This window comes from Phyllobates terribilis, unplaced genomic scaffold (genome assembly GCF_046119375.1).
Source record: "Phyllobates terribilis strain yellow unplaced genomic scaffold, ASM4611937v1 Scaffold_338__1_contigs__length_2061084, whole genome shotgun sequence".
Classification (NCBI taxonomy): domain Eukaryota; kingdom Metazoa; phylum Chordata; class Amphibia; order Anura; family Dendrobatidae; genus Phyllobates; species Phyllobates terribilis.
The window spans coordinates 721,157-865,335 of NW_027363098.1; the positions used below are offsets into that span (position 1 = coordinate 721,157).

The 144,179-nt window shown below is 44.9% G+C and overlaps 1 pseudogene; it reads right to left on the reverse strand.

Moving 5' to 3' along the window:
* Positions 1-32,554: 32,554 nt before the first annotated feature.
* Positions 32,555-96,388, reverse strand: LOC141221833 (dynein axonemal heavy chain 12-like; annotated as a pseudogene).
* Positions 96,389-144,179: the final 47,791 nt, after the last annotated feature.

The following is a 144,179-nucleotide window of genomic DNA, read 5'->3' on the forward strand; positions in this document are numbered from 1 at the left end:
TGCCCTTCGGTCTTACCAATGCACCCGCGTTTTTTCAGAACCTTATTAATGACATCCTGAGACCTTTGATTGGCAAGAATGTAGTTGTGTATTTGGATGACATTCTGATTTATTCACCAGATCTGGATTCCCATTGGCAGAGCGTACGTGAGGTGTTGCAGTTATTGAGTGATAATTCACTTTTTGCTAAGCTGGAGAAATGTGAGTTTGCTGTGCAGAGAATTAGTTTTTTGGGCTACATTATCTCCAGCGAGGGCTTTGAGATGGATCCGGTGAAGGTTCAGGCTGTGCAGGAATGGCCTAGGCCTATTGGTTTGAAATCGATACAGAGATTTTTGGGTTTCGCCAATTATTACAGGAAATTCATTAAGAATTTTTCTATAATTGTTAAGCCACTGACTGATCTCACCAGGAAAGGTGCGAATACGGTTCAGTGGACTACTGAGGCCATTGAAGCTTTTGTGTATCTCAAGGAGAGGTTCAGTTCTGCCCCCATCCTTATGCAGCCTGATGAGACCAAGCCTTTTTTGGTCGAGGTTGATGCTTCTTCGGTGGGGGTCGGTGCAGTTTTGTCTCAGGAGAACAAGGATGGAGTACATCCCTGTGATTTTTTTTCAAAAAAATTTTCAGAAACCGAACTTAATTACGATGTTGGTAATCGGGAATTGTTGGCTATTAAACTTGCGTTTGAACATTGGCATAATTTCTTGGAAAGTGCTAAATTTCCTGTTCAGGTTTTCACAGATCATAAGAATTTGATCTATCTGGATGCTGCCAAACGCTTGAATGCCCGTCAAGCTAGGTGGGCACTTTTTTTTTCTCGGTTTAATTTTTCTGTTACCTATATCCCTGGTACTAGGAATGTTAAAGCCGATGCTTTATCTCGCAGCTTTTCCCCCATGGTTGGTACCGAGGAGGAGGAGAGCATTTTACAGGAAGGAGTTGTGGTAGCAGCATTAGACTCTGTTTTGGAAGAAGGGATTCTGAAAGCCCAAGAGGATGCCCCATCTAACACTCCTCATGGGAGATTGTTTGTGCCTAGAACCTCTAGGAGAGATTTGTTTGTGGGGTATCATGAGTCTCGGTTGGCAGGTCATCCAGGAATTTCTGGGACTAAGAGACTTATCAGTTGCAGTTTTTGGTGGCCCGGGTGGCAGAAGGAAGTCATCAAGTGGGTGCGTCAGTGTACGGTGTGTGCTAGGTCAAAGGCTTCCCATACCCCTGCTGCGGGGTTGCTTTGACCTCTGGAGGTTCCTAGTGCGCCTTGGACGCATTTGGCAATGGATTTTATTACTGACCTTCCTGTGTCCGAGGGTTTCACTGACATCTGGGTGGTCATGGACCGTTTTAGCAAGATGTGTCATTTGGTTCCATTCATTAAGCTACCCTGCGCTAAGACACTCGCTAAGGCGTTTGTTAAGGAAATTGTCAGGCACCATGGCGTTCCCACCGACATTGTTTCTGATAGGAGACCTCAGTTTGTGGCTCGCTTTTGGCGTGCTTTTTATGACAGGTTGGGAGTCCATTTGTCATTTTCGTCTGGTTATCATCCTGAGTCTAATGGACAGACTTAAAGAAAGAACCAGGATGTGGAACAGTTTTTGCGTTGATTTGTGGCAGACAATCAAGAGAGGTGGTCTGAGTTTCTGCCACTCGCAGAATTTGCTCTTAACAACCATACATCCTCCTCTGCTGGGTGTTCTTTTTTTGTTGTACTGGGAGACATCCGTCTTTTGGTTCGTTCTCCAAATTGCGGTCGGCGGTGCCGGAGGAGGAGAATTTTTCCGGTGATTTGGAGAGAGTTTGGACTAATGTACGTTGTAACCTTCAAGAGGCTAACAAAAAGTCCAAGAAGTATTTTAAGAGGAAATGTAAAGAGGTTTTGTTTACTGTGGGTGACATGGTTTGGTTGTCCTCAAAGAATCTGCGATTGAGGATTTCCTCTAAAAAATTGGGTCCGAAGTTTGTGGGGCCTTTTAAGGTGCTTCAGGTGGTTAACCAGTCTGCTGTTAGGTTGGAGGTTCCCTCCTCCTGGAAGATTAATCCTGTGTTTCATGTTTCCTTGTTGAAAAAGGCTGATGTATCGGATAGGGAGGCCACTGTCACAGTTCCTCCGGTGGTGGAAGACGGCGAATATGAAATTTCTCGTATCCTGAATTCCAGAGAGCATAGAGGGAGATTGCAGTATCTCGTCGCTTGGAAAGGTTTCGGTCCCGAGGAATAACTCCTGGGTTAAGGCGGATGATGTCTCTGCCCCTAGACTTGTCAGAGCTTTCCACAGGAGATTTCCAGATAGGCCTGGGCCTGGAGGATCCGGAGGATCCTCATAAAAGAGGGGGTACTGTTAGAACCCTCCTGTTTGTTTTTGTTTCTATCTTGTGTTTTGCGGTCACGTGACCATCTTCCTATTTATTCCAGCTCCGCCCTTCTGGCCTTGCTAGACTTCAGTGTTGTTTAGACTGTCTTTCTAGCCAGGTGCTTTTGTGCCTATCTATCTCTAGTTTGCTTGGTCCTCTGGACCTCTAGTACTTTTGTCAGTTTTTCTTTTGCTCTGCAACAACTTCTGTTAGGAGGTGTCCCATTTTTGTCCCAGTCCTTAGTTCTTTTAGGGACCCCTTCCTTTCTCTATAGGTCTCCGTTCAGACTAGCCGAGGACGAAGGCGGGTCTGTTCACAAGGAACAGGTTGCCTGCTACAACGTAGGGACTCAGCTTAGTCTTACTGTGGGGACAGCTCTCCCCTTCTTTCCCTAGTTTATGTTGCAGATCATAATAATCTTGGATCTACTCATACTTAACAGACAGAACCTTCAGTGTTTCTCACTCACACACCACCTCCTCATCTCGCATCCTATCTGTCAGTGTTCCCCAAGGTTAAGTCATAGGACCCCTGCTCTTCTCCATCTACACCTTCGGCCTGGGACAGCTCATAGAGTCCCACGGCTTTCAGTATCATCTCTATGCTAACGACACAAAGATTTACCTCTCTGGACCTGATATCACCTCCTTACTAACCAGAACCCCAAAATGTCTGTTCGCTATCTCATCCTTCTTCTCTGCTAGATTTCTAAAACTTAACATGGATAAAACAGAATTCATCATCTTTCCCCCATTTCACTCAGCCTCCCCATCTGACCTATCCATCAAAATCAATGGCTGTCCACTTTCCCCAGTCCCACAAGCTCGCTGCATCAGAGTAACCCTGGACTCTAACCTCTCCTTCAAGCCACATATCAAAGCCCTTTCCTCCTCCTGCCGACTCCAACTCAAAAACATGGATCCGCATATTCCTCAACCATGAATCTGCAAAAACACTAGTGCACGCCCTCATCATCTCCCGCCTCGACTACTACAACCTCCTGCTCTGTGGCCTCCCCGCTAACACTCCCGTACCCCTCCAATCTATCCTAAACTCTGCTGCCCGACTAATCCACCTGCCTTCCGCCTACTCCCCGGCCTCTCCTCTCTGTCAAATGGTTCACCGACTCCCCATTGCCCAGAGACTCCAGTTCAAAACCCTAAGCGTGGCATACCAAGCCATCCACTACCTGTCTCCTCCATACATCTGTGACCTAGTCTCCCGGTACACACCTACACGCAACCTACGATCCTCACAAGATCTCCTTCTCTACTCCCCTCTTATCGTTTCTTCTCACAATTGCATACAAGATTTCTCCCCTGCATCCCCCCTACTCTAGAACTCTCTACCCCAAAACATCAGACTCTCGCCTACCGTGGAAACCTTCTAAAGGAACCTGAAAACCCACCTCTTCCGAAAAGCCTACAACCTGCAGTAATCATTGCTCCACCACACCGCTGCATGACCAGCTCTACCCTCACCTACTGTATCCTCACCCATCCCTTGAAGATTGTGAGACATCGCAGGTAAGGTTCTCTCTCCTCCAGTACCAGTTTGCCATTGCGTTTTTGTTCAAGATTTTTGCAATTGTGTTTGCTATGTATACCCACTTTTTCACATGTAAAGCACCATGGAATAAATGGAGCTAGAATAATAAATAATAATAATAAAGTGCCACACACAGTGTCCTGGTATCTCATCCATGCTCTTTCTATTTTATCTTTCATTTGCAGAGATATTAGCAATGAAAGTATTTGGCGCCTAATGAGTTAAAAAAAATTAAGTCCAAGTAGATGTTATCAGAGTTTTCACTGGGGGTGAGAAATTCTTCTCCCTGCATGATGCTGACCAATTATAAGCAGACGACAACACTGAAAAGAAAGATGATCACATCCCCACCATAGCTTAGAGCAGATTTCTCAGTGTCTAAGATGTAAGGATACAGACCTGGTCTCCTGGGCTAACCTCCTGCATGATTAGAGCACACAACTGACTAATACCTTTCAGTTAAGGTCTATGTGGGTGAAGGGGCAGCACAAGAGAGTTTAGTTGTGCAACATTACAAACCTTTCTAACAGCTTTCCTCCTCTTATGGCACTCTCACCTCTGCTGTTCTGCGCCTATCCCAAACTGCCTGTCCAGAAATGAGAGCACAGTGTCAGTATCACACTTAGATCCGTTGTGCTCAACTTGTACTCATTCTGCAGTGAGATTAGAGCAGACTGTCATTGCATTTCACCATAGAAGTAACCCAGAACACACTGCTCCTGTGTGAGGTGTAATAACAGCCTAATATCACTGCAGAAAGAATACAAGTTGCTTGAGCACAGAAGACATAAGTGTGATACTGGCACACTCCATAATCAGGAGAGTCAATAAAAGGGTTTGTAATGTGACACAGAGAAACTCAGCTGTGCGGCTCCTTCCTTGTCTAAGAGCTGTTACCTCTGCTTTCTAATCATGCAGAAGGTTAGACCAGGAGATCAGGACTCTCCATCATTACACATCTTAGGCTAGGTTCCCACGATGAGCTTTTGGTGAGTTTTTGATGTTGCAGAATTTCTGCACCCATTAAGATAGGTTACTTGCATTATTTCTAAAATATGCAGCGAAAAAACTCACTAAAAACTCATTGTGAGAACGTAGCTTTATACCCTAAGAAACCCGCTTTGAGCTATGGTGGGGGCGTGTTCTTCTTTTCTTTGTGTTGCTGCTTGCTTATGATTGGTCAGCATCATACAGGGGAAATCTGCAGCATATTTAAGGATTTCTCACAAGCCTCATTCGGGTAAATGCAAAAAGGTAAATAAAATTACCAAAATTTCCATAACAAAAGTGCAGCTATACCTACAGCGTATTCACACCCAGACTATAAGATTATGGCCGGTCTCTGGGTGGGTGTTTTCTTACACAGTAGTCAGAACCTACAACATTGTGGTGCCGTGCATTACATGGGCTATACTAAGGGAGTGCCTGTCAGCATAGAGCGAATACGTCCATATACCGAGCAGCAGAAAGTGTAAGAGAAGAATTATAGAAGGATGGACCATAGTGGAGCATTCCGGACTGGAGCAACATAAGGAGCCAGAAGGCTTCCCCCCGGTATTCCATGCTATGTGCTTCTTATAAAGTGACCTCTCTCCATAGACCCCTCTGTGAAGACCACCCCCTTATCCAGATGATACATTCTCACTTCCACCATATATAATGCAGACTGGCCATTTTATTTTTTTTTCAGAAAATCACCAATTTTGGGTCGTCAGCTGTAAAAGAAGAAATGCTTTACACCAGTGCTGGGAACCTATGGCAGCGTGCAGAGGGGGCAGCAGAGCCCTCCTGGGGGGCACCATGGCCGCAGCACTAGTGCTACTGGATCGGGCCGGCGGGGAGAACTCTGAGCCGCCGAGTGCCGGCACCAGCTCCGCTACTGCAGCTAGATGTGCGATCTCTCTCGGACGGAAACACATCGAGCTGAAGTGTATTGCAGCTCACGAACTAGCCAGGCCCGTGCACTGCAATACACGCTGCCGGCCAATCAGAGGCCAGCGGCTTCCGGTCAATCAGAGGCCAGCATGAATTCGGCCGGACAATCAGAGGCTAGCGGCTTCCGGACAAGCCGCTAGCTTATCGCTGAGATTGCCAGCAACAGATCATCCTTTAGTCAGCATATTGGGGCCCTTCTAACAAAAAGACATTAACTAATGCAGACATTCCTTTTAAGTACAAAGCATATGCCAGTATACTATCTGCAAAGTAAAAAATAAATACTAATCAGCCCTAGGTATTTCTAATATGTGCAGAGCAGGCGACATAAGTCTGACCGGTGTCCTCATAGACCTTTCCTCAGCCGGGGTCTAATAGGAGCAGTAAAATGGCCATCATGGGGTCCATTGTTAGATCTCAGCTGCCATAGAAACTCATTAGCACCATGATCATGCCTCCCTCTACTGTCTAAAGTGCCTAAATGCTGTGGAAGCCCCCTACTGTGTCATACAATGGATTAAGCTGCCAGGATCAAGGTTGGCTCCACTGTGGGCAGCTGAGGCAGGAGCAGAACTGTGTTATACTGCCACACTTCTGCCGCAGATCTTGTAAGGACCTGCCTGATGATAATGTGTCCTATAGAGCAGGTCTTGGTACCGGACTGCCCTGTACATATTTACCACTAGCTGGGAACCAGTTACTTACAAGGTCTAGTTTCGAATGTGTTTCCAGGATCTGTAGTTATCAGCATTTTATCCTTAAGGCCGAGTTATAATATCACTGTAACACTCTCGCCCTGTACCTGTATACCTGCCCTGTGTGCTGCACAAAGTATATAACAAAATGTGTGTACACAGATATCTATCTCCTGAATGGTATTACTGCTAGATCTCCTGTACATAGAAATATGAGGTTCTTAGCGCACATTTTGAGCAAATTGTGCGAGCCCATCTGCCAACGTCAAGGCGACCTCTTCAGATGGGTCCCTACACTAACATTACACTAACTTACTAACTGGGACTAGTTTTTTGTATTATTATTATTACCACCATTTTTACTATTTATTATTATTGCATTAATGCAATTAATTGTAACTGTTATAAAACGAATTAAAAAAATGTAATTCTAATTTTTTTTTATTAATCTTGTGATTCTAATAATGGTATTACTAAAATCCCTATGCCTAAAGCTGTTGATCCAGAAGAAGGCAAAAACCCCAGGACACCTTCAGCCAATTTGTGTCACAGGGGAAAAATTCCTTCTTGACCCCGGGAAAAGGCGATCAGTCCTAGGACCCTGGATCAAACCTAATAGTGTTATTACAAGTTATATAATATTACACTAATTATTGTACTACTGGAGTTATTTTAATTTGTTTTTATAAATCTATTTGATATGGTTATTATTACATTGTGCTATCTTATTACAGTATTATTCTTCTTTCCTTTCACTACTAATACTGCCCTATACCTACAGTGTTGATCCAGAAGAAGGCAAAAACCCCAGGACACCTTCAGCCAATTTGTGTCACAGGGGAAAAATTCCTTCTTGACCCCGGGAAAAGGCGATCAGTCCTAGGACCCTGGATCAAACCTATTAATGTTATTACAAGTTATATAATATTACACTAATTATTGTACTACTGGAGTTATTTTAATTTGTTTTTATAAATCTATTTGATATGGTTATTATTACATTGTGCTATCTTATTACAGTATTATTCTTCTTTCCTATCACTACTAATACTGCCCTATACCTACAGTGTTGATCCAGAAGAAGGCAAAAACCCCAGGACACCTTCAGCCAATTTGTGTCACAGGGGAAAAATTCCTTCTTGACCCCGAGAAAAGGCGATCAGTCCTAGGACCCTGGATCACACTGCTATTCTACCTACTACTATTACTACTGTTATTTTATTACTTTCTTACTATTATCACTAGTATTATTACTCATATTACACTAATACGGATATACTACCACTATATTACTACCATCCCTTTCCCCCTAGGGATCTTAAGGTGCAGTTCTGTCCTCCTCCTCCTATTCTGTCCTCCTCCTCTTCCATCCTCCTCCACTTTCGTCCTCCTCCTCTTCCGTCCTCTTCCTCTTCCGTCCTCCTCCTCTTCTGTCCTCCTCCTCTTCCGTCCTCCTCCTCTTCCGTCCTCCTTCTCTTCCGTCCTCCTCCTCTTCTGTCCTCCGCCTCTTCCGTCCTCCGCCTCTTCTGTCCTCCGCCTCTTCCGTCCTCCGCCTTTTCTGTCCTCCGCCTCTTTCGTCCTCTTCCTCTTCCGTCCTCTTCCTCTTACGTCCTCCTCCTCTTCGGTCCTCCTCATCTTCCGTCCTCCTCCTCTTCCGTCCTCCTTCTCTTCCGTCCTCCGCCTCTTCCGTCCTCCGCCTCTTCTGTCCTCTGCCTCTTCCATCCTCCGCTTCTTCCGTCCTCCGCCTCTTCCTTCCTCCTTCTCTTCCATCCTCCTCCTCTTCCGTCCTCCTCCTTTTCCGTCCTCCTCCTCTTCTGTCCTCCTCCTCTTCCATCCTCCGCCTCTTCCGTCCTCCATCTCTTCCGTCCTCCGCCTCTTCCGTCCTCTTCCTCTTCCGTCCTCCTCCTGAGACGTAATAAATAGCATTAAAGCTGCAGTAATTATTTATATTATATATACACACTGCTCAAAAAAATAAAGGGAACACTCAAATAACACATCCTAGATCTGAATGAATGAAATATTCTCATTGAATACTTTGTTCTGTACAAAGTTGAATGTGTTGACAACAAAATCACACAAAAATCATCAATGGAAATCAAATTTATTAACCAATGGAGGCCTGGATTCGGAGTCACCCCCAAAATTAAAGTGGAAAAACACACTACAGGCTGATCCAACTTTGATGTAATGTCCTTAAAACAAGTCAAAATGAGGCTCAGTATTGTGTGTGGCCTCCACGTGCCTGTATAACCTCCCTACAACGCCTGGACATGCTCCTGATGAGGTTGCGGATGGTCTCCTGTGGGATCTCCTCCCAGACCTGGACTAAAGCATCCACCAACTCCTGGACAGTCTGTGGTCCAATGTGACGTTGGTGGATGGAGTGAGACATGATGTCCCAGATGTGCTCAATGGGATTCAGGTCTGGGGAACGGGCGGGCTAGTCCATAGCTTCAATGCCTTCATCTTGCAGGAACTGCTGACATACTCCAGCCACATGAGGTCTGGCATTGGGCACAACCCCCATCTGTGGATGTCTGGCCCTCATCCCACTCTCATGGAGTCGGTTTCTAACCGTTTATGCAGACACATGCACATTTGTGGCCTGCTGGAGGTCATTTTGCATGGCTCTTGAAGTGCTCCTCCTGTTCCTCCTTGCACAAAGGCAGAGGTAGGGGTCCTGCTGCTGGGTTGTTGCCCTCCTATGGCCCCCTCCACGTCTCCTGGTGTACTGGCCTGTCTCCTGGTAGCGCCTCCAGCCTCTGGACACTACGCTGACAGACGCAGCAAACCTTCTTGCCACAGCTCGCAATGATGTGCCATCCTGGATGAGCTGCACTACCTGAGCAACTTCTGTGGGTTGTAGAGTCCACCTCATGCTACCACGAGTGTGAAAGCACAACCAACATTCAAAAGTGACCAAAACATCAGCCAGAAAGCATTGGTACTGAGATGTGGTCTGTGGTCTCCACCTGCAGAACCACTCCTTTATTGAGTGTGTCTTGATAATTGCCAATAATTTCCATCTATTATCTATTCCATTTGCACAACAGCATGTGAAATTGATTGTCAATCAGTGTTGCTTCCTAAGTGGACAGTTTGATTTCACAGAAGTTTGATTTACTTGGAGTTATATTCTGTTGTTTAAGTGTTCCCTTTATTTTTTTGAGCAGTGTATATTTTCTCATGTCATGTATTTACTACTAAAAGTAATTTTTTACATTTAGGTTTCATTAAGTGTTTTACACCGACTATTACAGACTTATTGTTTCCCTGCACATTCAAGTTTTGTGTTTTCTTTGGGCATAGATCAGCTAATAGGCACTCAGGAAAAAAAAACAGATTAAAGATCTACAAACTCTCCCTTAAGACTAAGGAGCTCACTGATAGATTCTCAGTTAGCTAATTTTGCAGCCAGCAATAGACAGTGCAGCACAGATGCTACAGAAGGCAACATTTTTAATGAAACTCAATTACAGAAATCGATTTTAGCCCCAAATACTTGCATTAAAGTAAAAAAAATGGCCCCAAAGCTGGACAACCGCTTTAACTCCTTACCAACATCTGCCGTACATGTATGGTATAAGTCAGTAGCGGGTGTATGGAGCAGGGTCAGCTCGCCCCGTACATGGCAGATAATGGCTGTGACAAACAACCAGGACCTGCCTCTAACAGCTGCGAGTGGAGCGAAGATCTGCCCACCACTGTTAACCTGTTCAGTGCTGCTGTCAATCTCTAACAGCAGCATTAACAGCGCGCCAGCATTGGGACGCGTCGTTCCATACGCCCACCGGCGCTCCTGTGACGCGATCATAGGGCGCCGATGGACTGCTATGACATCCGGGGGTCTGCTGAAGCCTCCTGCCTGTCATTATAAAGCTTCATTTGGGCTGTAAAGAAGACCGTGGTTTTGCTATATGGAGCATTACTGTGGTATCGCTGTATATAGCACAAGCAATCAGATGATGTATACAAATACAGTGAAAAAAAGTATATATATATTTATTAAAACCCCACACGTTCAACTCACCTCCCACTAAAAATAAAGATAATAAAAATATACACATTTTGTGGTATGGTCTCTTTCAGAGAAATACAATCTATCAAAATATAAAAAAAAAAACGATCAGTGAACACAGAAAAAAATTCAAAAAGACAAAATTGCATTTTTTCGTTCGCCTCAATACTGCAGAAAATCCTGTAAGAAGCGATGACCATGACATATGTGTCCCAAAATGTTATCAATAAAGTCCTCTTGCCCTTCATAAAATAAGCACCGACACAGCTCCATCAACCCGGAAACTGAAAATGTTTCGGGTCTCAGAAAAAATGGTGACAGCATCAAAAAAAAGTTTTTTTCTTTTGCCAAAACTATTGGAGAAGTTTGGTCTTGCTGTAATCACACTGAGGAGTAGGATCCTATTACCAGGTCATTTTTACCACACAATGTGCGCCGTTAAAACCGTTCCCAGAAAAACAATGTCAGGCTTTTTTTTTCGCACTTTTACTGCACTTGGAATGTTTTTCCCGTTTTCTAGCACTATGTGGTAAATGAATGGTGTCATTTATAAGGACAGCTCATCCTACAAAATAACAAGACCTCACACTATGTGGACAGATATCAAAAAGTTATAGCCCTTGGAAAAAGCGGAGGAAAAAACAGAAAAAAAACATAAATTGGTTATGTCGGGAAGGGGTAAAGCTGAAGAAACGCATGTAAGAGCAGAATATGGAGGAAGGTCAGATATCACAGACTGGTGGATACTACCTGCTCCATCGCTGGCAGAATACTCCACCCCCATGGTGTCCGCTGATATCTTCTCTTGTAGCAACGTCTCCAAACTCTATAAAACATCGGGAACAGTCAGCAGAGGGTTTGATGATTGGCTCATATTGGCGATATACTCAGGGGCATTACTGGGGCCAGGAAGATTGGGAATGAATAGCGGATTGACTGTTAGAGATGTGATCTCTTCCATTAAAGGGGATGTCTAGTTGGAACAAGTTATCACTGATCTCTGGATAGGTGATGACCTGTCCCAGTGGGAGCACCCCTTTATTATGTGGTATATATGGAGGATGTGATATCATGCAGAGTTCTAGCAGTATTACACTTCGGTCCGTTCTGCGTGCATCTGGGCCATTCCCTATGGAGGAGCGGAGCTGGGGGGAAATATCAGGATCTCGTCGCTGGATCCATCCAGATGGGAGATGTAACGAGTGCGGCGCCCCCCACTGGTGTCTCAGCATATTATGTGTTGGGGAATAATAACTTATTGTCTGGTAAATGTGCTGATTCCTGTCAGTTGTGATCGCTGAGTGCGTGTGATGGGATGTGGCTCCGTCCGTTATATTATATCACGTCTTATACCTATAATCTCTTGCTGATCGCAGGTGTCTTTCTTCACACTCAGATGAGAAGGAACAAACTGACGATATAGGACTTTTTTTTTTTTTTTCCAAATTCAAACCGAGCAATCCTATTGGCTGAGTATTAATGCAGTTACCATGGTGACAGAAGTAGCAGCAGATTTAAAGGGACAAAACACTAATATTGTACTAAAGTGTATTTTATTATATATTTCACATAACTGACTGGGTACACCTTGGTGCGGGTGGGATGGCTTTTTTTAAATCAAAAACCATGTTTACTAAGTACCCTATATTATATATATTCACTATTGCTTTTTACTTACTTATAGCAGGGTATATGCTCATATTGTTTCTATCCTAAGTTTGTCTATTTTCTAATAGAGACATGACCAGTCCTCTTTAGAATTTTATAGTGACCCCATTGAGGTCATGGACTGATATTGGGGATTGCAGAGTTGGGGCAAGGTGACAGGTGACAGTAAGTGACATCAAATGAAGGCTATGGTGCATACACAGTAAATCAGTCGTGTTATTCCACAGAAATGCTGTTCTATAAGGCTGTGTGCCCACGTAGCGTTTTTCAAGCGTTTATGCTGCGGAATTTCCGCAGCGGAAACGCTTGTAAAACGCTAGGTAATCCGCACCCCATGGTCCCCAAGGGGATTCCGCATGTTCTATGCACATGCTGCGGATTTTTCCACAGCGTTTATGCTGCGCAGAAAAATCCGCAGCATGTCATTTAATTTTGCGGAAGCGCAGCGGAACTCGAGCCATTGACTTGCATTGAGACGCACAGAAACCGCGACTGTACATTTTTACAAGCGGCTTCTATGCGTCTCTATGTGCGGATGGTACCCAGTTCTGGAGGAGAGGAGACTCTGATCCAGACCTGGGTACCATTGTACCTGTAAAAAAAGAATAAAATAACAAATAAAGTTTATATTCACCTGTCCGGCGTCTTCTCTCTGAATGCCAGCAGCGCTGAAGTACCTTCGGTGACGTCACAGTCATGTGACCGCAGGCCCTTCACCGCTCTGTCTCGCGATATGCCGGCAGCCGGGAACCAGCCAGGAAGCAGCGCTGCAGCCACGCCGGGGCCTCGGGGGTGAGTATAGCTTTATTTGTTTTAATTTTTACGGTTCACACTGTATAAATCCATGCTGTTTCCATGGATTTATACAGTGTGACCTAGTTGTCAAGCACTTTCCAAGTGATGCTAATCGCCTGGAAAGTGCTTGTCAATCTGCATGCGGAAATGCATGTGAATCCGCATGTGGATCCGCATGTATTCTGCAGGAAAAAAGCATGCACAATCTGCATGCGTTTTTTTCTGCCAGGGAGATGCAGAAATGCTGCAGAAATTTTCTGCTTCATTTCTGCATCGTGGGCACATAGCCTAAAACACAAAATATCTTCATATGGTGAGGAGTTGTGTTGTGTTTTCATCATTTACATTCTAGCGTGGTGATCACATAAAATGTAAAATTCCTATTAAATAATTACTGAATGACAGTAGCCTGTATCCCTGGAGGACAAGTCATTTACCGCTTCACCAGGTTTGATGTTCTAATGCATTTAGATGTTTCAGTATTTGTATATATGTATATATTTTTTCCCCCCTTAAGGGTATTCAAGCGCAGACGGTGACCAACTTCTTCCTCGCCTTTGAAGCACAGCTTTCAATTATTCCTGTCGTAAACAAGGTAAAAAGCTTAGAGCCGAACACTATCAGACTCCTTCAGTCCCGCAGCAGGTAAATCTGTGAACATCGCCGGCACTGCTGCTGTTCCTAGTACCGATCCCTCTATGAGCGGCTGTGCAGTAATGAAGGCAGGATTCACCCCAAACTTGCTCGTCTTTTTTTTCGATTTCCAGTTCTGGTAATTAGTTATACACATGTGTATATCCAGTGGTCAACTCAAAACCTGTGTATGGAAAATGAATTGTTTGCTGTATGCATCGCATTTGTAGGATGCACACTGTTCATTTCATTATGGAGCGGAGTAGGAGGAGACTTTCATTACTGTTCCCTTTACTTCCTCCCTGCTGATAGGAAATGCCATGCTGTTTGCTTGTGTCCTGTGATTACAGCAGCCTGCAACAGTTTTCAAGCGTGCACTTCCCGGCTCAGGCATCAAGCAGTAAATGATAAAATTAAAACGCTGCTATCCCTTTGTTAGTCACTTTTTTATCTTCTTCCCCCTTCTACGAATGCTGTAGTCCGTTATTCTAGAACTGCTCTGAAAATGGTTCTCTCTGGAGTGTTGGGATTTGGGTTTAGGGTGGGTTAGGGAATTGAAGTTCAGATACTTTGTTCATGTTTTATACTATGGAATTACTATGTCATGTATGTTATTTGAAAGATGGAAAATTTGTATTTGGAGTTTTTCAATAAAAATTATTTGATTAAAAAAAAATCATGAAATTAAAATTCCTCCCGTTCTTGAGAAAGAATAGGATTTTTACTAAGAGGTAAATTGCACGTTCCTTGTTTTACAGGCACTTTACATTTTTGCTAGTTTTGTGCGATTACACAATTCCTTTTAAAGGCCAGTGCCAGTTGTACATCTCTCCCTAAACTCTTGTTCAGCACTATATTTTATGCCAGTTTTATTATATGGTTTCTAGATTTTGTCCAGCTTTGATAAATAATTAGTATTTATACTTTTGCTTTTAGGCTGCGTGCCCACGTTGCGGATTACAAGCGTTTTTGATGCGGAATTTCCGCAGCGGAAATGCTTGTAAAACGCATGGTAATCCGCACCCCATGGTCCCCAAGGGGATTCCGCAAGTTCTATGCACATGCTGTGGATTTTTCCGCGGCTTTTATGCTGCGTTCAAAAATCCGCAGCATGTCAATTAATTTTGCGTTTCCGCAAGCGAAATTGCCTTGTGCAATGCATTAAAAACGCAAGGCAATTCCGCATGTGGAATACGCGAGATAAACGCACGAAAAACGCGCGATAAATGCGTGCGGAATTCCGCATGCGTTTTTCCGGGAGAGGACTTGCAGAAATGAAGCAGAAATTTTCTGCTTCATTTCTGCAACGTGGGCACATAGCCTGAGGCTGAGTTCACACGATGCGTTTTTCATGCGTTTCCGCGGCATTTTTGCAGTTGCGTAAACGCCGCGGAAACGCATGAAAAACACATGGTAGAAGGGCAGCAATGTTCCCCAATTGAAATCCGCATGTGCAGGTTTGCCTTGGTTAAAACTGCACAATCCTTTACTGGACTGGTCTACTAATGAGATTAAGTCTTGGAGTCCTAAGTGCTATGATAAATGTTGTAATGGTCGCATTGCGGCTGTGGAAAAAGGAGAATTATCTGTACCTATTCAGGATTTTTGGAAGGTTTTTTCAGAGGAGGAGTCGCAAGTTTTACCTCCTCATAGGGACTATGATTGCACCATTGAGTTTGTTTCTGGAGCTACTCTTCCCAAGAGTCGCTTATTAAATCTGACTATCCCTGAAAGAAAGGCCTTGGAGGAATACATACAGACGAGCTTGGCTGCTGGTCACATTAGACCTTCTAAGTCGCCTGTGGCCGTTGGATTTTTCTTTGTTAAAAAAAAAGACGGTGGTTTACGTCCATGTCTGGACTTTCGTGAAATTAATAAGATTACCGTACGCAATTCCTACCCATTGCCGTTAATTCCAGACTTGTTTAACCAGTTAGTGGGGACCAAGTGGTTCTATAAAATTGATCTCCGGGGGGCATACAATTTGTTACGAATGAAGGAGGGTGATGAATGGAAAACTGCTTTTAACACTCCGGTAGGTCATTTTGTGAATCTGGTGATGCCCTTCGGTCTTACCAATGCACCCGCGTTTTTTCAGAACCGTATTAATGACATCCTGAGACCTTTGATTGGCAAGAATGTAGTTGTGTATTTGGATGACATTCTGATTTATTCACCAGATCTGGATTCCCATTGGCAGAGCGTACGTGAGGTGTTGCAGTTATTGAGTGATAATTCACTTTTTGCTAAGCTGGAGAAATGTGAGTTTGCTGTGCAGAGAATTAGTTTTTTGGGCTACATTATCTCCAGCGAGGGCTTTGAGATGGACCCGGTGAAAGTTCAGGCTGTGCAGGAATGGCCTAGGCCTATTGGTTTGAAATCGATACAGAGATTTTTGGGTTTCGACAATTATTACAGGAAATTCATTAAGAATTTTTCTATAATTGTTAAGCCACTGACTGATCTCACCAGGAAAGGTGCGAATACGGTTCAGTGGACTACTGAGGCCATTGAAGCTTTTGTGTATCTCAAGGAGAGGTTCAGTTCTGCCCCCATCCTTATGCAGCCTGATGAGACCAAGCCTTTTTTGGTCGAGGTTGATGCTTCTTCGGTGGGGGTCGGTGCAGTTTTGTCTCAGGAGAACAAGGATGGAGTACATCCCTGTGATTTTTTTTCAAAAAAATTTTCAGAAACCGAACTTAATTACGATGTTGGTAATCGGGAATTGTTGGCTATTAAACTTGCGTTTGAACATTGGCATAATTTCTTGGAAAGTGCTAAATTTCCTGTTCAGGTTTTCACAGATCATAAGAATTTGATCTATCTGGATGCTGCCAAACGCTTGAATGCCCGTCAAGCTAGGTGGGCACTTTTTTTTTCTCGGTTTAATTTTTCTGTTACCTATATCCCTGGTACTAGGAATGTTAAAGCCGATGCTTTATCTCGCAGCTTTTCCCCCATGGTTGGTACCGAGGAGGAGGAGAGCATTTTACAGGAAGGAGTTGTGGTAGCAGCATTAGACTCTGTTTTGGAAGAAGGGATTCTGAAAGCCCAAGAGGATGCCCCATCTAACACTCCTCATGGGAGATTGTTTGTGCCTAGAACCTCTAGGAGAGATTTGTTTGTGGGGTATCATGAGTCTCGGTTGGCAGGTCATCCAGGAATTTCTGGGACTAAGAGACTTATCAGTTGCAGTTTTTGGTGGCCCGGGTGGCAGAAGGAAGTCATCAAGTGGGTGCGTCAGTGTACGGTGTGTGCTAGGTCAAAGGCTTCCCATACCCCTGCTGCGGGGTTGCTTTGACCTCTGGAGGTTCCTAGTGCGCCTTGGACGCATTTGGCAATGGATTTTATTACTGACCTTCCTGTGTCCGAGGGTTTCACTGACATCTGGGTGGTCATGGACCGTTTTAGCAAGATGTGTCATTTGGTTCCATTCATTAAGCTACCCTGCGCTAAGACACTCGCTAAGGCGTTTGTTAAGGAAATTGTCAGGCACCATGGCGTTCCCACCGACATTGTTTCTGATAGGAGACCTCAGTTTGTGGCTCGCTTTTGGCGTGCTTTTTATGACAGGTTGGGAGTCCATTTGTCATTTTCGTCTGGTTATCATCCTGAGTCTAATGGACAGACTTAAAGAAAGAACCAGGATGTGGAACAGTTTTTGCGTTGATTTGTGGCAGACAATCAAGAGAGGTGGTCTGAGTTTCTGCCACTCGCAGAATTTGCTCTTAACAACCATACATCCTCCTCTGCTGGGTGTTCTTTTTTTGTTGTACTGGGAGACATCCGTCTTTTGGTTCGTTCTCCAAATTGCGGTCGGCGGTGCCGGAGGAGGAGAATTTTTCCGGTGATTTGGAGAGAGTTTGGACTAATGTACGTTGTAACCTTCAAGAGGCTAACAAAAAGTCCAAGAAGTATTTTAAGAGGAAATGTAAAGAGGTTTTGTTTACTGTGGGTGACATGGTTTGGTTGTCCTCAAAGAATCTGCGATTGAGGATTTCCTCTAAAAAATTGGGTCCGAAGTTTGTGGGGCCTTTTAAGGTGCTTCAGGTGGTTAACCAGTCTGCTGTTAGGTTGGAGGTTCCCTCCTCCTGGAAGATTAATCCTGTGTTTCATGTTTCCTTGTTGAAAAAGGCTGATGTATCGGATAGGGAGGCCACTGTCACAGTTCCTCCGGTGGTGGAAGACGGCGAATATGAAATTTCTCGTATCCTGAATTCCAGAGAGCATAGAGGGAGATTGCAGTATCTCGTCGCTTGGAAAGGTTTCGGTCCCGAGGAATAACTCCTGGGTTAAGGCGGATGATGTCTCTGCCCCTAGACTTGTCAGAGCTTTCCACAGGAGATTTCCAGATAGGCCTGGGCCTGGAGGATCCGGAGGATCCTCATAAAAGAGGGGGTACTGTTAGAACCCTCCTGTTTGTTTTTGTTTCTATCTTGTGTTTTGCGGTCACGTGACCATCTTCCTATTTATTCCAGCTCCGCCCTTCTGGCCTTGCTAGACTTCAGTGTTGTTTAGACTGTCTTTCTAGCCAGGTGCTTTTGTGCCTATCTATCTCTAGTTTGCTTGGTCCTCTGGACCTCTAGTACTTTTGTCAGTTTTTCTTTTGCTCTGCAACAACTTCTGTTAGGAGGTGTCCCATTTTTGTCCCAGTCCTTAGTTCTTTTAGGGACCCCTTCCTTTCTCTATAGGTCTCCGTTCAGACTAGCCGAGGACGAAGGCGGGTCTGTTCACAAGGAACAGGTTGCCTGCTACAACGTAGGGACTCAGCTTAGTCTTACTGTGGGGACAGCTCTCCCCTTCTTTCCCTAGTTTATGTTGCAGATCATAATAATCTTGGATCTACTCATACTTAACAGACAGAACCTTCAGTGTTTCTCACTCACACACCACCTCCTCATCTCGCATCCTATCTGTCAGTGTTCCCCAAGGTTAAGTCATAGGACCCCTGCTCTTCTCCATCTACACCTTCGGCCTGGGACAGCTCATAGAGTCCCACGGCTTTCAGTATCATCTCTATGCTAACGACACAAAGATTTACCTCTCTGGACCTGATATCACCTCCTTACTAACCAGAACCCCAAAATGTCTGTTCGCTATCTCATCCTTCTTCTCTGCTAGATTTCTAAAACTTAACATGGATAAAACAGAATTCATCATCTTTCCCCCATTTCACTCAGCCTCCCCATCTGACCTATCCATCAAAATCAATGGCTGTCCACTTTCCCCAGTCCCACAAGCTCGCTGCATCAGAGTAACCCTGGACTCTAACCTCTCCTTCAAGCCACATATCAAAGCCCTTTCCTCCTCCTGCCGACTCCAACTCAAAAACATGGATCCGCATATTCCTCAACCATGAATCTGCAAAAACACTAGTGCACGCCCTCATCATCTCCCGCCTCGACTACTACAACCTCCTGCTCTGTGGCCTCCCCGCTAACACTCCCGTACCCCTCCAATCTATCCTAAACTCTGCTGCCCGACTAATCCACCTGCCTTCCGCCTACTCCCCGGCCTCTCCTCTCTGTCAAATGGTTCACCGACTCCCCATTGCCCAGAGACTCCAGTTCAAAACCCTAAGCGTGGCATACCAAGCCATCCACTACCTGTCTCCTCCATACATCTGTGACCTAGTCTCCCGGTACACACCTACACGCAACCTACGATCCTCACAAGATCTCCTTCTCTACTCCCCTCTTATCGTTTCTTCTCACAATTGCATACAAGATTTCTCCCCTGCATCCCCCCTACTCTAGAACTCTCTACCCCAAAACATCAGACTCTCGCCTACCGTGGAAACCTTCTAAAGGAACCTGAAAACCCACCTCTTCCGAAAAGCCTACAACCTGCAGTAATCATTGCTCCACCACACCGCTGCATGACCAGCTCTACCCTCACCTACTGTATCCTCACCCATCCCTTGAAGATTGTGAGACATCGCAGGTAAGGTTCTCTCTCCTCCAGTACCAGTTTGCCATTGCGTTTTTGTTCAAGATTTTTGCAATTGTGTTTGCTATGTATACCCACTTTTTCACATGTAAAGCACCATGGAATAAATGGAGCTAGAATAATAAATAATAATAATAAAGTGCCACACACAGTGTCCTGGTATCTCATCCATGCTCTTTCTATTTTATCTTTCATTTGCAGAGATATTAGCAATGAAAGTATTTGGCGCCTAATGAGTTAAAAAAAATTAAGTCCAAGTAGATGTTATCAGAGTTTTCACTGGGGGTGAGAAATTCTTCTCCCTGCATGATGCTGACCAATTATAAGCAGACGACAACACTGAAAAGAAAGATGATCACATCCCCACCATAGCTTAGAGCAGATTTCTCAGTGTCTAAGATGTAAGGATACAGACCTGGTCTCCTGGGCTAACCTCCTGCATGATTAGAGCACACAACTGACTAATACCTTTCAGTTAAGGTCTATGTGGGTGAAGGGGCAGCACAAGAGAGTTTAGTTGTGCAACATTACAAACCTTTCTAACAGCTTTCCTCCTCTTATGGCACTCTCACCTCTGCTGTTCTGCGCCTATCCCAAACTGCCTGTCCAGAAATGAGAGCACAGTGTCAGTATCACACTTAGATCCGTTGTGCTCAACTTGTACTCATTCTGCAGTGAGATTAGAGCAGACTGTCATTGCATTTCACCATAGAAGTAACCCAGAACACACTGCTCCTGTGTGAGGTGTAATAACAGCCTAATATCACTGCAGAAAGAATACAAGTTGCTTGAGCACAGAAGACATAAGTGTGATACTGGCACACTCCATAATCAGGAGAGTCAATAAAAGGGTTTGTAATATGACACAGAGAAACTCAGCTGTGCGGCTCCTTCCTTGTCTAAGAGCTGTTACCTCTGCTTTCTAATCATGCAGAAGGTTAGACCAGGAGATCAGGACTCTCCATCATTACACATCTTAGGCTAGGTTCCCACGATGAGCTTTTGGTGAGTTTTTGATGTTGCAGAATTTCTGCACCCATTAAGATAGGTTACTTGCATTATTTCTAAAATATGCAGCGAAAAAACTCACTAAAAACTCATTGTGAGAACGTAGCTTTATACCCTAAGAAACCCGCTTTGAGCTATGGTGGGGGCGTGTTCTTCTTTTCTTTGTGTTGCTGCTTGCTTATGATTGGTCAGCATCATACAGGGGAAATCTGCAGCATATTTAAGGATTTCTCACAAGCCTCATTCGGGTAAATGCAAAAAGGTAAATAAAATTACCAAAATTTCCATAACAAAAGTGCAGCTATACCTACAGCGTATTCACACCCAGACTATAAGATTATGGCCGGTCTCTGGGTGGGTGTTTTCTTACACAGTAGTCAGAACCTACAACATTGTGGTGCCTTGCATTACATGGGCTATACTAAGGGAGTGCCTGTCAGCATAGAGCGAATACGTCCATATACCGAGCAGCAGAAAGTGTAAGAGAAGAATTATAGAAGGATGGACCATAGTGGAGCATTCCGGACTGGAGCAACATAAGGAGCCAGAAGGCTTCCCCCCGGTATTCCATGCTATGTGCTTCTTATAAAGTGACCTCTCTCCATAGACCCCTCTGTGAAGACCACCCCCTTATCCAGATGATACATTCTCACTTCCACCATATATAATGCAGACTGGCCATTTTATTTTTTTTTCAGAAAATCACCAATTTTGGGTCGTCAGCTGTAAAAGAAGAAATGCTTTACACCAGTGCTGGGAACCTATGGCAGCGTGCAGAGGGGGCAGCAGAGCCCTCCTGGGGGGCACCATGGCCGCAGCACTAGCGCTACTGGATCGGGCCGGCGGGGAGAACTCTGAGCCGCCGAGTGCCGGCACCAGCTCCGCTACTGCAGCTAGATGTGCGATCTCTCTCGGACGGAAACACATCGAGCTGAAGTGTATTGCAGCTCACGAACTAGCCAGGCCCGTGCACTGCAATACACGCTGCCGGCCAATCAGAGGCCAGCGGCTTCCGGTCAATCAGAGGCCAGCATGAATTCGGCCGGACAATCAGAGGCTAGCGGCTTCCGGACAATCAGAAGCGGCTGCCGGCCAATCAGAGGCCAGGGCTGCCGGCCAATGAGAAGCCAGTATGACGTCGGCCGGTCAATCAGAGGCCAGCGGCTTCCGGTCAATCAGAGGCCAGCATGAATTCGGCCGGACAATCAGAGGCCAGCATGACGTCGACCGGTCAATCAGAGGCCAGCGTCTGCCGGCCAATCAGAGGCCAGCATGACGTCGACCGGCCAATCAGAGGCCAGCGGCTTCCTTCCAATCAGAGGCCAGCATGAATTCGGCCGGCCAATCAGAGGCTAGTGGCTTCCGGACAATCAGAAGCGGCTGCCGGCAAATCAGAGGCCAGCATGACGTCGGCTGGCCAATCAGAGGCCAGCGGCCGCTGGCCTCTGATTGGCCGGCAGCGTGTACTGCAGCGCGCACGGACCTGGCTAGTACGTGCTCGGCAATACACTTCAGCAAGATGTGCCGACTACAGGAGAGGACGCTGCGCGGGAGAAGAAGGAAGGTGAGGAGGAGGGTTTATTATGTGTTTTTTTTTTTTTTAATATGGGATGCACAATGGCTGGGGGGGAGAGGGAGCATGTATACCAGGACTGAGGGGAGGGCCAGCATATATACCAGGATTGAGGGGAGGGCCAGCATATATACCAGGATTGAGGGGGGGGGCAGCATATATACCAGGATTGAGGGGAGGGCCAGCATATATACCAGGATTGAGGGGAGGGGGGAGCATATATACCAGGATTGAGGGGAGGGGGGAGCATATATACCAGGATTGAGGGGAGGGTGGAGCATATATACCAGGATTGAGGGGAGGGCCAGCATATATACCAGGATTGAGGGGAGGGCCAGCATTTATACCAGGATTGAGGAGAGGGCCAGCATATATACCAGGATTGAGGAGAGGGCCAGCATATATACCAGGATTGAGGAGAGGGCCAGCATATATACCAGGATTGAGGAGAGGGCCAGCATATATACCAGGATTGAAGAGAGGGCCAGCATATATACCAGGATTGAAGAGAGGGCCAGCATATATACCAGGATTGAAGGGAGGGCCAGCATATATGCCAGGATTGAGGGGGGGCAGCATATATACCAGGATTGAGGGGAGGGCCAGCATATATACCAGGATTGAGGGGAGGGCCAGCATATATACCAGGATTGAGGGGAGGGCCAGCATATATACCAGGATTGAAGGGAGGGCCAGCATATATACCAGGATTGAGGGGAGGCCCACCATATATACCAGGATTGAGGGGTGGGCCAGCATATATACCAGGATTGAGGGGAGGGGCAGCATATATACCAGGATTGAGGGGGGGGGCAGCATATATACCAGGATTGAGGGGGGGGGCAGCATATATACCAGGATTGAGGGGAGGGCCAGCATATATACCAGGATTGAGGGGAGGGGGGAGCATATATACCAGGATTGAGGGGAGGGGGGAGCATATATACCAGGATTGAGGGGAGGGGGGAGCATATATACCAGGATTGAGGGGAGGGCCAGCATATATACCAGGATTGAGGGGAGGGCCAGCATTTATACCAGGATTGAGGGGAGGGCCAGCATATATACCAGGATTGAGGGGAGGGCCAGCATATATACCAGGATTGAGGAGAGGGCCAGCATATATACCAGGATTGAGGAGAGGGCCAGCATATATACCAGGATTGAGGAGAGGGCCAGCATATATGCCAGGATTGAGGAGAGGGCCAGCATATATGCCAGGATTGAGGAGAGGGCCAGCATATATACCAGGATTGAAGAGAGGGCCAGCATATATACCAGGATTGAAGGGAGGTCCAGCATATATGCCAGGATTGAGGGGGGGCAGCATATATACCAGGATTGAGGGGAGGGCCAGCATATATACCAGGATTGAGGGGAGGGCCAGCATATATACCAGGATTGAGGGGAGGGCCAGCATATATACCAGGATTGAAGGGAGGGCCAGCATATATACCAGGATTGAGGTGAGGCCCACCATATATACCAGGATTGAGGGGTGGGCCAGCATATATACCAGGATTGAGGGGAGGGGCAGCATATATACCAGGATTGAGGGGAGGGGCAGCATATATACCAGGATTGAGGGGAGGGGCAGCATATATACCAGGATTGAGGGGGGGAGCATATATACCAGGATTGAGGAGAGGGCCAGCATATATACCAGGATTGAGGGGAGGGCCAGCATATATACCAGGATTGAGGGGAGGGCCAGCATATATACCAGGATTGAGGGGAGGGCCAGCATATATACCAGGATTGAGGGGAGGGCCAGCATATACACCAGGATGGGGGTGAGCACATTTTTTATTTCTGCAGTCTCTTACCCCTGCTCCTCTCTGTGGCTGCTCTATGCTGCCCTCGTCTGCTCTTTGTATCAGTTGTTTGTATCAGTAAAACCTCAATATTTAGGATAAATTGCTGTGTTGGCACTTGGCGATAAATAAGTGGGTTTTGGATTGCAGTTTGGGCACTCGGTCTCTAAAAGATTCGCCATCACTGCTTTAAACCAATCAATGTGCAAATATCAAAATTTTTGAGAAAATACAATACATTTGATCAGATGTCAAAAAATATTCCAGAAAAAAAAAATTGTGATCAGAAATCATAAAGAAAAATTAACTCTTTAATACCATTTTTACCAAAAATACATTGTAAAAAAAAGAAGTGTAATTTTCTACAGTACAATATTTATTTCTATTTTTCTCAAAAGAATTTTCATTTTAGGCCCCCCAACAATTGAAAATCAATGTAAAAAGTGTATTTTAATACAATAAAAAAAATCAGGGTAATTGTTCAGTTGTATTGCCAGTTTTACAGCACGACCCGTAGCGATTTACAATCCCACAGGCCGATGAGCTACAATCTTCCTGAGAAAGGATTCATCAATGTATCAGATGCTTTCTTGCATGTTTCTACATGGAGCAATACACATATGTTCCATGTCCCTTCCTCTAAGAAACCTTCAATGAACCCTGATAGGATCTACAGAGAATAGACAAGACGTCCTTTACAGTGTTACACACTTACTCCATACTCAGTCTAATTTCATCATTCATTTTACTTTCTGCTTATAAATGCATTCATTAAAATAATGAATATCTGCATTGAGGACAGTAGAAGAACTAGTTTGTGTTTGTTCATCAAGATGCATTATCTTGGTCTCGTCTTGGCACTGTAACTGTTGGTAGGTAGGCAGAGTACTGGAGAGGTTGCTCCCGTCGTTCAGAGAGTTGCTCCGGTGCGGTGTTCTGTTGGTAGACTGACCGCTTTGTTGGTTTGCTATCAGGTGGTGAATCATATCGGTTATGAGATTGAGTTTATGATCCATTTGAGTTACCTACAAATATATTAAAAAAAATTCAAACAAAGAGAATAGCATAGATACAGACCACACTCCATACACATTTCACACTACCCGTGAGCGCTGCCTGATATTGTAGCTTATCCCTAACCAGATCAATGGGGCGCTGAGTTGCAATACCAGACACACCCCATGGACAAGAGAGGCACAGTTTTGGGGAGAAATAAAGTAGATAGATCCTTTAATGCAATATTGGTTAGCCATTTAGACATTGTTGTTTTATTTGAAAACTAGAGTTGGTGCGATTCGTTTCACAGCACTCGGTCCATCGGCCACGTCAGTAATCTTTGGATGCTGGACAGGAGCCTCAAGACCTGCCTTCTACCTTCCAAGATTCCCTGCTTCTCTTCTGATTAGCTGCATCTTTATGGTTACAGCATGATGCATATGTGACATTGCATCAGGCCGGCTAATCAGTAGAACAGCTGTGGATGCCGGGATGTAGGAGGTGGTTCTCAGGGCTCCGATGCAGCGGTCACAGATTATGGATGTGGCTGATGGACTGGGTCCTGCGAATTGACTCGCACCAACTCTATTGGAAACCTTTGTCAGATTGAACTACTTAATGAACTCAGAAAGAGCTTTCTGTCCACATCCATGAAAGTAGTAGCCAACACTTAAAGGGGTTTTCTACTACTCGGACATCTCCTTCTCCATAAATATATTTTTGCCCTCAGTAAAATAATAACACCTATACTCCCCTCCAGTGTTCCAGCCGTGTCGGCATTGGCTTTCCTTGGGATCACGTGACATTGTTATGTCAAGTGATCCCAAGGACAAGCGACATTCTAAAATATGTAGATCTATATTCTTTCTATTTGAACAAAGGAAATGTTTGATGCCTAAAAGGAGTTTTCATAAGTGATCTCTTGAGCAGCTCAGAGCTGTGCAGTCTCCTTACTTCCTGATTTCTGGCAGGACGGGCTCTTCTCCCTGAGTGATAGCTCTGATGAGCAGCAGAGCTGTAGTATTATTAGGACTATAAAGCTCAGCACAAGTTCTGCTGTAACACATTCAGCCATCAGTGGTTGGTTCTGGAATGTACTCTATCACTATCACTATTTTTACACATAGAGACAACAGGGTATTTGAGCAAGCACGCAGCCACAGACAATGAGAGCCTAGATACTGGGTGCCAGGAATTGTGATTCTACAGGATGGATAAGAGCATCTCGTCAAAAGCCTAAAGGGAGCAGCTAACTGATGTATAGAAATGAATGGGCTGGACAGAGATAACGGTATGTTAGGAGTTAACTTTTCTCCTGGAATGTGACTACTGCACACTCTCTACCAAGGTCTACTAGTGGCTGAACTCCATGGAAATGAGCTTTACACTATGTAAGATAAAAGCTCTCATTGCAGGAGAATGACAGCAGATAGAAAAAGCAAGTCAGTGGCAAACTTGCGTATTTTCATGCTGTTTAACTAATTAAAGCAACTTAGTAATTTGAGAATACCTGTTTATTGACAAAGGTGTTATGAGACTTAATGAGGTTGTCTGGTTTAGAAACCACTTGCACATACTTGGGGCACTATACAGGTTAATAGTGGGGATTCTCCGTTGTAAACCTGAACCCATTTTATGCAGACTAGAGAGCAGTTACATGGAGTCATTCCCACTTTGAAGGTCCCAGGACTTCATTCATTACATAGTCAGCTTATTGATTTCACTGGATACTGTGCAGTACCTCCTGTTTCCTTTGGTGGCAGTGCAGGAGAATTAAATGCTTGTTGCCAGATTTTTCAACAAATGGCTTATCGCTGAGATTGCCAGCAACAGATCATCCTTTAGTCGGCATATTGGGGCCCTTCTAACAAAAAGACATTAACTAATGCAGACATTCCTTTTAAGTACAAAGCATATGCCAGTATACTATCTGCAAAGTAAAAAATAAATACATTCTTAAGTGCTTAAAAGGAACGTGTCCTCTGTTGTTTAACCCCTATCTGCCCTACATGTATAGTGCATGTTGGGTGCGAGTGTGTGGAGTGGACTCTGCAACTCCACCCGCAATATACCTGCAGATTCCAGCTGTGTTATACTGCCGGTATTTGTCTGTAAAAGCCGCTATTAGAGCAGCTCTGGTTGCTGCTGTTAACCCCTTAGATGCTGCAGTAAATCCCTGACCGTGGTAGTTAAGGTGCGATGTCCCAGAGGTTCACCATTTTGGATGCCCATGGGATGTTGCCTTCCACCCCCCTTCACTAAGTGAAAGTGCTGCTTATGGATTTCAGTGGCAACCATGAGCCTGCTGACCGCCCCCATGGCTGCCATGTTGGTACATGAAAAAGTGGGATTGAAACATTGTATATAACCCAAAAATGTTATTAATGAAAACCTCAGCAATTAACAAGCCCTCATAAAGCTCTATCGACCGAATCGCTGAAATATTTTCACCATCAAAATAAAACTATACAAGTTTGATATCTGGTTTTTCAAGTTTGCTCGACATGAAGAATCATGTTCACAGGTCATTTTCACTGCACAATGAAACCTTAGAAACAAAACCCAAAAACAATGAAAAACGCAATCCCATTTAACTTCGCTTGGAATTTTTGTTCCAGTTTTCCAGTATATTGTAGGGTAAAAAAACCAGCCCTCATACAGCTATGTCACACGAAAGGGGAGAAAGAAGGCGAGGAACAAAGAAAAAGCCCAAAAACTAAAACTGTCCATGGTGAGAAGGGATTACATTAAATTTACTTTAAATGTCATTTTTTTTAGATTTTCACTTTTTAACATCACAATCAAAAAAAGCAATCCTGAAGTCTTACAATTTTCACACTGGCCACTAGTCCTAAGAATAGACTCACTGTGAAGGAAGGGTGAGGAGGTGAGCTGTGACTATCATTTATTGTGAATGGTGGCTACTTTATCTGCTTTATATAGAGGTGTCATCTTTCATTGTCATTTTCAGTCATGATAATAAAACTGCTGAAAAATCTTCTGCATACAACAGGAAATATGAAACTAATTTTGGCCAGGGTGATAATTGCAGGATCTGTGGGTGTGTTTTTTTAGTTTAGATGGTTACTATAGTGAAAAAAAATGTAAAAAAAAATAATAAATTTCATGTAAAAAGGTAATTTAAACAATTGGTTATTTTTTGATAACACATTCTCTTTAACTGCTCTTCTCTAATAAGATGGCAATATTGCACCGCTGCAAAAATAGGAAGAAGTAGTTTGTCAATTTTAAAGCAGCTTCTTGGAAACTAATGACTTAGTCATTGATACAACATCCTGACAAAATGACTGTTCACTGTCTGTTTCTGAGAAATGAATTCAAAGGTCACAACCGATATGGCTGCACTTCCTATTATCACTTTTGGAAAGACAGACAGTGGATAATGATTATTTCTATTATATATGATCTACGGTATATTCTGATTTGCTAAAAGTGAGATAAGTGACAAGTCTATTGGAAATAGCAATCCTAAAAGTCAATATCGACCCTTTAACGAGCCTTGTCACATGACTTGGGAGAAAAGCCAAACCAGAATCTCAATTTGCAGCCACGGTGTTTCAGGGTATTGCTCCTCGTCAGTACAAAGCATGAGATCCGATTTGACTGTATGAGAGGCTTCTCACTGGGATCTAAAGGGTCATTTTTCTCCTTGTGGAGATTGACATGCCTGGCATGCCAGTGTATATATAGATACTCGGCACTCAAATATTCATAATGATAATGCAATTCTTTATTTCATAAAGAAATCCCAAAATTCAATGTAACGTTTCAGCCTTATGCAAAAGGCCTTTTTCAAACACTGAGACATAAATGAAACAGATAAAGAAATCAATATTACAAAATTAACACACCACAATAGAATTTTTTATTTTAATTGTTTTATTATAAGAAAATAACATCCTGTTGTATTGTTGAAATCACTGAGATTTATTTAAATATAAAGACATTATTATATAATGTCAAATTAATGTGGGAATTCACTTACTTCATTCAAAATAAATTACAATATGACCAATTACATTTCAATATCTCATATACAGTTGAAACCAGAAGTTTCCATACACTATATAAAAAGACATACAGTATATGCATGTTTCACTCAATATCTGACATGAAATCAGAATAAACCTTTCCTGTTTTAGGTCAATTAGGATTACCATCATTTGTAATATTTGCCAAATGCCAGAATAATGAGAGAGCGAGAATGCAGTAAGTAATAAAAATGCTTAAAACAAAGTCAAAACTTTCCATCCATTTCATTAGTATTTGGTACCATTGTCCTTAAAGTGAATGACTTGGGTGAAACATTTGGGATTTCCTCCCACAAGCTTCTCACAATATAAGGCTATGTGCCCACGTTGCGGAAATGAAGCAGAAAATTTCTGCTTCATTTCCGCATGTCCTCTCCCGGAAAAACGCATGCGGAATTCCACGCGCGTCTAACCTGCGTTTATTGCGCGTTTTCCACATGCGGAATTCCACGCGCGTTTATCCTGCGTTTATCGCGCGTTTTCCACATGCGGAATTCCACGCGCGTTTATCCTGCGTTTATCCTGCGTTTTCCACATGCGGAATTCCACGCGCGTTTATCCAGCGTTTATCCTGCGTTTTCCACATGCGGAATTCCACGCGCGTTTATCCTGCGTTTATCACGCGTTTTCCACATGCGGAATTGCCTTGCGTTTTTTATTGCATTGCAAAGTCAATTCCGCTTGCGGAAACGCAAAATTAATTGACATGCTGTGGATTATTGCGCGCATCAAAAACGCTGCGGAAAAATCCGCAGCATGGGCATAGAACTTGCGGATTCCCCTTGGGGACCATGGGGGACAGATTACCTAGCGTCTCACAAGCGTTTACCCTGAGGAAAGTCCGCAGCATATACGCTTGTAAAACGCTACGTGGGCGCATACTCTTAGGTCGGAATTTGGGCCCATTTCTCCTGACACAACTGGTGTAACTGATCCAGGTTTGTAGGTCGTCTTGCTCGCACCGGCCTTTTCAGCTTTGCCCATACATTTTCAATAGGACTAAGATCAGGGCTTTGTGATGGCCGCTCCAAAACATTGACTTTGTTATCCTTAACCCCTTATTGACCAATAGACGTCTTTTTACTGATCTGCAATATAAGAGACTAGCGTTCCCCGACAGGTGACTATCCTGTAGCTGTCACCTGTACATTATAGCTGACAACTTGCTGCATCAGCCATGATCAGTGTTGGCACAGACCATGGACGTTTAACCCCTTTGATTCTGTTGTCAATAGTGATTATAGAATCTAAATAGTTAACACAGTGTGGGGGCTTCCTTTTAACTTTATCGGCACCTTGATATCTTGATTGTGTGGTCCTGATGTTTGCCTTGGCAGCTCATGGCCAAATAACTACCTTTAAAGTATGCCGGCTATAATTGCCTGTTCAGAAGTTATCAAAATCTAGATTGTAAAAATAAACTTTTTCATTCTTGTCATTCCACTTTCCATTACTTCCTGAAAAGAACCAGAAGGGTTAATGAACTATATGAAAGCAATTTTAAATACGTTGAGGGGTGCAGTGTTTAAAATGGTAACACTTTTGGGTGGTTTCCAACATATAAGACTCGCAGGCTAAGTGCCCACGAAGCAAAAATGCTCCGGATTTTTTCTGTATCTCCCTGGCAGGAAAAATGCATGCGGATTTTACATGCGTTTTTCCCGCCAGGTAGAAGCGTTTGTCAAGCGTTTTTGCATGCATTTTTGCATGCGGGTTGTCAAGCGCTTTTCCAAGCGATTTTAGCATCACTTGGAAAAGTGCTTGACAACTTGGTCACACTATATAAATCCATGCAACCGGCATGGATTTATATAGTGTGACCAAGTTAATAGTTAAAAAAATAATAAAAATGGTAAACAAAAAAAACATTCTACTCACCTTCCGATGGCCCCCGGTCTCCTTCTCCGGTGCGTCCGGTGTCTTGGGCGGCTCGCGATGGTGTAAAAGGACTTTCCATGACGTCATTTAGTCTTGTGACAGGTCAAGCGACCGCCGACATCAGCGGTCACATGACCTGTCACATGACTAAATGACAATAATTAATAAAGACCAAGCTCAACTATTGAAAAAGAAGGGTGCCAGGAATACAACACATGCATCCATGTAGATAAAGATTCCGGCACACCAAATAATATAGAAAAGTCTCATATAGGTGATAAAATAGTAGATGCTTTATTTCTCCAATATCAACTGGTTCAAATCGTGGTCAGTATACAGTTGCCCAACGTTTCAACCCCAACAGGGTTTTCCTCAGGGGCATCAGAAGAGCTTAAAAACCAGAGCATAAACATAAATAAAGACATAAGTGAGATACAATATAGTAGATAATATAATGAGTAATATATACAAAAATAGGTACATGTTGATGGAACAAGACGAGGGGGAAAAAAGGGGGGGGGGGGGAAGGGGGCTAGGGGGAGGAAAAGGAGGGGAAGGGAGAAAAAAGGGAAAGTATTAGGGAGAACAACGGGAGTAAAGAGAAAAGGGAGCGTATACACTCAAAACAAAAGGAGCGGACCGTTGTAAAGTGAAAGAATTTCAAGATACCTAGTTGCTATGTACTGCTTAATATCTGGGAATCTATCCACGTGACTGCAGAGAAGCTCAGGATAAATTACAATAAAGAGAACCAGTCGTTGTTGTCGTAAGGGAAAAATGTCAGCCGGCAATAGTAGCTGTGGATAGACAGCAAAGGGAAAATGAGTCACCAGTATCTAGATATAACCTGTATCAAGCCACGAAAATACTTGCCTTAAGCAATAATAGTGGTAATGGCCGAGGAGGTATGCCTACGGGGTATGGTAAGTGGACCTAAGACCAGAAAAAGTGGGTAAATACCGAAGTCTACATGGGGTCATGATGATCAGCCCAGAAGGCTCTTACCTATGTGCCTCTTGGAAAGTGTATCCTGCCGGTGGTGGTGTGGTGTCAGGAGCGGTGACGGTGTTTAAATAGCGCTGTGTGACTTGCTGCTTCCGGAATGCGATGACGCAACATTCGGTCTCGTGGAACGCAACTTCCGGTTGCGTGGAATGCATGACAGCGCATGCGCGCGACACAATGGATGAGATATAAATAGAGGGAAAAAAACAACAACAGCGCGTGCGCAGGATGCACACTGTGGAGCTGAGTGAACCTAAAGAAAGCCATTAGGAGCTCAGGGAGCGGTAGCTAAAAATTGATAAGGGTAATATAGATGAAGGGGAGGACCATATTGGGGAAATGTTAATGTATGCCTGGGAGAAGGAAAAAATGAATAAACATATACATAAGAGGAGAAAGGCTGGGGAAACATATATAGATAGTATATGATGGTACATGCAGGGAGAAGGGGAAAGACAGGGGGGATGATTGATAAATAGACACACATACATATCCATGTGAGAGGGGAGAGGCAGGGGAAATATATATTATATAGAGTACATGTAATATAGCATCCGCAAAACATTATAAGCAATACAGTGTAACATAGAAAATATTATATAGGGTGACAAAAAGGATATATCCGGTTCATATATGTAGGATCTGTGAAAAAAGTAAAAACATAATATAAGAAATACAGAACAAAGCAATAATAATGGGCAATATGTCATGGTATGTAACAAAAGACCTCTGAACCTTAGGGACAGACTGGTACAGGCCGACATTGGGAGTTTTAACCCAAGGACACACCAGACGACATTATCTACACCACGATTAGGCAATTTCCCGTGCCTAGGCTGCCGCCAATGTTCAAACATCCACAGGTGTGTCTCTAATTAACTCAGATGTTGCCAAAAACCTATTAGAAGCTTCCAAACACATGGCATCATCATATGGGCAGTCGAGAATTGTTTAACCACTTCGCTCTAGAGCCTGTTTTTGCCTTCGTGACCGGGCCAATTTTTTCAATTCTGACCACTGTCACTTTATGAAGTAATTACTCTGGAACGCTTCAACGGATCCCGCTGATTCTGAGAATGTTTTTTCTTGACATATTGTACTTCATGATAGTGGTAAAATTTCTTCGATTTTATTTGTGAAAAAATCGGAAATTTGGCGAAAATTTTGCAATTTTCAAACTTTGAATTTTCATGCCCTTAAATCAGAGAGATACAGTACAGACCAAAAGTTTGGACACACCTTCTCATTTAAAGATTTTTCTGTATTTTCATGACTATGAAAATTGTACATTCACATTGAAGGCATCAAAACTATGAATTAACACATGTGGAATTATATACTTAACAAAAAAGTGTGAAACAACTGAAAATATGTCTTATATTCTAGGTACTTCAAAGTAGTTACCTTTTGCATTGATGACTGCTTTGCACACTCTTGGCATTCTCTTGATGAGCTTCAAGAGGTAGTCACCGGAAATGGTCTTCCAACAATCTTGAAGGAGTTCTCAGAGATGCTTAGCACTTGTTGGCCCTTTTGCCTTCACTCTGCGGTCCAGCTCACCCCAAACCATCTTGATTGAGTTCAGGTCTAGTGACCGTGGAGGCCAGGTCATCTGGAATAGCACCCCATCACTCTCCTTCTTGGTCAAATAGCCCTTACACAGCCTGGAGGTGTGTTTGGGGTCATTGTCCTGTTGAAAACTAAATGATGGTCCAATTAAACGCAAACCGGATGGAATAGTATGCCGCTGCAAGATGCTGTGGTAGCCATGCTGGTTCAGTATGCCTTTAATTTTGAATAAATCCGCAACAGTGTCACCAGCAAAGCACCCCCACACCATCACACCTCCTCCTCCATGCTTCACGGTGGGAACCAGGCATGTAGAGTCCATCCGTTCACCTCTTCTGCGTCGCACAAAGACACGGTGGTTGGAACCAAAGATCTCAAATTTGGACTCATCAGACCAAAGCACAGATTTCCACTGGTCTAATGTCCATTCCTTGTGTTCTTTAGCCCAAACAAGTCTCTTCTGCTTGTTGCCTGTCCTTAGCAGTGGTTTCCTAGCAGCTATTTTACCATGAAGGCCTGCTGCACAAAGTCTCCTCTTAACAGTTGTTGTAGAGATGTGTCTGCTGCTAGAACTCTGTGTGGCATTGACCTGGTCTCTAATCTGAGCTGCTGTTAACCTGCGATTTCTGAGGCTGGTGACTCGGATAAACTTATCCTCAGAAGCGGAGGTGACTCTTGGTCTTCCTTTCCTGGGGCGGTCCTCATGTGAGACAGTTTCTTTGTAGCGCTTGATGGTTTTTGCAACTGCACTTGGGGACACTTTCAAAGTTTGCCCAATTTTTCGGACTGACTGACCTTCATTTCTTAAAGTAATGATGGCCACTTGTTTTTCTTTACTTAGCTGCTTTTTTCTTGCCATAATACAAATTCTAACAGTCTATTTAGAAGGACTATCAGTTGTGTATCCACCTGACTTCTGCACAACACAACTGATGGTCCCAACTCCATTTATAAGGCAAGAAATCCCATTTATTAAACCTGACAGGGCACACCTGTGAAGTGAAAACCATTTCCAGTGACTACCTCTTGAAGCTCATCAAGAGAATGCCAAGAGTGTGCAAAGCAGTCATCAAAGCAAAAGGTGGCTACTTTGAAGAACCTAGAATATAAGACATATTTTCAGTTGTTTCACACTTTTTTCTTAAAAATATAATTCCACATATGTTAATTCATAGTTTTGATGCCTTCAGTGTGAATGTAAAATTTTCAAAGTCATGAAAGTACAGAAAAATCTTTAAATGAGAAGGTGTGTCCAAACTTTTGGTCTGTACTGTATGTCACACAAAATAGTTAATAAATAACATTTCCCACATGTCTACTTTACATCAGCACAATTTTGGAACCAAAATTTTTTTTTGTTAGGGAGCTATAAGGGTTAAAAGTTGACCAGCGATTTCTCATTTTTCTAACAAAATTTACAAAAACATTTTTTTAGGGACCACATCATATTTGAAGTCACTTTGAGGGGTCTTTATGACAGAAAATACCCAAAAGTGACATCATTCTAAAAACTGCACCCCTCAAGGTGCTCAAAACCACATTCAAGAACTTTATTAACCCTTCAGGTGCTTCACAGGAATTTTTGGAATGTGGAAGAAAAAAAATGAACATTTAACTTTTTTCACAAAAATGTTACTTTAGACATATTTTTTTTTATTTTCGTAGGGGTAACAGGAAAAATTGAACCCCAAAATTTTTTGTGCAATTTCTCTTGAGCGCGCTGATACCCCATATGTGAGGGAAAACCACTATTTGGGCGCACTGCAGTGTTCGGAAGGGAAGGAGCGCCATTAGACTTTTTGAATGTAAAATTTGCTTGAATAATTAGTGGACGCCATGTTGCATTTGGGGAGCCCCTGATGTGCCTAAACAGTGGAAACCCTCCACAAGTGACACCATTTTGGAAACTAGACCCCTTAGGGAACTTATCTAGATGTGTGGTGAGCACCTTGCACCCCCAGGTGCTTCACAGAAGTTTATAATATTGAGCCGTAAAAATAAAATGTTCACATTTTTCCCACAAAAAATGTTTTTCTTCCCCTAATTTTGCATTATCATAAGGGTAACGGGAGAAATTGCACCATTAAATTTGCTGTACAATTTCTCCTGAGTATGCTGATACCCCATATGTGGGGGAAAACCACTATTTGGGTACACTGCAGGGTTTGGAAGGGAAGGAGCGCCATTTGACTTTTTGAATGTAAAATTTGTTTGAATAATTAGTGGACGCCATGTTGCATTTGGGGAGCCCCTGATGTGCCTAAACAGTGGAAACCCCCCACAAGTGACACCATTTTGTAAACTAGACCCCTTAGGGAACTTATCTAGATGTGTGGTGAGCACATTGGGAGACATAATAAACAAATCAGTAGCAGGTGAAGAATTGGTTTTATTTATTTTTTACGCTGTTCCTCATGCGGTATAAGTGATGAGATTACTTTATTCTTCGGGTCGGTGCGATTACAGAGATACCAGATTCATATTGAGTTTTTATGACTGACAGCTGTCACACACTAAAAGACGCTTTTTTTTGTAAAATCTAGTTTTTGTGTCGCCATATTTTGAGAGCTATAATTTTTCCATATTTCGGCCGACAGAGTCTTGTGACGGCTTGTTTTTTGCGGGACGAGTTGACATTTTTATTCGTACCATTTTTGTGTACGTGAAATTTTTTGATCGCTTTCTATTCCGTTTTTTGGGAGGTAAAATTAACAAAAACCAACAATTCAGGAATTGTTTTTTGAGTTTTTTTTTATGCCGTTCTGCGTGTGGTAAAAGTGATGAGGCAGCATTATTCTTCGGGTCAGTACGTTTACAGCGATACTACACTTACTGTATATTTTTTTATGTTTTGGCGCTTTACACAATAAAACAATTTTATAGAAAAAATATTTTTTTTGCATTGCTTTATTCTGAGAGTTATAACTTTTTTATTTTTCGGCTGATGGAGCTCTATGGTGGCTTGTTTTTTGCGGAATAAGATGACGTTTTCAGCGGTAGCATTTTTATTTCCATTTTGCTTTTTGATCGCATTTTTTTCCACTTTTTGTTTGGCAATATGAGGAAAAAGCATAGTTTTTTGCTCCGTTTTTTATTTATTTTTATTACGGTGTGCACAGAAGGAGTAAATTAGTGTGACCGTTTTATAGCTCGGGTTGTTTCGGATGCGGCGATACCAAATATGTGTACTTTTTTTGTTTTTGCATAAGTATATACGGATTTATCGGTTTAATATTTTATTTATTTATTTTTATTTATTTTGTGATTTTTTTTTAGTAGTTTGAAAACATTTTTTTTACTTTTTTTTACATTTTTACTTAGTCCCTGTATGGGGCAGTAATTTTTATTTTTCTGATCACTGATCTCATGTAATGTAATAGACATGTATTACATTACATGAGATCTTTGCTGACTGTTTCACAGTCAGTGTCTCCTGCCAGGCTTCAGCTGCAGGCTGAGCCTGGCAGGACACCATATATGGCAGATCTGGAGGCGGTCATGTGACCTCCAGCTGCCATAGCAACGCCAGGTCCTGGAAGGTATCAGGGGTCGTCGGAGAGGTAAGTAGACGACCCCCTCTCCTCCTGCTGTTTTCTATATGCCGCGATCACTATAGATCGTGGCATATAGAAGACAGCAAAGGGTTAACATCACTGGGACCTGATCCAATCAGGTCCCGATGATGTTCCCTGTCAGAGCTATCGCTCTGCACCGCACCTGCAGCGCTTGCAGGACCCTCGGGGTCCTGAGTGCTGCGGGACAACCCACCGTTTTTAAGCGTCCGCGCTGCACAGAGCCCAGGCTGCGCGGACTTTTATCTACAGTGGGCGGTCAGGAAGTGGTTAAATTTTAAAAAAAAAGTTACACAAAGTAAAATAGAGAGTTACCTTTTTGTTATCATCTAGGACTGTGTTCATACTTTCTATCCCTAGCGTATCAATAGGTCCATCAAAGATAACCCATTTTCTTTCCGGAGTCTCAGATAACGCAAACTCCCGGAAAGTATTAGCGACTATCCCATCGGTCCACTGCAAATGAAGAGAGGCATCAATAAAATTGCTCTTCCCATAAAATCCAATACAATCCAACAATTGAAAGGATTATTAAAGGGAACGCCTTGGATTATGATATTGATGATACACATGTATTGACTACACGTGGCCCCTATTGATGTGAACGTGCCGGCACCGGGAGAGACCCCAAGTAAGTGATTTGCATATATGCGGTCACATGCCAACTAAAAGTGCGTGACCTCACTCAAAGCAAGTGTATTGAGTGAGGCCAGACACAGTCTAGTCAGAATGTATCTGGAAGTATGCAAACTTATGCTAATTTCTGCCATAAATAATACAATTTGTTGTTTCCATGTCTGATGGGGAAAATAAAACAGTTTCCAATTTTTGTGCAAACAGGGAGTAAGTCATAATAAAATGATTGTCCGGCAATGTATGGCTGGGGTCTATGTCTCTGAAGGAACCCCTTCTACCATGTCTATAAGCCATAAAAGGGGAGATTTTCCCATTTTCAGCAAAGATATTAGTATTATAAACAATAATTCCAATCATAGACGAACCTCATGTGACACTGGATCAAACTGCCCGAACAGCTGCCCCATGGTGATGGCTTTAGGGTTCACTGTCCGGTAAATCACTTTTTCTTCTTCGCACCCTCGCTCATTCATAAGAGACAGCGTATCAGCGAGGACGTGGAGGACCTTCGTTTTTCCAGAGAACGGCTCTCCAACCAACATAAAACTGTACGGGATAAACAAAATGCAGCATGGTCCATTGTATAAAATGGAAACAGCGAAGAATAAATCCCCCGTCCCATGGACTTCTGTAGTTCCAGCTTACCCGTGTCTGACAATCATCATCTCATACGTCTGGATCATGTTCTCCAGGAAGACCTTCTCGGGCTGGATGTTGTGTCCAGCACAGCTCTCCTGTGCGCATTCGAGTAAATCCTGAGCAAAAGGAAGGTAAAATATTTCATCAGTCTGTTTACAGTGGATCCAATTAGAGGTGGGAGAATACATTTTCAGGACCCAGATCAGTATTCTGTGGCCGCTGGACGGGACCCCTGAGAGCCGCCTCTTAGTTGCCGGCATCCCCGACTCCTCTTCTGATTATATGGCCTGGTGTACATCATGCTGCAACCATAACGTTATGCCAGGCCGGCTAATCTGAAGAAGAGCCGGGGTGCAGGAAGAAATAAGATGGCTCTCAGGGGTCTCATTCAGTGCCCACCACTGACCTGATGTCACGCACAGTGTAGGAAAGACAAAGTGCAACACAAAGGGATGAGGGGAAGGGAGCCCAGACACTAGGGAAAGGGGGAAATGGAGACCTCCTAGGCTGATCTGCAATCACCCTGTCTCCCCTACCCACTCTATATTGGTTCCTCACCAATTGCCGCACAGGAACCTATCCCTGTATTTCCTTAGCGCTTGGCCCTGGATAGGGAAGGGGGGGTGAGCACTAGTCGATCCCCACTGACAACTAAAGACAGCAAGGGGAGACAGACACAGGGGAAGTAGCTTAGCTTGAGTCGACTTCAGAGAGATGGCACACACATCCTCTTAGCACCAGAGAGGAAGTAAGAACTGCACTTGCTCCAAGCCTTCACAAGGGGACATGTGAATATCACTGGCACCTCTGTGTAGCAACCAGGAAGTATTTAAACACCCAGGCCTGATTGTCAATTAGAGCAGGAGGGAGGTAGCCGCTGGTTCCTACAGTGAGACTGCTAAGAAGATGTCTGTAATGCCAAACGAAGGGATCTCCTGCAACCAACTGCAGCACGACTGTCTGTCACATCTGACGCACCCATGACACCTGGCCATTGAATCAGGCTCCTGCAAATCGATTCATTCATCTAAAAAAAAAATGTCTCCATAACCTACAACTAAACTAGCGATAAATCACTAACATGTTTTAACCATTTGTTTTCTACATCAGATCATCTTGCATTGGAGGTATAAGTGAGCCCCCTTACCTCTGGTGCCACTGTGCTGCTGCCCAGGTTGCACTAATGGGACCGGACGATGAGTGACAAGGTCATGTAACCCAATTCCAAAGCAGTGGATCAGGATCGGGAGATTTCAATGGGATTGGTCTACCATCTACTGTGTATGGGGGCCTCATGACAGATTATGTTGGGGGACATAAAAATCGGGCGGTTGGAATTTAATCACCCGATCCTTACTTTCTGACCCTGAAATTAGCAGCTGCCATAAGATTCTGGCAGTGACTCTGTCATAGAGAAAACAGGAGCGAGCATTCCTGAATATGGGGGAGCCGGGAAAGATAACGGTCATCTAAATGATAGCTGGCCAGCTATATAGGACCTATCACTTGCCATTAATATGCGATTTTATTACCTGGTGTACATGCCGGTGTTCTCCTGAATCCAGTGTTGTTTTTCTTTTGCTCCTGCGCCTCTCCATTCCTGAGATATAGCCTCTTTATAGAAATCTAGTTCATAATTTTTAATAGCCAAGTGGGTGTGGTCATCAAGTCCTCTCTGTGGGAGTCTTCAGGAAGGCCTTGCCCAGTTGGCTTAAAGGGCTAGAGGAGAGTGACAGATGTCAGGAACGGAGAGGAGCAGGAAGAAAAGAAAAACAATGCCGGAGTCAGGAGAACAGCGGCATTTACATATTTATGGCGAGGGACAAGTCCTCTTTAAGTCTTGGAAAACCCCTTTAAGACACTATTATATTTTAATACCTTATAGTCGGCTTTCGGAAGTTGAATGCCAGGGAACAGGTCGCTGGTAATCCCATTGAACAGAGGAATATCAGGAGACAAAGATTTGGGTTCGTTTACATCCTTAATTGACGGCAAGAGCTAAATAGAATGAAAAAGGATTAAATGATAAAATAATTCATATACAATATGACATGAAACAATATTAAAAGTGAGGAACCCCATTACAAAGGAGCCGTCAGTTCTTGTGGTATGTCTGTATGAGTAAAGAATAGTATTCTCCAAAAAATAAGGATGAAACCTCTTTTCCTAAAACTCTACATTGTATCGTCCCTCTGTTATACCTCCTGGAAATGTATGTGTAAATGATATATAATGTATATATAATCTATATAGGGGACAACCCTATACAATCTGACTGTGCCCAAACAGTGGTGACATTGTCAGACTGTGTAGGGGACTCGTTATTGACAGATTTCAATTAATTCCTACATTTCCAGGAATGATAAAAGAGGAATGGAACGCTGCTGAGTTGCACTAAAATATGCTGCAGAATTGTTTTTCCATAGGGAATACATGTGGCCTCTGTGTTGCACTGTTAATTGCCGGCTGCAGAATGAGTTAAGTGAGATACTGTCAGTGAACTCGTTTTTGCTGGCTGACGGGGAGTTTGTAAATGTTTTATCTGTCTTTTTCTGAGCTCCTCTCAGTTTATTTATGACCACAGACCTTATCAAAATTGAATGTGCAGGGAATCAAAAAGCCGGTGAAAGCCAAGCGATGCAACGTTTTTAATAAAACCCAATTGTTAAAATGATTTTTAGCCTAAAATACATGCGATTAAGTTAAAAATCAAAACTGTCCCATAAGATGAACAAGCTACGTGTTTAACAACTATAGTTTTGACATTTTTGCACAGATGAGATCTAACAAGCCAGGAACAGTAATGTGCAGAAATTATTTGCAAGTCTCTGTCTGCTACTATAAAATCATACATCTTTAATTTTTGTGATCCAAATGCTTCTCGGTAAGATGGTAATGCTATCCTATACGAGATGTAAAGCGACCAACAGTTCAGAACTTACAAGAATCTCTTCATTTTCATGAGGGAATTTCAGCTTCAGATTGCCAGCAGCGATCAGCACAGCCTTTACTGCACGCATCCCATAATCATAATGGAACTGGGACGAGAGCGGCTCCGAGCACAGCCGGTAAGTCATTACCATCTTCACCGAGAGAGGTTTAGCGTGCAGAAAACCGTAAGAATAAAGGCAGATCTCCGCAATCAGAGCATTGTTGGGGACCATCATTGCTACAGTCCGGAAAAGAACCTGAAATGCGCAAACCAGATGGGTCAGTCAACAAATGAAACTAAATTACTGTAAACTAGGCATAGAGCCGGGGAACCCATTATATCCATTTACACTATCCTCCACCCCAGACCTAAAAGTGATGTGTCTATTCCACATCAGAAGAAATCAGTCAAAGTGTAGTTAAAGGGGTATTCCCATGTCCAAGATCCTGTCCCAATATGTAATAGGTATAATAATAATAATGTTTGCAAATATCTCCAATTAGAAATGTAGTATAGTTATTCTGATTAGCTATGTTTCTTACCCCATGTCCAGGACATTGCAGTAGCTTAGGTATCCATGGTTACGACCACTCATAGTAACAGTTAGTTACTTGCTAGTGGTTGTAACCATGGATACCTAAACTACTGCTATGCCCTGCACATGGGTTAAGCGACATAGCTAATCAGAAGAACTATACTATATTTCCAATTGGAGGTATTTGCTATTAATATTATTATTACACCTATTACATATTGGGATAGAATCTTGGAGATGGGAATACTCCTTTAACACTTTCCAAATCTCTCTCCACACCTCTACTGTGTCCATTTTGGAAAATAGGAGAATGGGACATCAATATTAAGGAGCTTGCAGAAATGAGGGCATCAGGTGTTGTGATTATACATAGGAAATGTACAATCTCATATAGATTTCGGGGAGAATAATCCCTTTTATGAAATCTTATGTTTCTTTTGTAAACCTAGTATTTACTTGAAAGTTTGTGAACCCCTCAAAAATTTCTATATTACTGCATAAATTTGACTTCAAGCTACATCAGTCTGTGAGGTCACAAAGGAACTCAAGGTAACCTCTAAGCAACTAAAGGCCTCTCCTCACATTAGCTAATGTAATTGTTCATGAGTCCACCATCAGAAGGACAATGAACAACAATGGCGAGCATGGCAGGATTGCAAGGAGAAAGGCAATGCGATTTAAAATGCCACTGCTAAAACTCACCTGGGCACATCAATAGGTAACTGGAATAATGCTTTGTGGAAGGATGAGGCCAAGATAGAGATTTTAAGTGAGAAGCTATATGTTTGCAGAAAGAAAATACTGCATTACAGCATAAGAACCTCCTATCATCTATGAAACACAAAGATGGTAATCGTAACATGCTTTGGGCCTGTTTTGCTGCACTTGGCCAAGGACGGCTGCCATCATTGATGGAACAATGAATTCTAAAATCTATCAGCAAATGCTAAAGGAAAATATCAGGATATCAGTTCATGTACTGAATCTCAAGAAAACGTGGGTCATGCAGCAAGACAATGGCCCAAAGACACAAGTCGTTCTACAAAAGAATGGTTGAATAAACAAAGTTTTGGAATGGCCGAGTCATAGTCCTGAGCTTAATCCTATAGAAATGTTGTGGAAGGGCCCGATGCAAGGCACTGGGACTCTTTACCAGCTCAGAACGTCCCACGTAGCCAGGATTCATGGTAATGGCTACGAAGCAATTTGGGTTAAGCTTCAGTTCTGTTCCTTCGAAGATGAACATGTCCATCTTCATCTGGATGGCTCTCTGGATGCGGAGAATCTGTTGGGCCACCACGGACAACACCTCCAGCTCAATACGGTTAAACTCATCAAAACACGCCCATGCTCCCGATGAGGCCAGCCCTTGGAAAAACTAAAAAAAAGTATATACAGTACAGACCAAAAGTTTGGACACACCTCATTTAAAGATTTTCTGTATTTTCATGACTATGAAAATTGTACATTCACACTGAAGCCATCAAACTATGAATTAACACATGTGGAATTATATACTTAACAAAAAAGTGTGAAACAACTGAAAATATGTCTTATATTCTAGGTTCTTCAAAGTAGCCACCTTTTGCTTTGATGACTGCTTTGCACACTCTTGGCATTCTCTTGATGAGCTTCAAGAGGTAGTCACCGGAAATGGTCTTCCAACAATCTTGAAGGAGTTCCCAGAGATGCTTAGCACTTGTTGGCCCTTTTGCCTTCACTCTGCGGTCCAGCTCACCCCAAACTATCTCGATTTGGTTCAGGTCTGTTGACTGTGGAGGCCAGGTCATCTGGCGTAGCACCCCATCACACTCCCTCTTGGTCAAATAGCCCTTACACAGCCTGGAGGTGTGTTTGGGGTCATTGTCCTTTTGAAAAATAAATGATGGTCCAACTAAACGCAAACCGGATGGAATAGCATGCCGCTGCAAGATGCTGTGGTAGCCATGCTGGTTCAGTATGCCTTCAATTTTGAATAAATCCCCAACAGTGTCACCAGCAAAGCACCCCCACACCATCACACCTCCTCCTCCATGCTTCACGGTGGGAACCAGGCATGTAGAGTCCATCCGTTCACCTTTTCTGCGTCGCACAAAGACACGGTGGTTGGAACCAAAGATCTCAAATTTGGACTCATCAGACCAAAGCACAGATTTCCACTGGTCTAATGTCCATTCCTTGTGTTCTTTAGCCCAAACAAATCTCTTCTGCTTGTTGCCTGTCCTTAGCAGTGGTTTCCTAGCAGCTATTTTACCATGAAGGCCTGCTGCACAAAGTCTCCTCTTAACAGTTGTTGTAGAGATGTGTCTGCTGCTAGAACTCTGTGTGGCATTGACCTGGTCTCTAATCTGAGCTGCTGTTAACCTGCGACTTTTAAGAACCAAGAATATAAGACATATTTTCTGTTGTTTCACACTTTTTTGTTAAGTATATAATTCCACATGTGTTAATTCATAGTTTGATGCCTTCAGTGCGAATGTACAATTTTCATAGTCATGAAAATACAGAAAAAAATTTAAATGAGAAGGTGTGTCCAAACTTTTGGTCTGTACTATATAATCAAAAGATGTCAGCAGAATATCGGTTGGAGTCAGTTTATTATCTGCAATGGAGCAGCTTAACATTGTATGTACCTTTGACATTGCTATGTAGTCCAAACCATCAGAGCAGTTAAAGACCACACACTGCACGGCCAGCGCCTTGGCCAAATCTTTGGTGGTCTCAGTTTTTCCTGTGCCGGCCGGACCTTCTGGAGCTCCACCAAGATTTAGATAAAAAGCACCGATCTACCAATGAAACATGGAAGAACTGGTATGAAATATCAATAAACTTTCTAATAAGTTTCATGCATCATGCAAAAGTCAAAAAGATTTCTGAGCATAACCCATCACATCATAGCAGAGTCCGCTAGCATCTGTCAGTGAGCGGAGTGATGACCAGGCGTGGGGAGTTGCCCAGGTACTCATAGGCGGACTTCACATTGCAGTTGATGATTCGCACTCTCGCATTCTCATTCTCCCAGTAATAGCGGAGTTGGGCAAGCCACTGGAAGTCTGTTTCATGAGAAACTCCTGAGCAATGTAGGAAAAGATAGTCAACCTCTAAGACACTGCAGAATCACGAGGGAGAGTTTCTAAAGGGAAGGCAAATGCACATACATTATAGGACAAAACTCCTAGTCACCGAATTCTGCTTTTTTCATTTAGTTCCATTGCCCACGGTGTATAACATCCGGACTCTCAGCCCCCAGTTTATAAAATCCGGCCTCTCGCCTCCCCCGGTGTATAACATCCGCCCCTCGCCCCCCCGCCAGTGTATAAAATACATCCCCTCAACCCCACTGTATAACATCCAGCCCTCGGACATGTATAACATCTAGCCCCTCGTACCCCTAGGGTATAACATCTGGCCCCTCGGCCTTGTATAACATTAAGACTCTCGCCCCCCACCAGTGTATAACATCAATCCCCACGCCCCCCGGTGTATAACATCCGCCCTCCCATGCTGTGTGCTGTTACTAACATATGACAGAACGGCTGGTGGTGCAGAGCTCTCTGATACCAGCGCGGTCCTGTAATAGGAGCCACCAGGGTAACAAGTCTGGATATTAAATTTCTTCCCTCCTAAATCTTCCCCCATCACATGTGAGTGATATTATTAAGGAGTAGAAGGAACTGCAGCAACTCAGGAGACCCCGGAACATTACAGAGCAGGGTCACTGAGTGCTGAGGAGCAGAGGGCAGAACGCTTTCCTGACTCCATTGGTAACAACATCACCACAAACACTGCGCCCCCGCCAGGAGCTTTATGGCCGAGCAGCTGCATGCAGCCTTACATCACCAAGCACGATGCCGAGCGTCGGATGGAGTGGTGTGAAGCCGCCACCACAGGACTCTGGAGGAGACCTGTTCTGTGCAGTGACGGATCACACTTTTCTATCTGGCATCTGATGGACGAGTCTGGATTTGGTGAATGCCAGGAGAACGTTACCCTATTAACTGCATTGTGCCCGCTGTACAGTTTGCTAGTGGGGGTATGGCCTTGTTTTTAGGGGTTGGTCTAGGCCCCTTAGCTCCAGTGAAAAGATATCTTAATGCTTCAGCACAAGACATTTTAAACAATTGTAGCTTCCAACCCTAAGGGAATAGAAGAGCAGAACTGTTTCACGCACGTTCTCAACCTCAACCCCACTAAACACCTTTAGGATGATTAATAAGAACAAATACTGCACAATGGCAGCATAAATATGTCACCGCAACATAGGGAAGAACAATGTCAGTCACACATCAATTACATTGCCATATGTCTGCTCAGGCTTAGAATGGCTGACCATTCAGAGAATTACATAATACCTACAAAGAAACCGAACAAAAGGTCATTAAAGGAATTGGAATAAAAACCCTTTATTAGTACATCCATGGTTATGGAAGGACACTGCACAGAGGAGGGCACACACACCATTGATAGAAAATATTACAAACTGCACCTAGGCCATCCAAAACACTGACTATAAAGAATATCAATTGTGGCAATGAGTCATATACAGGGGATGCCGACACATACAGATGCCAAAACATTCCTATATAGGGACCACCATCTCAATATGCAGAAATGACTACTGCCCCATAGACGTCATTGTAAGTACACCCCAAGATTGCTTTACTGTGACAAGATCAATTGTGTCCTATGAAAACTCAAAGAAAAGAGGGGGGAATATAACATAGATATGGAAAGAACATAGGAATGGGGTGAAATGTATGAAGGTGCTCTGCATATTGAGCTGTGATATCTGTAGAGGGACGGACTCCATATTAACATCCTGTATATGGATTTAGAATAGGAGGCCATAAAAGCCCCTGTAGGTGTAATGTGGAGGGGGCACAATACCTTTCTCCATGTAGTGTATAATAAATAGAACATGGTATTGGAAAGTTTGGTGCCAGCCATGATGTTTGCACAAACCTGTTTGGATCATTTCCATGACCACGTCACGAGCGTGCCCCTCTATGGTGACGAGAGCCCCCAATGTGGTGCGAGTCTGCTGGGACAATTTGCCTCCTCGCACAAGCTCCACAATATCATTTAGCTGGAGCTGCAGATTATCATAGGAGTTTTTCAGGCCCTACAAGAAGGATGTAACGGTGAAATCATCTGCAGAAACATTCATAGAACATACATATTGCAAGGGGGCTGAAATCTATACAGATTATAAGCTGCAGACTAGATTGAGAACTCCACAATATGCAGGCACTTTTTAATGTACACAACAATTTTACAACATATCTTTATAGAAGTTGGAGATCTGGATTGAACCCAGAGCTCCAAATACCCAGATGTACCTCTATAAAACCCTGCCACAAACAGCATGGAAAACTCAATGCAGATGGATTCATTTTATGCTGGTATTATGGGAAATCCCATACAATGTCTTCCCTTATTGGTAGATATGACGCGAGTAAAGATGAGCGAATGGATTTGCAGGACTCTGGTCCAACAGTCGGGTCAGTATTCCACGGCCGCAGGACCGGAGCTCCATGAAACAGCATCTCCGGCTCCTCTTTTGATGTCGATGTCATAGTTGTGGTGTGAGGCACAAATGACATCACGCCTGGCCGGCTAATCAAAAGAGGAGCCAGGGATGCCGGCATGTAAGAGGCGGTTAGCAAGGCTCCCATCCAACAGCCGCAGACTACTAACCTGCTCTCTTAGACCAAGGTCCTGCAAATTTAGTTGCTCATCTCTAGACAAGATGCATGAATCAATGCAAAATCCCAACTATCAAATACTATGGAGCCTTTTGGGTACCTTCAAGATATTGAGCCGCTGAACAACTGCAACCCCCAGGAGAAGACCCCTGGGCAAGAACAGTACATGGGCTCTTTGCAGTCTAATAACATACTGTGAAAGAAGCTACTTGCATCTTTTGATGTGAATGTGGGTCCCCTTACCTCTGTTGCACCAATGGTATATCCGCCCCTGGAAACTCCTATAAGCTGCGTCCCTGGATATGACAATCTATTAGCAGGAGAACACATGAAGTCTGTCTATGAATGTATATATATGTATTTCTCCCAGAAAATTATTACAATTACACATGTTTTGTTGTTCACATGTTCATTTAATTTGTGTGTATTGGAACACAAAAAGAAGATATTGGTCAACAATTTTGGTTCTCAAGTCCTCAGACAGTTCTCTTTTCCTCTTTCTGTTCTCCCTACTTAGTGTGGCACGTAACAATGCAAAGATTGAGTCAACTTTTCCCCTTTGTATCGGGTTTCAGGTTTGATTTTCATATTGCCCACACCTTTTACTTGCCACAGGTGAGTTTGAACGAGCATCACATGCTTGAAACAAAATTGTTTACCCACAATTTTGGAAAGATGCCAACAATTTTGTCTGGCCCATTTTTGGGGTTTTGTGTGAAATTATATCCAATTTGCCTTTTTTCTCTGTTTTTTTGTGTTGTTCCAATACACACAAAGGAAATAAACATGTGTATAACAAAAAATACACATGCAATTGCAATAATTTTATGGAAAAATACTTCAAGGGTGCCAACACTTCCAGCCATGACTTTATAGTGAAGCCACCTTGATCAGTAAAGGAGCTTATGCCGTACCTCTGGGCCACTGCCGATAGCTTCATGCACTTCACTTGTCCAGAACATCTGAGACACACAGAGCACGACCTGTCCCGGCCATTCCCTCACCCAGTCTTTTCTTGCAGTCTCGGGGTATGCCTTTTAAAAAACAAAGTTAAATTACGTTGACAGAAGCATTTTAGAGAGGGACAACCTTACTAGTATTATCCAGCAAATTCATTTCTACCGATTGCAGGTAGAAGATCTGCTACCTGGCTCTATAGCAAGAGATACATCATCCACAAATCATTCACTGCTGCCAAATAATCTTATACAAATATAAAAGTACTAGATTAGTTCCAATTAATGCTTTTGGTCTGTAGGTAGATCCGTACCATTCGTGACCGAGCAATAACATCATGCACGCTCCTTAACATGACATCTTCCCCTTGGATGAGCCACTTCTCCACGGCCCCCCGAGCCTCGGAGGTGGAGATGGTCTGGATGAGCTCTACGCGTTCCCCCTCGGTGCTGTACATGGCTTTGATGTCCAGGTTAGGAAGGAACTCCAGCTTTGCGATGCCTTCAAAGCCCTTCTTTAGATGTGGTTGGACCCGCAGAGGATCTTTAGTCTCAGAGAATTTCTAGCATTTCGTCGTTGGACAGGAAGAAAAAGCTAAAGCGAAAATGCACAATATGATAAAAATGTCATTAAAGTATTGGGTCAGGCGCCATTTGTATTAGTGTCTATGTGAGAAAATAGAAAAGCAAAGCTTTAAAGTAAAGATTCAGTCCCCATACACATTGGATTAAAATAGTTTAAACCTGACGATTGCAGCAGGACCGGCCTACCCACTGATGTGTATGGGGGTCTCCTGACTCTCCCCCGATAGAGGATGTCAGGGCCAGAAGGATCGGGCAGATGGGATTTCAATACCCGGTCTTTTGGTTCTCAGGGGAGATAACCCGCTGCCGGAGGTGTCCAGTACCGACTTTCTCCTCTCTCCCCATTAAAAACACATGACTGTTCAGCAGAATATGTGGGAGTCAGGAGAAATAGCCAAATAACCATTCAGACCACGGGTATCTCATATCTCATGCGTATGGCTAGCTTAAAGGGGCTATCCAGCTTTGGGAACTTTTTTTTCTTAACTGAAATGGGTATTCCCATCTCCAGGATTCTACCCCAATATGTAATAGGCATAATAATAATAATATTAGCAAATAGCTCCAATTAGAAGTGTAGTACAGTTCTTCTGATTTGCTTTGTCGCTTACCCCATGTGCAGTGCATTGCAGTAGCTTAGGTTACGACCACTAGCAAATAACTGTCACTATATGAGTGGTCGTAACCATGGATACCGAAGCTACTGCAATGCCCTGCACATGGGGAAAGCGACATAGCGAATCAGAAGAACTATACTACATTTCTAACTGGAGGTATTTGCTAATATTATTATTATTACTACGCCTACTACATATTGGGATAGGATCTTGGAGATGGGAATACCCATTTATTTGCGAGTATTTGCGACAATTCAGTTTCATTAAAAATGTTGCACCGTTAGGCTTTTTGTTTCCTGCACATTCAGCTTTGATGTGATCTGTGGTCATAAATCGGCTAAGAGGAGCTGAAAAAAGACAGATTACAAATAAGTCCAATAGCCAGCGCAACACAGAGCCAATAGAAGGCAAACAGTGCAAAATTATTAATGAAATCCAATTACAAAAATGATTTCAATGCGTTTAAATAAGAAAAAAAAATTTCTTTAAGTAGTATATAGAATCATTGCAACAAGTGAAAGGACTATACCGTGGGAAAAAAGCCTCTTCTTCTCCAGATAGGCATTCAGCCCTTTCATGATTTTATCCAGAAGCACATTGCTGTCCTGAAGTTTTTCCAGAAGTCCGGTCAGAGAAGTGGCGCTTAAAACCTAAAACAAAGTAGATAGCCCATAAGTAAGATTCCATTATATAGTTATAGAGACTGAAAAAAGGTCACATTCATTCACTATTGTGCCAATAGTTCATATTGAAAAAAAAATGAGAACCTATTTGGATAGAAAATAGAAGATGCGGGAGGCTGGAGTCCAGGCAGTGCGGAGCCCCATAACCCGGAATCCTTGTGATGGAAGCATCAGGACACGGACTCTTGGAAAACATCAATCCTGGATGCAAGATGACCATGCTTTCTTGTATCAGTCCACCATGAAGCATCCATTTACCTTCGGGTCTTTAACGCAATGTTTCATGATCTCTCTCCAGTTTCTGTCCACAGTCTGGAATAAGCGTCCTTCTTCAGGCTTTGCTGCATGATGTCCTCAGAAGAGAATATGGGGTCTAGATAAAGCCACTTGGCCTGCACCTTCAGCCATTCATCAATGGTTTCCTGGATCCTTATCAGTCGTTCCTCCCATTGCTTAAAGGAGGAGAGCAAAAAGTTAATTACACATAAAATGAAATTGATAGAAAAAAAATGCTATCATTTTAGAAGATAAATTTTCAATGGATATGAATTCTGAATTGTTGGACATTTGTAGGGAAAGTTTGGTGAGACTCCTTGATACCATCCCCTTTACATGTAAGCTGGAGCCGCATGTAACTTTAGCCTCGGAGATCCTAATGAAACCTTATCTTCTGCTAATAAGCAAGTGAATATTTTATACCTTGATTTCTTTCTCATAGGGCTTGATGAAAGGCGATCCCCTCATTGTCTGAGTCTTCACAATTTGGTCATCCAGAGTGGTTTGGATTTCATCCACTGCTGATAGAATAGAAACGCCAGATTCTCGATAGGGACTGGTATTATAGGATATGGAGTCCCACATTTCTTCCATGGTATGCATCGCCTTCTACAGGGAAAACTCCTAATAAGAAAACACAGAAACTTTTCACTAGTAGCAGATTCCTCTTTGTTCCGACATTTGCCAACAGGGGATAGCGAGACGGCCTTCATTCACATTAGATTGTTGGCTGATCAAGTTGACTTTTAGGTTGAGCTTTAGGTTGGTCATTAAGGATACCCAACAGCTATCTATTCCACCCCATCTCTCAAAATATACATGCATGCCTATCTGACCTCAGCGTGCATATGTCCTGTACATGAAGAGGAGAGTAAGCGGATGTCAGTCTCTGCTAACTGGACTATTTGCCAAACAGACAGTTGAAATTCAAGTTATCACCTCCACATTTGTGATCGTCATTCCCCCATCTCAACCCCATGCACATTGGATGGTTAGTTCTGTCAAAAATGTAGGTTCGGCCAATATATCTAAAGTAAGTGGGTAAGTGACCAGTTTCATACTGTAAAAAGAGTTGATCTGGTCGCACTATTGAGATAGCAACTGGTGAAACTGCTACACTCTTGAGAAATCCACTGGTGAAACTGTCATACTCTTGAGAAATCCACTGGTGAAACTGTTATACCCTTGAGATAGCCACTGGTGAAACTTTTATACCCTTGAGATAGCCACAGGTGAAACTGTTATACCCTTGAGAGAGCCACTGGCGAAACTGTCACACTCGAGATGGCCACTGGCAAAACTGTTACACTCTTAAGATAGCTACTGGCGAAACTGTCACACTCTTAAGATAGCCACTGGCGAAACTGTCACACTCTTGAGATAGCCACTGGCAAAAAATCCACTGGTGAAACTGTTATACCCTTGAGATAGCCACTGGTGAAACTGTCACACTCTTGAGATAGCCACTGGCAAAACTGTCACACTCTTGAGATAGCCGGTGGCAAAACTGCCACATTCTTGAGATAGCCACTGGCGAAACTGCCACACTCTTCAGATAGCCACTGGCGAAACTGCCACACTCTTGAGATAGCCACTGTTTAAACCATCACACTCTTGAGATAGCCACTGGCAAAACCGTCACACTCTTGAGATAGCCACTGGCAAAACCGTCACACTCTTGAGAATGCCACTGGTGAAACTGTCATACTCTTGAGAAAATCCACTGGTGAAACTGTTATACCCTTGAGATAGCCACTGGTGAAACTGTCACACTCTTGAGTCAGCCACTGGCAAAAAATCCACTGGTGAAACTGTTACACTCTTGAGATAGCCACTGGCAATACCGTCACACTCTTGAGATAGCCACTGGAGAAACTGTCACACTGTTCAGATAGCCACTGGCGAAACTGTAACACTCTTGAGATAGCCACTGGCGAAACTATCACACTCTTGAGATAGCCACTGTCGAAACCATCACACTCTTGAGATAGCCACTGGCAAAACTGTCACACTCTTGAGATAGCCACTGGCAAAACTGTCACACTTTTGAGATAGCCACTGGCAAAACTGTCACACTCTGGAGATAGCCACTGTCGAAACCATCACACTCTGGAGATAGCCACTGGCAAAACTGTCACACTCTTAAGATAGCCGCTGGAGAAACTGTCACACTCTTGAGATAGCCACTGGCGAATCTGTCACACTCTTGAGAAATCCACTGGTGAAACTGTCACACTCTTGAGATAGCCACTGTCGAAACCATCACACTCTTGAGATAGCCACTGGCAAAACTGTGACACTCTTGAGATAGCCACTGGCGAAACTGCCACACTCTTGAGATAGCCACTGGCGAATCTGTCACACTCTTGAGAAATCCACTGGAGAAACTGTCACACTCTTAAGATAGCCACTGGAGAAACTGTGACACTCTTGAGATAGCCATTGGAGAAATTGTGACACTCTTGAGATAGCCACTGGAGAAACTGTGACACTCTTAAGATAGCCACTGGAGAAACTGTGACACTCTTGAGATAGCCACTGGCGAATCTGTCACACTCTTGAGAAATCCACTGGAGAAACTGTCACACTCTTAAAATAGCCACTGGAGAAACTGTCACACTCTTAAGATAGCCACTGGAGAAACTGTGACACTCTTGAGATAGCCACTGGAGAAATTGTGACACTCTTGAGATAGCCACTGGAGAAACTGTGACACTCTTAAGATAGCCACTGGAGTAACTGTGACACTCTTGAGATAGCCACTGGCGAATCTGTCACACTCTTGAGAAATCCACTGGAGAAACTGTCACACTCTTAAGATAGCCACTGGAGAAACTGTGACACTCTTGAGATAGCCACTGGCGAAACTGTAACACTCTTGAGATAGCCACAGGCGAAACTGTCACACTCTTGAGATAGCCACTGGCGAAACTGTAACACTCTTGAGATAGCCACAGGCGAAACTGTCACACTCTTGAGATAGCCACTGTCGAAATCATCACACTCTTAAGATAGCCACTGTCAAAACTGTCACACTCTTAAGATAGCCACTGGAGAAACTGTCACACTCTTGAGATAGCCACTGGCGAATCTGTCACACTCTTGAGAAATCCACTGGTGAAACTGTCACACTCTTGAGATAGCCACTGTCGAAACCATCACACTCTTGAGATAACCACTGGCAAAACTGTGACACTCTTGAGATAGCCACTGGCGAAACTGCCACACTCTTGAGATAGCCACTGGCGAATCTGTCACACTCTTGAGAAATCCACTGGAGAAACTGTCACACTCTTAAGATAGCCACTGGAGAAACTGTGACACTCTTGAGATAGCCACTGGCGAAACTGTAACACTCTTGAGATAGCCACAGGCGAAACTGTCACACTCTTGAAATAGCCACTGTCGAAACCATCACACTCTTAAGATAGCCACTGGAAAAACTGTCACACTCTTGAGATAGCGACTGTCGAAACCATCACACTCTTGAGGTAGCCACTGGCAAAACTGTGACACTCTTGAGATAACCACTGTCGAAACCATCACACTTTTAAGATAGCCACTGGTGAAACTGTCACACTCTTGAGATAGCCACTGGCGAAACTGTCACACTCTTGAGATAGCCACTGGCGAATCTGCCCATTTGGTAGACAGCTATTTCTCCCAATACACATTCACACCCTGCTCGGCTGAGCATGCATGCTTAATTAAACAGCGAGATGGGAAAAAGTCCCTGACAAACAGTTTGCAGCAATTTATTCCTTGTGGGAACTAAATGTTCTGCTTTCTAAAATGTAAAAAGCTCCAGCACTTTCCCCTGACAGCTATCGGCTTTCTTTTAACTCAATTCTCCTTTAGTTTTTTTTCGGTTTTCCATTGTTTGTTATTCATTTCAATAACAGGATAGTATTCTCGACCACCGATACACATTTATTAGCCAGAGATGCTTACCTTACTAGCTGCCGCACTAATCTGTTCACACTGGTGTAAGTGCGGATCCAAGCTCAGCTCCAGAACCTTCCTCAGGCTGGTGCCAGAATTCGGAGTGAGCTCAGAGCCAACTATCTCAGACATCTGGAGCCAATGTTGGGTTCTGATTCCTGGGTTGCAAAGGATGTTCACCAGAGGGATATATTCCTGAAAAGGAGTCAATCATAATCAGTGTCCCGGGATTACGGCTACAAAAATGAATTAAAGGGTTATTCCCATCTTCATAGATATTGTAAAAACCTGCACTTTTGCAATTTACGGCTTCTTGACATTTGCAGCCGTTCTTGAGATATTAACACTTTTCTTTTGTTTAGAGATCGTTGCCTAGGAGACCGACCACCGCTGCTGTCTCGATAGTAACCACTGTGCTGAAGTTGGCTGGGATTGGGAGGTAACAGCGCGCTCCAGCAAACCGGGCCCAGATTACTGATATATCCATTATTTGATGCATCTACCTTAAAAGCCTTGATTTGCTCGGTGATGGCAGAACACATGAGAACTATGCGGCTTTCCTTCTTTTCCTCGTCCACCGAATCCTTATCTTCAGACAGTGTCCGGTGTTGAGCCGCCTTTTTCTTCTCCTCTTCTAACGTCTTCTGCTTCTGCTGAAATAGTTTCATCATCTTGTAGACCTCTTGGAAGAATTCGTCCACCTCGGCTTCCATGCTTTCTACGTTCAGGTCAAGGAAAGCGCCGTCGATCCACCTGGAAGCGTGAGATTTTTCAAGACATATTTTGATAAATTTCATGTTTTTAGCTCATCTATTACTGTTTATTCTGCTTTTTTTCTCTTCTACATCTATGGCTATGGTTGTCCCATAAATAATGTTTAATCACCTATCCACAAGGTTGTTGATAAATATCTGATCACTGGGAGTCCGACTGCTGCAGCCCCCAGCAGTTTTGAAAGCGGTGGTCCTAGATACAGCTTTGTGAATGAAGCATGTGTGCATCTATGGGAGTGATGGTTACGCATGCGCATGACTGCTCCCATGAATGGAGCACTGGCTACGCATGCGCACTATCACTCCATTCACACAGTGGACTTAGGAACCTCTGTCCTCAGGATTACTGGAGGACCCTGTGGTTAGAGCACCCCTACCGATCATACATTTATCTCCTATTTTGCAGAAGGGATTGTCCGGCCTTGGGTTACAAGTCTACAGTCTATGTAACTGCGGACTTGTAAATTCTCACATTGCACCCACTGCGAGGATTTTCCGGTGCCGGGAACGGGCTGTTATGTGACCACAAGTATGTGATTTGCATACTTCTGACCACATTCCGACTAGACGTGTCTGGCTCCACTCAATATGCTTGCATTGAGCAAGGCCGGATATGTCTAGTTGGGATGTGACCGTATGTATGCAAATCACATACTTGCTGTCACACGCCTGTGCTCCCGATGCAGTGGAATCCTTATAACGCGCACAGTACACATGCTGTGAGGATTCACATGTCTGCAGTCACATGGAGTGACTGCAGACTTGTGCCCCAAGGCCGGACAGCCCTTTAATAACACATAATCCCCTTGTAATATATGCAAGACTTTTGGCGCTTGGTTATTTCCAGGACCGAAGAACAGTGATGGGGACAGAACGATTGGTTATTAGATATACTTTGACCCTATAACGTTACAAGGGACAAAGTGCTGTAGATAAAGATGATTTTTGCTGCCATAAATGATTCGTTCCCGACGAATTAGTGTTTTGCTTGTTTATCGGGTGATTACTGGCACATTTACACAGGCTGATAATTGGGAATGATCATCAGCTTGTTTAAATGCGCCATTTACTCTCCACTACAGATCACGTATGGTGTTAATAAATAACGGTATGCCAAGAGTTAACTCAGAATTCCCCAATGGGGTGCACATACTTTTTTTCAGTTTTTTGCCATTTGTAAATCAGTGCAAAAAGTTTCTGGTAAGGTTCGATGTTGACTTTGAAGAATCCAGCTGAGGGTATGTTGTAAGGTCCCATTTATACAGTGCTTCTTCTTTGTTAATATAAGCCAACGCCTCCTCTGCATCTGCTATTCGCTTCTGTACAGTCCTCACATCTGTCACTTACTGAAACCAGGCACAATAAACACAGATAAGTAAAGGGTTAACCGGACTGCCTCCATTAAAGAAAATGAGTTAGACGCAACGCATTTCAGGCCTATTGGAACAACGCGTTTCAGGCCTATTGGACGCAATGCATTTCAGGCCTATTGGACGCAACGCGTTTCAGGCCTATTGGACTCAAATCGTTTCAGGCCTATTGGACGCAACACGTTTCAGGCCTATTGGACGCAATGCGTTTCAGGCCTATTGGACGCAATGCGTTTCAGGCCTATTGGACGCAACGCGTTTCAGGCCTAGTGGACGCTTTCATACGTCAGTGCTCAGGTGTGACGACTGCCTCTGACCTGCCTTTGCTTGACTGCACTTCAGGTTAAGCACTAGGGACTGCCTCTATAAAGACTGTTCTGGCTGATAATGGTGGTCAGTCGGGTTTATGTTTTTTTCATAGGTTTTTTTTGTATAGCAAAAATAATGCTGCAGTCAAGGGCGTAACTACAGTGCGTGCAGGGGGTTGCAATTGCATCTGGAGCTAAGGGGGGCCCAAAAGGTCTCTTTGACTCATATGAGAAGATCACTACTATTAAAGACCTGCAATAGTTGGGGGCCCTAATGGAGATTTTGCATTGAAGCTTCAGGTTACACTATTGGCTGTAGTCTCAATATTCTTGATTCTTGCCTTTAAAAAGGGATAGAACCCCCCCCCCCCAAAAAAAAAACCAACAACATAAAAAAGGCCTAATGCAACTCCAAACCAGAGTTAGGGAGCATTTTATAACTACTTCCCAGGAACGCTCGTTTAAGGATAATTGTGCAGTATAAATAGGCTGCCAATCACCGACGAATGGCCAAACGCTTGTTCGTCGGGTGAAATGATCTTTTGTGTTGCACAAAAAAATTATCATTCACGACAACAATGATGCGTTTTGGGGTAAAAAGGATCTGTACAAATATGAAAAGAGTCTTAAAGTAATGAAAATAAGAAGAGGGAAAACTATAACACAGCCTGTGAGTATCATACCTGCTGCATCATATCCAGCTCAGAGCACTCTGCAAATTCTTCCATCCGACGCAAAAGTTTCTCCAGTTCCAGCACAAGCTTCTCTCTTTTCCCCAGAAGCTCGCCCTCTCCTTTACGCTTGGCGTTTTCAATCAGCTTTTAGAAAGGAACAGTTATCAAAAAATGCTCCCTGAGCGTCCCCTGTTTAATTACCTGGACACTGCAGGGGGCTGCTGCTTCATTGGAGCTGGCACCCGAGACCCCATTTTCAGAAATGAGCCCACATACCTGGTCGTTTTCATCAAACACTGGGTTGATATTTTTTGGCCACAATAACACTGTTGAGTTCAGGATGATATCTTCAGGTACAAATAAATGAACATCTAGAAGATAATTCATCCTCCGCTGACACTCCTAAAATTAAAAAAATGAAACTCACTATGTATTAATGTATCTAGCATCTACAATCACAGGGGTTGCACCAATTATATTTTTTCCAAAAACTTAGGTTATAAAATTATACTGATGCTCCACAACTACAGTTCCCTCCATCGATTTGTGTTCTTCCTGCTCTATGTGGACATGTGATTTCTGTAGCCAATCACTGGCTGTAGCAGGTTACCACCGTAGTCACTGATAGGCTGCAGCAATCACATGATCATGTTGGGGATCTCATCACTGAAACCTGGAGGGGGACTGGTAAGTATAGCTAGTATGACATGACCTATATATGGAAAAATACATATTAACCAGGACACAAGAAATATCGGAATAATCCTATATATTATTTTTTTCACTAATTATACCCAGGGACGTACGTACAGCATTGGTGCAGTAATTGATGCAAAAGGAGCCCGACCAAGTATTGAGGCATTTACTGATCAGACATTTTGGATTTTAAAAATATTTTTCAAGCTGTTGTTATAAAGTATTCTAATTTACTGAGATAATGACTTTTGTGTTTTCATTGGCTGTAAGCCATAATCATCAACATTAACAGAAATAAACAAGTGAAATAGATCACTCTGTCTGTAATGACTATATAATATAGGAGTTTCAATTTTTGTATTGAAGAACTGAAATAAATTAACTTTTTGATGATATTCTAATTTAGTGAGAAGCACCTGTATATTATATACTGGAATGTGATGATATTTTATGGTATCATAAGTAAAGTAATGTGAGATTCTGAACTTTTACTGTAGCATCAGCATCTATAACTCACTGTATGAAATCAGAGCAGAAGTAGCACTTGACCTCGACCCCAAGGGCCCCTGAATGGCACATGGCAGGTAGAGGCCCATTACAGATTATTTTTTTCTATTGTGAAACCTCCTTGAATCCAGGATTTTACTCACTCTTCATTCTCCAATCTGTGATTTGTCACCAGTCTATCTAGTAATATATTTGAAAAACTTTTTGCTTTGTCAGCCAGGCCTTGCTTTAAGTCATCGCAGTCGAGGTGTACCATGGTGAAGTAAGTGCGGGTCCCATGATATCTCTGGCCAGGGTGTGAAATTGTTCTATAAACTGGAATACAAATATACATCAGTCTCGTTTACAAGTGAGATTTCTGATTTGACCCTCAATTATTATCGGACACATTGCACCCCTCGCTCTGTAGGACTTAGGACAGTATTGATTCTAATGGGAATGGTAAGAAAATGATTCCTGAAACTTAGTCCTTGTTGCTGCGTCCACCCGACTCCAGCTGTGATCAGCTTATTGTCAAGGGACCCTTCAAACGAACCAAAGGGGGTCCCCGTAAAGTGAACCTGTCAGGTCCTTCAGGCATGCCAAATTCCTGCATTGACATCCACGGTATATATCTGGCAAAAATGTTTCTACCTTAAAAAACTAAACTTTTTATGTGCCGGCCGTCAAATGCAAATTGGGCATGTGAAATTAAGTATTATACACCTGTCTTGGGTATCCGAGCTCTGCTTCCTTCACTTCGGTCTGCTGTCCCGTGTTGTGCTCCACGTCAGGTTTTACAGGTTGTCCTGTGTAGCTCAGTGACATAATCTCCTAAATCCTATTTATGGACCGTTAGGACACACACCTGGGTCTTAGGATTGAGTTTTTAGACTTTTGTTTGGTGTGCTCCACCTTCTGCGTTAACTTTCTTCCATTCCTACTGGGTTACGCTACATCCATCCTGCAGCTCCCAAGATTCCTGAGTGCCAATTCCTGCTGCTCATGTGCCTTCCTGCTTACCACACCAACGCCTGGGGTCCGTGTGCCCACCCGGACCTGAGGCTTAGAAGATCCACCTCGCCAGGTGAGACTAAGATGCCATGATTTGGGTGTGATCTCAGCATCTGAGGTCGGATTTGTTTGTGGGAAGTGACGTCCCGCTGGACTAGTCCTAGATAACTTGCATATGATGAACGGCGCATACGCAGTCGATTTTTACTAGAAACATCAAAGCCAGTGTTGCTGTGCAGGGATGAGTTAATTTAATGACGGTTCGAGATAATATGCAAGAAGGTCCAATATGTAAAAAAAAAACACATTATGATCACACATACGTACCTCTGTGTATTCATCAAACTGTGCTCCTCGGATAAGAAAGTTTCTACTTTCTCCGCGGCTGAACCATCCACCAGCCAGCTGAAGCTTTCAACTATCAAATAATATAACACAGAATTTATAGTTGTATCTAGACTCATCTTAATGTCGGACGGAGAAAACTTTCAAAGAGGATTATACAGCTGATCGGACATGGATTTATGAAAGCAAGTTCTCTGGCTTCATCAGGTCTAAGAGATCAATTTGATAATCTACATTTATATGGTGAAATCTAGAGACAGATCCTCTTTGAAGTGCTTATTAGACCAATGATATATAGTATTTCTGCATGATAATGTCTGATAGATGAGGATCACACCTCTGGGAACCCCTAACACTGGGTTCAATGGCTTTTGGAAAGGTATCAGGATCAAAGCGTCCACAGGAAGATCACGCTGCAAGCGCCGGCAGGAGATTTCTGATTGTGATTGTTCCATCCCTTTCATAGATTCACGTCCAGCTTCCCATATGTTCCATCGCTTTAATACTTACGATTCACGTCGAGCTTACTGTATGCACCATCCTTTTAATTATTCGCGGCCAGCTTACCATATGTACCATCCCTTTAATGACTCACTTCCAGCTTACCATATGTACCATACCTTTAATGACTCACGTCTAGCTTACCGTATGTACCATCCCTTTAATGACTCACATCCTGCTTACCGTATGTACCATCCCTTTAATGACTCACATCCTGCTTACCTTATGTACCATCCCTGCAATGACTCATGTCCAGCTTGCCGTATGCACCATCCCTTTAATGATTCATGTCCAGCTTACAGTATGTACCATCCTTTTAATGATTCATGTCCAGTTTACCGTATGTACCATCCCTTTAATGACTCACATCCTGCTTAACGTATGTACCATCCCTGTAATGACTCATGTCCAGCTTATCATATGTACCATCCCTTTAATGATTCACATCCTGCTTACCGTATGTACCATCCCTTTAATGACTCACATCCTGCTTACCCTATGTGCCATTCCTGTAATGACTCATGTCCAGCTTACCGTATGTACCATGCCTTTAATGATTCGCGGCCAGCTTACCGTATGTACCATCCCTTTAAAGACTCACGTTCTACTTACTGTATGTACCATCCCTATAATGATTCACGTCCAGCTTACAGTATGTACCATCCCTTTAATGACTCACGTCGAGCTTACCGTATGTACCATCCCTTTAATGATTCACGTGCAGCTTACCATATGTACCATCCCTTTAATGACTCACGTCCAGCTTACAGTATGTACCATCCCTTTAATGATTCACGTCCAGCTTACAGTATGTACCATCCCTTTAATGACTCACGTCGAGCTTACCGTATGTACCATCCCTTTAATGATTCACGTCCAGCTTACCATATGTACCATCCCTTTAATGACTCATGTCCAGCTTACCATATGTACCATCCCTTTAATGATTCGCGGCCAGCTTACCATATGTACCATCCCTTTAATGACTCACTTCCAGCTTACCATATGTACCATCCCTTTAATGACTCACGTCGAGCTTACCGTATGTACCATCCCTTTAATGATTCACGTCCAGCTTACCATATGTACCATCCCTTTAATGACTCATGTCCAGCTTTCCGTATGTACCATCCCTTTAATGATTCACGTCCCGCTTACCATATGTACCATCCCTTTAATGATTCACGTCCAGCTTACCATATGTACCATCCCTTTAATGACTCACGTCCAGCTTACCATATGTACCATCCCTTTAATGATTCACGTCCAGCTTACCATATGTACCATCCCTTTAATGACTCATGTCCAGCTTTCCGTATGTACCATCCCTTTAATGATTCACGTCCCGCTTACCGTAGGTTTGGAAATGCCTGAATGGCTGGTGCAGATTGTGGCTGACGGCCTCCTTCAGCTTCAGCGCGCCAGAATCAAAGATGTAATCAGGGAGTTTGGCCTCGATGATCTGAACCGTGTTACTACCAGAAAGCCACGGCTGCACCGTCTGAATGTTCTGGACAAGGAAGAACGTTCTATAAAGTGACATGAATACTGCAGAAGTCTCTAATATAAACCCCCTGAACATCCACCTATTATGATATAAATAAATCAAAAACTCCATACAAAGCTCCATATCCTCAGCATAGACATGGAATAAAAGCTGCCATGCTGTGTATCCTCAGTGGCCACTAAAGGGAGCTTAAAGGCCATCTGTCACCCCAAAAATTCAGAGTTAACCACTTATACATTTAAAGCGCACCTGTCAGCAGGATTGAGCTCAGTAAAATACATACATTGCCAGGTGGGTGCCACTACACTGATTAAAATGATACCTTAGTTGATTAAATCCGTCCTGTGGTTCTTGTGTAACCTTTACTTTCAGTTTGGAGATAATGATATGCTCGTGCTCTGGGGCGGCCTGTGGGGGGCACTCTATCTGGTGCTCTGCTTACATATTCATCTGTATGCTCCTATGACACCTTACTGTTTCTTCACTGACCTGCTTCCTATTTTACATAATGCATCTAGTAGTGTGGGGCTAGGTAAAATAGGAGGCAGGTCAGTGGACGATCAGTGAGCTGTCATAAGAGCATACACATGAATATGTAAGCAGAGCACCAGATAGAGCGCCCCCACACGCCGCGCCGGAGCATAAGCATATCATTATTTCCAAACTGAAAGCAAAGATTACACAAGAACCACAGGACGAATTTCATCAACTAAGGTATCATTTTACTCTGTGTAATGTCGCCCTCCTGACAGTGTATGTGGTTTACTCAGCACACTCCTGCTGACAGGTGCACTTTAATGGGGGACTGGAGTGGAGAGCCATCCCTTCATGGGGGCCCACCGGAGGATTCTCCAGTTCTCCTGTTGGCCAGTTCGAGCCTGTAAAAGTGTTCATGCTATCCAACTCTTCTACTTATAATTCTCATATATTTTTGCAATGTGTATTACAAAGTCAATATACTCGTTGTCCTATCCCTGCATGGGGGCCCACCGGAGAATACTGCTGCGGACGCTCATATACTAGGTGACAGCCAATAGCAATTGTAAATCAGCCAGTACTATATTTTTTTTTTTGCTGTGATATTCCAAAATGGTGGCAGCAAATTTCCATTTTTTTTACTGCAGTTTTTACCTGTGAGTCACACATGTACCTACTATAAAAAGTAAGTTGTCAGCATTGAAAAAAATCCTGATTCCTGAAGGGGCTTGGAGATCCGAGTTAATATAAATAGTACAACTTCTTCTACGTCCTGGAAGCTTGGATAGAAATCCATTTTCTCGTCATCAAATGTAAGTTGCATTTTGAAGATTGGTAAAAATTGCCCGTCTATCAGGTCAAATAAACGGACATAAGTTTCTACAGTTTTCTGCAGAAGGTCTCTCACCTGTGGGGGGAGAAATCAGCAAGTATATATTAGTGTTTATAAGGAGAAAAAATACATGACTACGAGAGTGGTGCAGAAAACAGGGAGATGGACTGGGCCATAAGAGAAGAAAGCTGCGTGACAACATTTACTGTGGGTGGGAACTCCTTCATCCCTTCAGGACCGGGTAATTTTTTGTTTTGCATTTTTTCCTTCTCTTCTTCAAAAAGCCATACATTTTTTAATTTTTCCATTGATATAGCTGCAAGAGGCTATGTAATGTGCTGTAGCTTAAACCCTTCCCAACATATGACATACTGTTATGTCATATGTCATGTTCCTGTAGATGTGCAAAATTTGGACCTGGGCCCCCACCAGCATGTTGGTCAGATGTATGGGCCCTTGTAGCATTCTAGATCCGATAATGATGCGCGTGTTCGCCTCTGCCTTGGATGTTTCCTGTAATAATTTCCCCCATCATAGCCCCATCCTATAATAATGTCTCTCATTCTAGGCCCCTTCCTGTTATAATATCCCCTATCCAGTGCCTCTTCCTGTTATAATATCCACCTTCTGTGTATAATAGCCCCCACCCTGAGCCCCTTTCAGCAATAACGTCCCAATCCTGGGCTCTTTCCTGTTATAATGTCCTTGGTCCTGGGCCTCTTACTGTAATAATGTCCCCCATCCTGGCCCCTTCCTATAACAATGTCACCCATCCTGGTACAATGCCCCCCATCCTATAACAATGTCTTCCATCCTGGTATCCTGTCCCCCATCCTAGGCCCCATTCTGGTATAATGACCTCCATCCTTGTGCCCTTCCTGGTTTAATGTCCTTCATCTTGGCCCATGTCATGGTATAATGACCCCCATTCTGGTATAATGCTCCCTATCCTGGGCCGCTTCCTTGTACAATGCCCCCCATCCTGAACACCTGCCTTGTATAATGCTCCCCATCCTTGGCCCCTTCCTTGTGACATGCTCCCCATCATGCGCCCCTTCCTTGTATAATGCTCCCCATCATGCGCCCCTTCCTTGTATAGTGCTCCCCATCCTGCGCCCCTTCCTTGTATAGTGCTCCCCATCTTGCGCCCCTTCCTTGCATAGTGCTCCCCATCCTGCGCCCCTTCCTTGTGTAATGCTCCCCATCTTGCGCCCCTTCCTTGTATAATGCTCCCCATCCTGCGCTCCTTCCTTGTGTAATGCACCTCATCCTAGGCTACTTCCTTGTATAATGCTCCCCATCTTGCACCCCTTCCTTGTGTAATGCTCCCCATCCTGCACCCCTTCCTTGTATAATGCTCCCCATCATGCGCCCCTTCCTTGTATAATGCTCCCCATCCTGCACCACTTCCTTGTGTAATGCTCCCCATCCTGCACCCCTTCCTTGTATAATGCTCTCCATCTTGCGCCCCTTCCTTCTGTAATGCTCCCCATCCTGCGCCCCTTCCTTGTGTAATGCTCCTCATCCTAGGCTACTTCCTTGTATAATGCTCCCCATCTTGGGACCCTTCCATGTCTAATTCTCCCCATCCTGGGACCCTTCCTTGTATAATGCCTCTCATCCTAGGCTACTTACTTGTATAATGCTCCCCATCCTGGTACCCTTCCTTGTCTAATTCCCACCATCCTGGGCCCTTTCCTTGTATAATACTCCCCATCCTGGGCCCCTTCCTTATATAATGCGCCCCTTCCTTGTCTAATGCTCCCCACCCTGAGCCCCTTCCTTGTATAATGCTCCCCATCCTGGGACCCTTCCTTGTCTAATTCCCCCCATCCTGGGCACCTTCCTTATATAATGCTCCCCATCCTGGGCCCCTTCCTTGTCTAATTCCCCCCATCCTGGGCCCTTTCCTTGTATAATGCTCCCCATCCTGGGCCCCTTCCTTGTATAATGCTCTCCATCCTGGGCCCCTTCCTTGTCTAATTCTCCCCACCCTGAGCCCCTTCCTTGTATAATGCTCCCCATCCTTGACCCTTTCCTGGTATAATGTTCTGTCGTTCTTTTCCAATGCATTAAATAAACAAAAATAAATGATTCTTCTTACCTTCCTCCGCTCCCACGACATGCGGCGTCTTCTTCTGTAGCTGATCTCAGTGTGCCGGCACGGGCAGCGCATGACGTCACTTCCATGCGTCGCTCGTGACTGGCACGCCGACATCAGCTACCGGCCTTTGATTGTCTGGCGGCATGCATTGCAGCTCAGGGACCCGGCATGTCCCTGCGCAGCAATATACTTCAGCCGGATGTGCGTCCTCAGACTGTGGATGTGCCATAAATATATGAGATGGGAATACCACTCTGAGTCTATGTTTGATCCAGAGATACAATAATGAACATGAATCCTTATATATCACGGATCTTGCAGCCGCCTTTACCTGGTTGGACATAAGTGTCGAGACGCAGTTATAAAAGGAATCCAATTTATCCACTTTAATCAACTGCAGGGCATCTTGATTGGCAAATAGATTGATCACTTTGGGGTACCAAGTGTTCAGCAACTTTTCTTCTGTCTTGGCACAAGCCAAGGATACGCTGCTCCTCAGGGATTCACATTCTACAGGACCCCTGGACCTGACAAAGAATAAAGCACTTTATCATATTAAACCTGACAGGGCACACCTGTGAAGTGAAGATCATTTCTGGTGACTACCTCTAAACTCATAAAGAGAATGCCAAGAGTGTGCAAAGCAGTCATCAAAGCAAAAGGTGGCTACTTTGAAGAACCTAGAATATAAGACATATTTTCAGTTGTTTCACACTTTTTTGTTAAGTATATAATTCCACATGTGTTAATTCATAGTTTTGATGTCTTCAGTGTGAATGTACAATTTTCATAGTCATGAAAATACAGAAAAATCTTTAAATGAGAAGGTGTGTCCAAACTTTTGGTCTGTACTGTATATACAATATACATATATTTATATACACATATCCAGTATAGATATATATATATACACACACATATATACAGTATACATATATATACACATATATACAGTATACATATATATACACATATATACAGTATACATATATACACACACATATACAGTATACATATATACACACACATATACAGTATACATATATACACACACATATAAAGTATACATATATATACACATATATACAGTATACATATATATAAACATATATACAGTATACATATATATACACCCATGTACAGTATACATATATATACACACATACAGTATACATATATACACACACATATACAGTATACATATATACACACACATATACAGTATACATATATACACACATACAGTATACATATATATACACCCATATAAAGTATACATATATATACACATATATACAGTATACATATATATACACCCATGTACAGTATACATATATATACACCCATATACAGTATACATATATATACACCCATATACAGTATACATATATACACACATATACAGTATACATATATACACACACATATACAGTATACATATATACACACATACAGTATACATATATATACACCCATATAAAGTATACATATATATACACATATATACAGTATACATATATATACACCCATGTACAGTATACATATATATACACCCATGTACAGTATACATATACATACACAGTATACATATATATACACCCATATACAGTATACATATATATACACCCATATACAGTATACATATATACACACATATACAGTATACATATATACACACATATACAGTATACATATATATACAGTATACATATATACACACATATACAGTATACATATATACACACATATACACTATACATATATATACAGTATACATATATACACACATATACAGTATACACATATACAGTATACATATATACACACACATATACAGTATACATATATACACACACATATACAGTATACATATATACACACACACACATATTGTCACGCTGTCTCTGTATACTGGAGGTAGGGGGCCTAAGCTGACCCTAAGCTGGGGCCCTGACTAATCCCTCAACCTGGAGGTACTGTTAAAGGTACAGAGGTCCAGGCCGCCAGCGTAACCCCTACCTCCTGAGGATCCCTGCACCTAAGTAATCTAGTCCTGAGAAGGACCCCGATCACAACAAAAGGGGACAAGTAATAATATGCCCACACACAGTACTTAGACGAACGAGACAGTACAAGGGAAAAACCAAAACCACCTTGCATACAAAAACTACACAACTACAACAGAGGGAACACCAACGGGAAAGGAGATAAATGATAAAGCGAGGAAGGGAAAAAACACTCCAAATGCACTTATCTCTGAAACTCCAAATACCACGATCCGCTCTGTTAGTCTGCATGAAATGCTTTCACCGACACTTCCCTAACAGACCAGCAGGCATTTGAAGGAGTCTCACTACAGCAGCATTGATTGCAGCTGGGCGAGGCTGGACCTCGTCTAGCACAGAGAGAGAGAGAATTAACTCCCTCACTGCCGAAAAACACAAAGCACCAAAAAGTCAGCTGCGAGAAGTCAGGCTGTGTAATCGTGATGATCTTCGTGGCGACACACCCGTGACAGTACCCCCCCTTCTACGAGGGGCCTCCGGACCCTCAGGGCCAGGTTTATCCGGGTGAGTCGTGTGGAAGGCCCGAACTAATCGGTCTGCGTTAATATCCGACGCAGGAACCCACATCCTCTCCTCAGGACCATACCCTTTCCAATGAACCAGGTACTGAAGGGATCGGTGATTAAAGCCTGAATCGATGACCCTCGATACCTGGAACTCCAAGTTACCCTTGACCACCACTGGAGGGGGAGGTAAAGGTGACGGTACCACCGGCGCCACATACCTCTTAAGCAACGATCTGTGGAACACGTTGTGAATTTTAAACGTAGGGGGGAGGTCAAGACAGAATGCCACCGGATTAATAATAGAACTGATTCTGTACGGCCCGATGAACCTGGGACCCAGTTTCCAGGAGGGAACCTTAAGTTTTATATTCCTGGTAGACAACCATACCAGATCGTTCACACTTAGGTCCGGACCAGACACTCTCCTCCTATCAGCCATACGTTTGTATCGGTTCCCCATAGTATTCAGATTCTTCAGCACCCCTCTCCATACTGAAGCGAGTGATGAGGAAAATCGTTCCTCCTCAGGAACCCCCGAAGAGCCCCCCCTACTGAAAGTACAAAACTGGGGGTGAAAACCATATGCCCCAAAAAACGAGGACTTACCAGTGGACTCGCTCCGCCTATTATTAAGAGCAAACTCTGCCAGAGGTAAGAAAGAAGCCCAGTCCTCCTGGTTCTCTGACACAAAACACCGGAGATATGTCTCCAAGCTCTGGTTCATACGTTCCGTCTGACCATTGGTCTGAGGATGAAAAGCCGATGAGAACGACAAATGCATCCCCCGCCGTGCACAAAACGCCTTCCAGAACTTGGACACAAACTGAGACCCCCGATCAGACACCACCTCGGAGGGTACCCCGTGAAGCCTCACAATCTCCCCAATGAACACCTGCGCAAGAGTTTTAGCATTAGGGAGAGCCGGAAGAGCGATAAAATGTGCCATCTTGCTGAACCTGTCCACTACAACGAGTATGACCGTTTTACCCGAAGACGGAGGGAGGTCCGTAATAAAGTCCATAGACAGATGAGTCCAAGGACGCTCCGGGATCTTCAAAGGTAAGAGGGCCCCAGACGGACGGGTATGTGAGGTCTTAGAGCGCGCACAAACCCCACAGGACGCGACAAAAGTTACCACCTCCTTATGTAAGTTAGGCCACCAAAACCGACGCGAGAGGAGATCCACAGTTGCTCTACTCCCCGGGTGTCCTGCAAAAACTGAGTTATGGTGTGCCTCGATCACCTTTTGTCGCAACTGATCTGGAACAAACAGTCTCCCCGGAGGTCCAACAGGGGCGTCCCCCTGAGCCTCCAATACCTCCTCCTCCAGCTCAGAGCATACTGCCGAAACCACCACCCCCTCCTGAAGGATAGGAATCGGGTCGTCCGTATTCCCGGCCCCAGGGAAACTACGAGATAAGGCATCCGCCTTTACATTTTTTGTCCCAGGACGATATGTAACGACAAAATTAAACCTGGTAAAAAACAATGACCACCTAGCTTGTCTGGGATTCAGACGTTTCGCGGACTCCAGATATAGCAGGTTCTTGTGATCGGTGATGACGGTGACCGGATGGACTGCCCCCTCCAAAAAATGGCGCCACTCCTCAAAAGCTAACTTAATGGCCAAGAGTTCCCTATTGCCGACATCGTAATTCCTCTCAGCGGACGACAATTTTTTAGAGAAAAAGGCGCACGGATGCCACTTACCAGGGGACGAACCTTGTGACAATACTGCTCCCACCCCTACCTCGGAAGCGTCTACCTCTACAATGAATGGCTGTGACGCATCAGGTTGAATGAGTATGGGTGCCGAGGCAAAACATTTTTTCAAGGAGGAGAATGCTTGACAAGCCTTGTCAGACCACCTAGAAAAATCCGTCCCCTTTTTAGTCATGTCTGTGAGAGGCTTAACCATGGACGAGAAATTACGAATGAACTTCCGGTAATAATTAGCAAACCCCAGGAAACGTTGTAGTGCCTTAAGATTCTCTGGCCGATCCCACTCAAGAACTGCCCGCACTTTCCCAGGGTCCACACGAAAACCGGACGCTGAAACCAGGAAGCCTAAAAACTGGAGTTCCTGTACGGCGAACACACACTTTTCCCATTTGGCATACAGTTTATTATCCCGCAAGATCTGTAACACCTGCCTAACGTGCTCCTGATGAGACACCAGATCCGGCGAGTAAATTAAGATATCATCCAGATATATGACAACAAACTGTCCCACCAGGCGGCGAAAAATGTCATTAACAAAGTGTTGGAACACCGCCGGGGCATTAGTCAGACCGAATGGCATGACAAGGTTCTCATAATGCCCCTCCGGAGTGTTAAACGCCGTCTTCCACTCATCCCCCTCCTTCATCCTAATCAGATTGTACGCCCCCCTGAGATCCAACTTAGAGAACCATTTGGCGCCCACGATCTGATTAAAGAGATCGGGAATAAGTGGGAGCGGATACGGATCTCGGACCGTAATCCGATTAAGTTCACGGAAATCCAGGCAAGGGCGTAGGCCTCCATCTTTCTTCTTAACAAAGAAGAACCCCGCAGCCACCGGTGAAGATGAAGGTCTAATATGCCCCTTAGCCAGACTTTCTGAAATATAATCCTTCATGGCCTGCCTCTCAGGACCAGAAAGGTTATACAACCTAGCTTTAGGTAACTTGGCCTCAGGGAGCAGTTTTACAGAACAGTCATACTCGCGATGAGGAGGTAGTTCCTGACACCCTTTCTCCGAGAATACATCCTCAAAGTCCGCCAGAAATGGAGGTAAGACCCAAGGAGTAACCGCACCGATGACCGTGTTCATGCAGTTTTTATTACAGAATTTACTCCATTGGCTTATCTCTCTGGTTTGCCAATTAATAACCGGGTTATGCTTAGTTAACCAAGGAAGGCCCAACACTATAGGAGTGGGAAGACCCTCCAACACGTAGCAAGACAACAGTTCTTTATGTATCGCCCCCACTTGAAGTTTTACGTCATGCACAGCTTGCAAAAAACTTCCCTGACCGAGAGGCCTGGCATCGATCGAGAATATGGGGATGGGTTTAGCCAACTCACTCAATCGCATACCTTGAACCCGGGCAAACCAAGCATCAACCAGATTAGCCCCGGCCCCACTATCCAGAAGAACAGATATCCTCTCAGTTCTCGTACCCACCACCACCTCCGCCGGTACGAGAAACTGAGACGAACCTAGGGACGAAATACCTACTCCCAGATTGCCGTCCACCACACAACCTGGGATCAACAGTTTTCCGACGACTCTTCACTCTGCAAGGGACGGGATGGACACCCCCCAATAAAATGTCCCTTTCTCCCGCAGAAGAAACACCTTCCTGTCTTATGGCGCACCACCGGTCCCCTCCCCCGAAATGATGTCCCTCCTAATTGCATAGGCTCCTCTGGACTGACCAGGGGAACCACCATATGAGGGGACCTTGTAGGAGGTGGAGTCATCACAGGGGGTAGAGTTATCCCGCACCTCTCCCGAAGCCGTCTGTCAACGCGAATAGCAAGGGCCATAGCGGCTTCCAGTGACGCGGGAGAGTCATACTGTGCCAACACATCCTGTAATTTGTCGGATAAACCTTGACAAAACTGGCTCCTAAGAGCCGGGTCATTCCACTGGGTGTCCGTGGCCCACCTACGGAACTCCGAACAGAATTCCTCCGCCGGACGATCTCCCTGCTGAATCCTACGTAACTTAGACTCAGCAAGGGAGATCCGATCTGGGTCATCATATACGAGTCCCAGAGCAGCGAAAAACCTATCCACTGACTGGAGAGCCGGGGAGCCCGAGGGAAGAGAGAACGCCCAAGATTGTGGGTCCCCTTGTAGGAGCGAGATGACAATTCCCACCCTTTGTTCTTCACTCCCCGATGACCGAGGCCGCAGCCGAAAGTACAACTTGCATGCCTCCCGGAAAACAAAAAACTTGTCCCGCCCCCCAGTGAACCTGTCAGGGAGAGCTACTTTAGGTTCTGGTCCGGCTTGCTCGCGAGGATACAAAACCTTGGACCTAACGTCCGCCAGCTTCATGGACAAACTCTGCAACTGCCGAGCTAGACCGGCTACTGGATCCATGGTAGCTGGAGAAAAACTAAGTGGTCGGTGAAAATGTCACGCTGTCTCTGTATACTGGAGGTAGGGGGCCTAAGCTGACCCTAAGCTGGGGCCCTGACTAATCCCTCAACCTGGAGGTACTGTTAAAGGTACAGAGGTCCAGGCCGCCAGCGTAACCCCTACCTCCTGAGGATCCCTGCACCTAAGTAATCTAGTCCTGAGAAGGACCCCGATCACAACAAAAGGGGACAAGTAATAATATGCCCACACACAGTACTTAGACGAACGAGACAGTACAAGGGAAAAACCAAAACCACCTTGCATACAAAAACTACACAACTACAACAGAGGGAACACCAACGGGAAAGGAGATAAATGATAAAGCGAGGAAGGGAAAAAACACTTCAAATGCACTTATCTCTGAAACTCCAAATACCACGATCCGCTCTGTTAGTCTGCATGAAATGCTTTCACCGACACTTCCCTAACAGACCAGCAGGCATTTGAAGGAGTCTCACTACAGCAGCATTGATTGCAGCTGGGCGAGGCTGGACCTCGTCTAGCACAGAGAGAGAGAGAATTAACTCCCTCACTGCCGAAAAACACAAAGCACCAAAAAGTCAGCTGCGAGAAGTCAGGCTGTGTAATCGTGATGATCTTCGTGGCGACACACCCGTGACACATATCTATAATATAACCGGGGATGCGTGTTTCTGTCCGAAGCCTCTATAGACTGCGCATGCGTGACGCGCAGTCTGGCTCCAGAGAGAAGCACGCATCCAGTCGTTACAGGTAACAGGAGGTGTATGGCGCCGGAGATCGCGGTATGCGTAGACACTGAACGCATACTGCGATCTCCGGCGCCATACTTACATACTTACCTGACCAGGAGGAGCGTTGCCTCGGTGCCTCTCTTCGCTGGAGACCGGGGGGGGGGAGTGAAGGTGTCGGACCGGCGCGTGCGCATTGCGCTATTGGCGCCATTTTACTGAAGACACATTTGCAAATCGCACCGGACAGCGCGGTGGCGTACAGAGAAGAAAAGTGAGTATAACTGTTTATTTTTTTCGTATGTGTGTACAGTGTGAAAGGGATGAGGGGGCCGCACATAACAGGATTGTGGGGTGAGGAGACCATGCATATATTAGGATTGGGGGGGTGAGGGGTACCACACATACCAGGATTGGGGGTGAGGGGTACCACACATACCAGGATTGGGGGTGAGGGGTACCACGCATACCAGGATTGGGGGGTGAGGGGTACCACGCATACCATGATTGGGGGGTGAGGGGTATCACGCATACCAGGATTGGGCGGTGAGGGGTGCCACACATACCAGGATTGGGGGGTGAGGGGTGCCACACATACCAGGATTGGGGGGTGAGGGGTGCCACACATACCAGGATTGGGGGGTGAGGGGTGCCACACATACCAGGATTGGGGGGTGAGGGGTATCACGCATACCAGGAATGGGGGGTGAGGGGTAACACGCATACCAGGATTGGGGGGTGAGGGGACGATGCATACGAGGATTGGGGGGTGAGGGGACCATGCATACCAGGATTGAGGGTGAGGGGTGCCACGCATACCGGGATTGGGGATGAGGGGTGCCACGCATACCGGGATTGGGGATGAGGGGTGCCACGCATACCGTGATTGGGGATGAGGGGTGCCACGCATACTGGGATTGGGGATGAGGGGTGCCACGCATACTGGGATTGGGGATGAGGGGTGCCACACATACAAGGATTGGGGATGAGGGGTGCCACACATTCCGGGATTGGGGATGAGGGGTACCACGCATACTGGGATTGGGGATGAGAGGTGCCACACATACAAGGATTGGGGATGAGGGGTGCCACGCATACCAGGATTGGGGGTGAGGGGTACCATGTATACCAGAATTGGGGGGTGAGGGGACCATGCATACCAGGACTGGGGGTGAGGGGTGCCATGTATACCAGAATTGGGGGGTGAGGGGACCATGCATACCAGGATTGGGGAATGAGGGGTGCCATGTATACCAGTATTGGGGAATGAGAGGTGCCATGAATACCAGGATTGGGGGGTGAGGGGTGCCATGCATACCAGTATTGGTGGGTGAGGGGTGCCATGCATACCAGGATTGGGGGGTGAGGGGTGCCACGCATACCAGGATTGGGGGGTGGAGGGACCATACATACCAGGATTAGGGGGTGAGGGGTGCCATGCATACCACAATAGGATGGGGGCAGCACAAATACCAGGATGGGAGACCACATACCAATAAAAATGCTCGCCCCCCGGGAATTGAACGGGTTCAATAGCTAGTATATATATACACGCATATATACAGTAATACAGCATATACATACACTTATATATACTGTATATACACACACACATATATACAGTAATACAGCATATACATACACACATATATACTGTATATACACACACACATATATACACTGTATATATACACACACACATATATACAGTAATACAGCATATACACACACATATATATACTGTATATATACACACACACATATATACTGTATATATACACACACACATATATATACTGTATATACACACACACATATATACTGTATACATACACACACATATATATACTGTATATATACACACACATATATATACTGTATATATACACACACACACATATATACTGTATATATACACACACATATATACAGTAATACAGCATATACATACACATATATATACTGTATATATACACACACACATATATACACTGTATATATACACACACACACATATATACAGTAATAAAGCATATACACACATACATATATATATACTGTATATACACACACACACATATATACTGTATATACACACACACACACATATATACTGTATATACACACACATATATATACTGTATACATACACACACACATATATATACTGTATATACACACACATACACACATATATACAGTAATACAGCATATACACACACACATATATACTGTATATATATGACGCGCCCCCTGGGCCATGTTGCGCTGCGTTGCGCACGCGGGGGATACCCGGAGCCGGATCTCGATGGGGGTAGTAGTCCTTGTGGCGGTGACCCGGTCCGTGCCCAGGGTGTCAAACTAAGTGGCAGTCTATGGCAGTAGATGTTAACTTGGATGTCGACTACGCCACCCGTTGAGTGCGGCTTTGCAGCCGCCGCTGCAGAACAGTCCGCTGAGGCCGGTGGTATGGGTGCAGCGATGATGGTATAACCCCCAACGGGAGGGGTATGGCCTCAGGGCAGCAGGTGAAGATGATGGGGGTTGTGACGGTCAGTAAGAAGAGTCAGAGTCAGGAGATGCAGTTTCAGGGGTTTTACTCACAAGTGTTCTCTCAGTCACTCTGGCCTTGAGTGACCACCCGAGCCGTGCTGCGTCCACCAGGTCCTGGACTCGGCTAACCCCCAGGCAGTTCTGAAGCGTGGTCCTGAGCTCCCTTCTCTCTCTCTGTCTCTGGCCGTTCCCACCAGGGATCCACCTTTGGCTGGCTCCCTCGGGTCTCTTAGTGGTCAAACCTCCTCTGGGTTCCCTGACCCCATGCTTGGTGTGCCTTTCTGGTGGATTTGGTGAGGGTCGTGGCAAATCTTGACCACGACCTCTGGTTCCTGGCTGAGGATAAGTGGCCTCCACCAGTTCGGGTTCCGGTACCCGTGTCCACCAACCCTTCACCCTTTCTGGTCTGTTTCTGGGTTCTTGGGGTTCCCTCTGTCTTTCTCTCTGGGTCCTTCTTTCTCCTCTCTCCTCTGCAGGCTTGGCTCTGGAGCTGGGCCCAGCCGGAGCCACAGCTCCCTGTCAGCCCTCCTGGCTGAACTCTTCTGCTCTGCTCCTCAGGCTAAAAAAACCCTGTCCTAAGATGGTGCCCACCTTATATACTCCCTCTATGTGTGAGCCCAGGTGACTAGCACCCAATGAGCTCCTAGCTTTACCCAGACTACTCCCCCTATCTGCCCCTACACTACTGGGATGTTCCACCCCCCTCCCACTCCAGCCAGGGACAGACGCTGTCGTACCTGCACATATACTTGGTGGGAGTACCGTAGTTCTGTCCCCCGGAAATGGGATGTATGTAGTCCATGCAGCCTACTGAGCTCAGTCCCACACTTCATCCTTACCCGGGAGTGGAATACCACACCTCTGGAGTGAGGTGCAATACCCCTGTAGCAGCCGAATCCTCAGGGTGCTACATATACACACACACATATATATACTGTATATACACACACACATATATACTGTATATACACACACACACATATATACTGTATATACACACACACATATATATACTGTATATACACACACACACACACACATATATATACTGTATATACACACACACATATATAGCTACAGGCCCCGCAGCGTCCTCTGTGTCTCTGTACAGATATAAGTGTAACACGTACTGGATCCAGCACAGGTGACAGTCTGCCATAGAGCTGACGTGCAGTACATACACTGTGTTATGGGGGCGCTCACCTGTGCGGACCCCGCGCTCCAGCCGCTACTTCTCTGCTCATATAAGGTCTCTCTTTCTGCCATTAAATAATTCGGTTGTCATGGCAGCGGAGGCGGGGCGTTGGTAGGGGGCGTGTCTGGTATAGGGCAGATTGGGGCGGGGCTGTCATGCAGTGCTTGTCTCATCGCTGTAATTTCCTGCTGATGCCACCTGGTGGACAGCATTGGTCAGTACACGCTGAGAATGCTCACATGGTGGGGGAGGGGCAGCTTATATATGTATATATACAGTCACAATGCAGCTAGGGGTGTGTTCACTCAGTGTTTTTTTAAACATTTTTTTCCACATTATAAAACTCAGAGTTGTCAGGAAAAGCATTGCATGTATTTTTGATGTATGACTCATACTAAATACATTTTTGAAGATTTTTTTTAATCTTCCATCCTATACTCGGGCTCTGGCTGTATATTGTTGTGGCCCCGGGACTTGCTTAGATCCGCTGGGTGGCATTGCCAGCTATATTGCAGTAAATGGGTGACCTGAAATCCCACATTTATCCTGTGACCAGTTAGGGACTGTATTTTCTTAAAGAAGGGGCTCGTGTTATTAATCCCAGACAATCCATTAATGGAGTTTCCAGTAGTATAATAATGATGATTTATCCTGGGGATGGGTTATCAATATCAGATCGGTGGGCTCCGACACGCGGCACCGGCTCTACCCATCAGCTGATTGCAGCGCTCAAGTGTAAATAGTGTGAAGATTGAACATCACCGCTCCATTCACTGTACTGCGGGTCCTGCAGATCAGCTAATATTCATGTAATAGGAGCTGATCTGCAGCACCAGGTAGCAGCCACTACACAGTGACCAGAGCTGTGATGTTCAGCTCCTCAACAATGTTTACATCTGACCTCTGCCAGAGTTTCAAACAACTGAGTAGTGGAGGTGCCACGTGCCGGACCCCCACAAATCTGATATTAATGAGCTAACCAGGGGATAGGCCATCAATATGTTTGCCCTGGAAATTCCCTTTAAGGCCCACCTGCACATACTATGTATATAATATATATATATGGCAAAGAGTGGGAAGGGGTTAATCACAGGCTCATAAAACGGACAAACAATACAAATATTGGTTCTATCTTTTACACATTTGGGGTAGCCCTTAAGAGGGCCGTTGGGTCAAAGAGAGAGAGAGAGAGAGAGGGGAGGGAGAGATACCGGGAGATACCAAGAGAGAGAAAAAAAGAGACCCAACCAGTGCAAGGCTAAGCCGGGCAGGCGGCAGCGGCTATTTATACCCACTGCTGATCTCTGATTGGTGGAAAATCTGGGTGTGGCTGCTTTGTGATTGGTCAGCATTATGACCTCACAGTGGCGATGACTCATACCTCCTGGGTGGTTCTTCTGGGCGGTTCTGTTTTCTGACTGGTGGAAATTCTAATCAGCATTATGACCTCACAGTGGCCGTGACTCATGTTTCATGGACTGTTCTATCTGGGTGACCTGAAACATGCTGCTCTTTGATTGGTGGAAATTCAAGTCATCTTCATGACATCACAATCAGCATGTTATTACTGCTGAGATGTTCAGTTTCTTCCTAAATTTCCTACGTTTTGTCCTAATTTATTAGCACATATATACCACTCATTCCTACAATCAAAGGATCAGGAAACCACTCTGAAATCAATATCCTACAATTTACCCCAACAGCAGAAAAAACAACTATACACAAAATACCAAAATATATATCAGATTATTAATAAGCAAATAAAAGACACAATCACATAAAAATAATTTTTAGAAAGGTGTAGAAAAAATGCTGTAAAGTAAGAGCGCTTCAAAAATAGAAATGTTAATGATTTATTTAATCAATTATCAAAATACAAGTGAATGAACAAACGAAAAATCTAGATCCAATCAATATTTGGTGTGACCAACTTTTCACTTTAAAGCAGCATCAATTCTTCTAGGTACACCTGCGCAAAGTCAGGGATTTTGTAATAATACAGTCAGGTGTCTGGTCATACACCATGGCAAGACTGAGCAAGAATACACAAGGAAGTTATACTACATCAGCAAGGTCTCTAAGGCACAAATTTCAAAGCAGATTGAGGGTTCAAGATGTGTCATTCAAGCACTTATGAAGAAGCACAAGAAAATGTGCAACGTTGAGGTCAGTGGATGCAGTGGTCGGCCAAGGAAACTTAGTGCAGCAGATGTATGACACATTATGGTTACTTTCCTTCAAAAGCGGAAGATGTCCAGCAGTGCCATCAGCTCAGAACTGGCAGCAACCAGTGGGACTCAGCTTCACTCATCTACTGTTCAGAGAAGACTGGCCAGAAGTGGTCTTCATAGCAGAATTGTGGCGCAAAAGCCATATCTTCCACATCAAAACAAGGCCAAGTGACTCAACTATGCATTAAAACAGAGGAACCAGGGTGTAGAAAATTGGCAGGATGTGCTCTTGACAGTTGAGTCAAAATATGAAAAATGTTTTTATTACAGAAGAGATTTTGTTCACTGAAGGACTGGAGAGCAGTACAATAATGAGTGTCTGTGGGCAATAGTGATGCATAAGCACGGTGGAGGGTCCTGTAAGTTTGGGGCTGCATTTCAGCAAATGGAGGTGGAAATTGGGTCAGAATTATTGGTTCCCTCAATGCTGAGATATAGAGGCAGATACTTATCCATCATGCAATATCATCATGGAGGTGTCTGATTGGATCCAAATGTTTTCTTCAGCAGAACAACAACCCCAAACGTACAGCCAATATCATTAAGAATTATCTTCAATGTAAAGAACAAGGAGTCCTGGAAATGATCTGGTCCCACCCAGTGGAGTAACTAGAGTCTGATAGGCCCCCACCTGCATGTTGGTCAGATGTATGGGCCCTTGTAGCGTTCTGGATCCTATAAAGATACAGTATATGTGTTCTCTCCCTATGTAGTAATGTCCCCCATCCTGGCTCCTCATTGAAATAATCTCCCACATGCTGGGCCTTATGCTATAACATTTTCCCCCACCTGTGCCCCTGTCTGGTAATGTCCCCATTCTGGCATCATTTCCTTCATTCTGGTTTAATGTCCCCATCCTGGTATAGTGTCCCCATTTTGATATAATGTCCCCATTTTGGCATAATGTCTCTAACCTGGTATAATATCCCCCATGCTGGTGTAATGCTCCCAATTCTGCTAAAATGTCCCCAAAGCTGGTATAATGCCCCAGATCCTGGTATAGTATCTCCAGTTCTGGCATAATGTCCCCCATGCTGCTATAATATCCCCCATACTGGTATAATATCATCATTGTGATATAATGTCCCCCATCCTGGTATAACATCATCATTGTGATATAATGTCCCCATTCTGATATAGTGTCACCCATCCGGGTATGGTGTACCCCATTCTGGTATAGTGTCCCTTATTCTGGTATAATGTCCCCAATTCTGGTATAATTTCCCCTTTCTGATATAATGTCCCCATTCTGATTTAATGTCCCCCTTCCTGGTATATTGTTCCCATTCTGATATATTGTCCCCATTTTGATATACAGTTAGGCCATATATATTTAGACAGAGACAACATTTTTCTAATTTTGGTTCTAGACATTACCACAATGAATTTTAAGCAAAACAATTCAGATGCAGTTGAAGTTCAGACTTTCAGCTTTCATTTGAGGGGATCCACATTAAAATTGGATGAAGGGTTTAGGAGTCTCAGCTCCTTTACATGTGCCACCCTGTTTTTAAAGGGACCAAAAGTAATTGGACCGATTAAATAATTGTAAATAAAATGTTCATTTCTAGTACTTGGTTGAAAACCCTTTGTTAGCAATGACTGCCTGAAGTCTTGAACTCATGGACATCACCAGACGCTGTGTTTCCTCCTTTTTGGTGCTCTGCCAGGCCTTCACTGCGGTGGTTTTCAGTTGCTGTTTATTTGTGGGCCTTTCTGTCTGAAGTTTAGTCTTTAACAAGTGAAATGCATGCTCAATTGGGTTGAGATCAGGTGACTGACTTGGCCATTCAAGAATATTCCACTTCTTTGCTTTAATAAACTCCTGGGTTGCTTTGGCTTTATGTTTTGGGTCATTGTCCATCTCTAGTAAGAAATGACGACCCCTCAGTTTGGCTGCATTTGGCTGGATCTGAGCACACAGTATGGCTCTGAATACTTCAGAATTCATTCAGCTGCTTCTGTCCTGTGTCACATCATCAATAAACACTAGTGACCCAGTGCCACTGGCAGCCATGCATGCCCAAGCCATCACACTGCCTCCGCCGTGTTTTACAGATGATGTGGTATGCTTTGGATCATGAGCTGTACCACGCCTTTGCCATACTTTTCTCTTTCCATCATTCTGGTAGAGGTTGATCTTGGTTTCATCTGTCCAAAGAATGTTCTTCCAGAACTGTGCTGGCGTTTTTAGATGTTTTTTAGCAAAGTCCAGTCTAGCCTTTTTATTCTTGATGCTTATGAGTGGCTTGCACCGTGCAGTGAACCCTCTGTATTTACTTTCATGCAGTCTTCTCTTTATGGTAAATTTGGATATTGATACGCCTACCTCCTGGAGAGTGTTGTTCACTTGGTTGGCTGTTGTGAAGGGGCTTCTCTTCACCATGGAGATTATTCTGCGATCATCCACCACTGTTGTCTTCCGTGGGCGCCCTGGTCTTTTTGCATTGATGAGTTCACCAGTGCTTTCTTTCTTTCTCAGGATGTACCAAACTGTAGATTTTGTCACTCCTAATATTGTAGCAATTTCCAGGATGTTTTTTTTCTGTTTTTGCAGCTTAAGGATGGCTTGTTTCACCTGCATGGAGAGCTCCTTTGACCGCATGTTTAATTCACAGCAAAACCTTCCAAATGCAAGCACCACACCTCAAATCAACTCCAGGCCTTTTATCTGCTTAATTGAGAATGACATAAAGAAGGGATTGCCCACACCTGTCCCATGAAATAGCCTTGAAGTCAATTGTCCAATTACTTTTGGTCCCTTTAAAAACAGGGTGGCACATGTTAAGGAGCTGAAACTCCTAAACCCTTCATCCAATTTTAATGTGGATACCCTCATATGAAAGCTGAAAGTCTGAACTTCAACTGCATCTGAATTGTTTTGTTTAAAATTCATTGTGGTAATGTCAAGAACCAAAATTAGAAAAATGTTGTCTCTGTCCAAATATATATGGACCTAACTGTAGCGTCCTTCATCTTGGTAAAATGTCCCCATACTAGTATAGTGACCCCATTCTGGTATAATGTCCCCATCCTGGTATGGTATCTACTGAGCTGCCATCCTGGGGATGTGTTATCAATATCAGATCGGTGGGCCCCGACACGCGGTACTGGCTCTACCCATCAGTTGTTTGCAACACTCAGATGTAAACAGTTTGAAGATCTTAACATCACTGCTCCATTCACTGTACTGTGGGTCCTGCAAGTCAGCTAATATTCATGGAATAGGAGCTGATCTGCAGCACCAGGTAGCAGCCACTACACAGTGACCAGAGCTGTGATGTTCAGCTCCTCAACAATGTTTACATCTGACCTCTGCCAGAGTTTCAAACAACTGAGTAGTGGAGGTGCCACGTGCCGGACCTCCACAAATCTGATATTAATGAGCTAGCCAGGGGATAGGCCATCAATATGTTTGTCCTGGAAATTCCCTTTAAGGCCCACCTGCACATACTATGTATATAATATATATATATGGCAAAGAGTGGGAAGGGGTTAATCACAGGCTCATATAACGGACAAACAACACAAATATTGGTTCTATCTTTTACACATTTGGGGTAGCCCCTAAGAGGGCCGTTGGGTCAAAGAGAGAGAGAGAGAGAGGGGAGGGAGAGATACCGGGAGATACCAAGAGAGAGAAAAAAAGAGAGACCCAACCAGTGCAAGGCTAAGCCGGGCAGGCGGCAGCGGCTATTTATACCCACTGCTGATCTCTGATTGGTGGAAAATCTGGGTGTGGCTGCTCTCAGATTGATGAAAAATCTGGGTGTGGCTGCTCTGTGATTGGTCAGCATTATGATCTCACAGTGGCGATGACTCATACCTCCTGGGTGGTTCTTCTGGGCGGTTCTGTTTTCTGACTGGTGGAAATTCTAATCAGCATTATTACCTCACAGTGGCCGTGACTCATGTTTCATGGACTGTTCTATCTGGGTTACCTGAAACATGCTGATCTGATTGGTGGAAATTCAAGTCATCTTCATGACATCACAATCAGCATGTTATTACTGCTGAGATGTTCAGTTTTTTCCTAAATTTCCTACCTTTTGTCCTAATTTATTAGCACATATATACCACTCATTCCTACAATCAAAGGATCAGGAAACCACTCTGAAATCAATATCCTACAATTTACCCCAACAGTAAAAAAAACAACTATACACAAAATACCAAAAGATATATCAGATTATTAACCCCTTAAGCCCCGCGGGTGGTTTGCACGTTAATGACCGGGCCAATTTTTACAATTCTGACCACTGTCACTTTATGAAGTAATTACTCTGGAACGCTTCAACGGATCCCCCTGATTCTGAGATTGTTTTTTCGTGACATATTGTACTTCATGATTGTGGAAAAATTTCTTCGATATCACTTGCGTTTATTTGTGAAAAAAACGGAAATTTGGTGAAAATTTTGAAAATTTTGCAATTTTCAAAATGTGAATTTTTAAGCCCTGAAATCAGAGCGATATGTCACACAAAAGAGTTAATAAATAACATTTCCCACATGTCTACTTTACATCAGCACAATTTTGGAACCAAAATTTTTTTTTGTTAGGGAGCTATAAGGGTTAAAAGTTGACCAGCGATTTCTCATTTTTCCGACAAAATTTACAAAACCATTTTTTTAGGGACCACATCACATTTGAAGTCACTTTGAGAGGTCTTTATGACAGAAAATACCCAAAAGTGACACCATTCTAAAAACTGCACCCCTCAAGGTGCTCAAAACCACATTCAAGAACTTTATTAACCCTTCAGGTGCTTCACAGGAATTTTTTGAATGTGGAAGAAAAAAATGAACATTTAACTTTTTTCACAAAAATGTTACTTTAGACACAATTCTTTTTATTTTCACAGGGGTAACAAGAAAAAATGGACCGCAAAATTTGTTGTGCAATTTCCCCTGGGCACGCAGATACCCAATATTTGGGGAAAAAACACTGTTTGGGCGCACTGTAGGGCTCGGAAGGGAAGGAGCGCCATTTGACTTTTTGATTGTAAAATTTGCTTGAATAATTAGCGGACACCATGTTGCGTTTAGAGAGCCCCTGTGTGCCCAAACATTGGAGCTCCCCCACAAGTGACCCCGTTTTGGAAACTAGACCCCCCAAGGCACCTATCTAGATGCATAGTGAGCACTTGCAACCCCCAGGTGCTTCACAAATTGATTCGTAAAAATGAAAAAGTGAAAAAAAAAACACTTTTTCATTGTTACGAATCAATTTGTGAAGCACCTAGGGGTTCCAAGTGCTCACTATGCATCTAGATAGGTGCCTTGGGGGGTCTAGTTTCCAAAATGGGGTCACTTGTTGGGGAGTTCCAATGTTTGGGCACACAGGGACTCTCTAAATGCAACATGGTATCCGCTAACAAATTGAATGGAAAATCGGCTCAAATTGTTAGCGGACACCACATTGCGTTTGGAGACCCCCTCTGTGCCCAAACTTTGGAGCTCCCCCACAAGTGACCCCATTTTGGAAACTAGACCTGCCAAGGCACCTTTCTAGATGCATAGTGAGCACTTGGAACCCCCAGGTGCTTCACAAATTGATTCGTAATAATGAAAAAGTGAAAAAAAAACACTTTTTCATTTTTACGAATCAATTTGTGAAGCACCTAGGGGTTCCAAGTGCTCACTATTCATCTAGATAGGTGCCTTGGGGGGTCTAGTTTCCAAAATGGGGTCACTTGTGGGGGAGCTCCAATGTTTGGGCACACAGTGACTCTCCAAATGCAACATGATATCCGCTAACAATTTGAGCCGACAATTTGTTAGCGGATATCATGTTGCATTTGGAGAGTCCCTGTGTGCCCAAACATTGGAGCTCCCCCACAAGTGACCCCATTTTGGAAACTAGACCCCCCAAGGCACCTATCTAGATTCATAGTGAGCACTTGGAACCCCAGGTGCTTCACAAATTGATTCATAAAAATGAAAAAGTGTTTTTTTTTTCACTTTTTCATTATTACGAATCAATTTGTGAAGCACCTGGGGGTTCCAAGTGCTCACTATGCATCTAGAAAGGTGCCTTGGGGGGTCTAGTTTCCAAAATGGGGTCACTTGTGGGGGAGCTCCAAAGTTTGGGCACAGAGGGGGTCTCCAAACGCAATGTGGTGTCCGCTAACAATTTGAGCCGATTTTCCATTCAATTTGTTAGCGGATAGCATTTTGCATTTAGAGAGTCCCTGCGTGCCCAAACATTGGAGCTCCCCCACAAGTGACCCCATTTTGGAAACTAGACCCCCCAAGGCACCTATCTAGATTCATAGTGAGCACTTGGAACCCCAGGTGCTTCACAAATTGATTCATAAAAATGAAAAAGTGTTTTTTTTTTCACTTTTTCATTTTTACGAATCAATTTGTGAAGCACCTGGGGATTCCAAGTGCTCACTATGCATCTAGATAGGTGCCTTGGGGGGTCTAGTTTCCAAAATGGGGTCACTTGTGGGGGAGCTCCAATGTTTGGGCACACAGGGGCTCTCCAAAAGCAACATGGCGTCCGCTAACAATTTGAGCCGATTTTCCATTCAATTTGTTAGCGGACACCATGTCGCGTTTGGAGAGCCCGTGATGTGCCTAAACAGTGGAGCTCCCCCACAAGTGTCCCCATTTTGGAAACTATACCCCTCAAGGATTTTATTAAGGTGTATAGTGAACATTTTTAACCCAGAGGTACGGCACAGAATTTGTTTACATTAGGTCATCATATTGAATAAGTTGTCATTATTCTTGAGCGCAAGTGCTCGCTACTTGAGTTTGCATCGGGTACTCAGGTATGCACCATGTACAGCGTGTGCTCGAGTGACATGCTCGAGTCCCTGCTCCGCATGTTTCACGGTTATTAGACACCCAAAAAAAAACATGCGGGGATCGCTCGTGCATGGCAGGCAATCCCCGTAAAGTTTTTTGGCTGCGAAGCATATGGGGCAGAGACTCGAGCATGTCACTCAAATACCCACGATACTCAATGCATACCAGAGCACCCGATGCAAACTCAAGTAGCGAGCACTTGCTCTCAACACTAGTCGCCATATCGTCATCTTTTTTTCTTACTTTTGAAAAAAATCCCAACCCCAGCCCTAACCCTAGCACAACCCTAGCCCCAGCACAACCCTAGCCCCAGCACAACCCTAGCCCCAAACCCAGCCCTAACCCTAGCCCAATCCTAACCCAAGAGTTTATTTTTGACGCCGTTCCTTGTGCGGTATAAGTGATTAGACGACTTTATTCTTCGGGTCGGTGTGATTACAGCAATGCCAGAATCATATGGGGTTTTTATGACTGACAGCTGTCACACACTAAAAGACGCATTTTTTGTAAAATCTAGTTTTTGCATCGCCATATTTTGAGAGCTATAATTTTCCAGATTTTGGCAGACAGTCATGTGACGGCTCGTTTTTTGCGGGATGACTTGACGTTGTTATTGGTGCCATTTTCAGGCACGTGACATTTTTTGATCGCTTTCTATTCCGATTTTTGGGAGGCAGAATAAACAAAAACCAACAATTCAGGAATTGTTTTTTTTTTTTTTTTTATTCTGTTCCGCGTGTGGTAAAATTGATGAGGTAGCTTTATTCTTCGGGTCAGTACGTTTACAGCGGTACCACATTTGTATCATTTTTCTATGTTTTGGCGCTTATACACAATAAAATCTATTTTATAGAAAAAAATATTTTTTTGTATCGCTTTATTCTGAGAGCTATAACTTTTTTATTTTTCGGCTGATGGAGCTGTATGACGGCTTTTTTTTTGCGGGACGAGATGACATTTTTAGCGGTATCATTTTTATTTATATGCGTCTTTTTGATCGCGTGTTATTCCACTTTTTGTTTGGCGGTATGGTGATAAAGCATTGTTTTTTGCTTCGGTTTTTTTTTTTTTTTTTACCGTGTTCACTGAAGGGGTTAACTAGTGGGACAGTTTTATAGGTCAGGTTGTTCCGGACGCGGCAATACCAAATATATGTACTTTTATTGTTTTTTTTTTATTTTTTTTATAATAATATTTATTGATGGGTACATTATATTTTTATTTTTGGTGTATTATTTTTTTTATTTTTTTATAATATTTTTGCACATTTTTTTTTTTTTTTCCACTTTCACACAGTTTATACACTTTATTACTTTGTCCCACTCTGGGACTTTCACTTTTTTTTTTCTGATCGCCTGCATGGCACAGGAATGGAGCACGATCCCTATGCCATGAAGGCTGTCAGAAGTGCACAGTGTGAAGATTGCTTGGAGATGCACTGCGCATGTCCAAGCAATCTTCCTGCTCTCTGGTGACCCGGATGTTGTCATGACGACATCGGGTCGTCATGGCAACACCCGGGAAGCCTTTGCAGACTGCGCTGGAAGCCGGAAGAGGAGGTGAGTATCGCCGATCACCTCCCCTTGCCCCCGCAATGCCGCGATCGACTTCGATCGCAGCATCGCGGGGGTTAATGTGCTGGGAACGGTGCAGGACCGCTCCCTGCACATAGTACCGGGTGTCAGCTGTGACAATCAGCTGACACCCGGCGGCGATCGCGCCCGCACAGCCTGTGTGCGCGCGCGATCGCGATGACGTACTAATACGGGTCTGGCTCTTAAGTCCCAGGGCACAGACGCGTATTAGTACGTCAGATGTTATTAAGGGGTTAATGAGCAAATAAAAGACACAATCACATAAAAATAATTTTTAGAAAGGTGTAGAAAAAATGCTGCAAAGTAAGAACGCTTCAAAAATAGAAATGTTAATGATTTATTTAATCAATTAACAAAATACAAGTGAATGAACAAACGAAAAATCTAGATCCAATCAATATTTGGTGTGACCAACTTTTCACTTTAAAACAGCATCAATTCTTCTAGGTACACCAGCGCAAAGTCAGGGATTTTGTAATAATACAGTCAGGTGTCTGGTCATACACCATGGCAAGACTGAGCAAGAATACACAAGGAAGTTATACTACATCAGCAAGGTCTCTAAGGCACATATTTCATATTTCAAAGCAGATTGAGGGTTCAAGATGTGTCATTCAAGCACTTATGAAGAAGCACAAGAAAATGTGCAACGTTGAGGTCAGTAGATGCAGTGGTCGGCCAAGGAAACTTAGTGCAGCAGATGTATGACACATTATGGTTACTTTCCTTCAAAAGCGGAAGATGTCCAGCAGTGCCATCAGCTCACATCTGGCAGCAACCAGTGGGACTCAGCTTCACTCATCTACTGTTCAGAGAAGACTGGCCAGAAGTGGTCTACATAGCAGAATTGTGGCGAAAAAGTCATATCTTCCACATCAAAACAAGACCAAGTGACTCAACTATGCATTAAAACAGAGGAACCAGGGTGCAGAAAATTGGCAGGATGTGCTCTGGACGGTTGAGTCAAAATATGAAAAATGTTGTTATTACAGAAGAGATTTTGTTCACTGAAGGGCTGGAGAGCAGTACAATAATGAGTGTCTGTGGGCAATAGTGATGCATAAGTGACTCGCCCCCTGGGCCGTGGGGTACCCGGAACCGGGCCTTCTAGTGTACGGTGCTGATGGGGGTAGTAATGGCAACCCGGTCCCGTGGCTCAGGGTGGTCAGACCAAATGCTGTGGCAATCTATTTGTAGATTTGTGAATGTCCGACTACGCCACACGTGGATTGCGGTCAGAGATAACCGCCGCTGCGAGGCAGACCGCTGAGGCTGTTGTTAGTGTGCAGCACAGGGGTAGGATAACTCCCCACGGGAAGAGTGTAGCCTCAGGGCATTGTAAGTGGATGCTGGGGGAGTCCAATGATGCAGTCCAGGGTCTTTTACTCACAGTTGTTATCCAAGTCACTTCTGTCAGCAAGGACTGCCCGAGCCGTGCTGCGTCCACCAGGTGAGAAGCTCGGTCAACCCCCAGGCAATTCAGGATTATGGCACAGGACCCCCTTCTGTCCTTTCTATGGCCTCTCGTGCCCCACCAGTGTCCTGACTTCTGTCCGGCTACCGCGGACCGTGTCGGGTAAGCGTTGGCCTTCACTTCCCGCTATCCTATATGGTACCCTCCTAGCAGGTTTAGCGGGGGGTCACACCAATAAATGGTCACAACCTCCGGTTCTTGGCTGAGGGTAGATTCGCCTCCACCAACTTATGTATCCGGTACCTTTCCACTGCCTGACCCTTCCACCCGGTATAATGGGGTATGCAACGGTTGTTGACCGTTCTGCACTCTTAGGGTCCCTTCTGCCTTCTTGTTTCTGGACCCCTTCCACTCCTCTGTCTCTTCTCCTTCCTTCTTTCTCCTTCTTCTCTTCTCCTCTCTGGCCCCGGCCTTCTCTCTAGGCCTGCCTTGTGGAGCTGAGCTCAGGCTGAGCCGCTGCTCCCTGTCAGCTCTCTCTCCCTTCTGCTCTGACTCAACCACTTCTCTCAACTCTCTAAGATGGCTCCCACCTTTTATCTACTTCTCTGAGCCTGAGCTCAGGTGACCTGCACCCCATGAGCTCCTTCCTATGCTCCAGAAACCGCCCCCTTTCTTCTCCTAAACCACTGGGTTCTCTTCCCCCATCCCCACTCCAGCCAGGGACATGGTCAGTTGTGCCCACAGCTGGGAGCACCGTCGAGCTGTCCCCCGGAATGGGGTGTGTGTGTGCAGCTAACTGAGCCCTGGTCCACACTCCATCCTTACCTGGGAGTGGAATATCACACCTCTGGATGAGGTGCAATACCCCTGTAGCAACCGAACCCTGGGGACGCTACATTCCCCAGTGGTAAACCACAGCACGTCCTCGGGCTGGATCAGAGCTAAAGACAGTTCAAAAACATGCAAGGTTTTAGAATGCATCCATATATAAAATTATAAACCATTATTACTCATCCCTTTATGGGAGGCAATTTTTCTCTTTTAACGTTATTGGCACATTTTCTCTTTCAGCAATATTATAAGACTTTTCTTCTCATATATAAAACATTCTAAAACTCTTTTCACTTTTATAACCACATCTGTCACATATAAAACATTTTTCTTATAAACATTCTTCATGTAAAACTTTTGTTAACTGGTCACAGTGCGCTTTGCAACCAGGTGTCCATCTTTCTATAAAATACAAACTTGTAAACTCAAACATGAGGGACCCGTTCGTAAACCCTCAACGAAGGCCCTGGGGTGGCTGCACGGCGTAGCTGATCCAGCTGCTGGACCTCGTCTTCGGCCACCTCTAACTGGTTTTTGTTCTGATGTCAGTTGTTATTGTAGTCTCTTATAAAACCAGTAGGGGGCACTTTAGGAAGTGAAACTATTTACAGAATTGACCGCTCCCAGTCCTCGGCCGGATAGTTCATAAAAAGTGGCTGCTCCCTGTCCTCAGCCGGCTTTAACTGACCCGATAACGGGTAACTCTAGGTAACAGTCTCTTTACCCCGACGGGTAACTATATACATTGTACGCTGCTGCTCCTTAGTAGCGGTGTCCTCCTTGCGCACCTTCTTCCTCCTCAAAGTGTTCTTCAGACCTGTCCGGGTCCTCTGAGCAGTAGTGCTCACGGTAGTACTCTTCCTCCACCCTCTGGACATTGAGGGCATACCACCCCCTTGCGCCGCGGTGGATATAGCAGCGCTGCTGCAGGAATCCATCCTCAGCTCACTGCCCGGCGCTGGCTGTGTGACGCAGGTGGGATGATGATATTATTGCTGCGCCGCCTGCGTCCTTCAACATGAGCTCAAGTGAAAAAATGGAAAGCAGCAATTGGAAGCCGCATTAAAGAGTCAGGAGGAGATTGGTATTTTTATTTTATTGCTTTGCTATGCACAGTGGTTCATGAATTAATATTCACAGTGACCCTCCATCCTGCGGTTAAAAGGGTCCATACATTTGACACCCCCGTCTGACTCCCCAGTCTCCTCCGCACAAATCGATATTAAGATGGCCGCCGCAATGGCATGGGGAGTGCAGCGGTGAGTCCAGAGCGCAGCTCCTCACTCTGAAATGCCCATCAGAAAGAAGAGGTCAGACATTTATTTTCTATGAGCGCTGTAATATCCTATTTATCAAACATCAGCACTACAAGAATCCGTCCTGAGCTGTGCTGGGATCTTTGAACGTGGGCCCCCGGGAGGATCGGGCCCCTCATGGTGGAGCGGATCGCACTCATTATAATCCATAACTGATAGAAGATACATAAACAACAACACAGGATGATTGTAAAACAGTGAGGTAATATTTTATTAAACCACCAAACACACAATAAACATATCGAACAGTCCCAGCAAATACCTATTATGGTGCAAATTACAGAGTCTCACCCTTCCGCTGACTCGCCGGGGTTAAAGCAGCTGCCAATCCGAGGGGCTTCTGGGGCTGACTACCCCCACCAAAGGCACCCCACTTTTGGTGAGCACCCACAAAGAGGAGGTAACAACAAGCTTAGAAAGCTGACAGTCCATTGAGGTACGTGGCCAGGAGACCAGAGGGTTCCAACCTGGCTTCTCCCAACATATCCATGGAACTAGGTGACCGGAAGGTCCCGACTTGGCTTTTTCTGAGCATATTCACGAGTTCCAGGTGGCCGGAGTGTCCCAACCTGGCTACTCCAAATTTCTCCATGGGACCAGGTGACCAGAAGGTCCCAACCTGGTTTCTCCAAACATCTCCATGGGACCAGGTGACTGGTGGGTCCCAACCTGGTTTTCCCAGATGTATCCATGGGTTCTGTGGTAGTCAATGGAGCAGATCTGTATTCCTCCAGCCAGGGCTGTGGTCCCTTAAGCTGGCATCCTGTAGAAACCAAATCTGTATCCTTCTTAATGGATTCATGGTGTTCTGTAGTGCTGTCCCATAGAGTGTTCCTGGCAGTGGTTTTGTAAAAAGACTCCTTTATGTAGTTCACAACTGTTCTTCTTCAAGACTTCATCCAAAGGTCAAGAGAAAGGGGTGGTGTTACTAATTCTCATTACTGGAGCATCCACAGTTCATCCCCCAATGTTGACTTGCAAACATTGCAAACATTGAAGGATAAACTATTGTCATGATCTGCTACAAGCACTAAGGAAAGACAGGAGATCTGTCCCTACAATAGAACTAAGCTAGATCCCTACGATGTAACGGGGAACCTGATCCTCCGATCAGACCCGCTAAAGTCCTTGGCTAGTCTGAACGAAGACCTATAGATGTGAGGGAGGGATCCCTACAAGAACTAGGGACTGGGAGAAAGATGGACACCTCCTAGCAGAAATTGTAGCAGTAAAAAGACAAACAAACAACATAGAACATAGAGGTCCAAAGACCTAGCTAAGCTGACTGAGAACGGTAACAAAGCACCTGGCTAGCTTAAGAGTAGAAATTACAATGAAGTCCAGCATGGCCAGAAGGGCGGAGCAGGATTAAATAGGCAAAAAAGGTCATGTGACCAGCAAAATCGAAAAAACCTAACAGGAGAGTTCTAACAGTACCCCCTCTTCTATGAGGATCCTCCGGATCCCCCAGGCCCAGGCTTATCAGGAAACCTCTTGTGAAACGCTCTGACAAGTCTGGAAGCAGAAACATCATCCGCCCTCACCCATGAGTTATCCTCGGGACCGAAACCCTTCCAAGCGACGAGATACTGCAAACTCCCTCTATACCGTCTAGAATTAAGAATGCGGGAAATTTCATATTCCCCGTCCTCCACCACCGGAGGAACAGTGGCAGTGGCGTCTCTATTAGATACATCACCTTTTTTCAATAGAGAAACATGAAACATCGGATTAATCTTCCAGGAGGTGGGAACCTCCAACCTAACAGCAGATTGGTTAACTACCTGAAGCACCTTAAAGGGCCCTACAAACTTGGGACCCAATTTTTTAGAAGGAATCCTCAACCGCAGATTCTTAGAGGACAACCAAACCATGTCCCCAATAGCAAACAAAACCTCTTGCCGTTTCCTATCAAAGTACCTCTTAGATTTTTTGTTAGCCTCCTGAAGATTACCACGCACATCCGTCCAAACTCTCTCCAAATCACCGGAAAAACTCTCCTCCTCCGGCACAGCCGATACCAATTTGGAGAATGACCCAAAAGACGGATGTCTCCCAGAACAACAAAAAAAAGGCTAACACCCAGAAGAAGAGGATGTAGGGTTGTTAAGAGCAAATTCAGCAAGCGGCAGAAACTCAGACCACCCCTCTTGATTGTCTGCCACAAAACAACGCAAGAACTGCTCAACATCCTGGTTCTTCCTTTCTGTCTGGCCATTAGACTCAGGATGATATCCAGATGAAAATGACAAATGAACTCCCAACCTGTCACAAAAGGCACGCCAAAAACGAGCCACGAACTGAGGTCCCCTATCAGAAACAATGTCAGTAGGAACACCATGCAGTCTGACAATTTCCTTGACAAAGGCCTTAGCGAGTGTCTTAGCGCAGAGCAGTTTGATGAAGGGAACCAAGTGACACATCTTGCTAAAACGGTCCACGACCACCCAGATGACCGTGAAACCCTCAGAGGGGGGAAGGTCAGTAATAAAGTCCATAGCCAGATGTGTCCAAGGAACACTAGGAACCTCCAGAGGGCAAAGCAACCCCGCAGCAGGAGTATGTGAAGACTTAGATCTAGCACACACAGTACATTGACGCACCCACTTAATGACTTCCTTCTGCCATTCAGGCCACCAAAAACTGCGACCCACAAGTCTCTTGGTCTCAGAAATTCCTGGATGACCTGCCAGCCGAGACTCATGACACTCAACAAACAAATCTCTCCTAAAGATCCTAGGCACAAACAACCTCCCATGGGGAGTGTTAGATGGGGCATTCTCCTGTGCTTTAAGAATCTCATTTTCCAAAACGGAGTCCAATGCAGCAATCACAACACCTGCTTGTAAAATGCTCTCCTCCTCCTCAGCACCGACCATGGGAGAAAAGCTGCGAGACAAAGCATCAGCTTTAACATTCTTGGTACCCGGGATGTAAGTAACGGAAAAATTAAACCGCGAGAAAAAAAGTGCCCACCTAGCCTGACGGGCATTCAAGCGCTTGGCAGCATCAAGATAGGTCAGATTTTTATGATCAGTGAAAACCTGAATGGAAAATTCAGCACCTTCCAAGAGATGACGCCAGTGTTCAAATGCGAGTTTAATAGCCAGCAATTCCCGATTACCAATATCGTAATTAAGTTCAGTCTCAGAAAATTTTTTGGAAAAAAAGGCACAAGGATGTACTCCATCCTTGTTTTCCTGAGACAACACCACACCGACCCCCACAGAAGAAGCATCAACTTCAAAAACGGCTTAGTCACATCAGGCTGCATAAGGATGGGGGCAGAGCTGAACCTCTCCTTTAGAAACACAAAAGCTTCAATGGCCTCAGTAGTCCACTGAACCGTATTAGCACCTTTCCTGGTGAGATCGGTCAGTGGTTTAACAATAATAGAAAAATTTTTAATGAATTTTCAGTAATAATTGGCAAAACCCAAAAACCTCTGTATCGATTTCAAACCAATAGGCCTAGGCCATTCCTGCTCAGCTTGACCTTTCACCGTGTCCATCTCAAAGCCCTCGCTGGAGATAATGTAGCCCAAAAAACTAATTCTCTGTACAGCGAACTCACATTTCTCTAGTTTAGCAAAAAGCGAATTGTCAATCAATAACTGTAATACCTCACGTACGCTCCGCCAATGAGACTCCAGATCCGGCGAATAAATCAAAATGTCATCCAAATACACAACCACATTTTTGCCAATCAAAGGTCTAAGGATGTCATTAATAAGATTCTGAAAAAATGCTGGTGCATTGGTAAGACCAAAAGGCATAACCAGATTCTCAAAATGACCCACAGGAGTGTTAAAAGCAGTCTTCCATTCATCACCCTCCTTCATGCGCAACAAATTATCGGCAACAGTTCAACGGCAAAGTCTCTTTAATAGGCCACAGTCCTTGCCGCGGCCAGGTGTCCATGTCACCCAATAAGGTGTAATTTTACTAAGTGTAAACTTTCAAACACCTTCGGGTATCTGTTGAGGTAGGTGTTTATAAAACCAATAGAGGGCACTTTAAGAAGTGCAACTATTTACAAATGTTGGCTGCTCCCAGTCCTCAGCCGGATAGAAAGGGTTGGCTGCTTCCAGTCCTCAGCCAGATAAAAAGGATTGGCTGCTCCCAGTCCTCAGCCGGATAATTCACAGACCCTTTTCGGGTAACTTTAACAAACTTTTTATAGTCTGCAAACGGGCGTGACTTGAAACTCTTTCACCCTGACTGGTAACTATGTACAGTTCCTGCTGCTGTTCTTCAATAGCGGTCTCCCTCTGGTGGACGTTCCTGCTCCTCGTACTCTTCAGACCCATCCAGGTCCTCCACGTAGTAGGATTCAGGGTAGCGCTGCTCTTCCACCCGCTGAACGTTGAGGGCGTACCACCCCCTCAGGCCTCGGTGTCGGGTGTATGACACCTGATCTCCCGGGAACAGATCCCGTTTCGGGTGACCCGCGGGCAGGCGACTCTCCACATCCCTCCGGTTAACAAAGAGGTCTGTGTTGGTTGTCGGGTCCCGAATGAACCCCCATCCTTTCTCCTGGTGGAACCTGACCACGATCCCGATGACTTTGGGACTGCGTGCAGCCTGGGGGTCTCGGCGGGTCCGGGTCTTCTCCTCAGCGCTCCGGGCTTGCAGCTGTTCCTGCCTCTGGCGCCGCGCCTGCTTCTCCTTCTCCAGCTGTGCTATCTCCCGGCAGCAGAATTCCCGTCTGCGAGCAGCGTCCGCCCGCGTCTCCTGCGAGAACCCCGGCAAGTTGACTGTATAAGTCGGTCCCCAGGGATGGTAGTGTTGGGACCGGGGGCGCTCGTTCTTGTAAGGCATCGGGGGAGTCAGACCTTGCGACAGGGCCTGGAGCGGGCCGCTTCCGGCCGCACCTGGAATCAAGGGGCACGGTGTGGGACGTGGCCCGGCTTCTGCGCTCGGGGCTTGGGGCCTAGGTGCAGGTGGCGGGAGCGGAGGAGGTGCAGCGACTTCCGTGGCGATCGTCTCCGCGACGGGGTCCAGGGGCAGGCTAGTGGCGTCCGGGCTGGTATCAGGGGCGCCCCCCTTACCTGCTCCCTTCGCAGCGCCGCTCTCAGCCTCCTGCGGTCCTCCTCTGTCCTCAGGGGCAGGCACGCTGTCGGGTGCTTGCAGCGCCACTTGCTGCCGGGCCGCAACCCGCCGGTCCATCTCTTCTTTCCACCCCGCGATGGCCTCTCGCTGCGCCTGGACCATCCTCCGGTCCAAATTCTCCAGGTCAGCCCCGAGGAATTCAGGGTCCTCTCCGGGGAGCTGGGCCATCAGCTCCGCGAGGCTGCACGGAGACGCTTCGGCCTGCAGCAGGCCACTGGTCAGGATACTGGGACTGGCGCTCCCCGCCATCTCCGGGTGTGGTCTGCCAAGACTAATCCAAACCACGCCCTTCCCTTCGGTTTTCTTTCCTTTCCGCCCCTGCTGGGGGTGGTCCGCTGACAATCACTCTCAGGGGCAGCCCCCCCACGTTGATGGACATCTCTACAGCTGCACACATGGCTGTTGGGGGTGGGCTCCGTCTTTGGCGCCATTCTGGGACCTGGCCCACGATGGGAGGTGGCTTCTTGTTGTCTTTTGGCGTGCACATAATGGAGTCCGTTCTTCTTGGGCGGGCGCCACATTCAATACAGTGAAACAGTCTCTAGGCACACAATACCCGATGATAACAGGTTGGTTTCGATCCTGCCGACTACGCCAAAGTTGACGCGCCCCCTGGGCCGTGTGTGTGTGGGGGAATACCCGGAGCCGGGTCTCTGTGTAATGCCGGGGGTTGTAGCCTCCGTGGCGGCGACCCGGTCCCGTGGCGGATCTGTTTATTGGGTTTTGTAACGTTTAAATGTTCGACTACGCCACCCGTGGATTGCGGTCACTGAGAACCGCCGCTGCGGGGCAAACCGCTGAGGCTGATGTTGTGTGCGCAGCAGAGGGTAGTATAACTCCCCACGGGAGGAGTATAGCCTCGGGGCAGTGAGTGCAGATGGTGGGGGTGATGGTGCGCGGGAGCAACAGTAATGACTCAGAGTCCAGTAATGCAGTCTAGGGTCTTTACTCACAGTTTTACACTCCAAGCCACTTCTACAGGTAATGGCTGCCCACGTCGTGCTGTGCTCACCAGGTGAGGGGCTCGGTCAACTCCCGGGTACCTCTGCAATGCTTTTCAGGACCCCCTTCATGTGTCCTTCCTCTGGCCTGTCGTACCCCACAATTGACCACGTTTCTGTCCAGCTGCCTCGGGCCTTGGCGGGCAAACGTATGTTCCATTTCCCTGCGTCCTATATGGTGCCTTCCTAACGGGTGTAGTGAGGGGCCGTAGCATGTGCAATCCCACGGCCTCCGGTTACTAGCTGAGGGTAGTTGCTCTCCTCCACTAGATGAGGGATCCGGTTCCCTTTCCTGGCCTGACCACCCTACTCTGGTAGCGTACGGTGGCGACTGGCCGGTCCGCACCCCTGGGGTCCCTTCATTCCACTCCTGGAGCCTCCTCTGTTCCTCTCCTCTCCTTTCTTCTCCTCCAGGCCCAGGCTTTGTGATTTAGCCTGCCTGCGGAGCAGAGCTCATGCAGAGCCTCTGCTCCCTGAATTCTCCTCTCTCTCCTCTCTCACCACTCTCTCCCTTCTACCAAGATGGTGCCCACCATATATACTCCTCTATACAGTGCACCCGTGATCTACTCTCCCCACCCACACATTACTGAGTTCCCCCTTTCTAGGTGTTCCCTCCCCCCACTCCAGCCAGGGGCAGGGGCTGTTGTGCTCACTCTTGGGAGCATCGTCGCCCTGTCCCCCGGAAATGTGGTGTAGTGCATGTGGGTGTTAGGGTCCTGAGCCACACTCCATCCTTACCTGGAAGTGAGATATCACACCTCTAGGTGAGATGCAATACCTCTGTAGCGACTAGAGATGAGCAGAGTTCAACTCGCCAATCTCAAATTCGAGCTGTTTTGGGCGGTGTTCGAGCCGTTCGGCGAACACGAACGATTTGAAAAAAATCCGGCTGTTCGAGGTTATGTTCGATAACTGTTCGTGCACCAAAATCATAACTGGATTTTTTCACAGTAATGCTGATAATGAAGATCTCCATTTTTTTTTCTCTTTCCCGCATTTACAGTGGGGAGGTGCTATCTGTCAGCCTATCAGTAGCGCACACACGGAGCGAAGTGCTTTTTTTCACACAAGCAAGGGCATGTGTCATTGGCTGTGTATGTCACATATCCTTGCCCTATAAGACCCAGCCATTTTCCCCGTCGCTACCATTTTCTCACTGCTGCAGCTGCGTGTTAGACGGCACCGCTGTTGCTGTGTGCGCTATACCTTGTTAATTTCAAGCCAATTTTCGCACAAATCTACAGATAGCTTGGGAGTAGGGAAGAGTTGTGATTGCAGTCCTTTTAAGGACAAAGTTCCAGCATTTCCTACGACTTTTAGCGGGCAGGTCTGTTCTCTTAAATAGATAGGTTGGGAGTAGGGACTAATTGTAATTGCAGTCCTTTTGAGGACTAGTTTACAGCATTTCCTAGGACTTTTTGCCAGGCAGGTCTGTGCCAGTGCTGTGCTAGTGTTTTTCACAGCATTTGGCTAAATCTAGCTAAGCAAATCCTTTTTGGCCTCTTGCAGTGTGTGTTAGTCAGTGGAGTAGTGTATCTGTGTTGCAAGCTACACCACCTGTGTATAGAATACAATTTTTTTTACTGCACCTAGCCAAGTAAAAGTTTTGGGCATAGCATCATTCTATAAGGCCATCTATACTAAGCTCCACCAGCTTGCAAATTACAAATAATTTTTATCAGCATCTTGCTCGGAAAATAATTTTGGGCTTGTAGCAGTGTGTGGGACTTATTCTTAGTCCATCTATACTAAGCTCCACCAGCTTGCAAATTACAAATAATTTTTAGCTGCATCTAGCTCGGAAAATAATTTTGGGCTTGTAGCAGTGTGTGGGACTTATTCTTAGTCCATCTATACTAAGCTCCACCAGCTTGCAAATTACAAATAATTTTTAGCTGCATCTAGCTCGGAAAATAATTTTGGGCTTGTAGCAGTGTGTGGGACTCATTCTATTAATCCATCTATACTAAGCTCCACCACCTGTGTATGTAATAAAATTGTTTTACTGCATCTAACCCAGCCAATCCTTTTGGGCTAATACCACAGTTTGGCCACTCAGCTCTGCTCGGTTCCCATCCATCGTTTTTTGTGCAAACAACTCCAACGTTGTCAATTAGTTAACCACCAAAATGAGTGGAAAAAGGCCTGCTGCTGGTGGAAAGGGGAATAGGCGTGTTGGGAAGGGAAAAAAAGGTTGTGTCCGTGGGGTAGGTGTTAAAGCAACAGTAACATCTGCAGAAGAAAGACCATCTTCCAGCCAAACTAAGATGTCTACTTCTTTTAGCTTACAATGTGATACGATCCCTTTCTTACGGCCACGCCAATCGCTACAAATTCCAGATGAGGCACAAAAACAGCAGGTGCTTCAACGGATATCAAGTGCTCCTTTAAGTGGGCTCTCCTCCACCTCAACTTCAACATCACAAATACTCCAGTCCTCAGAGGTGTCACCCCAATCGCACTTGCTTCCTCACAGCTCCCAAGTCTCCAGCTGCCCGTCTGAGTATGGGGTAGAACAGATGGTTGAGTCTGCAGTGCTGTTTACTCATACTATAGCCTGGGAATCAGAGGTCGGCTCTAGAGCTTCTGTGAATCCAGGCGAGGAAATGATCTGCACTGATGCGCAGAATCTTTATGAGTCGGATCCAGGACCAGACGCAGTAGGTTCTGACCATAATGTAGACCCTCGTTCCCAAACTGTAACTCCTGTTGGTGGAGACAATGAGGAAGACGATGATGAGACTCAAATACCTGATTAGAGCGACAACTTGAGTTTTTTGTCAGGGCAGGAAGAGGTTGGCTCTGAGGACAACGGGTGTGAGAACACACAGGGTGATGATGACGAGGTTGCAGATCCCACTTACTGTCAACCCACAGTCAGCCAGTCGATGAGGTCAGCAGAGGAGGTGGAGGAGGATGCTATTGACGACGAGGTCAGGTGGCGCCTTCCTGGACAGAGACGTAGTACTGGAAGCACGTCAACAACTGCATCCTCAAACACAACTCTGCCTCTGACTGTTATGATCTGCTACAAACACTAAGGAAAGACAGGAGAACTGTCCCTACAATAGAACTAAACTAGATCCCTAAGATGTAACGGGGAACCTGATCCTGCGATCAGACCCGCTAAAGTCCTCGGCTAGTCTGTACGAAGACCTATAGATGTGAGGGAGGGATCCCTACAAGAACTAGGGACTGGGATAAGTTGGACACCTCCTAGCAGAAATAGTAGCAGTCAAAGACAAACACACAACAAAAAGCATAGAGGTCAGAAGACCAAGCAAAACTAACAGAGGACGGCAACTGAGCACCAAGCTAGCTCAAGAGTAGTAAATACAATGAAGTCCAGCAAGACCAGGAGGGCGGAGCCGGATTAAATAGGCAAAAATGGTCATGTGACCAGCAAACTAAAAAAAACCTAACAGGAGAGTTCTAACAGTACCCACTCTTCTAAGAGGATCCTCCGGATCCCCTAGGCCCAGGCTTACCAGGAAACCTCCAGTGAAACGCTCTGACAAGTCTGGAAGCAGAAACATCATCCGCCCTCACCCATGAGTTATCCTCAGGTCCGAAACCCTTCCAAGCGACGAGATACTGCAAACTCCCTCTATGCCGTCTAGAATTTAGGATGCGGGAAATTTCATATTCCCCGTCCTCCACCACCGGAGGAACAGTGGCAGAGGCGTCACCATCCGACACATCAGCTTTTTTCAACAGAGAAACATGAAACACCGGGTTAATCTTCCAGGACATAGGAACCTCCAACCTAACAGCATATTGGTTAACTATCTGAAGCACCTTAAAGGGCCCTACGAACTTGGGACCCAATTTTTTAGAAGGAATCCTCAACCGCAGATTCTTAGAGGACAACCAAACCATGTCCCCAATAGCAAACAAAACCTCTTGCCATTTCCTATCAAAGTACCTCTTAGATTTTTTGTTAGCCTCCTGAAGATTACCACGCACATCCGTCCAAACTCTCTCCAAATCACCGGAAAAACTCTCCTCCTCAGGCACAGCCGAAACCAATTTGGAGAATGACCCAAAAGACGGATGTCTCCCAGAACAACAAAAAAAAAGGCGAACACCCAGCAGAAGAGGATGTATGGTTGTTAAGAGCAAATTCAGCAAGTGGCAGAAACTCAGACCACCCGTCTTGATTGTCTGCCACAAAACAACGCAAGAACTGCTCAACATCCTGGTTCTTCCTTTCTGTCTGGCCATTAGACTCAGGATGATATCCAGATGAAAACGACAAATGAACTCCCAACCTGTCACAAAAGGCACGCCAAAAACGAGCCACGAACTGAGGTCCCCTATCAGAAACAATGTCAGTAGGAACACCATGTAGTCTGACAATTTCCTTGACAAAGGACTTAGCGAGTGTCTTAGCGCAAGGCAGTTTGATGAAGGGAACCAAGTGACACATCTTGCTAAAACGGTCCACGACCACCCAGATGACCGTGAAACCTTCAGAGGGGGGAAGGTCAGTAATAAAGTCCATAGCCAGATGTGTCCAAGGTGCACTAGGAACCTCCAGAGGGCAAAGCAACCCCGCAGCAGGAGCATGCGAAGACTTGGATCTAGCACACACAGTACATTGGCGCACCCACTTAATGACTTCCTTCTGCCATCCAGGCCACCAAAAACTGCGACCCACAAGTCTCTTGGTCTCAGAAATTCCTGGATGACCTGCCAACCGAGACTCATGACACTCAACAAACAAATCTCTCCTAAAGGTCCTAGGCACAAACAACCTCCCATGGGGAGTGTTAGATGGGGCATTCTCCTGAGCTTTAAGAATCTCATCCTCCAAAAAGGAGTCCAAAGCAGTAATCACAACACCTTCTTGTAAAATGCTCTCCTCTTCCTCCTCAACACCGACCATGGGAGAAAAGCTGCGAGACAAAGCATCCGCTTTAACATTCTTGGTACCCGGGATGTAAGTAACGGAAAAATTAAACCGCGAGAAAAAAAGTGCCCACCTAGCCTGACGGGCATTCAAGCGCTTGGCAGCATCAAGATAGATCAGATTTTTATGATCAGTGAAAACCTGAATGGGAAATTCAGCACCTTCCAAGAGGTGACGCCTGTGTTCAAATGCGAGTTTAATCGCCAGCAATTCCCGATTACCAATATCGTAATTAAGTTCAGTCTCAGAAAATTTTTTTGAAAAAAAGGCACAGGGATGTACTCCATCCTTGTTTTCCTGAGACAACACCGCACCGACCCCCACAGAAGAAGCATCAACCTCAACCAAAAACGGCTTAGTCACATCAGGCTGCATAAGGATGGGAGCAGAGGTGAACCTCTCCTTTAGAAACACAAAAGCTTCAATGGCCTCAGAAGTCCACTGAACCGCATTAGCACCTTTCCTGGTGAGATCGGTCAGCGGTTTGACAATAATAGAAAAATTTTTTATGAATTTTCTGTAATAATTGGCGAAACCCAAAAACATCTGTATCGATTTCAAACCAATAGGCCTAGGCCATTCCTGCACAGCTTGAACTTTAACCGGGTCCATCTCAAAACCTTCACTGGAGATAATGTAGCCCAAAAAACTAATTCTCTGTACAGCGAACTCACATTTTTCCAGCTTAGCAAAAAGCGAATTGTCCATTAATAACTGTAATACCTCACGTACGCTCCGCCAATGAGACTCCAGATCAGGCGAATAAATCAGAATGTCATCCAAATACACAACCACATTTTTGCCGATTAAAGGTCTAAGGATGTCATTAATAAGATTCTGAAAAAATGCTGGAGCATTGGTAAGACCAAAAGGCATAACCAGACTCTCAAAATGACCCACAGGAGTGTTAAAAGCAGTCTTCCATTCATCACCCTCCTTCATCCGCAACAAATTGTATGCCCCCCGGAGATCAATTTTAGAGAACCACTTGGCCCCCCACTAACTGCTTAAATAAATCAGGAATCAATGGCAGTGGGTAAGGATTGCGTACAGTAATTTTATTAATCTCACGAAAGTCCAGACAAGGACGTAAACCGCCATCTTTTTTCTTTACAAAAAAAAATCCAACAGCCACAGGAGACTTGGAAGGCCTAATGTGACCGGCGGCCAAGCTTGTCTGTATGTATTCCTCCAAAGCCTTTCTCTCAGGAATAGTAAGATTAAATAAACGACTTTTAGGAAGAGTCGCTCCAGGGACAGCTACTCACATGTTGTTGGAGCTCGGCCACCTCCAGAGAGAGTCCCTGCAAGCATTGAGCCAAATCTTGAACCGAGACCATGATGGAAAACTGGAGGTATTTCCTTAGAAAATTTTTTTTTTTTTCTTTTAGGGCTGGACTTACTGTTATGATCTGCTACAAACACTAAGGAAAGACAGGAGAACTGTCCCTACAATAGAACTAAACTAGATCCCTACGATGTAACGGGGAACCTGATCCTGCGATCAGACCCGCTAAAGTCCTCGGCTAGTCTGTACGAAGACCTATAGATGTGAGGGAGGGATCCCTACAAGAACTAGGGACTGGGATAAGTTGGACACCTCCTAGCAGAAATAGTAGCAGTCAAAGACAAACACACAACAAAAAGCATAGAGGTCAGAAGACCTAGCAAAACTAACAGGGGACGGCAACTGAGCACCAAGCTAGCTCAAGAGTAGTAAATACAATGAAGTCCAGCAAGACCAGGAGGGCGGAGCCGGATTAAATAGGCAAAAATGGTCATGTGACCAGCAAACTAAAAAAAACCTAACAGGAGAGTTCTAACACTGACCACAAGTTGTGGTTGCTCTTCAGGTCGCATGGGTGCTAAGTCTTGCATAGCCTGGGCATTTTTTCAGATCGATAAGGATGACCCAACTCATGTTATCTGTAACATTTGTCACCAAAAGCTAAGTAGAGGCCAAAAAATCCATAGTTTGAGTACTTCATGCATGAACCGTCACATGGATATGAAGCATAAGTTGCAGTGGGAAGCTCACTGTGCTACAATGCGGCCTAGCGGGCGGGGCCAACCACCGTCTGCAGGGCCGGCGTCAACACCCGGCGCACCCGGGCAAGTGCCGGGGCCCTGAGCAGGCAGGGGGGCCCACTGGCGGTCGCGCACCCCGCTGGGCTATGGGCGGAGGAGAGCGATGTCAGCGCCCGCCATTCTCCGACGCTTGCTCAGGGCCCCGGCAGCCGGATACTTACCTCTCCCCGTGCCTCCGCAGATCCGCTGTCTTCCTGCTCTGCGCTCCCTGTGACGTCTCAGGTCAGAGGGCGTGGTGACGTCTTTCCACCGCTCGCTCCCCTGAGCCGTCACAGGGAGCGCAGAGCGGGACGACGCCGGCAACGCTGGAGTCCGGACCCGAGCAGCGGCAGCAGGTGAGGAGGAGGGAGGTGAGTATTTGATTTTTTTTCTTTTTAATGTATGGAGGCATGGGGCATAATATGGGGGGATGACATCTTGCATGGGGCATTATAAAGAGAGGGAGGGGTGACATCCTGCATGGGGCATTATAAAGAGAGGGGGGTTACATCCTGCATGGGGCATTATAAAGAGAGGGAGGGGGTGACATCCTGCGTGAGGCATTATATAGAGAGGGGGGGGATGACATCCTGCATGGGGCATTATAAAGAGAGGGGGGTGACATCCTGCATGGGGCATTATAGAGAGAGGGGGTGACAGCCTGCATGGGGCATTATAAATAGAGGGGGTGACATCCTGCATGGGGCATTATAAATAGAGGGGGTGACATCCTGCATGGGGCATTATAGAGAGAGGGGGTGACAGCCTGCATGGGGCATTATAAATACAGGGGGTGACATCCTGCATGGGGCATTATAAAGAGAGGGGGTGACATCCTGCATGGGGCATTATAAAGAGAGGGGGTGACATCCTGCAAGGGGCATTATAAAGAGGGGGGGTGACATCCTGCATGGGGCATTATAAAGAGAGGGGGGTGACATCCTGCATGGGGCATTATAAAGAGAGGGGGTGACATCTTGCATGGGGCATTATAAAGAGGGGGTGTGACATCTTGCATGGGGCCTTATAAAGAGGGGGGGTACATCCTGCATGGGGCATTATAAAGAGGAGGGGTGACAGCCTGCATGGGGCATTATAAGGTGGGGAACAGCCTGCATGGGGCATTATAAGGGGGGGCAGCCTGCATAGTGCATTATGTGGGGGGAACAGCCTGCATGGAGCATTATAAGGGGGGGACAGCCTGTATGGGGCATTATGTGGGGTAACAGCCTGCATGGAGCATTATAAGGGGGGGACAGCCTGTATGGGGCATTATGTGGGGGGTAACAGCCTGCATGCAGCATTATATGGGGGCCAGTATCCTGTATGGAGCATTATATGGGGGCCAGTATTCTGTATGGAGCGTTATATGGGGGCCAGTATTCTGTATGGAGCCTTATATGGGGGCCAGTATTCCGTATGGAGCCTTATATGAAGGCCAGTATTCTGTATGGAGCCTTATATGGGGGCCAAGTATTCCGTATGGAGCCTTATATGGGGGCCAGTATTCTGTATGGGGCCTTATATGGGGGCCAGTATTCCGTATGGGGCCTTATATGGGGGCCACTATTCCGTATGGGGCCTTATATGGGGGCCAGTATGCTGTATGGGGACTTATATGGGGGCCAGTATTCCGTATGGGGCCTTATATGGGGGCCAGTATTCTGTGTGGAGCGATTCGCTGGTTTCTGAGGTATTGTGGAATTTACATAGATATCGCTCATGTAATGTAAGAAGTGAAATCTTTGCATTGTACTATATATATATATATATATATATATATATATATATATATATATATATTTCTCTGTGGTATCTGTGCATCATGAATCGTGGTATGTATTAAAGGGGCTCACTGAGACTCTTTCGCCCGGGGCCCAGAAAAACCTGGAGCCGGCCCTGACCGTCTGCCCCATCTTGTGCATCCACGGCCTCTTTATCCTCTGTGACTGGGGGGACAGCAGTCACACCTGTTTTGGGATGCAGACCTGCCACCTCTTTGCCCGCAACAGCCAGCGTGATTGGCAGGTCATCATTTTCTTTGGAGGTGGAAACACCAGCTGGTGTTGAGCGCTCTCCGACATCGAGAGCACCACCTTTGGATCAAGGCAACCTAACATGTCTGCCTGCATCTTCCTCACAGAACGGCAGTTTGCCGGGGACACCCTTCTCAACCCCGTCTAAGCACAACAGCCAGCCCTCGGTCCCTCAGATGTGAACAAGTAAAAGACCATTTCCTCCTAGCCATGAGAAAGCTAAGAGGTTGAATTTCACCATCTGCAAGCTCTTGGCTACAGAAATGCTGCCTTTCCGCCTGGTGAACACAGAGGATTTTCGAGACCTTATGTCCGTCGCAGTGCCCAGTCGGCACAATTTCTCAAAGAAAGGTGTGCCTGCGCTCCACCAGCATGTCGCACACAACATCACCGCTTCTTTGAGAAACTCTGTGTGTGACAGGGTGCATTTCACCACAGACACTTGGATGAGTAGGCATGGACAGGGGCGTTATATGTCGCTGGCTGGGCACTGGATAACTATGGTGACAGCAGGACAAGGGGCTGCTGTCCAAGTCTTGCCGTCCCCACGAGTTGTGTGTCAATCCTCTTTATCTCGAAGTTCCTCCACTGCTTCTGCCTCCTCAACCTCCTCTCGGTCCTCCACCTGCTCCCAAAGCCTGTCTATTCATGCCACACGCTTTCTAACTGCGCAAAAGGGATCCTGCCCACCTCCTTACTATGCTGGCAGCAGGGCTCAACATCATCAGGCAGTTTTTACTTTGAAATGTCTGGGAAATGTGAGTCATACAGCTCAGGAGTTGTGGTCAGCTCTGGAGAACCAGTTTCATGAATGGTTGTCTCCACTGGACCTGAAACCAGGGAAGGCCATGTGCGACAATGCTGCAAACCTGGGTGCGGCCCTTCGCCGGGGCAATGTCACACACGTGCCTTGTATGGCTCACGTGTTGAACCTGGTTGTCCAGCAATTTTTAGGCCACTATCCCGGACTAGATGGCCTTCTGCAGAGGGCACGGTCGCTGTGTGCTCACTTCCGCCGTTCGCATCCCGCAACTCAGCGACTTACATCTCTACAGAAGTCGTTGGGCCTGCCACTTCACCAGCTAAAATGCGATGTGCCTACCCGGTGGAATTCAACTCTGCACATGTTGCAGCGACTGTGGCAGCACCGACAAGCCCTGGTGCAATACGTTCTGACGTATAGCCTGGGCCAACGGGATCCAGAGGTGGGGCAAATCACGCTGGAGGAGTGGTCTCAGATCAGGGACCTATGCACCCTTCTGCACAGTTTTGAAATGGCGACAAAGATGTTTAGTACTGACGATGCCATTATCAGCATGACTATTCCGGTGATTTACATGCTGGAGCACATGTTAACCAGAACTCGGAGTCAGGTGGTGCGACAAGAGGAGGTGGAGGAAGTAGAGGAGGAGGAGTTGTATGTGGAAGGGCTAACCTCTGCAAGACTCATCAGATGAGGGAGACCTTGATCACATTTCTGTTGTGCGAGGTTGGGGGGAGAGGGCAGAGGAAGGAAGCATGATTGTTACCTCACCACCAAAACAACAGGGACTTGGTGCTCCTGGATGCGCAAGACACATGAGTGCCTTCTTGCTGCACTATTCGAAATAATCCTGACTACTGGGTTGCCACACTCTTAGATCCCCGGTACAAAAGTAAATTTGCCGAAATAATTCTTGCCATAGAAAGGGATTCACGCATGCAGGAGTATCAGCAGAGACTGTTGCAGAATCTTACGTGTGCTTTTCCACAAAACACCAGTGGTGCACGTAGTGAATTTCACAGTTCTAACTTGCCAACCGTGGGACTGTCGAGTTTTCACCACTCAAACCGTAACAGAAACACAGTATCTGCTGATAACAGCAATTTTGCGGAATCATTTCACAGCTTTTTTAGCCCATCATTTGCAAGGCCACAGGAGACAAGAAGTCTGACACATAGTCAACGCCTAGAGAGGATGGTACAGGAGTATCTCCAAGTAAACATCGAAGCCATGACTGTGTCACTGGACCCTTGCTCTTTTTGGGCTTCCAATCTGAAAAATTACGCCTTGGAGATCTTGTCATGCCCCGCAGCCAGCATTCTCTCTGAACGTGTGTTCAGCGCTGCTAGTGGTGTGCTGACAGATAAGCGCACGCGGCTGTCTACTGAGAATGTAGACAGACTCACGTTCATAAAGATGAACAAATCATGGATCCGCAAGGACTTTTCTACCCCTGTGTCATCCTGGGGAGAGTAAAAGCTTGAGGATTTTGTAAAATCACCTCACCAACCGTTTTAAGCTTTCAAATTACTAATAATTTTTAGCTGCATCTTGTCTGGAAAATAATTTTGGGCCTGTAGCAGTGTGCGGTACTCATTCTATTATGCCATCTATACTAAGCTCCACCAGCTTGCAAATTACTAATAATTTTTAGCTGCATCTTGACTGGAAAATAATTTTGGGCCTGTAGCAGTGTGCGGTACTCATTCTATTATGCCATCTATACTAAGCTCCACCAGCTTGCAAATTACTAATAATTTTTAGCTGCATCTTGTCTGGAAAATAATTTTGGGCATAGTAGCAGTATGTGGTATTCATTCTAACCAACCGTTTTAAGCAACTCTGGGGCAATTGATGCCACTTAAGTGGTGTCTGTGCCACAAATTTTTGGAAAAAATGGAGACTCTTTTTGGAGTCCCCTTGCTTTGTTTTACGTGACGTTGCCATCGTCAATTAGAGATGGGTTGGGTCCCCCCCCCTTTTAACCGTATGAAAATACATACACTATGGCTTGGGGTAACACAGATGGTTGAGTCTGAAGAGCTGTTTACTCAGAGGTCTTCTCCAAAGCTTCAGTGTCTGCTAGTCAGCGTAGTAACCCAGCTGCGAAGCAAGCTGCACCGCCTGTGTATATAATAATGATTTTTAAATGCATCTAACCTAGGCAGACTGTGGGGACCCCTAACCAAACCCAGATGCTCAACCCCCTAACGCCCCCCTTTCATTGACAATACAATCATGTAACTCTTACAACTGGATGGGTGAGGATCGGTCGCAGCTTTATTAACTGTTTATACTCATTCCATTAGAAATGCATTTTATTTCTAAAATAATTCAGCTTGTTGCAGCATGCCCTGTGTCTCTAATCTCCACAACGGCAAGTTGGCCAACAAGTGTAACTCTCCAACATGTCCTTTCTATTTCCAGGCCACGGAGGAGCCTGCTTACTCGTATGCAGGACTCTGACCCCCAACCATCACTCTTAACGCTTGCTCCACTCCGTCCTGGAGTCCTGACAAGAATATGTCCAGTCCAATATCCATTAAGTGAACACCGTCGGGCCGTATGAGACCTGCGTTATCTCCTTCCAGTTGTCGGTGTCGTATCACTACACAGCCTCTGTCTCTTATAAATTTTACCATCCAAATATTTATTACCTGCCTTGTCCATTCGATGGACGTGATGTCTCACGTACCATGCCATACCGTTCTCGGCACAATCTCTGACCATACTATAGTTAGTTTTGTGAAAAATTCTCTGAAGCGCTCAGTGTCTAGTTTCATTATTGCCATTAGTTATGCGCTCTTGTGATAAGCTATGTCGTTTCACCCGGCCCGTATAACTAAGATGACCGGACCTCTTGCCTCTCTCCCTACCTTGATTACCTCCATTAGTATCTGTGGCCATTGCAGGCCTCTAATACCTCTCCAGTTCAAATATGTGTTATGAAACTCCAATTTCCTCCCGCCTGGGCGGACTTTCACCCTACTTTCTGCACAATATATATACGAGTACTTAATCATTGCATAGCAAAAAAAACAGCAAGGAAGTGGTATTTATATGTCATGTCCTGCTATGCACCTGTTCAAGGCTGAGTTAATCAGAAATTTAAACACACATACCATGTTAAAATCGTATAGCATAGAAATAATGCATATAAATGTAAATAATCAAAAAGAAAAAGAAAAGAAGAAAAAAGGAACATATATATAATGATAATCTATAAATGATCACTCATAATGATACATCAAATCATGTCTGATGTTTAAACCCGCTGTTTAAAGTATAAATCCACCTACTTTCTCTATTAAGGAGCTTTCTCCTATAACCATCCACCAAATCTCCATCAATTGCCATGGCCCATGGAGGGGCCACCACAGTCAGTGAATCCTTCCTTATTTAGTATAGAGTCTACCAATACTTTGGGCGTATTAGCCCAGCTGCGAAGCAAGCTGCACCGCCTGTGTATCTAATGAGAATTTTTAACTGAATCTAGCCTAGGCTGACTGTGGGGACCCCCAACCAAACCCAGACGCTCTGCATCTAACCCAGCCAATCATTTGATAGTATTGCTAGTAGCAAAGTCGCATGGGCTCTAAACCTTGCATAGCCTGTGCATTTTTTCAGATCGCTAAGGATGACCCAACTCGTGTTATCTGTAACATTTGTCACCAAAAGCTAAGTAGAGGCCAAAAAATCCATAGTTTGAGTACTTCATGCATGAACCGTCACATGGATATGAAGCATAAGTTGCAGTGCGAAGCTCACTGTGCTACAATGCGGCCTAGCGGGCCGGGACAACCACCATCTGCCCCACCTGTGTCATCCTGGGGAGACTAAAAGCTACTCCGCAGTCTTTTCCAAAAATTTGAGGGAATCACCACGAGAATGGTTTGGAAGAGGTTTAAGAGTTTAGGTAGGATGTTCATTTTTAGTATACTTATTCTGCCGAACCAGAAAAAATCCTTCACCGTCCAAGAAGTAAGATCTTTATGGAGTTGTTCAATAAAGGGCCCAAAATTAAGATAAAATAGACGGGAGAGGTCTCTATGAATACGAATTCCTAAGTATTTGATACCCTGTGAAGGCCAGGCAAAAGGAAAGTTGGACTGGATGGAATCCTGTATGGATTTGGGGAGGTAGACATCAAGGGCCTCAGACTTCGCTGCATTTATTTTAAAATTTGACCATGTAACAAAGTGATCTATTTCAGCCATAACAGCAGGGATGGTGTAACGGGTCTGGGAGGTGGAACCTCTGAGCAACTATACAAGGGGGCAGTCCTTGTAAGGAAGCAGGTGGCTCCCAGGGAAGGCGGGCAGGTAGTCACGGCTAGTGACGGGGACAGTCTCTGGATAGAAGGGCAGGAGGTCACGGCAAGTGACGGGGACAGTCTCTAGACAGGCGGGTGGTCACGGCAAGTGATGGCAGAGCCTTCAGGTAGACTAGCAGGCAGGTAGCAGGTGGAAGCTCCCAGGTGAGCGGGCAAGAGTCTCTGGACAGGCAGGTGGTCACAGCACGTGACGGCGGAGCCTCCAGGTAGGCTAGCAGGCAGGTAGCAGATGAGCGCTCCCAGATGAGCGGTCAAGAGTCTCTGGACAGGCAGGTGGTCACAGCACGTGACGGCGGAGCCTCCAGGTAGGCTAGCAGACAGGTAGTAGGTGAGCGCTCCCAGGTGAGAGGGCAGGCTGGTCCATAGACAGACTGACAGGTGTCGGAAGGCAGACCATCGGACCGCAGGCTTGCAAGCAGGTAAGCGGATATCAGGCAGGTATCAAGCAGGAATCTGGCAGGTGACTGGCAGGTAACAAGCAGGAATCTGGCAGGTGACTGGCAGGTAACAAGCAGGAATCTGGCAGGTGACTGGCAGGTAACTGGTAACGGGACCTGAGGGCTGAAGCAGAGTGAAGGCTTTGCAACAACATTGCTCGGGCACCTCCATTTTGGAGGAGGTGCCTTATATATGGGAGGTCCTCCGGCAATTGGTCGGGGACTCCTTAGGACGGCGCGCGCGGTACCTTTAAGAGAGGGGGAGCGAGCGCGCGCCCTAAGCACACTGCCGGGGAAGGAGCGCGTGCCGGAAGCAGCAGGGAGAGAAGCGCTGGAGGACGCCGCGCCTGGAGCGGGGAGGTGAGAGGGACGGCGTCTCTGCCTAGTACGGGGCAGAGACGCCGATGCTACAGATGGATATATGTGATTGAGTGATATATACTAGGACATCATCAGCAAATGCAGAGCACTTGTACTCGGTGCCTCCCACCTCAATCCACCTAATATTGGGGTTTTCACGAATTGATGAGAGCAGGTGATCCATCACTAGGATGTACAAGAGAGGGGACAGAGGACATCCCTGCCTTGTCCCATTGGTGATTATGAAAGGTGATGAAAATGTTCCTTTTATCTTCAGCCTAGCTGACGGATTGCGATACAGGGCCATGATTTTGGCTATAAAAGGGTCCCCTAGACCCCTACCCCAAGCTTTTTAAGAGAATAATATATGGCGTGCCAGGAGACTCTATGGAATGCTTTCTCAGCATCCAACGAGAGTATCTAATTACAAATTTTTAACTGCATCTAGCCCAGGCAATACTTTGGGGGTAGTAGCAGTGTCTGCTAGTCAGCAGAGTAGCCACCGCCTGTAGATCTAATTACAAATTTTTAACTGCATCTAGCACAGGAAATACTTTGGGCCTAGTAGCAGTGTCTGCTAGTCAGCGGATTATCCCAGCTGTTAAGCAAGCTACACCACCTGTAGTTTGGACACTTAATTTTTTCAAAGGAAATGCTTCGGGCCCCCGGGACACTCAGTGAAGAGCATCGGGGAGGCACCCCAAGGCACAGGGGCTGGGACTGGCGAAGCTCGATCCTTATTAAAGCTTTTTAACTGCAGCAGCTTTAGTGGAGGCTACTGGAGCTGGAATTCCCGCGGCTGCTGGCATCAGACTTGCCCTCCAATAGATCCTTGTAAAAGGATTTAAAGTGTACTCATTCAAATTACAGAGACAATTTAAATTAAAAAGCTTAGACCTGCCTCCACCACAGGGGGGCTCGCTCGACCCACCAGCGGACAGGCACCAGTATTGGGAGAGGGGGGCTGGCCGTCAGGGTCCACCGCAGCTCTGGCACAAACCCAGCGACACAGACGTCGCACGGGCAGGAACGGACTGGCCGTGTCAGCTTCGCACTTTTTTGGTTTTAGAAGGGCATGACATGCCTATATCTGTGTCTCCCCCTCCTTTTACTCCTCCACCTCTTTTCTTTTCGCATGACTATATGTACTTGTCACTTTTCCATGTGTTAGTTGTGTCTTCTGAGCAGTTTGTCAGGTTTTGGACTCCTTTGAAGGTGTTTTCTATGTGTTTCTATGTGTTTTTGTTTGCCTGCCATTGGTTTTAACGGTGTTCGACGACCAGTTCGACGACCAGTTCGACGAACAGTTCGGCGAACATACGGGTGTTCGACGAACCGAACTCGAACACTACGGGGGTGGCTCAACTCTAGTCCCGGCCTATCCACACACACACAGACAGGAAAGGACCCGGTCTGAAGTCTAGGAACACTCTGGTGCGGGGTCCTGATTTAACACTGGACTTACTCGGAGGTTGTTGGACCCCCTTCGTCTCTGATGACCGCAAATCCCCCGCGAGGAGCAGGGAGTCGCCTTCCTACTGCCATCTCTTTCGTGAGTAAAGCCTTGGAAGTTCACCCCTATGGCCTCCGGACTCTTTATTCTGCGCTACACCGCATTACGGAGCACCAGGTCTCCTCTACTACTACCCCTGTCATCCTGTCCCTCTGCCTTGAGGCCTTGCTACGCCTGTGGGGAGTAGTAACAACGACGGCCGCCATAACACCATGCCTCAGCGGACTGCAGCGGCGCTGGTGACCTTCACCAGGTGCCACAGGTGGCGTAGTCGTAACCAGCCACTCAACCCGGATAAGCCCATACCATCCTTTTTAATGTGACGGCCCTGGGCACGGAGCAGGTCCGGGCCACGGCTGCACTCCATCTCTCCATCACAGGACCCGACTCCGAGTCCCCCATCTCCCAGGGTAAGGGGCTTACAGGAGGCTTTGAGGCGTCACACCTGCTCAAGAAGAATCCCCAGAAGAAGGATCCCTGGTTGGAGCAGAGCAAGAAGGCCCAGCCAATGGTATACTTGCCAATCCTGTAGAGAGGACTAGGCAACCCTGCAGTTCCCCAACACTTAGAACTGACAGAATGGGAGGTAGTGCAAATACTATTGCCTCACGCATCCCAGTACCACGTAGGTCAACACGTAGCACACGAGGTCAGACCCCTGTCAGATACAGAGAGTAAGAAGGAAACTCTGACAGTGTAAATAGTTGCCCCTGGGGTATTATATTGTGTATTTTCATGTATATGTATTTATTAATTTGTGTTATGCTTGCAATGGACAATCTAAGTGAAATGGACACTTTCCCCTGATTGCCTCTAGTTAACCGTAAGGGTACATAAAGAACTCTGTGGCTGAGGACTATGTGCAGCCCCAAAACTGCTTCTTGTAAATAATTGCACTCCCTGGAGTGCCCCTTTAGGTGACATCAGAACAAAAACCTGTCTGGTGTGGCACAAGCGGAGGTCCAACTCAGGATCGCCATGCCCTGCAACCACCCCAGGGCCTACATGGAGGGTTTGCTTTGGACAGGTCCCTCAAGCTACCAAGTACTCTAACCTGTGAGATGGACATCCTGTCGGGGAACCTCACCGGAAGAGACTTGAATTCTGGGGTTGCTTATTGAAATGTAAATATCTATTTATTATTTATAATGTTTTATATGTAACATTTAAGCAAAGTGCCTCCCATAAAGTGAAGAGTTATTGTTATTGTTGTTAAAAAAGTACTTCAGTCCGGGAGTACTGAGCTTTGCTAGAGGGGAATGTGGCGCCCTGCTACGCATTGGTGCCACAGATCCCAGAGGGGTGCATGGACGGATTCCTCCACAAGAGGCCCTCATAGCATTCACACACCTCTACCTTCCACCTCAGACAACCAGAGGGAGCCTGTTAGAGATATAAATAGGGAAGGTGGAGCTAGGCAGTGCAGTCTAAGTCTGGAGTCCACAGATAGTGTTAGTCTGTGAGAAAGTCAGGCCAGCCCAGACTCAGTGAGCTCAGTTAGTGAGCCCAGAGCGTGCCGACGCCGTAAGAGTGGTGAAGAGTAGCGAGGCCTACTGCCAGTGTGAAGCCTTGTGAGGGCCCCGAGCGCGGCCGAAGGCAAGTGGAGTAAATGAGCTACATAGGGGGCAGAGGAGCTTAACCAGCTCACCCCACAAGCATTTACCGGACACCGGGTCCGCGTCTGCAGGGATCCCTAAGGACCAGCAGAAACTACCGGAACCCCTGGCGAACTATATGTCCCAGAAACACCAAAAGCTGACCGTTATACCAGGGTCAGGAGTGAGGGAGGCCCAAGAGACCGGGGAGTGTGATCTCCAACGGAAGGCCCTACCACCAGGTCAGCCGGTGCAAGACAGAGACCAAGTTAGGCATAGCTCCAGGCAGGTCATAAACTTACCAGGAAAAGGCAAGAAGCAGGAGGCTCCACACCCGCTCACTGGGGAGAGTCCCGATATGCACCCTTCACCCTACAGTGCCCTGGATCGTGCCTGAAACACCACCAGTAAAGGTACTGAAGTGAACTGTTGTGAGTGTGCCTATTCTTCCTCTGACCCGGCTGGGTCCCCTCTGTCCTGCATCCCTTCTACTACGCTGCCCTGAGACCCTGCTCCACCTGTGGGGAGCAGCACCAACTAAGCTGCCTGATCACCGGCCTCAGAGGACTGTAGCAGCGCTGGTGATCCTCACCAGACACCATGGGTGGTGTCACAAACAATTTCCCCTTTCCCATATAACTTTCCCCCATTTTTCCTTGCTTTTAAGAGTGACCCCAGGGTACGGGCCTGCTCGCATCAGAAGTATCCCGACCGGCGGCGCCGCTCCCCGGTCCCCGTTCCTCACTAATACGGTTCGCTGATTGGTCGCGGCCGCCGGCTTAGTTACTATATATATAAATTTGTCATTATCAAATTGGTATAACATTTATAAACATTGATAATAACCTATTCTTGCAACCTTTTTCTTGTAGGACTCCTGTAAGAAATAAACAACACATTTAAAACAATCAGCATCTCTACCGCTGGAGCTTTTCGTACGTCTTCAACCAGCTCTCTCTCTCACTAGGCCAAAACAAGTCTTTCCACCAGGTAACATTGCCCATACTGTCTCTCGGAGGTGAACACCACTCAAGTGGGCTTACCTGGTCTGCAGGGAGAGATACCTGTTTCCAGTCGACAGTCCTTGGCACTTGACTTGGTTCTCCAATTGTCTCATACGTCAGCATCACGGGCCTCCTTACTTCTCGAGTCGAAATCCTTCTGGTGGGTTGTTCCTCAGATACCACGGGTTCTTCGGTAACAGGAGTTTCTTCCACCGCACTCATTTCCCATGCTTCCTCAGATGCTCTTGGATCTGCCTCTGTAACTTTCTGTACTTCTCCTGAGTCGCCTGTTTCCACACGGTCTGGTAATTTCGCTCCTCCTGAATGTCGATCAATCTCTTCAGTGATCAGTATTCGATCATCAGATCTGAATTGGACTTCATCTTTACTCCTTGGTACAAACTTTGGAGCCTCAGGACTTAGTTCACTCTCTTGAGGATGGTACGTCCCTCTCCTTGCCAGTTCGAGAAATACAATGGTGTGCTCTTCCTCATCGGAACTTTCAAGGTCACTATCCACCTCTGGAGTTTCAGTCTGTGGTGGTCCCTTAGTTGATCTCGGTCGATATCGGTCTGCTTCTGGAAAGTTTTGTTGTGGTGGGAGATAATCACAGGGTTGTAATAAATTCCGATGGACTATTCTGGTTTTCTTGTCCCCTCTTTCCAATCAGATTTCATACACTGGAATGTCATCAGCTTTCCTCTTTACGACCACATACACCTTGTCCTCCAAGTACGAACAAAGTTTTCCTGGACCACCTTTCTCACCTACGTTTTTGACTAGCACCCGGCTTCCCGGTGCCATTTCTGCTCCATAACATTTTTGATCATAGTACTCCTTACTCTTGCTCTGTCCTTGCGTAACCACTTTAGATGCTATGTTGTATGCCTCTGCCATCCATTCCTTCCATTTCCGAACGTACTCCGGATATGTTCTGTAAGTCTCTTACACCGGAGTATCGAACTTGATGTCGATTGGCAGTCTTAGCGATTGTAACCCGTTGCATCGCTATTTGTACAGTTATAGGCATGTACCACTTTTGACAGAGAACTCTTGCAGTCTTTCTTCTCGTCAGCTGTTAAAGTGCGCAACATCGACAATAATGTCTGGTTAAAACTTTCCACTTGTCCATTACCCTCTGGGTGATAGGACGTTGTGTGGGATCTCTGAATTCTACAGTACTTTCCTAGCTTGGGAAAGAACTGGTTCTCAAATTCTCTTCCTTGGTCGTGGTGTAACCTCGTAGGGAACCCAAACCTCAAAGCAAAATCATTGAATATCTTCTCTGCCGCTGTTCAATCAGCTTTATTGGCGGTGGCATATGATTGGGCAAATCGAGTAAAATGGTCCATCACCACCAATATGTATTCTCCTATGTCTTAAGGTTAATTAAGTATTTGATCCTATGGCTCTCCTCAACAGTCCCCCCTAAATACTTTATTAACCTTTTGTCCCTACTGTGGTTCCCTCACCCATCAGTGCGTGATCATCCCCCTTGCTTGGGTGATTGCAATCTGTTGTCCTCCTACAAATGAGTATAGAATGGCACAACACACAAAATAGAGGATATGTAACATTTTGTAGAAGGTTCTGATGGAGGCACGAACTTCTTGCAGTGGGAGGCGTGTATCCACGTCGGTCTTCCTTCAAGTTTGACTGAAGTAGGAGTGGTCAGGAGCATTTGGTATGGACCCTCAAATCTCAACTCTAGGGATGTATTTCTGGTGAACTTCTTTACCAGCACGTAGTCACCAGGTTGGAAAGTGTGAGTACCTTTACTTAAATCTGGATCTGTTATGGATGACAAAACTCGTGCATGTGTTACTGACAATTCTTTAATAAGAGCAATGACATAATTTACGAGAGTATCACTTCCTAAGGCTAGCTATTGTGGAAAATATTGACCCAACCTTGGAGGCCCCCCAAAAAGAATCTCATATGGTGTGAGTTTAGCAGGACCCCTCGGAGTGTTTCTGACTGAATATAAGGCAATGGGCAAAATGTCTGTCCAAGGAAGTTTTGACCTCCTAACTGGCTTTCAGTATTTTGTTTTACAAGGTGCAATTTAGCCTTTCTACTTTACCACAGCTCTGGGGGTGATACGGAGTATGTAAACCCAAATCGGCCCCTACCAATGTCCATAGTTCCTTAGTCAGTGCTGCAATGAATGCGGGTCCTTGGTCACTCTCAATTACCTCTGGGATTCCATATCTGCACACTACCTCAGTCATCAGTCTCTTAACAGTCACTCTGGCAGTAATATTGGTTACTGGATAGGCTTCAGGCCATCCCGAGAACATGTCAGTCACTACCAGTACATACTCGTACTTCCCTACTTTTGTCATTTGAATATGATCGATTTGAATTCTTTGAAAGGGATAGAGTGGTTTAGCCAAATGTTTCTGAGTTACTTTCTGAGGCGGTGCTGGATTGCATGTTTCACACACAAAGCAGGACTTGCAATATTTTTGGGTGACAGTAGAAATCCCATGTGCCATATAAGTCTTCCAAATCAAGTCATTCATCTGATTCTTGCCTCTATGGGTGATACCCGGTGCCCATTCTGTCACCGAGGGGTACAAATTACGAGGTAGACAGATCTTTTTGTTCTTCCTCCAGACTCCATCTTCATCCTTTAAGCTCCTGCTTCTTGCCACGACTTCTTTTCATCATCCGGTGTCTTGTCTTGATGTAAATGGATAAAACTTCATAAGAGAGCTTTGAGGCCCTTCTTCGGTGTCTTGAGACACGTCCACCGCTGCTTTCTCTTTTCTAAATGAATCCTGGTCATGTGTAACCACGGCATATCCCGGATGGAATCTTCCTGTTTCTTTTTTTTAAACATCATTTTTATTTGTTTTTTTCAGAAAAGCAAAAACATATAAAGACATATGAAACAAAGGCAGAATGCAGAATAATAAGGAGCCTGTCCATAGATCAGGCACACTGAATACCCGATAAGTTCAGGTTAGCTGGCTTACCAAATAATCAACTAAAGAAAGATACAAAGATTAAGTCTTGCAAAATACAGTCATCTTCAACCAAAAGAATTAAGTAAATATCGGTGATTTGTGTCAATTATCTCCCATGTTTTAGTTAACGCGTAAAAGTCCTAGGTTGTTGTGTAAATCCTCTAGTATATACCATTCTGTAGAAGTAAATGGTTTGACAATTTTATTCTTTTCAGTCAGAGAGCAACATGTTCTAATAAACTGCTTCCATTTGATAGAAACTTGCCGGCTTGTTGTTCTTTGTTACTAAGGGCATCTAGCTGCTCTACTCCCATAAAATGTTTCATTTGGATTATTAGCTCTGCTATGGGGGGAATGATAGGGTCTAGCCCAGGGGTCTCAAACTCAGCTGGACATAGTGGGAATTTCAACGTCATCAAGTTGTTGCTTCCATTATTTAAAGAAAATGTCAGGGTGTATCTTTAATAAATTGGATTTCATGGCCGAGTAAAGACTAGATATTGAGGGAGTGCCTGTTGGGGATGATAAAATTACATCTAATTCGTTTTGAAAGGTCTCGAAGGTAACATCCCTTAAGTTTGACATAATGGATAGTCTAATTTGTTCAAATTGAAAGCCCTGCTGAAGAGGTAGATCATACCTATCCATACATTCTGGGTACGTCAACCATCTCTGATCGGTTGGGTGGATAAGGTGAGATATGTTATTTATACCTGCTTGCTGCCATTTAAAAAATAATTTATTTTCACTGCCCTGTGGAAATTCCGGGTTCCGCCATAGCGGCAGGTGCTTAGAAATTCTGAAAGAAAGGCCATATTTCTTTCTAAACGCTTTCCAAGCGGAAATGGTGCCTCCATAAAAGACTTTTACTCCAGAGCCTCCAGGTGTATAAAAGGAGAAACTCATTAAATCAACGATTGTTATAACTCTGGTCTCCTTTGTCTCCTCGTTTTGTGGGTCTCTTAGGGGACAGTGAGCTAGAGGGAGTTATCGCCTGGTAGGTCTGTTCAGGGCTGGCCCCTGGGCCTAGGAGACTGCTGACAAAAGATTCTGCCTTATCAGGTGAGATAAATTCCCGGAAAGAGCCATCTGTGTCTTTCAGGCGTAGAGTAGCCGGGTAGCGGAGTTGAAAGCAAATTTTTTCTTTGTGCAGTCTGGTGCATATATAGCTGAAGGACTTCCTTTTCCTGGTTACTTCAATGGAGTAAAAAGCAAGATTTTATGGCCTTGAATGATCAATGGGTGGTTGATGCTCGGATAATGTCAGCTTTATCATTGAAATTCAAAAATTTCATAATGACCTGTCTTGGCCTGGTTGTATTGTAAGCTCCAGAGACAGAGGGTGGAGGACCAATTCTGTGGACCCTTTCCACCTTTTTACCTTCAGATAGTTTTAGGGCTTTTGGGACTTCGTTCTCGCATAGGGGTTTCAGAGTGTTCTGAAGATACGATTCAGGTAGACCCCCCAAACGCAGGTTGCTTCTGCGAGAGCGGTTCTCAAGGTCATCTATACGGTTTCTCAGTATTGTGTTTTCACGAACAATAGCCATTATTTTGGAATGGTCCTCATTTGAATCATCTTCAATGTTCGATACTCGTGATTCTAACTCAGTGAGCTGTTCGGCTTGTTCTTCCTGTCTGGCCTGAAGATCCATCAGAGCAGTATTTAGTGTGGATTGAATTAAGGTTTTGATTTCAGGAAGTAGCCTAGCAGTGACCTCAGCCGCTAGTTCCGAAGAGTCCATTTGTGATTCCCCGTTCCTAGAAGTAGAATTGCGGGGCGTTTTAGGGGGTTGACGTAGATTCCCTCCGTCTTCAGATTGGGCGGGCTGTTCCTCTTGGTCTAGAGTAGGAGCCATATTATGAAGATTGGAGAAGTCAGAGTGATTGGAAAAGGAAGATAGTTTTTGCCTGCTACGGAGAAGGTAGCGGTCCATATAGGCCAAAGATATTGTTCAAAGACGACCTTCAGCTGTGTGAAAATTTCAAAAAAATTCTGAGCTGCGGGGTCGAAAATAAGGAGCTTGGAGGCGATGTACGGGGGGGAGAACATGAGCAGATAGATAATCAGAGATCACATGGTCAGCGCCTGAACCGGAAGACTCACAGAATCATGGTTTGTAGACAGTAGTTACTTCATGATAAGAAATGGAGGGATCGCCAGAGCAGGTTATCTATTGTCCAGTAATAAACTGAATATGTGAGGTCAAGTCTGGTTATTAGATGACCATGGAGAGTTGGGTTGTATCATAGGAGTAGTGAGTGGACAATAGTTGTAAAAAATTGAGACTGCAATATTCCTGTGGGCCTCAAGATGGCGTTTGAAGTAAATGATAAAAAAAAATGATTGTTATAATTCAAATGTCCACTGGATGGAGTTTTGATGTAATTAGCAATGGAGGACGGATATTTGGAGTTTAACAAACTCCCATATTACTCCACTGATGTAAAAAATGACCCTGTAGTGAACAGAGTATAAAGGAGAATTATCAAGGTATTGATGCTCTGTTTGGGCCAAATTCAAAGCGCAAGAGTAGCCTCAAAAGTCTCCGTTGCCCGGGACTAGCAGCCTCCCAGCCCCGCACTACACACCGTTGAAGGGAAAGTCCCGACGACCCGCTCTGCAGGACTCCACAGAGGACGTGGTGCACTGCACGCAGGCAACCCTGATGTCTCCGGACCCCTAAGGAGGACGAGGGCGAGGTGAGTGTCTCTTTTACAGGTGATCAGGGGGTGCCGGTCCGAAGCACTTACCCCTGGCTAGTAGAGATTACTGTCAGGGGAGTGCAGCAAGAGCGGAGACAGGCTCCAGTGATGCGTCTCCTCGTGTCCAAGATGTTGGCGGTCCTCAGGCCAGGACTCCGCCTTCTGCTTGAGGCTCCAGTATCACGCACAGGGGGATTCCAAGAGGTGGTGCAGACTGTATGACCTGTTTAAGAGCGTAGAAGGCTTCCACGGATTTGGGACGTAGTGGAAAAGCTGACGTCTTGAGGTCATCGTACAACGGTTGCATCAGCTTTGAGGCATCTGGAATCCATTGGTGACAATATGTGATAAGTCCTAAGAAAGCTTGTAATTGCTTAGGTCCTTTTGGTAGAGGAACTGTCTCAATAGCAAGTTTCCTTTCACCCGTTAGATGTTTCAGGTTTGGAGAGAGACAGTGGCCTAAAAACACAACTTTGGGCTGACACCACTGGAGAAGAGCCTGAGAGGTGACTTGGTGAGTTCTGTGCTCCTTGTGGTAAGACTGTCCAGGTGTATTGTGATCCTCTGTAAGTGAAGGCAAACAGATACCAATCTTCTGGATGCAGTGGTACACTGAAGAAAGCATTGGCCAGATCGATGACACGTTTTGCATCTGATGGCATTTCTGACAATGTATGTGGATTGGGCACAATGGGACTTTCTAGTACGGTTGCCGCGTTAACAGCTCGGAGCTTAAGTTTTTGGCAGAACTGAACATCAGAGTCCCATGTGGTGTCACTGACAAGTGAGACATCATTAAATGCAGTGTCCATAACAGGCCAATATGCATCACCTGCTTTAAGATTTGCCAGGGAAATGAGATCTTGCCATGTGGCGGAGTAATTCCTTTGGATTTGAAGCATGCTTCTATAGAAAGGCATCGGCTGTTTTTCTGGATCTGGGAGTTGGTTCAGCAGAGTAGCAGCTTGCTGGGGTGTACGCACACTTTTCCGGACTATTGGAATTTGGTCTCAAAATTCCGGATTATCGGAATTTAGCTAAAATATAAATTTTAAGCCTTCTGTGTATCCCACTTCTGACACCAAATGTTTTGCCAAGTATTTAAAGGGCTCGGATACGGCTTTAAAGAAGGTGATTAATTTTTATTATAATTAAATGATTACAGAAAATAGGAAATGGTGTGATATTGCGTACACTTTTGCATCACAATATAAATCACAAAGGTAAAGTAGTTACAGCGCACACTATACAGGAAAAACTTCACCAGGAGCAACATAAATCATCTGTCCAGAAAAATATCAGCTGTGAGAAGCAAAACAGCGAAGACAGAGAAAAGTCCTGGGATGAATCCACACTGCGACGTCAGGGCGTCCCCTTTTAGTCCACAGGTCAACAGGCTTCTGTCTTAGCTGAAAACTTCACTAAGACAAATGCTTGCGCAACCAAATGTTGCACAAATTCTGACAGGTTCTATTTGTTCAATATAGTATCTTTCTTCTGAGTGGCCAGCTGTTCAGATGTCAATTAACTCCAACAAATATATCAAATATATCACCGGAGATGAAATATGCCAAATGCTCCTGGTACCAGATGTCTTACCATTCTATAAACACAGCATATTCTCACCAAATATTGCCAACGAATATAAACATGCATCGTTCTCACTAAACATTGATAATGGAGCTATATGGTACTGGGTGATACTATAAACTAAATAATGATAATGGAGCTATGCAGTCCAGGTGTTTGAGAAAATTACAGAAAGTACAAGGCTATCAAGCTGAACTGTTACTGTGAAATATCTTAAAGGGTTCTTTAAAGACAGGATACCAATATGGATTCCTGATGACCATTAACATCTTAGCACTACAGCATTACATTGCATCCTTTGGTACCTTCACATTTCATGATGCCTTGCACACAGTCAGGGCACCCAGTGCCAGAGGCAGCAAAACAACCCCAAAACATCTTTGAACCTCCACCATATTTGACTGTGGGTACTGTGTTCTTTTCTTTGTAGGCCTTCCAAACAGTAGAATGATGAGCCCCCACACCTTCCATGCTGTCCTATGCAATGAACTCCGGGAAAATGGCCGCCAGAGGCGGCGCATGCTCAGATTGAGATCTTGGCACCAAGATCTCAGGAGACGAGATCTCAGCGCAAAAATCTCAATCCGGTGGCCATTTTCCCGGAGTCCATCGCATAGGACAGCATGGAAGGTGTGGGGGCTCCGCCAACATCCGGCTGCCACAAGATGTCGGCGGATCCCCCTCACCACCGAACACCTCCAGCGCAGAACTTGGCAGACAGCATGGGGCCGGCAGCCACCTCCGAACACCCTGTCCTGACCCTGCAGCATCTCCGGCACACTGTCCGCATCTCTGGCACCCCGCAGCATCTCCGGGACCTGCTCCACTGCAGCCGGTAAGGTGATTTTGCTTTCTAAGACGCACCCCTATTTTCCCCCCAAATATGGGGGGGGGGGGAGTGCGTCTTATAAATCGAAAAATACGGTACTTGATTATCTGGAGCACATAGATAGATAGATAGACATGAGAGATTGATATATAAATAGATGATAGATAGATTCTGTAGATATTGTAGATAGACACTGTATATATTTTAGATATTGTATATAGATGGATAGATAGACGCTGTAAATATTTTAGATATATATTCAGTAACATTACTGATGTCATCACTGCTCTCGCCGGGTCTCGCAGAGCGCAGCTTGACCGGGAGTGACCTAAGAGGCTTTGTTCTCAGAACGAGACTCCATCGGCTGTACTACAGAATCGGTGGATGTCGTGGGATCGCCATGGATTACATGGGCGGCTGGGGCTGGTATTGTTAGGCAGGGAAGAGGCCAATATCCATAGACCTTCCCAGCCTGATAATATCAGTAATATCAGCCTGTAGCTATCTGCTTTACCTTGGCTGGTTATCAAAAATAGGGGGGACGCCACGTCATTTTTTTAAATTCATTACTTATTAAATAGGTCAGAAAATGTTAAAAACACCATGAAAGGTAGTAAAGGGTACAATTTTATAATATTTAGGGTGGGACGTAGAATAATATAAGCTCTCCCTTTCTAGGTCAACTCTCTCTGAACTGCTTCCAGAGGACAGTGTGGTAAGCTTCACCTCACAGGGTCTTCTATAAACCCGATGACGCAATGCAGCCGGCCAATCACAGTAATGCCAATAACCAACATGGCTAAGGCCATGTGTATGGAAAACATTTCCTGCATGTTTGTCAGCTGTCACAGCCGCACAATATGCGGGCCGGGGGCTTGAGCATGGCGCGTGAGCATAGTAGAATTAATTCTCAGCCTATTAGTTCAGCCACAACAGTCACAATTTCTTATGTGGCCCCTCAGGAAAATGAATTGCCGACCCCTGATCTCAATGATTTATAACTTGAGTCGCTTATCTTTAATTGCTCAATAGTTGTCACAGTTGTTAATAGTCATGTGCAGCCAATGAGTTAAATGTTCTATGGTAAAAAAAGACACATGAGAAATAAATCTACACAATGTTTCCAATAACAGAACTGAGTATATTTTTAAGGTATGTTCACAGTTGGCAGTTTTTTTTCAGCCTTTTTTTTTCTTCTGAGGAACAAAAAACACTGCATTTTACAGAGCCGGCTTAGAGAATGAGATTTCTAAACTCTCAATCACACGCTGCATTTTTTTCCTGTTCTTTTAAATCTGCAGCTTGTCAATTCTTTCAGTTTTGCAGCGCTTTTCACCCATTAAAATGAAAAAAAAACATTAAAAGAGCTGCAAAAACGCGAGTATTGTATGCAGCGTTGTTCCTCCTACCACTCAGGTTTTCGGGGTAGAAAAAAATGCAGTGAAAATGTAACGTGTGAACATCCCCTTATCCTGGTTGTGCTGTAATTGGAAATAAAATAAAACGTCCATAATAACATGGAGATGTAATTCATTCTATGGTGGTTGCACTTTCAGTATTGCTAGGTGGCATCTTTTTGTGCAGAGCCGCCAGTTTAACATTCTGTGACAAGATTCCATGATGACATCACTGGTGATGGTCGGCCATTATGACATCACAGCTCACAGCCATTACTTATAGAATGTACACAGGGTCACGGGTGCCTTTCTTGGCTTCATAGTGACTGATAGCATTTGCAGTTTTTCGCTATGGCTGAATTACTTTTGGATAATCTTCAGGTAGACGCACTATGGGAGATTATTATCAATAATAACCCAGACACTGCGCTTCTACCACCTGATGGCGTCCTCAGCTTCACTCACCGGATGGTGATAAAGCTAGTAAATGACTGCCTGACCAAACACTACCAAGGTCATCTAACGTCAGACTATCTGACGGATTTACCTCAGAACATCAGGACTTTACTACAGCAGGTAAGTGGCGGACGCTCCGCACAAATCTTCTCCATAATCATAGATAATAATAGCGGGACAGAAACTTCTTTAGAGGAGCAGATGTCACATACAATGGCCGCCTCCATTGTGCCCTTTCTCACTCAGGATTTTCATTTTTATTTCTTTTCTTTTTTATAGGCTGAAAAAAGATTTCAAAACGGCGATTTGGCTTTTATTAAAGAACTCGCCGAAAAAGTCCTGTCTGTACTGGAACGTCGGGCCCGCTCATCGGAACGCCTGGTAAGGAGCCTTCATCTTCCCTATCACACGTCCTTGTTCTCTGATCTTCTCCAGATCAGCAGTCAGATATCAGATCTGGTGGTAGATGTTACAGGCCTCCTGTCAGCTCCTGGCAGGCTCAGCATATGTATGGCCGCCAGTCTGTGCTGCTCCCTCGCCTGTGAGCACAGTCTGTATTCTGCTGATGTAGTCACAGCTCAGTGGTGGGAAGTCTGTATTACCGCTTCTGTCTATCACTATTATCAGAGTCTTCCTGCTTGTAAATGCTGAAGCTGAGATAATAGGCGATAATAGTGCACACAAGTCTCTTCTACACTATATTAACATGGACTTGTGGAGAGGAACTGCAGTGTAAAGCAATTCCACCCAATACTGTAGGGAATGGAGTACAAGATGTACCCATGATATAAAGAATGCAGGTAACACAGCTCTGGGGTATCCCAGTGCAGAAAAGTCGAAGTTTACACTGAACGTTTGATTTTTCAATCTAAATTTATCTTAATCCACGTAAATCAGAGAACTTTCTGAGAAATATTATCAAGATGGCGCATTATTTGTATAGTTACAATTGCTGCATCTGTAAATGTGGGTTTAGTGCTTCCTGATTTATGTGTTTCGTGATTTGGTGAAATCTTCCACATATTAAATATATATATTATAATTATTAGGAAACAGCAAAAGGCAACACCAAAGATGGGCAAAATCTACACCCGGAAATAATTCCTGACCCTAATACGAGTCAGCCGGAACTGACCAGTGATCTGATTACAGGTAAGCCGATCATCCGACCTTCTACCTATAATATAATCAGGGATGTGACAGAGACAGAAAGACACATCCCAGACAGGGAGGGAGGAGGATGAGGATGGAGGAGGAGTGTGGTGACTGATAAAGCGGTATGCGTAGGCGCTTACCGTGTATTGCGATCTCCAGTGGAGACATACCCTGATCTTCAGAGAGGCCGGTGGAGGAGACTGGCGCCAGAGGATGAGGGGGAGCATATGTCATGATTGAGGAGCATATACCGGGATGGGAAATCAGTATGAGGGAGCATATACCAGGATGGGGACCAGGATAGGGGAGCATATACCAGGATGGGGGAGCATATTCCAGGATGAAGGAGCACATACTAGAATGGGGGCCCAAGATGGGGGAGCATATACCATGATGGGGGAGCATATACCAGGATGGGGGGTAGCATATACCAGGATGGGGGATCAGGATCCAATGTCTTAGTCAGGAGAAATCTAATATAAATCTGGATGGAAGTTCACTGGGGGTGAAGAAAAAGTCAGAGTGCAGTAACATGCCCCCAGTGCACTTCCAGGCTAATTTGCATATGGCTGCTCTGCTTGAACTGTCTCTTCCCATCACTCACATGTACAGTGAGGGTGATGAGTTCCTCATTCATGTGATGATTGGGGATTCCTCCATCATTTATATTACATGTATCTGTCTATGGATGTGCTGTACGTTCTCATATTTAGAATCCCCATATAATTAGTAATAGCCCCATTTACAGACGTTCTGCCATTTCTCCATTATATTGCTGTATTGTGTATATAGGATTGATATCATCTAATACATTTTATTTCTTCATTGTTTTATCGCTATTTTAGATACAACTGTGCTGGCGGATGCTGACAGTGTAATCTGTGAGATCCCAGAGATCCAAGAACCTGCCGCTGTAAGTATCATAGAGGGAGATGTCAGTATATCACCAGATCATGGGGTGTGAATGACACGTCCTGTATTATCCCCATATAACCATGGGACATCTCTATTCTAAATGTAGATGACACTATTGTGTTAGATAATAGCACTTATACTAAAGGGAATCTGTCACCAGATTGTGCTACTCATCTGAGAGCAGCATGATGTAGGGGCAGGGACCCTGATTCCAGCAATGTCACTTACTGGGTGCAGCAGTTGTGATAAAATCTCTCTTTCTCTGCATGCTGGGCTATGTATAACTGCCCACAGCACTGATTGGCAGCTTTCTTGTACAGTACACTGTGAATAGGCAGAAATCCGCTAATCAGTGGTGGGGGCAGGGTTACACAGAGCAATAGGACTACATGGCACAAGACAACTAGTCCTGTAGTGATAATCTCTTGCTGATTAAACACTGATTTTAATAAATCAACGACACAGACCCTAGTAAGTGACACATAGCCGGAATCAGGATTTCGGCCCTTACTTCATGCAGTTCTTAGATTACATATAAAAAACAACTTGCTGACAGATTCCTTTTCAGTTCTCTTCTGTGATCTCCCATATTATTCTGCACTGTACAATGATTCCGGTGTATGGAGGATCCCCCTAAATTACCCCCATGTCTGCGGGGCGTCCTGCTTGTATCGCCCCCTACATACAATCAGTGTAAATCAGCCGGGACATAACATAGGTGGAAGATGGTTTTGTATCCGGAGCTTTTTTCTTGCAGCTTTTTTATCTGAAAATCATTTCTTATTTTTTTATAGAGTGTGATCGAATCATTGATCCCGGCGAGAAAGCCGCATATGAGCGACTTCCAAACATCCAATCTGATCGGCAGCGGAGCTTTTGGGTGAGATTTCTGTTGGTATAATCCATATTTCTCAGGTTCCCTATGACAATGCTTCTGCCTCTGTGCTCTGCCATTCAGTGTTATCATAGGGAAATGATCTGAGTCCACATCACTGTTCTAATTCTCACTATTCAGGTCATTTATATACAGTTGAGCAAACTGATCTATAACAAATCAGACTGTAAGGGCCTGTGCACACATTGCAGATTTTTTGCATTTTTGCTGTTTTTTCTGCTCAGAATTGTCACAAAACCTGAGGGATTTCATGTTGCCAGCAAAGTGATGGAGACTCCTGAAATCTTATGCACACGATGCTTATTTTTCCTTGCAGATTTGCAGCACATCTGCATCATGTCATTTCTTTCAGTATTTTTTCTGCAGATTTCACACAAAATAATAAGTGGGGAAAAATCTGCAACAAAAACGCAGGTAAAAACATGACAAAACGCACCTCTTTTTTGCATAGTTTTTCCTGCCTAGGGATGCAGATTTGGTGGAAAACTTTCTGCTCCAAATACTTCATATGGACACATACCCTTAAGGAAAGAGATAAAATAATATATTCCATTCCCCTGTCCTAGCCCCTCACCTGTTCTTATGCTGCACCTCCACCAGGGCTTCCTTCTCCTCCTCAGCGGACTTTGTTTTTTTTGGGGCGGCTCCATTATGGAGCTGATAAGAGAGATTGGCTGCACACGGTCATGTGAGGATTGACACGATACTGACGTCAATGACATCTGCACCCACATCCTCCACCATGACAATGTGAGTCCAATCACTGGCCTCAGCACCAGAAGGGGGCGCCAGAACATCCAAAGACTGGCACAGAGGACGCAGGACTGCAGTGATGGACAGGTGACAGCCTAGGATAGGTGGGTATAACATGTTTTATTATTTTTTAACTACTTCCATCCCCTCCTTTTATTATGCCATAGGGTATGGGAGGAGCATAACAAATTTCTTCTTACAGCAATTGGAGGAATTTCAATTTGCACTAAATGTCACTTGGGCAGAATCGTATCTATTCACCAAATATAGAGAATCTGGCCAAGAAGAATTTGGGTAGATTCTCTCCCATGTCTCTAATGCGACATGGGTGAGGCCTCAGACAGACATGGCATTGTGCAGATCTCCCATAGTTGATCTAGAAAGTGCTATTTTATTAATTTCTTGAAATGAATATCCAGTGACGGCCAGATTTCAAGAATTGGTACAGAAGATCATGTAATGACTTCTATAGATGGACTATTAATAAGGATTCATTATAACCCATAGATTCTCCTTTTCTCCAGGGCCGTATACTTAGTGCACCATAAAGACTCACACCAGATCTTTGCAATGAAGAAAATGGCCAAGCAGAACCTGGATACTCCAAGAAAAGTGGAATTGGCCTTTCTGGAGAGGGACATCTTAACATTCGCTGATTGTCCCTTTGTGGTCTCCATGCTCTGCTCCTTTCCAACTAAATCTCACCTGTGTATGGTTATGGAGTATGTAGAAGGTAGGACATGTACATTATATTATATTCAATCCATGTCTGCTTACATCTTATCACCGCTCATATAATTAGGATTTGTCCAAGTGGTTGGCTACATCCCCACAGAGAATTTACTATAGGTTATATATTACCAAGATACCTGGAAATTCATTGATCTGTGTGCACGGGTGCTATGGTGCCCATGAGTCGGACGGGTCCCGCGCCACTTTGCTTTGTTTCCCATCCCTGTTCCTATCATCAAAATTTCAGCATAGCCACATCCTCCGAATGCGAATATGGTTGAACAGAATGGTGGATCAAGAAGCCAAAAGCTCCCTGATCCACCATCAGCCTGTGGTGAGTCTGAGACTCTGTGCACTGAAGGTGAAAAGTCGCAATAGCATCACGCCTGTAGTGTGGCGACTCAGTACTCACACTGCACTGACCAGAATGCCTGGGGAATGGGGTGAGATGAGTAGTGCTTTTTTATGTTAGTATTTGTAGGGGCCATAATACTAAATGGGTGTCTGGCAGTAGCCAATCATACTGTTTGGGGCACTGGTGGGGTTCATCATGCTGATTTCAGGGGGGCAAAATACTGAGTGGTGGGGCTGAAGGGAGCAATAATAATGAGTTGGGGGGCTAGTGGGGACAATTATACTGAGTGGTGGCAACCATAATACTGAATAGGGGGCTGAAGGTAGCCAATCATACTAATTGGAGCATTGATGGGGGCCATCATACTGATTTGGAAGATGGGGGGGCATGATACTGATTGGAGGCTTGGTGAGGGCCATAATACTGAGAGTTGGTGGGTGCCATAATACTGAGTAATGGGGCTGGAGGGGGCCATAATACTGAGTGCTGGGGCCATTTTACTGATTAGATGGATGGTTAGGGCCATAATACTAAGTGGTAGGGCTGGTGGAGGCCATGATACTGATTGGAGCGCTGGTTAGGTCCATAATACTGATTGGTGGGGCTGGTGGGGGCCATGATACTGATTAGATGGCTGGTGAGGGCCATAATACTGAGTGGTGGGGCTGGTGAGGTCCATAATAATGAGTGATGGGGCTGATGGGGGCCATAATACTGAGTAGTGAGGCTTGTGTTAGCCATAATACTGAGTGGTGGGGCTGCTGGGAGGCATAATATTGAGTTAAGAGGCTCGTGGGAACAACTATACTGATTTGTATAAGTGGTGGGGCTGGAGGCGGCCATGATACTGATTGGAGGGCTGGTGAGGCCCATAATACTGATTGGTGGGGCTGGTGGGGGCCATGATACTGATTAGATGGCTGGTGAGGGCCATAATATGAAATAGTGAGGCTGGTGGGTGCCATAATACTGAGTGATGTGGCTGGTGGGGGGCATAATACTGAATTGGTGGCTGTGGGAGGCATAATACTGTGTGAGAGGCTATGGGAGACTGTGAATGCTCCTATATTGAGTTGCCGACTGTGAATGCCCCTAAACTGAGTGGGGTCCTCATACTGAGTGGTGTGCTGTGGGAGTCCTTATTCTGTGTGGGGATCCTCATTCTATGTTGTGGTCAAAATTATGTGTGAGGGGCCACTCATATTAAGTGGGACATGTATTTATGTAATTAGTTAAGGACCACATTTTACCACTACTTTAGTCTAATATTATGTGCACTATCCTTTACATCTGTATATATTCTCTCCTGCCAAACATATCTGCTGACTTCTCATTATTCGTCACAGGGATCTGATTTATAAACCCTTCACTTGTCATATTTCCTTTTTTTCTATAGGTGGAAACTGTCAGACCCTTCTAAACACCAGGGGTCATTTATCTGTCCCCTTGACCCGCTTGTACTTTGCAGAAGTGGTTGTAGCTGTGGAATACTTGCACAGCTGTGGTGTGGTGCACAGAGACCTGAAACCGGAGAAGTAAGTGCCCCTGTAGTATAATAAGGAGGCAAAGTTATTATTTATTATCATATAGTCTGTAAGGCTAAAATCATCTTTTTTTTCGCAGCCTCCTGATAACATCTGCTGGACACATTAAAGTTACCGATTTTGGGCTTTCAAAAGTTGGTGTCATGATACCAAAAACCAACATCTACAAGCAATTAACAGAGGACATCACCAGAGAGTTCCGGGACCATGAGGTCAGCATCACTTACAGAAACCCAGCTTGTTCTTTACAAATCTCATCACACTATTGCTTCTTCTCTACGTTCTTCATTCCTAGAGAACTTTTCCACTGATATTTTATCTTCTGTCATTGTGTTTTTATGGTGAGAACTTGTCATATTAATGGTATCATCAATCTCATCTCTTTCTTCTATTGCTTTCCAGGTCTGTGGCACCCCATATTATGTAGCCCCAGAGGTCATCCTGAAAAAAGGCTATGGGAGACCTGTTGACTGGTGGTCAATGGGGATCATACTACATCAATTTCTTGTGGGATTGGTTCCATTTTATGGAAATTCCCCAACTGAGATTTATGAAAATGTTGTCACAGGTAAGTAGAATAATCCGATTATAGCTTTGATTGGTTACATTTGTTTACTTATTTCCTTTGCTTTATCGTACAGTCCAATAAAGAGATTTCATTTTCTGTCTTTTTCTATATAACAGGAGGCGTAATTTGGGATTGTAATCCCGTTCCTCCCTTTGTTGCTCAGAACCTCATCACTAAACTGCTCAGAAAAATTCCTGCACAAAGACTTGGGACAGGTAACAGTTTACTTATAACACCAAGGACATATCGCTCAAGTCCATGAGACTCAGCACTTCTCTATCAGCTCATCCATTTTTAGTTCGCCATAATATGACTTTCAGTATATTTCCTTCATGTTTGCTCAGTTATGTCATTAGTTCAGATTAAGTTAAACAGTTCAGATATGGAGCAGTCTCTGACAATATCCGCAATACTTTTGTTTTGTCTTCTACAGCAGGAGCATTTCAGATCAAAGGTCATCCATTCCTGAGTGATGTAGACTTTGACAACCTTTTAAGTCAGAAGCCTGAGTACGTTCCTCAGCTTTTGTCAGACGTGGACACAAGCTCCCCTATCAGTAAGTAGAAGGAGACGTCATCTAGACAAATCAGCTATTTGTCTCGTCTACCATAATTTGAGGCAATTGGCTCCCATTAATATTACGGATAAATGGTGACTGTGCTAAACTAACAATCTCTAATAATACTTCATTACTTATCTCTGGTAGATCACTCTGATATAAACAAACATCTCCTCTCAGAGGATGAGGAGGACAATGAGAGCTTTAACTTCCAGAATTTTACATCTTCTTCTGAAAAGCTTTCTAAAGTAAGTATGAGAACAATAAATCTAAAATATGTAAAAAAAGACCTCTAAAAGTAAAAAAAAAAGTATTTAATATCTTCTTGTTGTCCGCATTTAGCTCTGTACCACCGCTACCAGGAGGATGAACAATGAGGATCCCAAGTCCCCTCCAGAGTGTACCCCGGCATCCAGCACAAGCATCTCAGAAATGTGAGTAGATTCTAGGGTCATTACTGGGAGCTCCATACTGATATATATGCACAAACCCAAATATAGGACATAAACACCATAACAACAAATACAGCATGCATCGCCCATGATTAGCAGTCATTGTCCTTTTGGCTTCAGAAACCTCTGGTGGTGACAGCCCATAATTGCAGCCAGTCATGCACTTTTAGTGCTGCCCACACTGTAGGAGAGATGTAGTACTACATGCCAGCCATTCTTGGTAGTGGTTTTTCGCTCTGCTTTATAGAAGGTAGTTTTGAGTAGGAAACCTTCCCTACCATAACTCTTATATATCCTAATAGGCCTTATTGTTGATGTTAATCTAGTGAGACAACCCCTTCTATACCGAATTTACTTGTAATTTACACGTTTATCTTCTTCCAAACAGGCAGAAAGAATCTTTTCCTGTGTCTATTAGAGATGATGCTATTACCAGCTTGCCACCCTCGTCCCCATTGTCAGGTATGTACATGTCTACAGCACAAAAAATGAGAATGTTGATGTCAAGGCTCAAATATTTTCATATGGTATTTTTGTTAGTGGTCTTCTATGTTATACATGTTTCATGGATCCCAATTATGTTGCCCATAGGCCCATACTGTATCTCCATTTGCCTAATTTTGTAAAGTTTTTCCAGATTACCAGATGTATAGGGGACAGGAGTAGAACAATTCTACTATATGCAGGAAAGATACAAAGCAGATCCTATAAGAATATATTGTTAATGAGGGCTTTTTTCTACTTTCTGATTAGAAATTCCAGCTGACGTGGAAAGAAAATCTTCAATATATCTGAGTATAGAGCAAGAAATCTCAGAAAATGAAGAAAAGGGGGAAAAGAGACGAGGTAAGTGTGAGAGTCAGCTCCATGTTGTGTGATGTCATTCAGTGAGAATAATTCATGTGGAGCAGTTGTTGTTAGGGATGGGCAGACCCGTGGATGTTCGGGTCCATCAGGCTCAAGAATGTTACCCTAACGTGATCCCGAACCCGAACGGGATGTGGTGAATATTCATGGGACTTTAATAGCGGGCACACAGACAGCTGAGCGCAGCAGGAGCTGCGTTGCGGCTACCACGTGCAAACTATTAGGGAAAATGAGTGGTCACTGCTCCCCACGCATGCAGTGAATATTTCAGCACAGAGGGGAACACAGCGCTGGAGGAGAGAGGAGGTGAGTATGATTGTTTATTTTTTTTATGAGCAGCGTGACAGAGATCAGGGGGTGCCAAGCATACCAGGATGAGGGGGCCATACATACAGGGATGAAGGGGGCCATGCATAGAAGTGATGAGGGGGGCGATGCATACAAGGATGAGGGGGGCTATACATACAGGGATGAGGCATGAGGGGGGCCATACATACAGGGATGAAGGGGGCCATACATACTTGGATGAGGGGGTCCATACATACAGGGATGAAGGATGAGGGGGGCCATACATACAGGGATGAAGAGTGCCATACATACCAGGAAGAGGAATGAAGGTACCATACATACCAGGAAGAGGGATGAAGGTGCCATACATACCAGGATTGGTGTGCGGGGGCGCCATACATAACAGGATGAAGAGTGCCATACATACCAGGAAGAGGGATGAGGGGGCCATGCATACCAGGATGGGGGATTGGGGTGCCATGTATACCAGGATGGTGGATTGGGGTGCCATTGCATATCAGGATGGAGATGAGGGCCACATATAACAGGAAGGAGGGGGCCATATATACCAGGATGGGGGATATTAACGGAAGTGGGGTACATTACCCCTATAACAGTGTCAGCAGCAGACCCCCTCCAGCTTAACAGGGCATCATGACAACATTTTTTGCTTAAATTTTTTTTCTATTTTGCTCCTCTAAAACCTAGGTGCGTCTTATAGTCCGAAAAATACGGTATTCACCAGCCGGTGCCTGTGCATAGTTAGAAATTTGTCAGTGAGATATATAATTTAGTGCAGTGTGTGTGTGTAGCTTACTGTACATGTATTTAGATAATAATTAAAAAAATAAAATAAAAACATGCCCAGATGAGGGAAAGCAGACAGCTCGGGACTGGTGTTATTATTCTGGGAAGAGGCCAATGTCCATGAAGCTTCCCAGGCTATTAATATCAGCTCACGGCTGTCTGCATAGCCTTTACTGATTATTAAAAGGGGGTGCACCCCCAAAAGTGATGTGGGGTCCCCTTTATACTGCGCCGGCCAATCACAGGCATACCAATACTTGGCATGGCTGTGATGGGGCCTGAAGTGCCCACTCCAGAAAAGTTTGTTGATTGGCTGTTCTGCATCCTTTCAACAAGCTTTGTTCGGACTGCTGAACCCAAACAGTAACACAGACTTCCGGGAGACACTAGATGTCCAGTACGGACTGTCACATATATGATGGCTGACAATGATCCCTGACCTCTTTATGAATAAGATTCCTCTGCCGTTCAGCCACAGTGACCACACAGTAGTATCAAGTAATAAGTCGTCCCTTTACTTACATTATAGACACAAAGCAGATCCTATAAGAATATATTGTTAATGAGGGCTTTTTTTTACTTTCTGATTAGAAATTCCAGCTGACGTGGAAAGAAAATCTTCAATATATCTGAGTATAGAGCAAGAAATCTCAGAAAATGAAGAAAAGAGGGAAAAGAGACGAGGTAAGCGAGAGAGTCAGCTCCATGTTGTGTGATGTCATTCAGTGAGAATAATTCATGTGGAGCAGTTGTTATTAGGGATGGGCAGACCCGTGGATGTTCGGGGAACACAGCGCTGGAGGAGAGAGGAGGTGAGTTTGATTGTTTATTTTTTTTATGAGCAGCGTGACAGGGATCAGGGGGTGCCAAGCATACCAGGATGAGGGGGCCATACATACAGGGATGAAGGGGGCCATGCATATAAGGATGAGGGGGGCGATGCATACAAGGATGAGGGGGGCTATACATACAGGGATGAGGCATGAGGGGGGCCATACATACAGAGATGTGGCATGAGGGGGGCCATACATACAGGGATGAAGGGGGCCATACATACCGGGATGAGGGGGGCCATACATACAGGGATGAAGGATGAGGGGGGCCATACATACAGGGATGAATAGTGCCATACATAGTATACATACCAGGAAGAGGAATGAAGGTACCATACATACCAGGAAGAGGGATGAAAGTGCCATACATACCAGGATGGGTGTGTGGGGGTGCCATACATAACAGGATGAAGGGTGCCATACATACCAGGAAGAGGGATGAGGGAGTCATGCATACCAGGATGGGGGATTGGGGTGCCATGCATACCAGGATGGTGGATTGGGGTGCCATTGCATATCATGATGGGGATGAGGGCCACATATAACAGGAAGGAGGGGGCCATATATACCAGGATGGGGTATATTAACGGAAGTGGGGTACATTACACAGTGTCAGCAGCAGACCCCCTCCCCCTTAACAGGGCAGCATGACAACATTTTTTGCTTACATTTTTTTCTATTTTGCTCTTCTAAAACCTAGGTGCGTCTTATAGTCCGAAAAATACGGTATTCACCAGCCGGTGCCTGTGCATAGTTAGAAATTTGTCAGTGAGATATATAATTTAGTGCAGTGTGTGTGCGTAGCTTACTTTACATGTATTTAGATAATAATTAAAAAAATAAAATAAAAAAATGCCCAGATGAGGGAAAGCAGACAGCTCGGGTCTGGTGTTATTATTCTGGGAAGAGGCCAATGTCCATGAAGCTTCCCAGGCTATTAATATCAGCTCACGGCTGTCTGCATAGCCTTCACTGATTATTAAAGGGGGGAGCACCCCCAAAAATGACGTGGGGTCCCCTTTATACTGTGCCGGCCAATCACAGGCATACCAATACTTGGCATGGCTGTGATGGGGCCTGAAGTGCCCACACCAGAAAAGTTTATTGAATGGCTGTGCTGCATCCTTTCAACAAGCTTTGTTCGGACTGCTGAACCTGAACAGTAACACAGACTTCCGGGAGACACTAGGTGTCCAGTACGGACCGTCACATATATGATGGCTGACAATGATCCCTGACCTCTTTATGAATAAGATTCCTCTGTCGTTCAGCCACAGTGACCGCACAGTAGCATCAAGTAATAAGTCGTCCCTTTACTTACATTATAGACACAAAGCAGATCTTATAAGAATATATTGTTACTGTTTTTTTTTTCTACTTTCTGATCAGAAATTCCAGCTCTCGAGAAAAGAAAATCTTCGCTGTATTTGCTTATAGAGCAACAAAACTCAGAAAATAAAGAAAAGAGGCAAAAGAGACGAGGTAAGTGTGAGAATCAGCTCCTTTACTTACATTATAAATACAAAGCAGATCCTATAAGAATATATTGTTACTGAGTTTTTTTTTTTACTTTCTGATCAGAATTTCCAGCTCAGAAAGAAAGGAAATCTGAAAAAAATCTGAGTACACAGGAACAAAACTCACAAAATGAAGAAAAGAGAGGAAGGAGACGAGGTAAGTGTGAGAATCAGCTCTATGTTGTGTGATGTCAGTGAGAATAATTCATGTGGAGCAGATGTCATCTGTCAGTGATGGGATTGTCGCATGTATGATGGCTGACAATGATCCCTGACCTCTGTATGATAAGATTCCTCTGCCGTTTGGCCGCAGTGTCCACGCAGTGGTATCATGTAATACGGAGTCCCATTACTTACATTATATTGATTTCTCTTCTCATAGGTTCCCTCCTCCGCCGGATCTTATCATCCTGCCGGCGTGGATTGTCCAGGGCTGCTCGGATATGTGCATGTTGTCACTGTTCCCCCAGCATCATCTAAAAGACTAAAAACCTCCGCATCTAGCGCCCAGAAATGCAGCAGATCCCCCATCACTGCTGAACCTGTATAGAAGGACCTTCACCAGCTTCCTGTGGCCTTCTCACTGGAACATCTTTACCCGGATATGTTTTGCCTCTATCATCAGGCTCCGCGGTATTCATACTACTCGCCTGACTTGGCTTTTACTGATCACCTGGTATCTGACCCCAGCTGTGTTCATGACTATGATTTCATCTATTAATAATATTCATGGTTTTGTTCATGTCTTAACCTTCTATCCTATTATTAATAATAAAAAAATAAAAATAAAAGCTGTTACTGTTGCTCTGATTTTTTTTCATCTTGAGTTCACAACTAATTGTAACTCACTAATTGTTCTTCTTAACACTAAATGCATTTGTCATTATTCTGAATGCAGCAGCCAGGCTCATATTTCAGTCCAGCAGCTACACCGGCGCCTCCACAGTACCAGTCATTGCACTCTCCCACAAAGCTCTCCACAATGCTCCAGTGTTCTATAACTCCTCCCATTTGTCAGTCTACTACCATATCTACACTCCAATGAGCAAAGACTAATATCCTCCATAATCAGGACCTCCCACTCTCACGTCCATGACTTTTTCTGTGCTGCTCCAGCTCTCAGGAGTGCATCAGGTTCATTCCTACTGTCTATGGATTTAAGTGTTCACTAAAAACAGAACACTTAGCAAGACTATCAAGTCATGTCACTAGTCTAAGTTTTGCCCCCAGCACTCAGTAGCACTTAATATCTGTTCATATGTACAGATATTGGCTGGTGACCTGTTCATTTAGTCTTAACTCCTGGAAGATAGGTGCTCCCTAAAACCACATCTGTTTAGGGCGGCCTATCACGCTCCTTAATCAAAGTCCTTTTATATATTTATAGCCCATTCATTATTTCTCCAAACATAAGTCACTCCACCGCACCCAAAACCCCTACAAATCCTGGCTGGTGACAGCTCCTGCAGCCTTTATCTCTCCCTCATCCCCTCAAGATGGCGGACCATCATTGTAAATAAGCCCCTGCACTTTGTGTCCCCCCACCTCATTATAGATTGTAAGCTCTTACCAGCAGGGTCCTCATTAGTTTTGCTTTAATTATTGTATTATCTTTAGCTATGTTACTTATGACTGTTGTATATGGACCTGAATTGTAAAGCGCTGAGGAATATGTTGGCGCTATATGAACAAAGATTATTATTATTATTAAAGCAAAACAACAACATGTTTCATACCGCCAAATCTTCCTTAACTCCTTAGTGACCAAGCCAATTTTGACCTTAATGACCTGCCCAAATTTTTGAAGTTTGACCAATGTCAATTTATGTGGTAATAACTCTTTAACGCTTCAACGGATCCCACTGATTTTGAGACTGTTTTTTTCATGACATATTGTACTTCATAATAGTGGTAACAATTTTTCAATATGACTTTCATTTATTTGTGAAAATATCGGAAATTTGGCGAAAATTTTTAAAATTTCACAATTTTCAACCTTTTAGTTCTTATGCCCTTAAATCAGAGTGTCATGTCACACAAAATAGTTAATAAATAACATTTCCCACATATTTACTATACATCTGCATCATTTTTGAAACATCGTTTTTTTCTGTTAGGAAGTTATAAGGGACAAGAGTTGACCAGTGATTTCTCATTTTTACAACAAAATTTACTAAATATTTTTTTTAGGGACCACATGACATTTCAATTGACTTTGGGGGGCATATATGACACAAAATATCCAAAAGGGATACTATTCTAAAAATTGCACTCCTTAATTTCTCAAAGCCACATTCAAAAAGTTTATTAACCGTTCATGTGCTTCACAGGAACTAAAACAATGGCAAGGAAAAAATGAACATTTTTTCCACAAAAATTTTACTTTAGCCCCATTTTTTTTATTTTCACAAGGGTAACAGGAGAAATGGACACCAAAAATTGTTGTGTAATTGGTCCTGAGTATGCCAATACCCTATATGTTGGATAAAACTACTGATTGGGCACACGGCAGGGTTCAGAAGGGAAGGAGCATAATGTCTTTTTGAATGCAAAAATAGCTGGAATCGAGAGCAGACGCCATGTCGTTTGGAGAGCCCCATATGTGCCTAAACAGTGAAAACCCCTACAAGTGACACGATTTTGGAAACTAGACCTCTCAAGGAATGCATGTAGATGCCTGGTGAGCACCTTGAACGCCCAGGTGCTTCACAAAAGTTTATAACGCAGAGCCGTGAAAATAAAAAAAAATCTATTTTTTACCACAAAAATATACTTTTAGCCCCAAATTTTTTTCCCACAAGGGTAATGGGAGAAAATGGACCCAAAAATTTGTTGTGCAATTGCTCCTGAGTACGCCGATATCCCATATGTAGGGGAAAACTATTGTTTGGGCACATGGCAGGGTTCGGAAAGGAAGGAGTGACGTTTTGGAAAGCAGACTTTGATGGAATGGTCTGCGGGTGTCATGTCGCGTTTGGAGAGCCCCTGATGTGCCTAAGCAGTGGAAATCCCCCCTCAAGTTACCCCATTTTGAAAACTACCCCCCTCAAGGATTTTATCCAGGGTTATGTATAGTGAGCATTTGTAAACCACAGGTACTACACATAATTTGTTAACATTAGGTCGTCATATTGAAAATTGTCATTTATTTCACAAAAATGACGTTTTAGCCCCAAATTGATTATTTTCACAATGGACAATAGGTTAAAAAATAACGCGATGATCAAAAACTTCTATTTGGGCACATGGCAGGACTAGGAAAGGAAAGAGAGCTATTGGTCTGGAATATATTGTGAATGCCATGTCGCATTTGGAAAGCCCCTGACATGCGAAAACAGCAGAAGCCACCACAAGGGACCCAATTTTGGAAACTAGTCCCCTCAAGGAATTTATCTAGGGATGTATTGAGTATTTTTAACTTACAGGTGATTCACAAAACTTTATAACTTCCAGATGTGAGAACAAAAAATTATTTTTTTATACTAAAATACTGTTTTAGCACCAAATTTATAATTTACACAAGCGGTAATAGGAGAAAATGGACCCCATAATCTGTTATGCAATTTTTACCGATCACAGTGATACCCCATATGTGGTTGTACACTAATGTTTGAGCACACAGCAGGGGTTGGATAGGAAGGAGCGCTACTTGGCTTTTGGAACACAGATTTCGTTTTAATACAGTAATGTTCAAAACAATAGCAGTGTGTCCAAAAACATGAGTTAAGCACAAAATCTTTATACTAGTTTTTATTTCCAGCATTGGGAACATTACACACTGTTTTCTAATTCAAAACATGAAGAGAAATGTATATAATTTTTAACTACTTTACAGAAAATAACAAAAAAAGGAGGCCAAGTACTTAAGCTACGTAGTTGGGAGAGGCGAAATTAAGCCACAGGTCAATAAGAATGAGGCAATTCAGAACTGGCTGCAACCGCTCTCCAAGAAGCATGTGAGAGCGTTTCTTGGAATCGTGGGATATTACCGGCGGTTTATCCCAAATTTTTCTATGATTGCCGCACCACTGACGGACCTTCTGAAAGGCACAAAATCAACGAGGGCGAAATGGACGGTTGAAACCGAGATGACGTTCCAACAGCTGAAGCTGGCACTCTGTAAGCAGCCGGTCCTGGTTGCACCAGACTTTACTAAAGAGTTTGTGCTCCAGACAGATGCCTCAGAAGTTGGCCTAGGAGCCGTGCCGTCACAGGAGATAAATGGGGAAGAGCATCCCATCCTGTATATGAGCCGGAAGCTCTCATCCTGTGAGAAAAATTATGCCATTGTGAAGAAAGAATGCTTAGCCATAAAATGAGCCATACACACGCTAAGATATTACCTACTTGGCCAAAAGTTTAAATTGGTGTCAGACTATGCCCCTTTGAGATGGTTGAGGGATGGTTGAGGGAAAAGAAGGGTAAGAATGCCTGAGCACCTACGTGGTTCTTAGGTCTCAAAGACTTTAATTTTCACATGGAGCATAGACCTGCGAAGTTACACGCTAATGCTACTGCCCTCTCCAGAATTCCCTGCTGGGAGACTGAAGGTGCCCCCCGGCTTTTGGCAGAGGGGGGGGGATATGTGACAGAGTCACTGGTATTATATGCGAGGGGAGGTATGTGTCACTCAGGATTCTCTCCTGTGTGAACTGAGACCTACTGAATCTCTGCCAGCATGTTATATGCTGTGGGTTACCTCTTTTAAAGGGTGTGGTTTTATGGGAATGACGTAGAGATGGGAGGGAAGTCATTCCCCATACCTCCTCCTCAGGGTGTGGCTGAGCAAGCTTTAAATGTTCAGTCCTGTTTTTTTTTCTTTGTGTTGTGTTTGGAGAGGCAAGGTCTCCAGGCTGGACAGCCATAGCTCAGGACAGAGGTGAAGGGTGGACATAACCTGTGTGGGTGAACGGCACATACACATATGGACTGTGCTATTGTTTATCTTTTGTTATGTTGTTTTGCTAGTAAGGCTGTCTTTATCTTTGCTGGAGTTGCAGAGCTTTTGTCACGGGTGTGTCAGAGGTGACAGACAGTCGCCCTACAGTGGGTTGCTGGAGACATCTACGTTTGGCATTGCAGACAGCTTCTTAGATAAGAGGCTGTCTTTAGGACCAAGTGGCTACCTCTCTCTTGCTAATTAGCTCTCTGGCCTGGGTGTATATATACCTGGTGTGTCTGAGAGGGAGTCGCCGGCTATATTCATTTCTACTTGTGAGGCTTATCAGGAGCAGCACTTCATCCTTTCTGGAGCTTGAGGCCATGTGTATATTTGAAATCATCTAAAGCTAAGCAATTTTCCCCTCTTTTGTCTTCTCTTATTGTCTATAGTGTTTAGTGGAGGTTGACTAGTTCTCATCTCCTTCCATCCCTAGCCGTAGCCGTACGCCAGGGAAAGTAGGGCGAGGCACGCATACGGTGATTGCAGAAGAGGCAATATAGGTACGGTAGTTAAGACAGGGTGACGTTAGACCATACTAGGAGGTCTCCACTTCCCCCTTTCCCTTTGTGTTGCACTAACTCCTGGCGTGACATTATAGCCGGCCGAGCACGTTTTGAAAAGAAAAAAAAAACTGTCATTTTTTTCCTTTGTCTGGAGAAGGGACATATCAGACCCTCATCTTCGCTAGTGGCGGCAGGGTTCTTCTTTGTGAAGAAAAAAGATGGCGGTCTACGTCCCTGTTTAGATTTCCGGGAATTACATCAAATTACCATCCATGATCCATACCCTCTTCCTGATTCTTCCCTCCAGGCTTTTTCTTCCTTAAAGAACCATTTTGCCACTGCATCTATACTCAGTCAACCCAATGTTTCTCAACCCTTTAT